The 112927-nt window shown below is 41.3% G+C and overlaps 7 protein-coding genes across 15 annotated transcripts; 3 read left to right on the top strand and 4 right to left on the bottom strand.

Annotated features, from left to right (window-relative positions):
- The first annotated feature begins 1542 nt into the window (after positions 1-1542).
- LOC119648314 (myotubularin-related protein 9) lies at positions 1543-43591 on the top strand. The gene is made up of 8 exons (XM_038049994.1): positions 1543-1871; positions 1929-2179; positions 2238-2436; positions 32926-33172; positions 33228-33456; positions 33781-34193; positions 34251-34348; positions 42986-43591. The coding sequence occupies exons 1-8, from the start codon at positions 1725-1727 to the stop codon at positions 43166-43168; spliced, it is 1767 nt and encodes a 588-aa protein (XP_037905922.1). The 5' UTR covers positions 1543-1724; the 3' UTR covers positions 43169-43591.
- Positions 14744-16014, bottom strand: LOC119648316. The gene is made up of 4 exons (XM_038049996.1): positions 15601-16014; positions 15117-15248; positions 14918-15061; positions 14744-14854 (listed from the first exon to the last, which is right to left on the bottom strand). The coding sequence occupies exons 1-4, from the start codon at positions 15884-15886 to the stop codon at positions 14832-14834; spliced, it is 585 nt and encodes a 194-aa protein (XP_037905924.1). The 5' UTR covers positions 15887-16014; the 3' UTR covers positions 14744-14831.
- On the bottom strand, positions 25800-28397 carry LOC119648315. The gene is made up of 4 exons (XM_038049995.1): positions 28034-28397; positions 27429-27560; positions 27229-27372; positions 25800-27163 (listed from the first exon to the last, which is right to left on the bottom strand). Exons 1-4 carry the CDS (start codon positions 28317-28319, stop codon positions 27141-27143), a joined length of 585 nt encoding a protein of 194 aa, XP_037905923.1. The 5' UTR covers positions 28320-28397; the 3' UTR covers positions 25800-27140.
- A 6789-nt stretch (positions 43592-50380) lies between the features above and the next one.
- Positions 50381-59238, bottom strand: LOC119649573. 5 transcript variants are annotated; one of them, XR_005249155.1, is made up of 4 exons: positions 59131-59238; positions 58940-59075; positions 58619-58832; positions 58312-58409 (listed from the first exon to the last, which is right to left on the bottom strand). XR_005249155.1 is itself a non-coding variant. In XM_038051776.1 (3 exons), the coding sequence occupies exons 1-3, from the start codon at positions 59155-59157 to the stop codon at positions 50462-50464; spliced, it is 306 nt and encodes a 101-aa protein (XP_037907704.1). In that variant the 5' UTR covers positions 59158-59191; the 3' UTR covers positions 50381-50461. The 5 variants fall into 5 exon arrangements, 2 of the variants coding, with proteins under 2 accessions (XP_037907704.1, XP_037907706.1); XM_038051776.1 differs by lacking the exons at positions 58312-58409; positions 58619-58832 and adding an exon at positions 50381-50599 and having other exon boundaries at positions 58940-59080; positions 59131-59191; XM_038051778.1 differs by having other exon boundaries at positions 58310-58832; positions 58940-59080; positions 59131-59191.
- Positions 59168-71871, top strand: LOC119649572. Its single transcript, XM_038051775.1, has 4 exons — positions 59168-59602; positions 71350-71481; positions 71538-71681; positions 71733-71871. The coding sequence occupies exons 1-4, from the start codon at positions 59317-59319 to the stop codon at positions 71807-71809; spliced, it is 639 nt and encodes a 212-aa protein (XP_037907703.1). The 5' UTR covers positions 59168-59316; the 3' UTR covers positions 71810-71871.
- A 12257-nt stretch (positions 71872-84128) lies between these two features.
- Positions 84129-86734, bottom strand: LOC119649593. 4 transcript variants are annotated; one of them, XR_005249160.1, is made up of 6 exons: positions 86364-86734; positions 86156-86304; positions 85979-86066; positions 85764-85895; positions 85564-85707; positions 84129-85498 (listed from the first exon to the last, which is right to left on the bottom strand). XR_005249160.1 is itself a non-coding variant. In XM_038051803.1 (4 exons), exons 1-4 carry the CDS (start codon positions 86647-86649, stop codon positions 85476-85478), a joined length of 585 nt encoding a protein of 194 aa, XP_037907731.1. In that variant the 5' UTR covers positions 86650-86725; the 3' UTR covers positions 84129-85475. The 4 variants fall into 4 exon arrangements, 2 of the variants coding, with proteins under 2 accessions (XP_037907731.1, XP_037907734.1); XR_005249161.1 differs by lacking the exon at positions 86156-86304 and having other exon boundaries at positions 86364-86732; XM_038051803.1 differs by lacking the exons at positions 85979-86066; positions 86156-86304 and having other exon boundaries at positions 86364-86725.
- Positions 86152-101581, top strand: LOC119649592 (myotubularin-related protein 9-like). 2 transcript variants are annotated; one of them, XM_038051801.1, is made up of 6 exons: positions 86152-86296; positions 90965-91211; positions 91267-91495; positions 91820-92232; positions 92290-92387; positions 101012-101581. In XM_038051801.1, exons 1-6 carry the CDS (start codon positions 86288-86290, stop codon positions 101192-101194), a joined length of 1179 nt encoding a protein of 392 aa, XP_037907729.1. In that variant the 5' UTR covers positions 86152-86287; the 3' UTR covers positions 101195-101581. The 2 variants fall into 2 exon arrangements, with proteins under 2 accessions (XP_037907729.1, XP_037907730.1); XM_038051802.1 differs by having other exon boundaries at positions 86264-86401; positions 101012-101578.
- The last annotated feature ends 11346 nt before the right edge of the window (positions 101582-112927 follow it).

The raw sequence follows: 112927 nt of genomic DNA, 5'->3' as shown, positions 1-112927 counted from the left end.
GCAAATTCCTCCGTTGAATTTGTTCGAAATATTCGAAGATTCCGTTGCGGCTCGTCTATTGGTAAGCAGAGTACATCTCTTGTCTTTTGATACGTTGATAAGATCTTTCTCATCGTCCGAAGTATCCAGATGTTTGTAATGGACCGCTCGGGTAACAGTGATCGCCCTCTTTGCTCCCCGGTTTGCATTCTTGTAAATTTTATCGGTAAGAAACTTATGGTTGAGGCGTTTTTTTAACCAACCTTCATTTGGACATCGGCATTCCAAAGCCACGGGCTTGTTGACCCCGAAAGTTGCATAGGCCGCTCTATGAATGGTGTTTTTAGCTTAATTCGTGCATCCTTTAGTTTTATCGGTGGCTCGATGGTAACGGCCGATGCTGAGGTACGATGGTTTCGTAGCGTACGGCTTTTAGTGTCGGTGATAAGTTACCAGCGTTTTATAAGTATAAAGTCAATTTGGCTTTTACTGTTCCCCTTATCAAATGTACGAAGGTGACACAATCATTTGATAAACCATATATTCGTAATACAAGGGTGTTAGGGTGCCTCAAACCCTTTTCCCCCAAGGCATCTGTTGCCGTCTGTTTTTCACCCATTGACCATTAAGGTCGTCCGCAGTAACGATGTAGCCCGCAAATAGGTTATAGGCCTTTGTATCAAGTGGAAGAAAGTGTCTTTCTCGTTATGGGATCAACCTATTTGTGGTGCGTATGGGATGATGAAATGAATCGTGTGATCACCTAATATACTTCATGCTTTATCTGTCATCATCAAATGGAATTATGGAAACCCTCAGAGATGAAAATATTGAGTGCGTAGGCTACTAACACAGAAGTTTTTATCGCTTTTGGGCTCCGTGTCGCAGCTAGACATACCAAAAATTCACGAAATGGAATTGAAAGGGCGTTTCTGTGTAATGATTCTCTAATTTAAGGACTGGAAAATTTGCAAAAAACCCGTTTACGGCGTTTATTATCTTTCCGTTTTGATGGGAATCGATATCCAAATAAGAATTTTTTGAGGTGTGGATACAGCCAGAAGTCAGAAGGAGTGAAATTACCATATTGGAGTGAATGTTGGAACAATTCGTATTTTAATTCCGTGATTTTAGCCATGGTTTTGTGAATGTGTGAGCAGGCGCATTGACTTCATGGAAAATTACTTTCTCCTGCAAACCAGGCTTTTTCTCTTGGATTGTTGTTTACCAGTTTGGAGGTAATCCACTAACAAAATTTCCGTTCCAGATACTGACGCTAACACCTTTTTAGCTGATCAACATTTTAGATCAGGAGTTTTGCAAAAACTCTCGATTTACACTTTGTTCGCTTGTTTTCAATACTGTAAATCAGTTTGTTATTAAATAAATTTTCTAAAGTGTCATTCATTTGATTTTTTGTCTCTTTTAATTGTTGGTTATTAATTCGCTTAGACTCAAAGGTTGCCAATAACGGACAAGACTTTTTTATTTCTTTATTCAGATATAAATAAATTTTTCCATTCAGCTATTCAGCTGCTGCTCATTGGAAATCCCCGGAATTGACAGCTCGCTAGAATTCAATAGACATCAGTTGACAAGAGATTGACAACAGCTCGATTGTCATTGTTGTGCTATAACAACATATTGCCGAAGGTCTTATCGCCAGGGAGATCTCGTTGGTGTTATCGAAAAAGATGCTGGTAGAGACAATAGGAACAGGACGAGTGTACACCTAACCCTACAATATGGAATTCGCGGAGCTAATCCTTGCGCCCAAGGTGGATAATGTCATCTTGCGTGGCCCGTTCAAGATGATGGTCGAAGGAACCCTTTGCACCACGGGTCACCACCTTATTCTGAGTGGGCGGAAAGAGGGAAGCCAAGAGCTTTGGGTATGTGGCAAATGCGGATGTGTGCACTAGTTGGAGTTACGAAACTAACAATTGCAGATTCTCCACAAGAATATCGATTATATTGAGCGGAGGCCGACCGTGGAAAACAACATTGTTACTGGCGGGGTCATAGTACTGAAGTGTAAGGACCTGCGGATGATCTCACTGGAGATCCGTTCGCCGAGTCAGTTCAACAACGTTGCTACGTCGATCGAACGGCTGTATGCCTTGGAGCGCGTCACCCAACAGTATCCCTTCTTCTACAGGCCCATGTACACCATCCTCGAGGACGGCTACACGATTTTCAGGTGAGCTGCCTCAATCCAGGCGAATCGGTTTGGATTTCATAATGTTCTCTGCAAGCAGGCCAGAGTCTGAATTTGCCAAGTTGTTGGCGGGTGAAGACTGGAGGATAACCAACGTGAACAAGGACTTCGATGTCTGCCCCTCTTATGGGCCCGTGCTAATAGTTCCGAAGGCCATCACGGACGAGCAAATAATACAATCAGCAGGCTTCCGCGATGGCGGCCGCTTCCCGATCCTGAGTTACAGGCATGAAAATGGGGTAAGTGATATTCTGTGTCGAACTAATTAGATCAGCAGGAATGGTATAATCCATGGAGAATTTGAAACCAAACTAGGATTCTACCAGAATGTTCGAGGGGTTACATTCAATTAATGCGAAAACTTCAGCCCACATTGACCAAATATCAATTGCAGAATGACTTGGAATAAGAACTCCATCCAATGCTACCAACAAAGTAAAGTGAATTCAGAGAAAAAATTAATAGTTTGAACTGTATACCACATCATTCACCTAGCCTTTTCCGTTATTGGGCAAATTCGGATACAATTCATTTAAAATATGATTTTTGTCAAGATGAATGAGAAAGCCACGCATTTGTGTAATTTACTGTTTACCGATCTAAGTGAAATATACTCGCGGAAAATAAGCTGGTTGTTAGTGAAAGTAAGATTCGCAGCGGGTTGCGATACATTGTGAAGGTTCACGTGCTGTTATTACTCATCCTGCTCTGGAATGGGAACAAAAAGTCCGGGAGACAGGACATCGGCATTGGAACGCCAAATTGAGGACCTCAAATTTTTAAGATTTTTAGAATTTCATGAAAGGAATCTTGAACTCCTCGCAGAAAACTCAACCAAAATTCTCATGGAATGACGTCAAATTCCTTGATCTACTAAAGGCTCAATACCAGCCACCGTCGGGGCTGCATCAGACTAAACCAACTATGGCCGGTGTACTCCAACCTTTTTCACTTGCGGATCTGATGAAAATATTTTCCAAACTCGTTTTCTCATTCCCTCCAAGGGTGGATGGCATCGCCTATGACATGCTGCTTAGCCTGCATAATTTTGCTCAAATACAACTGTTAGAGGGCGTAAATTCTCTATGCGAAAATCGATGCCACCTGAGACGGACACTTGTCCGTGTAGTTCCGACCCCAAAAAGAAACAAAGATCTCATGGGCGTCTGCAATTTAAAACGAATATCGCTAATCAACGTTTTTGCCAAAACGCTCTATGCCATGGTTAAGGACCGGCTTTACAATTTCCTAGAAGATTTTGAATGGTTAAGTAGCAGAAGCTTTGCTTATAGGAAACAGAAATCCGCAAGAACATGTATAAATATACTTCTGTTATCCATAACTTTGGAAAAACGGGGAAAATAGCACGTATCAGCCATTTCTTTTGACATTTAAAATGCCTACGAAAAGGTTGAACCAAACCAACTGAATTGTTGCTTTTAATCTGATGCTATCCCTACAGACATTTCGTCGTGGATTCTAAATTTCCTGCATGAGCGCACACAGTCAAAGTTGCCATTCAAAATGGCCTATTGCAAGGCCTTAGGCCTGTTTTATTCAATGTGTATACTTCTAGTCTACACATTATTGTGGACGCTTCAGCGACAATCTTTCAATTTGGTGACGACTTCCTCATCATTGCGTCTGATAAGGACACAGAATTGTCAGTCGGCAACCTCCAATTGAAGGCCAATCAACAGATTAGCGCTTCAAAACAACATCGAAAAGTCCAGTACCATAAAATTTGTCAAACATCAAAAGGAGGGCCTCAGTATTAGGGTAGGATATCAGTTGATCTCATACGAGCCATATCAAATTCCTTCTCAGAACAATAACAAGCTTCCTCACATTTAACCTTCCTTTTGACGATATCTTAACAAATATATCAGCTGCAATCAACGCTCTATGGACAGTGTCCGGCATTAAAAGTGGACTTATAGTTAAATAATAAATCACATTGTAACACAGCATAACAGGCACAACACAGGAGTTCACAAATCGTGGCTTCCATCTGCTTGGAACTGATGCAGCATGCTTGGCGAATTTCACAGAGAGCGTTGTTATTCTTTCCATATTTGAGGAATGTTTACTTTTCAATCTCGATGAAGATTCGATTCTCACTGCTGAGTTAGCCACCATCAAATTTGAAATAATTGCAATTTACCCCTTGGTGGGATATAGCGCGCCTCCTCCTCATCATCAACTTCCCGAGACGCCTGCACTCCTCTATTGTTCTGCGCCCAGGGCGCCCACTCGTCGACCATCTTGAGAGAGTAGATTCCACTGCATGGCGTAGTTAGCAAGGCAAGTTTCTCCCCTCCCTAACGTGTCGCTTAGTCACTTCAGCTTCGGCTCACATCACCCACAGGTGCGCCTAACAAGTTCTTCATTTGCAATAGTATCAGCTGAGCGTACCCTTTCTACTCCCATATAGCAACACAGAAAGAACACTAACACAGGACTTGATATTGGTGTTGAAATGACTGCATTTCTAGATTTTAGACAAGACAGCGAAAGTACATCTAGTTCGACATAAGCGCCAACAGGAACCACACTTCCTAGATATACAAATTGAGCAACGCCTTCGATGCTCTGCCCAGTGATGTAGATAGGGAGAGTGTGATGACCCGTCAGACAGAGAATCTTGGTTTTGTTGGTGTTTACCTTCAGTCCAATTCTACCTGCTTCTCTTTACAAATCCAGAGCAAATCGGCCGCGCCTATGCACGTACGGTACATCTTCTTCAATATCTGCACATTCGTTCTTGTCAGTATTCCTTCCCCTTCCATCTGCCTCCCTTATGTTGACTCCCATCTCGTGCAATACTTTCAAGATTGAAGAAAAGTCATGGTTACACATGTAAACTGTCAAATAATTTGCCACTTGTGTACTAGAAGCTCCAGAATGATAATGATTTCGGACAAAAGTCCAAATCAATGAATTCAACAACCGATTGTTAATTTAAGCTTCAGCATCCAAACGTGACAGTAATTCGTCGGAAGGAAGAGCTTCGTATATCGGTTTGACGACTTCTTGCATCAAGCCCGTATTCCGGCGATATCTTGGCTCCCATAACTGACATAAAGATTCCAATGATAAAGGACTGCGGATTACTTAATTAGCAGGGTCACACGAAATGGTTTTTGAAAGTACCTGGTTTGCAGGGAAAGCGGTTCAAAAACAAACGTGGGCCTCTCCAGATGGGACCACTTTCAACCAAATTGACTACATGTTGATCGAACGCCGCCATGGCTCAGCCTTGATGAATGTCAGAAAATATAGGGGCGCATGTAGACTTGTTGGCATTGGCATTGTCTCGTTGGCATGGTGCTCCTATCTCGAATAAAAACACCACCCAGAATCCCCTCTGATAATCAGGTGAGAGATAACATTAAAACCATCCACAGCACAGCCCTCCGCGACACCTTTAAGATGGAAATGCATGCCGCAATAACCGCAACGATGAATGTAAGCTAGCAACGGAACGGAAGAATACCACATACCTAGTAATGTTGCATTCTCAAAGAATGCGGGCACGCGCAGAGACTTATAACGTACTCCGTCAAGCGGAGAAGCGACACAGACGGAAAAAGGAAGCCTGGGAGAACCAACAAGTCTGTGAACTCGAAAAGTGCAGGGAGCAGCCCCACCAGGCGCGCAAGTTTTACCAACAAGTCAGCAGGATGAAGCCTTATACACCTCGATGCTCATCCTGCCGAGACAAAGAGGGAAATTTGATTTCCGACAGAATGGGCATATTGGAGCGATGGGTTGAGTACATTGATGTGCTACTGAACAACCAGAACACCGGGGAGTTGGAGATCTCGCCAACTGAAGACGATGGACAAATACTGCCACCACCAAGTTTAGGAGAAACAGTCCGTCCAATTCATCGGCTAAAAAATCATAAGTCGCTAGGAGCCGATGGAATTACAGCCGAATTGGTTAAATATGGAGGCGACCAGTTACACCAAGTGGTTCACCAACTTGTGCTCAAGATATGGGACAGCGAATCATTGCCTGACGATTGGCAACGAGGCATTATCTGTCTCATACATAAAAAAGGAGATATCACACAGTGCAGCAATTATAGAGGTATCACGTTGCTGAGTATCATCTATAAGATATTCTCCACTATCTTGCTAGGTCGGATAGCCCCATTCGCCCAGAACATCATTGGCCCATACCAAAGAGGTTTCACTCCAGGCAAATCAGCAACAGATCAGATTTTCTCTCTGCGGCAAGCGATGGAAAAACTGTTGGAATATGCACAACAGTTGCACCAACTGTTCATCGACTTTAAAGCCGCCTATGATAGCATAGCCAGGGTAAAACTGTACACGGCCATGAGAGAATTCGGTATCACAACGAAATTAATAAGACTGACTAGGCTGACCCTGACCAATGTGCGAGGCCGGATAAAAGCAGCAGGATCACTCTCAAGACCATTCGACATCAACAACGGTCTACGACAAGGGGATGCGCTATCATGTGTCCTCTTTAACCTGGCCCTTGAGAAAGTGATCCGTGATGCTGAGGTAAATGCAAGAGGTACGATCCTCTTTAAGTCCACCCAACTACTGGCCTATGCTGACGATATCGACATCATGGGAAGAACGACCCGAGACGTACAAACTGCCTTCATCCAGATCGAGCAGACGGCGCGAGATCTTGGGCTGCACATCAATGAAAGCAAGACAAAACATATGGTGGCAACGTCAGCACCGAAAACCAACCAACCAACAACATCAAACCGCACTGATCAAACGGGAAGAATAAAGATAGGAGAATACAACTTTGAGACCGTTGATAATTTCTCCTATCTAGGGTCGAAAATCACAACCGATAACAGCTTCGATGATGAAATCCGCGCACGGTTTTTGTCAGCCAACAGAGCCTATTTCAGCTTACAAAAACTCTTGCCAGTCCTCATGTATTCCTCGGAAACTTGGGTTCTTAACAAGAAAAGGTGCGAAGTCTTGGCCGCGTTCGAAAGAAGAATCCTGCGAAGAATCTTTGGCCTCCTACATGCGGATGGACGATTCCATAGCCTACACAATGACGAAATCTATGAGCGATACCATGACCGTCAGGTTGTGGATAAAATCGGGCTCAATAGGTTAGGGTGTGTGGGTCACTTAATCCGTATGGATGAAGATGATCCAGCCTGGAAAGTCTATAAGGGCAATATCTATGGTAGAAAAAGAAGACGAGGCAGACCCTGCCTAAGATGGAGCGATGGCGTAGATCAGGACTCCAGACAGCTTTTGGAGATATCGAATTGGTAGACCTCGGCGCAAAATCGGAATGTCTGGAGCTCCTTATTAAGGCAGGCCTAGACCGGATACCGGTTGTTGCGCCGTTGATGATGATGATGATGAAGTACTGCTCCGCTCGAAACGTCTCACCATTGGGTCAAAGCCTGAGATGGAGCGATGGCGTAGGCCAGGCCGCCAGACAGCTTTTAGGGATATCGAATTGGTGGACCTCGATGCAAAACCGGGATGTCTGCAGTCCCTTTTTAAGGCAGGTCTAGACCGGATACCGGTTGCTGCGCTGTTGATGATGATGATGAATATCGAGTCAGTTGTCCCATGAGATTGTCAGTCAACTTCCCACATTTATGGTGCTTTATAAGCGTGATCAGCAAGTGGTTAACTGCCATATCTGAAATTTTTGTCTCTATATTGTTCCATGTCTTTTTCGTTGGTAGGCGGGTTTTTCATTAACCAACGTGCTGGGTAGTATGATCGGTTTGACTACGCCTTCTTTCCATGTCTCATTTCTTTTTCCTTTTACCTATGGATGGCTTTCTCATGCGATCTGTCGGACTTAATCTGCTACCGTTCTAATATGTGCTTGTTTCATTCATTAATCATGGTCTCATGCTTTATTTTGCTCTATTTGTCTCGATGGTCAATGATTGCATCCTTCAACGTCTTTGCAATCTGACTAAATATGTGGACGGCTGATTTTTCATGAAGAACCACACGGAATTTTTTCCAATTGTCAAACTTTTAGTGTTTCGGTCGGTGCCCTTTCGACTTGTCTAATCAGGCCTCGATTGCAATCCAGAGGTTCCAGGTGCAAGTGTACTATGACTGCTACTGACTGCACCTATCTAAGCGGCCAGCGGTTTCCTCGAAACTGTTAGCAAATTCGTCCATCTGGGAAGCCCTGTAGTTATGCCAGATATAGACACTGGTTTTGAGGCAACAGAATTACAAGATGTTTGCATAATGGAGACCACACTGTCATTAAATGAAGTCAGAGCACAAGCTTTTGGCCTTTTGGAAGGTGGAGCAGTAATGATCGACTCCATCGAAAAACTCACATCACTAAAATGCAATATTAAGTGAAGTGGATGCAAGGCGGAGTATTTTTAAGGTTTTGTGTAAAAAAAACCGGATTTGTGTGAAACAAAACCTTATTAAAATCGATTCAATGTCTGTTTGTCTGTCTGTCTGTCACATCCTATTTACCCCGAAATCACTAATTCGATTGTTACGAAATTTAGTGAAAACATGTGGTGTATGTGTCTCTTTACATGCAGCGAGTGGCGCCATTTTGTGTTGAGTTTGGCGGGGGCTCCCCGTACATGAGAAAGGAGAGTGTAATTTTTTTTCACAGAGTATGGTCATGTGGAGTATTAAATGAAGGGCTCGATTAGTATCTTTAACGGACCCATTCTCTGAAACTACCCAACCGAAATATCTGAAAAAAGTCAAGAAGCTACCAGTATATGGTGGCTCGGCTCCGAAATGCCCTTCTTACCAATATCTGTTCAAATAAAGTTAATGATTACATATTACTATAATTTTTAGTAATTGGCTGTAAAACCCCTCTTAAGTTCATTCAACAGTGTAGGGTATAACATAGAACATGATCCTACCAAGCTGGGTGGGAATCGCACTATTACTAATAAAGTTATAACAGGTCAAAATTTTCGCTTCTTTGCAAATCCAAGAGTTTCAATGTCAATATCACCTGAATGTGGCTATTCTCATATAATATATGCATATATTACGTACTACGTACTAATGGAACAAATGCACACTCAAATGTCTTTCTAAAAGAAATACAAAAAACCTTTCATATCTGAAGCATCCAGCTTCCGGTTTCCCGACTTATTAGTTATTTGAATATCAGTTCTTCTTCTTCTTGGACGCGCGTGTACGCATGTATGCTTTCGTGCACAGAGTAAAGTGAAGTGCTTGAAGAAGCGTTAGATCAATTTTATGCACAATATTTATGTCTTTAATATGTATGTACGAATGCATATATTACTTAACAATATATGACGGAATATTTTGCAGTCTTATGAATGGAAAAACGTGCATAGAGAGTTGCTCACATAGATTGAATACAAAACCTTTATATCTGAACCGCCTAGCTTATAGTATTCCGACTTGTTTCTAGAAGTTTTTGTGCAGGTAGTAATGATCAATGGAGGTGAATGGAAACCCTATCGAAAAGCAGTGTGTAATCTGACATGCTAATCATGTAGATTTGACACGCTGATCGTTAACGCTGCGCTAGCAGTTATCGTCCGCACTAGTGAGTGAAATGACTATTTACCGGTACTTTAGCGAAAATTTTGTCCATGTCGTCCGCCAAGTAATCTTTTTTGAACTAGAGAGGAACTTGTAGGCCAAGAAAGCTGTATGCCCGAAAATGTGCCAACTCGGGTCAATCTCTGAAAACGATGAATGAGCAAATTTGTAAGATCTAGGCAATTCATCAGTACTACACATTCTAGCAAATGTAACTAAAGAGGACTATGTAGGGAGTACATAGTGGAAGGTATTTTACTTGCGTGCATGGTTTGTTAGATGTTTAAATCTTTTTGGAACTCTCCTTCAAAGCAAAGCGTACTTCCATGTTTGAAACCAATTGGATACTCTCGTTCCGTTTCTTCTCCTTTCCAAATCTTTAGGTAAGATCACTTACTTTGGGCTCCCGTTGGGCTTACATTCTCAGAAACTACAGAGCCCAAAAATCTGGAAAAATTTATGGTGGCGCCCATATAATGCTACATTTAGGCCTCAAAATAATCTTCATCTCGATATCTGCTCAAATGAAGTCAGTATTAGTATATGACTATATTTTGCAAACCAGGTTCGGTTTGTTTGTGAGGTTTAGTGTAGAACAAAACTTTATCAAAATCGGTTCATTGTGTGTATATCCAAACACCTTTTCCATTTTTTCACACAGGAAGATTGACTCTTGCCATATCGTTAGGTAATAGTTTTGGTCGCTAAAATCGTTTCCTGCCGTGGGATCGACATTTCGATAATACCTTCCGAACTGGGACTCATGTTATTTATCCCCTTTCTTCGTAACATCTTTTTTCTCGGGATATTTTGAATCTACTTCATTGGTTTTTCCGCCACCGCCCAAGTTGTTTCAGAGGCTAGCGTCTGCTCGAGGATATTCTCGGGTTACAACAGTGCCCCGGCGGCAGCTAAAAACAATATGTACCATATCCTCGGCAAACATCTGGCATGTCGGCTAATATGACGAGTCGTCACGTCAAAAGCAATACAGATATGGGCGATGCCCACCATGTCTGCTTAGGAATCGGGTTAGGCTATACCTAGTTTTTGCAAGCCGACATTTTATCCATTTTGAGACATTTGGGATAATTCCGTGGGTATATCGTCCTTTAAGTCAATCGCATCATCCCTTTTGCTACTCCAGAATAGCTTCAGCGCGTGCTAATTGCTGAAGATAGGTCCGGAACTGGCCATTGGGCCATAGAGGCATCGCCTAGATGCCAATAGGCACTGTGCCTGCTATCGCAAGTACTGTTTCGTACATCCAAAAGGGGATGCAAGATCTTTTTTCATCAAATATAATCATATGGGGTATCAAATAAAAGGTTTCAATCGAACCTTCCTACGCTGTCAGCATTTGACGTCAGTATGAAAGGGGAGAGTTCTGGGTCTAGAAGGTGATCACTTATTCCACTGACCTGTTTTAAGCAACCAACCAACACAAAAAATGTGAAAAAAATCATGAAGATTTCCCCATATGATGTCTAGGCTTCAAAATATTGTACTTTTTGTACTAGAAATTTTGCACCCGATCCAGACTAGGACCCCTCCAGTTTTACGAGTTGTTTATGGCTCGACGAATCTCCTCTTCATAACTTCCGCAAAATTCATACCCGGCATAATGGCGTGGCGCGTTCCTTCAGCAGTAATCCGCTCAGCATGCTGCGCAGTAACTGCCAATATCCCCCAATACCTTTAATATTTTCATTACCAAAAACTGCGATCAGTGCATATGACAAAAGTTTCTGCTTGTGTCCAGAATTTCACCTATGGGTCTCACTGGGGATGACATAGCTCCGGGAAACCCTTTGCACTTTATTCTTTACTCGTCCAATGCTAGTGATCCATTTTCGAAAATTCTATACACGGTCTTTGGAATTCGTCTTGAACCTCTGTGGAGATATCAGCCGGACGGTGAAGATGTGTTTTGGCGAGTATTGAAATCTAATGGACTTGCATTTTATACCTAGCTGCCAGGTGTGGTGATAGATGCCTCAGTGAGTAATCTGCAAGACTGCAAAGTTCCTGTACTTTGCTCACCTATCTCCTGAGACGTTGCGTGGCGTACAGCCACTCACAACCAGGCTTGGGACCGGTTACGCGGAGTTAGGTATTAAAGTATTTCTGATTCTGATTCTTAATCTAACTTTTCCATCTTTTCTGGCACCTCCCATCAGGCATTGAATTGGCGAAATTCTGTAAAAGATGTAGCGTAATTTTATTACAACGTACGTTTTCCATAACTTTATTTAAGTCAGCAAGAGATTTCGGTTTCTACTTTATACTCTGCTCCTTTATAATGGGCTAAACGTTCTCGATAGGTTTGATAAATTATGAACAAAAAATTAAAAACACTAACCAGTTTGCAGCGATGACACGGCGCAGAATTATATTTACCAAGTCGAGAAACCGGAAGCTGCACGCTCCAGGTACGAAGCGTTTTGTGTATTTCTTAGTACATAGCACGTAATATATGCATATATTATGTGAGAATATCCACTTTCGGATGATATTGACATTCATAGTCTTGAATTTGCAAAGAAGCGACAACTTTGACCTATTAATAACTTCGTTAGTAATAGTGCAATAGTGCTAGCATGAACTTAAGGGGGGTTTTGCAGCCAATTACTAAAAATTATAGTAACGTACTATTATTATCTTTATTTGTACCGATATCAGTATGGAAGGTATTTCGGAGCCCAGGCACCATACAGTGGCAGCCTCCTGATTTTTTTCAGATTTTTCGGTTGGGTGGTTTCTGAGAATGGCCCCTTTAAAGGAATGATCACTTTCAACCCCCCGCACTCCCCACCTTTCCAACAAATGTCAAAACTAAGACCGGCTTCGAAAAGTACTAACAGAGACCTTTAATTTGATACTCTACATGACTATATTTGATGAAAAAAAATTTACACTCCCCTTTTGCTTGTATGGGGACCCCCCCCCCCCTTAAATTCGTCGCAAAAGGATGAAACTTTGTATGCGTGAGCGTTCACAGTTTCCAGCTTTCTGCCAAATTTGGTGTCAATCGCTTTAACTGTCTCCGAGAAAAATGCGTGTGACGGACCGACAGACAGACAGACAGACAGCACAGGACAGGACAGTAAACCGATTTTAATAAGGTTTACACAAAACCTTAAAAATCGGGTAATCATGAGAACAGAGTCCTATTAATGGAATTAGATGGTTCTCCAGAATGTTTTTGTAAGCATTTCAGTCTAACCATCCTTCTATCGGTGCCAATTGTACAACACCGTGATAGGTAAAACATTCTTAAATCATCAGCTGGATCGAAACAAATTGAATTTGGATTCATCGGAAAAGATTAGTCTTCGAAAGTCGAGTGCCGGTGATTTTTCACACTTTCCCTGACTTTTTCCTGCTCAATGGATCCATTAGCCCGATAAGGTTTTAAAAATCTGCTTATTATAGATTTGGTGCTGCTGCTACTGATATCACTCAAACTTAAATTTTCCGGTCGTACTGTAAGAATTTTCATCTTATCACTATCGTCAAATTAGTCGTAAAACTTAAGGAAACCCGTTATAATTCGAATAATATGACTTCAATTTATGCTCATTGTCATGTCATGTGAAACTAATTCCATGCAGGGTCCCACATTGAGTTTAAGGGGGGAACGGAGGTCGCCATGCATGCAAAAAGGGGTACACATTTTTTTTCCATCGAGTATAATTGCGTGGGGTATCAGACAAAAGAAGATAGTACTTTCCGAAGCCGGTATTAGTTTTGACATTGGTTGCAAGGAGGAGGAGTGCGTGGTCCGAAATGAGTCAATTACTTCACCCGTTCTCAGAAACTACTAAACACAAATATTTGAAAATAAATATGGTAGTGGTGGATATATAGGCCTCAAAATACTCTCCATACCGATACCTGATTAAATAAAGTTAATAATAGTCGGTTCATCACCTGCAGTCCACTCAGATGACGATCGTTTTGATTTTGGTGTGAAATAATGGAGCCATGTTTCGTCCACTGTCGCATATTGACTCTGCGATCATTCAAAATTATTTTGTGAACTTTTTTGATGTTTTCGTCGGTAATAGCCTCTTTGGGGCGTCCACTGCGTACATCGTTCTTGGTGCTCACTTCGCCTTGTCTAAACTTAGCAAACCACTTCTCAACGGTTGATTTTTCTGGTGCAAAGTCCGCAAAATGTTTATCAACCCAAGCCCGTGCTTCAACAGTATCTCTATTCACCAAAAGCCAATGCTTTATTGACACGAAACTAACACTCAAAATGCTCTATCCCACAAACAAATAATCCGCCAGTTGTGATTTGTGTACGTGTCTTTTGAAGGTTATGGTCAACTAAAAATCATATGAATTTAATACTAGTAGCGCTATCTGCGTTTTAGCCTACAAGCTTTTCAGCCTAATTACTAGAGTATGATACTTCCAAGTTTAGTGAAATTCGCACTATTCCTAGCAGAGTTAAAATAGGTTAAAATTATCACTTTTGTGCAACTTTCTTGCATTCTAAGGCTTTGAATGTCAGCATCATACTAAATGGTCTGATAAGAAGATAAGAGATAAGATAAGAACTTGAAAACTGTATCCTTCCCTGTCGATTGTGGAAAATTTACTAGTGCGAAATTCATTGGATTGATTAAAATTTAGAATCACAGGGAAGCAGTTTTTCTACTGTTTAATTTACCGCTTCATTTGGCCATCGAAGATACAACCGGGACGTAGATGTGCGTGTATATCAGACAGTTAAGATAGGGAGCAAAAATGGATGGACCATGCTTTAAATAGGGAGACCAGTCTAAGATTGATTATGATCCGAAGTGAATTTTATTGCCTCAGAAAAGTGGACCAGCCCTCCTAAGCTTTATGGTGTAGAATGAATGGGAAGAACTGTGTTGCCTTGAGAAACTGTCGTAAGAGCTAACCAAAGGACCGCTGTACAACTACAACCCCTCTGGGGATCCATTGATTTCTTCCATAAAATGATTGAAAATATCTGTACTTTTGAAAGTAATAAATTGATGTTTAGACTTTATAAAAATTTTCTATAAATTTTTCTGCAGCCCATCTAGTCAACACATTGTTATCTAAAAGTCATCTGATAGCGCATCTGAAATAGAATTGAGGAACATTTTTTCAGTATTTTATAACGAAAGCAATCTTCTGATACTACCTTCAATCTCAGTGCAGTTATAGAACCATCGACAAGGATTTGTCCATGCGTAGATGCAAAATGACTTAACCTCCGTTAAGTCGGACGCGTCAGCCGTCAGAAGTGGTTCTGCTACTCCAGGTATGGAAATATCCAGCCGCCCATCTGTCGTGAAATATTTTTTAGTGAATACGTGAGATTAAATTTCCTTCACATTTACTATGTTTCTGTTCAACTGTAATTGGGGTGGGCCAAAGTGGTGACAGGATATTAGGTAAATGGCTGTCTAAGCCTACAGTAGTATCACTTGTGTTTCTTAACCAAGAATATGTGTTCGCATAACCTCCAACAACTGGAATCAAAAAAGATAGTAAAATCCTACTTCAGAGATTGTTTTTCTTGTAAATGAATGAGTGAATATGAAGTGGATTTGCAAAGTATTTACTAGCTGAGTGTACAGTGTAAAAATTTGATGGCTTTTGCCATAATATTTATCCAACTGACCGGATTCTCTTCATGAATAAATAAACAATAGTTTTGGAGTTGGGATATTTCTCGATCGATATGTCATGAAAAATTGTATGCTAATAGCGTGAACAATATGCAAAGCATCGCGACATGTATACACCCAGCTCTGATGTATCATTATAGTCTGTGAACATATAGTTATCAAAAAAAACTTTCGCATGTATTGGATTATTTACCGGCAGTGTATCGAATAGTTCCTTCACCGTAACCGTTGGTGAGCACAATGTTCGCGTCCTTCGTGGCCATCACGTAGAACTTCAGGTGGATCTTGTTTTCTTTTGATTTGTAATTTTTAATTTTGTCAAATGGGAAAAAGTGAAGACATTTATCCGCTTCTTGAGAGAACTCCTGGCACGTTGCTAACTTTGAAAATGGCACTGGATTCTTACTGTGCGCGCTTAAACTACATTTAAAGAGGCAGACGACAAAGAATGTTAAGTACATTTTTTGCACCAAGGTCATTTTTGAGTGAATACAACTAAAGCACTACTAACAGGAGACGATTCTCTAAGATCTGAATTTAAGTAAAGTCTGAAGCTCTTCAACCGTTTCGCCAATTCGATTTTTTTACATGACCGGTTTCCTCAATCCGGAAATCTAGAATTCTGATGGTCAACCGTCATCATATTTCGAAGCAGAATATGAGTTTATCGTAATTTTATTGCTATCGAGTTTTGCGAGTAGAATAGTAACAGTGTTGCTGGAAGTGAACAAATTACATTAAACAGTGATTACCTTCGATTGCATCTATGTATGAACATAGAAAAGATCACAATCATTACGACAGAAAAATACTAACTGGGCCTCAATGGTACCTTTATAAGATCGTGATTAGCTTTAAAGATTAGTTTTAAAAGGTACTAAATGTATCATCTTTGGCGGCAAAAAGGCAACACGAAGCAGAAAATTCTTGTTTTTGGAACTGGTCGAGATATTTCATCGAAATTTTTAGCGAAAACCCCTGAATCTCTACATGAAATTTATATTGATGAGCTTTCTGTCATGAATGGTGCTTCTCAAATCATTCATTTTAATACGTATTCTGCGAAAGAAAAAAAATCGATAAAAATGCAAACCGGCTATAGCTGCGGATTTTCGGATTGGTTTTCTTATCAAATAACTTCAAGTTTGAGTATAAACATCTGATATGTATATCTTGTTATATTATGTGTTAATTTAATGATAGAAATAGATGTTTTCAATATAGGACAGGAGTGTGCTCATCACTCCTTTCTATATGAAAATAAAGCATTATAGTTTCGACATAGTGACATATTTTAAGTTCTTTTTGTAGCTTTGATTTCTCAACATCAAATAATTTAAACTATCTTTAACCAATTTCTAATTTTTGCTTCCGTCAGCAATTCTGCCAGGCCATCAATATGATTCGATATCTGAGTCCGAGGTGGCTATAGTCATAAGTAAATAGGAAAATGTTGGTTCCAAAAAGATTATTGGGAGGAGCGTAAGTTTCTCGGAAATTCGTGGGAGAAGTTGAATTATAATACAAGGCGGCATCCACATGTTATGGTTGCTTACCATATCATACAAAAGAGGTGAAATTTCACCAAATGTTATGCGATTGACGGTCGTGATTAAATGTCCATTTCATTTTTTCAAGTCCTCTCTAACGTGAATATGAATATTACTTTTTACATATTTCACTAAATCACCGAAACGCTTTTGTGATTTTTTTTGTGGGGCGTCGGTTAGGTAAATGTCTTTACGCATACAGTGTTGAATTCCCGGAACGGTACGTCGTTAAAGTACTATCTAAACACCCCGCTGGCATCATGTTCTGGAGGACGCCTTTTCGGGCATGGAGGGCGAATTCTAGTAGGCGGAGGCTTTAATGTTATTGCCCTTGAATGGGACATTCCTCATCCAGACTCTAGAGTGAAACTGATCCTGGAAAAGGCGGGGAAAACCGGGCTCATAGTTTTAAACACCATATTCATGCCAACGTTCCCGTGGCCAGGCTGCTAAGGAAGTATCGCTGACATAACTTTTGCGTTGCAATCTCTGCCACCGTCGGTGGACGGGCGGCGAGTTTTCGAAGACTTCCCCCTCAGTACATCGCGTTCAAAATGTGGAACGTCGCGAGGGCGAACATGGGGAAATTCGTCGAAGCTTTTAGAACAAGCAGAGTCGGTCTGAAGGGCCCTACGTTGGATGGTAGCGTTGGGCTGACACTATAAACTTGATAATGACAACCTGTGAAGCTTGTCCGAAGGGGTCCCAGTGGTGATAAGTTTTCAATGTACTGGTGGACGGCAGAAATTTCCGACCTACCGAAGGAGTGTCATAAGCTCCGCCGTTTCGCACAAAATGTACACGTCCGTGAGGAGGCATGCGCCATAAAGGCAGACTATAGATCAGCAAAAAGGCGACTCCGCAATGCGATAAATAAAAGCAAAGTTCGTGGCTGGCAGAACCTTGTCAATGAGGTGAATGAGGACTTGTGAGGATCCCGTCACCCGGAAAGTTGGAGCACTGTGGAGCCCTTGCATACTCAGTACCGACCAGATGCATCGCATTGAACGGGCATTGTTCCCGTGCGAGCTGATGTCAATAGCCGGAAGACGTCGAAGAAGCAGTTCTCACCAGGAAAAGCAAGAAACCAGGCCCTGAACGTACCCCGGCGGAAGTTTTCAACCTGGTGTTCCGCCAATGGCCAGACTGGCTGCCGAGGCATACAGCCACTGATCTCAACGAATAGTGCTCTTCATAACCTTTGATGTCAGAAATGCCTTCAGTTCCGTAAGATGGACATACATGCTAGGCACATTAGAAAACAGTTGCTTATGGCAACCATATAAGTGTATTGGAGGACAAGTCAATATCCACATGTTATGGTGGCTTAGTGTATCATACAAAAGCGGCAGAACTTCACTGATGAGGCTGCAGCTCGTCGCGCTCGCCGTCATCAACAGTGCTCTGAGCTTCTTACATCTATCGATCCACCCCTACGTTTATGCTGTCAGGCAGGTCTTGTGACGAACTTTTGGAACATGATCGGTAACTTCACCCGCGTCAGACACAAAGGAAGTTTTGATGGCAGCCCAGTGCTTACCAATATTCTCGTGCAGGTTGATCAGTGTTTGTATCGCTTGCACAGCAAGAAAATACCCCGACGGCTGGACCACAGCCGATGATTAAGGGGTATACAAGGGAAGGTAAACGGTCGCCAAATTATAGTTTATTTTTGGATCAATGTCAACATTTCTTTCGCTAGACAACTTCTATATTTACTTTAAAATCAAACTGGTCTTACGGCAGACACTGTGTTCAAACAGGCTTCCGTCGATTGAATGGTGGTGAAAGTTGCAGAAGTCTTCCAACCTTTCGCCGTTGTTGTTACGATCTCCCCGTCACAATTCCGAGGAAGGCGTTTATAAAACTCACTTTGGCGTCCAGACCACACACTGAAAGTCTGCGTAAACTGGATTGTAATAAGGCAGTCAAAGTTATGTCAGAAACTGGCTCTCAGGTCAGGATAGTGCGCTTTGCAACAGTTGTGAGTAATAGTCCGACGACGTTCACGCTTGTTACCACTAGGCTTTGTAGAGCATAAAAACACAGTATCGCACGAGGCAGTGGAGTACTCACATCACCAGAATGTCCAATTCATATCGTCGGGATTCTCGCTCAAGTTTGAGAAAGTGACCATTCTGGGGGGCTTCAATATCGAAGAACGTGCGCACACTCCAGAAACGAATCAGAAACACTTTACGATAGCCAAATGTGACAGCAATGAGCTCAGTCCCTATCCGAGTCATCATTGATTTTTTATTTCTATTTCTTCTTTTCTAGTCTTCAGTCTACCCTCTGAGTAAAAGTAAGCATTCCTTATTTGTCGTTAAAGGATTTTTGTGTGGCAACAACCTGCAAATTTCAAAAGTTTATGCTACTCAGACGCCAAGAACGATTCGGATAGGGACGCGTCTCATGACTACGACTTTTGGCTATCGAAATTGGTATCGAGGATCCACGCTCGCTTTCTCCAACTCGGGCGAGAATTCCAACGCTATACGCTCGACAATCTGGACCGAAGCCCAGCCTCTTTTGCGCTTTCGTACTCTGGAAAGCCAAGTTGCAGCAGACGCGAATTGGTCGTCGGATTGTTACTGACATGACATTGTGATCACGAGGCCTTATCTGAATGCCAAGGTGGGCTCTGACAACACCCTTGCTTGAACATGTATCGAGGAAGCGCGATATTGGAGACCGTAACAATAATGGTGGGACGCTTGTAGATTTCTTCAGTTTCCGCCGGTGGCATATTGTTTAAGCATAGACTTTGTTATAAAGCCAATAGCATCTCAACTGACCGACACGGTACCAGTAATCGGACTGCCCACTTTGCGATCAACAGTGAATTTAGCAGTTGCCTTCTAAACGTGCGCAACAGGAACGGTGTTGAAATCGACCTGAATAGGAAAGACCATCTGATGGTCACGAACCTCGCTTGTGTGTTGGTCTGGCGCTTCCTGTAGGGTTGGAAACCCGCCAAGTTCAACAACGACCACTTGTATGATCCAGCTATCATTCGACACTAGGAGTGCTACTTCGCTGATCTCCCGGTTTGCGGTTTGTTCAACAAACCGCCTAAGAATATTATTGAGTATTGAACCTCCAAATTTAGAAATATAAGCCTCACTAACGTTCACGCCTCTACAGAGGAGACTGCAGAGTCGGAGAAGGATACTTTCTACGAGACAGTAGAACGAACCCTCGAAGCCTGTCCCAGGTATAATATCATAATCATACTTGGGAATTTTATCAGCCAAGTAGGGACGGAGCCCGTATTCAGACGTTAGGTTGGCTCCCTCAATTTACATCAAAATATAAATGATAATGGGCTGTCGATTATTCAATTAACAGTGTCACACGAGATGGTTGTTGCAAGTACTTGGTTTGCGCGGAAAGCGGTCGTAGGCCTCTCCAGACGGGACCACTTTCAACCAAATTGACCACGTGTTGATCGATCGCATAAATATGCCCACAAAAATACTTGGCCTCAGCCGCAAAAAGAGTCGGGACGGCTAGTTTGACGAATTCCGGCAAGCGGAGAAGCGACTTCACAGACGAAACAAGTCGGGAAACCGCAAGCTAGACGCTTCAGGTATAAAAGGTTTTGTGTATGTCCTTTATAAAGAGATTTGAGTGTGCATTTGTCCCATTAGCATGTAGCACGTAAAATATGCATATATTATGTGAAAATAGCCCCTTTCAAGTGATATTGACATTCATAGTCTTCAATTTGCAGAGGAGCGACAGGTTTTACCTGGTATAACTTTATTAGTAATAGTGTGATTTTCACCAAATTTGGGGGGATCATGTTCGATACTGTAGCCTACATTGCTGCAAAACTTTGTGATTCTAGGGTAAACTTAAGGGGGGTTTTCCTGTCAATTACTAAAAATTATAGTAATGTACTGTTATTAACTTTATTTGAACAGCTATCGGTATGGAGGGTATTTCGGAGCCTAGGTACCATATAGTGGCAGCTTCCTGATTTTTTTCAGATTTTTCGGTTGAGTAGTTTCTGAGAATGGGTTCGTTAAAAATATGACCACTTTCAACCCCCCGCACTCCCCACCTTTTCAACAAAAGTCAAAACTAAGACCGGCTTCGAAAAGTACTAACCGACATGACTATATTTGATGAAAAAAAAATTTACACCCCCCTTTTGCATGTATGGGGATCCCCCCCCCCCTAAATTCATCGTAAAAGGATGTAACTCACTATATGTGTGAGCGTTCACAGTTCCCACCTTTTTACCAAATTTGGTGTCAATCGCTATAACCGTCTCCGAGAAAAATGCGTGTGACGGACAGACAGACAGACAGACAGTAAACCGATTTTAAGGTTTACACTCGAAACGTACCACCAGGCGCGGAAGTTTTACCAACAAGTCAGCAGGATGAAGCCTTATAGACCTCTATGCTCATCATGCTAAGACAAAGAAGGAAATCTGATTTCCGATATAATGGGCATATTGGAGCGATGGGTTGAGTACTTTGATGAGCTACTGAAGAACCAGAACATCGGCGAGTTGGAGGTCCCGCCAACTGAAGACGATGGACAAATACTGCCATACAACGGCTTAAAAATCATAAATCGCCAGAAGCCGATGGAATTACAGTCGAATTGGTTGAATATGGAAGCGACCAGTTACATCAAGTGGTTCATCAACTTGTGCTCAAGGTATGGGACAGCGAATCAATGCCTGACGATTGGCAACGAGGCATTATCTGCCCCATACATAAAAAGGGAGATATCACACAGTGCAGCAATTATAGAGGTATCACGTTGCTGACTACCATCTATAAGATATTTTCCGCTATCTTGCTAGGCCGGATAGCCCCATACGCCCAGAATATCATTGACTTATTCCAAGGAGGCTTCACTCCAGGCAAATCAGCAACAGATCAGATTTTCTCTTTGCACCAAGCGATGGAAAAACTGTTGGAATATGGACAACAGTTGCACCATCTATTCATCGACTTTAAAGCCGCCTATGATAGCATAGCCAGGGTAAAACTGTACACGGCCATGAGAGAATTCGGTATCCCGACGAAATTGATAAGACTGACTAGGCTGACCCTGACCAATGTGCGAGCCCAGATAAAAGCAGCAGGTTCACTCTCAAGACCATTCGACATCAACAACGGTCTACGACAAGGGGATGCCCTATAATGCGTCCTCTTTAACCTGACCCTCGAGAAACTGATCTGTGATGCTGAGGTAAATACAAGAGGTACGATCCTCTTTAAGTCCACCCAACTACTGGCCTATGCTGACCATATCGACATCATGCGAAGAACGACCCGAGTCGTACAAACTGCCTTCATTCAGATCGAGTAGGCGTGAGACCTCGGGTTGCATATCAATGCAGGCAAGTCAAAATACATGGTGGCAACGCCAGCACCGAAAACCAATTAACCGACAACATCAAACCGCACTGGTCAAACGGGAAGAATAAAGATAGGAGACTACAATTTTGAGACCGTTGATAATTTTTCCTATCTAGGGTCGAAAATCACAACCAGCTACGATGATGAAATCCGCGCACGGTCGTTGGTAGCCAACAGAGTCTATTTCAGCTTACAAAAACTATTCCGCTCGAAACGTCTCACCATAGGGTCAAAGCTCTTACTGTACAAGACAATGATCTTGCCAGTCCTCATGTATTCCTCGGAGACTTGGGTTCTTAGCAAGAAAAATTGCGAACTCTTGGCCGTGTTCGAGAGAAGAATCTAGAAAGAACTTTTGCATCCCTGCATGAGGATGGATGATTCCGTAGCCTACATAATTACGAAATTTACGAGCGATACCATGACCATCACGTTTTGAATAAAATCGGACTCAATAGGTTACGGTGGCCGGGTCACTTATGGATGATGATGATCCAGCCCGGAAAGTCTATAAGGGCAATCTCTATGGTAGAAAAAGATGACGATGAAAAGAAGGTGGAGCAATGGCTTAGGTCAGGACGCCAGACGGCTTTTAGGGATATCGGCGCAAAACCGGGATGTTTGGAGTTCCTTATTAAAGCAGGTCTAGATCGCATACTGGTTGTTGCTCCGTTGGTGATGATGATGATCATGATTGAGCCTCCACCATAAATGTTCTTTTCTTGGACGCTACACAGATTGTCGGCTACGTCCCGAAGGGGCGCCACAAGATTTGGCTATTTGGAATCATAGATGCAGATCAATAGATGGAAGGGATTGAAGGCTCTATTGATCGCTGTGAGTGACGACGAGCATGAGGCGCTGGGCATCCGATACCGGACGAAATCTCTAGAAGTTTAACGTATTTGTTATTGCGGTAGTCAGGGAAGTGAAAGCTGCCGCAAATGCAATAATTTTAGAAGAGTATATTTACACGAGAGAGCCTGTATGTGGTCGGAAATCTTTCGGTGGTCCTGTGAGGAATATGAATGGTAGATTCTTCATTCACGATGACGAGCAACTGATGAGGTGGACGCAGCATTTCACCACGGTTCTGAAGTTCTGCCTTTTGTCAGTGAAATGACTAGTCATCGTAACGTGTGTACATGGACTTTTCCTCCAGATAGAAGGGAAAATATCTCGATCAACAATACACTCAAACGGATAAAACCGCTGGGCATGACGGTTGTGCTGCAGAGCTATTCATCCCTGCTCCTGTAGTTTCTGCAGATCACAGAGATAAAATCTCAGAGGAATTTGAGGTACAGATGATTGTACCTTGAGGTCGATATTATTTCTTTTTATCATCGGCGTCGTTCTTCATGCTGCCTTGTCCAGAGGACGTGGAGGAGTTCAGTCGACAATGACATCATTCCTCAAAGCAAACAGATGTCATCGGTCTCTCTCAAGATCTGCAACGAGTGGGTTGCCCCAGAAGCACTTGACGCAGAACAGTAAGAATAGTAGAGGAGGAGTGTGGTCCTGAGAGATGTTAACGTGCATTTCAAAGAGCCATGAACCACGGCGCGTAGGTATGCTTGACGCGCTATACTGCATTAAGGGGTGAATGACAACCATATAAGGAATGTGATCAATGTTGTTTTCTTACCCTGCTGGTATAATTGTCTAATATTGAATCCGTTCAATAAGGTTTGAAAAGTGTTCTCCAAAAGGTTTGATATTAATTCGTCGGTTTGCTCCGGCATTTCCTAACATTTTTTGTTTTCTAATCTAAAAGATTTGCCAATGCAATGTCGTAAGACCCGGCGTTCCATCATCTTAGCACGGCTTTCGTTGAACATGTGGCGCGGCAGGATTCGCAGCATTCGAAATTTATTTCGATTTCGAAATTTATTTCGAATGTTACGAATGCGAGCAAATAGATGGCGCCCCGATATCTCCACTATTTAGAACTCGCCACGGGTGTGGAGGACTAGCGGTGAGAAAGTGCCGTTGGTTGGGACAGGAAAAAACTGCATGGAGATGAGCCGTTCTCTCCAATCTTGACCACCGGCATGTGCACACAGCACGTTCTCTTGTTGTATAAAATTCATCGATTATCCACATTGAAGTATTCTTTGAATGTGTAGTGTAGTGGTTTTATAAAATCAAGTTCAATTAAACTTAATAACCAACTAAATTCGGTATCGTTTTATTTAAACCAAATTGTTTATCAATTGATCCCAACTATAACTAAGCAGACAACGTGGAACTTTGTTCTGCCTAGCATTAACCGTAAAGATTATATTTTTATTAGATATTTTGGAAACTACGATGAAAGTGGTGAAAATACCAGCGGCGCTCGATGCGAAAGTGGAATTGTTACAGTGAGGTGACACAAAGCAACTTGGAATTTGATTTTTGTCGTTCGAGCTGAACGAGCCTGGCCCCAAAACTAGTAGCGCCGCCGACTTAGTTAAAAACATGTGATTAATATAGGTGCTCCTATATTTTATTGCTGTTGGAGAGAGAGAGAGCGAGAGAGAGAGAGAGATTTGTAGAGAATCAGATTGGGTTTGGTGTTAAGTCCTACTTTCTTACGATGAAAATAGTAGTTGATACTCAATGCACCACGCGTCCTTTTTATAACGAGCTCATGTTGCTGACTTTGAGCTTCAATCTGTTAGACTCCTTTGGAATGGTTCTAAGAAGCAAAATATATAAATTTTTCCCGAAAAAAAGCCTTTTTAATCCGGTTCCTCAGGCGTCAACTACCTTGGTAAGTTTGAAGTTCGAAAAGAAGATAGGCGTGTTATCGGTAAAATAGATCAGGTAGTGTGAATGTCAGATGTTGGGACACCAGTCGCAAAAATTTTACAAAGAGTTGGACCGGAGCGAATTCTTGTGGTACTGCCGAGGTAAATGCCAATATTTATTTTTCAATGTAGTTGCGATACTACAACTAATCCAGTTGTTACTTATTCTGCCCACTGTATCTAATCCACTAAATTGTTGCTAATTAAAATATTTTTAAAGCAGTTAGCAGCTGCACAAATCGCAAACAACATCAATCGTAATGGTAACTACGGTGATTTCATATGATTCCATGATTATGATTACGGTGATTACGATTCCGTGATTAATTGAATGCAATCGTAATCATGCCCTGTATTTATGATTATAATCGTGTAATTATAAAATCACTCTCATTTCTGATTGTAATCGCAATTACAATCATGACTATCATTTTATCCAATTCTGCAGTAAACCTTTGCTCCTAGACTTGAGTTCGTTTACTTTTATGAGAAGAGTATCAAATGTACCTATATTATTATTTTATTTATTTATTTTTCAAAGCCTAGTTCGCTACAGAAGATCCATATAGTGCAAAAAAGAGGAGCAGACCTAAATGCTGTCTTTTGGCATATGAAACAACGGAGAAAGGGCACATCGACAATAATTGTAGTTGTTCAAAATTAAACATAACGCTGTCTATTTAACCTTTTAACGACATATTTATTATTACAATACTATCATAGCATATTATTATATTATGACTATTGTAAATATCGCTGCCTTAATATCATTTTTTTCGACAGTGCCATTTTTCGGTATTGTAGTTTTCTCAGTAGTTCCATGAAGTGTCGCTTGTTGTCTCTTTCTGAGATCTTCAGAAGACGATATAATTCAGCACGCTTCTGTTTCAACGTTGTTTTTCGTCAAGGAGGGGTTTCGGTCCTATGGTATCCGGTGTGCCTATTCTCTTCGGTATATAAGGTAGTAGGGTTCGAGATTCGAGGTTGTTCTGTTCGATCTCCTTGCAGCAGCATTCAAATCGCCTGATCTCCAGCTCGTCGAAGAGCTTTAATTAGCAGTTCGTAGGATCCTCAATTTCATTCTCCAATGCGTCGTTCATAGGATCGCATGCAATGAAGGAACGGCAGGGTTACTATGTAATGAATGAATGAATGAATCTGCATATAACTAACCCTCAATACTTCTCAAATTAAAAACTTTATTTTGGTTTTCGCAAGCTTATTTCTTTTGTGTTCGGGTGGCTTCAAAGGTTAGAGCATTGGGCTGTCGTAGCGGAAGGTCGCGGTTCAAATCTCAATGACAGCAGAGGGACTGGATTTCGGTAACAGTCGACTCAGCCGTGAATGAGTACCTGAGTCAAATCAGGGTAATAATCTCGGGCGAGCGCAATGCTGACCATATTGCCTCCTACTGCGGACTGTATTGTACCGTTTTGGTCTTGAATGAAGTGCTCTAACACACTTCAAGGCCCTAATCCAATACGGATTGTTGCACCAACGATTATTATATTATTATAATTAGATTTCGTGTCCAGACGCTGTGGGGAGCAATTTTTAACACTTGATTTAGCGGTTGAGGGTCCTTTCCACTTAAGAATAAGCAGTCTGGCCATGGAAATTATAATCAGAGGAACTATACAGCTACTTTCACATGTAAATGAACCACTCGTCGACGAATATGGTAATGAGCACATGAAAACAAAGGGTGACGTGACAATCTTATGGCTTAATCATCTACTCAACGAGATGGATGAAACACCCGGATCTAGGGAAACAAAAAACCTAACCAACAATGACAGTTGATTCGTCGTACCTTAACTAGGAATCTATCTTTGTTGGCTACATTAGTTTTCTGTTCAGTTTGACTGATGTGATCTATTGCTTAGTTTCAGTAAATGATTGAAAATATTTTGATTTCGAAATGGTAAATTGGTATTTAGGATATTTAAATAAGATTTGCTTTAATTTCTTAACCATCGCTTCTACTCAGCACACTCGCATCTAAAAGTCATCTAAGAGATCATCTGGAATACAGTTGAGGAACATTTCTTCAATATTTAAAAAACAAAAGCAATTATCCTGATACTACCTTCAATCTCAGTACAGTTAAAGAACCATCGACAAGGATTCCTCCATGCATATAGGCAAAAAGATTGGACATTCGTCAAATCGGACGCGTCAGTCGTCAGAAGTGGCTCTGCTACTTCGGGTATTGATACATCCAACCTTCCATCTATTGTAAAGTATGTTCTTAGTAGATATGTGGAAGTAAGTTCCATCCAAATTTACCATGTTTCTGTTCGATAATGATTGGGGTGGGCCAAAGTGGGGACAGAATATTAGGCAAATGACTGTCTAAGCCTACGGTTGTATCACTTGTGTTTCTTAACCAAGAATAGGTATTCCCCACACCTCCAATAACTAGAAATGAAAAAGAAAAACAGTTAGCCACAGACATCACACAATGAATTCGAACTGTGTTGGATTGAGCTCTATAAGGTTACATATCTGAGTCCTTTTGAAAATGCAGTGATTTAACCGGTTATATGCTCTGATCTGGACTTCTTAGGATATACACCCGATCATGAATTACTGAAATTGACAGGAAAGTTTAGCGCATGAGCATATACCTGTTTGTGCAAAACATGTTTGATATGATAGAATGATGAACACTTTTCCGTCTTACTGTTTATCGAATGTACTTCACTCATTTGAAATGTGAATAAACAATCATTTCAGAGAGATCAAACCGGATATTTTTCCGAGAATGTAGTTACGAGCGGCGAACAACGTGAAAACGATATTATAGGTTGTGAAGATGTGTGATGTACGTAACTATAACGCGATTACTAAAAATGGTTGGTTATTAAAGAAGAATTAACTGAGGTTTTTACCAGCTGTGTAACGAACAGTTCCTTCTCCGTAACCATTTGTGAGTACAATGTTTGCGTCCATTGAGGCCATCACATACAACTTCAAGTGGATTTTGTTCTCCTTTGATTTGTAGTTTTTAATTTTCTCAAAAGGGAAAAAGTGAAGACATTTATCCGCTTCCAAAGAGAACTCTTGGCATGTTGCTAACTTTGAAAATAACACTGGGTGTTTATTGTGCACGCTAAAACTATATTTAAGTAAACAGAGAACAAACAATATTAAGCACACTCTTTGTATTAAAGTCATCTTTGGGGGAGAATCACTACGAAACTAGCAGCAGCAACTTATGTTCTAAGACAAAGCTTGAGACTTCAGCTCTGCATCTATTTTATCTTTTTTACGTGACTGGTTCGCCCGATCCGGAAACCTCAAGCTATGATTATCAACATTATCTTATCCATCGAAGAATACGGCGCGCGTGAAAAAGATAGCATTTCTGCTGTGTAAAACAAAACTTTATTAAAATCGGTTTATTGTCTATCTGTCTGTCTGTATCTAAAAACGGTGATCCCTATTGATATGAAATTTTGGTAGAGTAAGGACCAGTAAGTCCCCTCGCATGCAGTGAGTAACATAGTTCCACGTTAAGTTCAAGGGGGGTCCCCATAAATGCAAAAGGGTATGTAACCGAATATTGTCATGTGGGCTATTAGATAAAAGGTCTCGATTAATACTTTCCGAAGCTGGTTGCAAACCGAAGGAGAGCGGGAGTTCGAAATCGGTCAGTTGTCACTTTTGTGCAAATTTATTGCATTTTAAGAATGTCAGTATCATACTAAAGTGAATGGACTGACAAATTAAACGCATACACATTACGAGCTATATAAGCAATACACAAAACTTTCATATCTGAAGCTTGCGGTTTCCAGACTTGTTTTCTTTATCCACTGAACGCAGGTCAGATTTAACAATTTAAGCAGTTAGCATGAAATACAGGTGCATCGCTTCTTGAAACTAATTAGATTTTCCAATTTAAGTTTTATAATTTGTTACTGTGTACTTCTAAGGCACGAAATTTATGCAATTGCGGCGGAGAATTTAGAATCCAATTGCATCTCAGTTTATCGCAAATTCTTTACTTCCTCCTGCTTTCAAATATTGTGAGAAAAATAGATACAACCATCTGCATCATATCGTTTTCGACCGAGGTTTCTAAGGTTTCGGGTAAAAAAATCGTAAACAAAGGGATCCGATAATTGAGTAGATCGTATCCCAATCCTCGAAACATGAAAGCATGCTTCATTCAAAATTTTTCAATAATAGCAATTCACCCAGTGTTTCCTCTAGATTTCTCCCGTCGGCCAAAAATCTCGGCTGGTAACCGCTGAGAATGGGACTGTGGAAGAAATTATCACTTTCCAGCCCCCGCATTACTCCCTGCTCCATCATTTATTCAAGTTGATTTCGTCAGATTTGACAGACCAGGTGATCATCTTCTTCTTTTTCTTCAGCCTTTGTCCCGTTCACAAGCGGGGTCGGCTCGTCGTGATCGGTTTCGCCATTTAGCTCTATCGAATGTCTGATCTGGTTGCAATCTCGAGACTTTTAAATCCCCATCCAGCGTATCAAGCCACCGTTGTTTCGGCTTGCCTTTTGTTTGTTTACCATCGACTTCGATGTTCAGACCAATCTTAGCAAGTGAATTCTCGTTAGAACGAATTACATGACCATACCATTGAAGACGGCTCTCTTGCAATTTTTTCCTGATCGGTGCAACACCATAACAATCGCAGATATCCTCATTTCGAATGTGATCAAACCGTGTCACGCCACTAGTCCACCGTAACATCTTCGTCTCCATTATCGCAAGACGCCATTCATTCTCTTCTATAGTCGGTCAACGCTCAGAACCATAGAGAACTACCAGACGGACGATATTGCGGTAAATTTTAGATTTGAGACGTTCGTTGATACGTCGATCACAAAGGACACCAGTTGTGGAACGCCAATTCATCCAGGTTGCGTTAATGCGTGAAGCAATTTCATAACGCAGTTCTCCATTGGATGATAGCGTTGACCCGAGGTATTTAAATCACTCAGTTCTGGGCAAATCACTGGCGCTGACAGTGATTGCGCCTGTTTCATGGGGATCGGTCGTCAAAAATTCAGTTGAGTCATGAGACGATCATTCCATTTTGGGACAAGTTGCTATCAGATGCTAGGAAAACATCATCTGCATAAAGCAGTGTTTAGGGCGCTGGACGTTAGATATCCCGTGTGGCGGTGCCCATAACAAGAACAAAGACGAATGGTGAGAGGGCGCTTGCTTGATGAACACCAACAGAGACACGAAGCGGTTTTGATACACCCGCCATACTTCGAACTTTACTTTTCTTCTGGCACTAAGTGTTGTCGTAAAGTATACCATATGAGTTCATGTGGCACACGGTCAAACGCTTTCTCTAGATCCAGAAGAGGGCGATTTTTCTCACGGTGTTTCTCCATGAGTAACCGCGCAGCGTGTATTGCGTCAGTAGTCCCGCAGTTTTTGACTAATTAGGCTTGATTCAGGGATATTTCAACGACTATGCTCCTGGACTACCTTTCTTTTTCCATATTAGAACAGTGGTACTTTCTTGCCAGTCAGATGGTGTTCTTCCTTCCTGAATAACCCGATTAAAGAATTCACTGAGCCACAGTGTTGGGTCCCAGCTCTTCGTTTTCCAGAGCTCAGATGTGATGTCGTCAGGTCCTGTGGCTTTCCCTGATTTCATTCGTTTTATTGCCTCCTCGACTTCAATTGCGCTGACAGATGGAACTGGTCCAAATATCGCAATGATTGTGGAAGTCGAGGATGAGCAAATTCTTCAGTGATCATGAAAGTCAAAGATGTACTAAAGTCGCTCGATAATTGTTTTGCTTCTAAACCACCCAGCCCGATAAATGGTAAAGACAATAAATGTTAATAGCATATATTTCGGTTATTATGCTTTGTAACAAGAACCTTTTCAATATCATTTGCGCTATTTTCTTCTTGTACATCTGTTAAATTAAAAGCTGTTCCTTACATAAATAATGGCGTTAACAGTATTAGACAATAGAGTAGATATGGGTCTTACAAGTGTTTCCATTCAATTATTACGGTTTGCTCTCAGCTCGCTTTTTGTGGTTTTTCCCTAACTATTGGACTTTCTGGCATTGCTAAAAAATCAGGTACCATCACAACTTAATATACTCTTTTTTTGCTGCATCTGCTTTCTGTAATTCAACCCTCGCCTCTGCTTTGCGCGGAAAGAGTTCCATAAAAGTAGTTCTGTCCTGTGTATTATCGGATCATTATCTCGTTGGCATGGCATTCTGAACTTGAATAACAACGCTACCTCAAATTCCCTCTGACAATCAGGTAAGAGTAAATATTGAAGCGCAAAGATGAACCATCAACATCTGACCCTCACACAAAAGGTATCATTGGTAAGGCAATAAACATATTTGGTCACCAAAGAAACGAATGACGGTTTAGATGATAGTTGTAAGCTAACAACAGAATGCATACTGCACAATATAATATCATAAAAGAAATTGTGCAGAAAAAAAGCTTTGACAACCAACAGGTCCGTGAGCTCGAGAAGAACAGGGATCATTCTCACCAAGGACGGACATTTTATTAACAAGTCAATCCGATACCCCAAAGCTGACCCTGCCGAGGCATACAAAGAATTCTGATTTCTGAGAGTGTAGACATATTACAGGCAAGAGAATATTCTTGCACCGCTCAACAACCAGAATATCGTTGAATTGGAGGTATCTTCAATTGAAGACGACATAAGAATTAAAGTGCATTTGATATAATTCGACTGAGTTTATTGGTGCAGCTTGCTGTTGGATATTTTTCTTGCACCTCATAACTGAATGCGGTAGGACCAAATGGTTTTAATTAATGACTTGTACGAAGGTAACTTGTTGTCTAGTGATACACTAGAATTTCTGTTGATTAGGCAATAGATGTGTCTTCTCCAAGTAATACGTCGGGAGCCAAGATATCTGACATTGTCACTTTGTGTAAAACTGATTCCATTGAACTCTCGTTTGCGCGAATTCCCCATGTGGTCAGCCACAATTTAGATTTCCAAATAAAATTTCATGGATTTGGAGGCAGCCTCAGGATTCTTATGAAAGTTAAGGATCGGTTGAATATGGAGTTGATCGACTACACCAAGTAGCTGATCAACTTATGCTGAAAGTTTATGGCAGCGAATCAGTGACTGACTATTAACAACTAAGTTTTATCTGCCAACGATAAAAAAGGAAATATTTAATGCAACAATTATAGAGGTATCAAGTTTTTGAGTACCATCTATAAGATATGCTCTGCTATCTTGTTTGGTAGAATCGGCTTATACTAAAGATGCTTTACTCGAGACAAATCTACAACATATCCAATATAGGAATATAGCCATCAGTTCCATAATTTTTTCATCTATTTTGAGGCCGCACGCGATAGCCTAGTAGGATAAAACTTTACAGGGAGCGAATTCGATATGCCGATAAACTTAGTAAAAGTACTTACGCTGACCCTGATCAATATGTGAAGCCAAATAAAAATTTAGAAGATAGAACCTCAGTTATTTCAACGTTGATAATTACATTCTCTTTCCTATTAGTATCTTCCGCAATTGTCGAATACAATTTTATTTACACATATAGTTCCCTCACGTTATAGCGGTCGAGAGACACGGGCTCTAATTTCCGATTTCAAAATCGCTGTGTTGCTGATACCGGTTTAAGAAAATACATCGTCCGTTGACATTCCCCTCAGAAGCAACCATTACTTTTTCAGAAAATTATTTTAATGATGATTTGATGATTTCTTTCTGCTGCTAATCAATGCTCTTTTTGCAATGTTTTCTTTCAGGCAGTTTTAATGCGAAGCGCACAGCCTTTAACTGGACCGAGTATAAAACGCTGCCGAGCAGATGAGGCTATTTTGAATGGACTGCTGATTCGGAGTACAAAAGGTTTTATAGTAGATACATGGGGTAAAGGCAAATCCAATACGGAAGTAGATCAACACTACTCGTTATGGAAAAAAGTAAATCGGTCAATTGGGAATGTTTCTTCTCCTTCGTCAATATTAGATAGTTTTTCCAAATTAATGGAAGGTGAAAATTTCTCGAATATGCTGAGTTCATTATAATCCTTATATCTCAATTGCAGCTTGTAACGATACAAATTGCTCCACTGATAAATGGCTGTCTAGATTAGATAATTCTGGCTGGTTATCATTAGTATTAAACTCTTTAAACGCCGCCTGTGTTGTAGCTCAGTGTTTAGATCAAGAAGGCAGTCCTGTTCTGATCCATGGTGCTAAAGGACTCGATTCTACGCTTATAGTCACTTCACTAGTACAAATTATATTGAATCCTGACTGTCGAACAGTTAGAGGGTACGGTATTCCGCTACATTTATTAATATGTTAATATATATTTAAGTTCTCTAGCAAAATTTAGATTTCTCTTATGATAAAATGTCGAAGTGGTTTTAAAGTCAATGTATGTTCACGGTGTTTCTAGTGAAAAAGTGAAAAGTTTGAAATGCAACACTATGTTCCCGAAATATCGGTATTTGCAAAATAAAAACTACTACAAGCGACGGAGACGGTGCTGCGTTTCAACTCTCTAATTTTTTGAATTTTATTTAAATTTTTGTATTGTAAAGAAAACATGCTCGAAATGATTGTCCGATTATTTATGTATTTTTCTTTTTTCAGAATTCAAGCCCTTATAGAACGTGAGTGGATACAAGCTGGGCACCCATTTGCAACCCGACATCGATATGGTTGCTATGCACCCTCTCAAAGTCGACCTAAAACGGCAGGTGCATCTTTTCTTCTTTTCCTCGATTGCATTTATCAATTGCACTATCAGTTCCCATGTAGCTTTGAATTTTGCTCTCAGCTGCTAATTGATTTGTTTGAGCATAGTTACTGCAGTCAATATGGCACATTCCTGTGTGATTCAGAAAAGGAGCGGGTAGCAGCGCAAGTTTACAGGCGAACTACGAGTTTGTGGTCATATTTAAACAGGCCGGAAATATTGGATACACTATTGAATCCGCTTTATGATCCCAATCCAAACGTGATTTGGCCATCAGTAGCTCCTATAAGCATAGAGGTTTGGAACGGTGAGTGCTTCTGTGAACTTTTCATAGAATTTGGAGTATATTATTCTATTTTCATAGAACTTTACCTACGTTGGCAAATAGATCAGACGAATGCTAAAGAAAATAGAGAAAGGATAAAGGCGTTAGTGACACAGGAAAAAGAGCTGAGGAGTGTGGTAAGTAGATGTTCTAGGAAAAAATATAGTGTAAGTAGGGCTTCTGACAACTGGTAAAATATCACACTTTTCTACTTGATTATATAAATAACTCAATTCTTTGCTCTCAATATATGAAAATATACAAATTTGGAGAAATTTAATGTATTCCTAAAGTTTACATCCGCTTAAGGGGGTCATCCCGTGTGCCAGATCTGAGAAATCGATTTTTTTTTGGCATCAATTGTATCTAGATATAGTGTAGAATATATAGGCAGTGATTTTTTGATATTCGGAGTCGTTCGGAGATTATAGTGTTAAACAGGTAAAATGTCACATGTCAGGTTGATGTCGATCGCCGCAACAAAGCGCATATTTATCGGTCTGAATGACGTTCGAATGACTTTGCTGAAATCATAAGAATTGAACCCAAGGCTTTACATGGGTTTTTTAAGAAACCTAAGGTTTAAGGACTAGATGTAGCAAATTAATGGTCAGTTAAGGTTTTAAGGTTAAAAATCGCATTCTACTTTTTAAATGCGTTTTTCTTGAAACTGCATATTGAAAATCTGCTGCCACCATAGCTCAAAATCTACCTAACGAAATTTTTTGAAATGTTCACGACATATTCAGAACATATTTCTACGATCCGCAAACTAGGATAAGTGGGATTTATTGGGTAGTTTTTTTATTCATCGAAGAAGTCTTGAAAAAGCGCCAAAATTTAAAAAAAAATTAATAAGGCACCAAAAATTTAATTTCAATATGTTTTTAACAATCCGAGTTTGCGGATTGTGGTTAAGACTGCACGTTAAAATGCAGTTTACATTACATTTTTTCTTTAAGACGATCACAGTGCCCTCTAGTGTGGCAGCAAAAAACACCCCTTTTTTTGGAGGTTGGTGTATATGTTGCTCTGTATTTCAATAAAGAACTATGCTATCGGGTTGGAAAAAATACCACACATGCTCAAGATATCAGTAAACATATGGTGAAAAGTTCATATTTCTACCTTTATCCAGTTCTTCATAAAAGATTTCTAAAAAAGGCGTAGAAAAACGGCTTTCACACGGGATGACTCCCATAAGTCGATTTGTTTCTTCTTGGTAATCAAATGATGATGTGTATATTCGATTACAAATCCATTGACTACGCCGTTATCATTAACGGTGCAGCAACCGGTATCCGGTCTAGTCCTGCCTTAATAAGGAATTTCAAGCATTCCGGTTTTGGCGGTTTCTGATCTACGCCATCACTCTTATCTGAGGCCGGGTCTGCCATGTGTTTCTTTTTATCGTAAATATTATCCCTATAGACTTCCAAGACTCAGTTTTCCCTATACGGATTAGATGACCCTCTCATCGCAGCCTATTGAACCGGATTTTGTCCACAATCAAAAGTCTTAGATGCCGCTCATAATTTTTTCGTTATATAGGCTTCCATCGCAGGATTCTCCTTTCCAATACGGTTAAGAGCTCGCCACTTTTCAGGTTTAGAACCAGCCTCCTTACATGCTGATTGGGAAAATAATTGCTTTGTACAGTAGGAATTTTGGCCCTAACAGATGGTTACGTAGGTCAGGCATTATCAGATGCGATTTGAGGTGGTGTTGTTATTCCCGTCCGGAGTATCATGCCAAAGAAGCAGTAAACCGAATCCATATTCGCTACCCTATATGTCCTGTCCTGTCATTAAAACGGAGAAGTGGTGTTCAATTAACACGTGGTCAGCATATCGCCTGAATACGTACCTACCCCGATTGTCGGTGGAGGAATCGTTCAAGCAAGTTAAAGATACGGTCTATAAAGTAGTCTATGCAATCTTCGCTGTCGCCAAGCCAGGTAAGTGGTTTATCAACCGAGATACTTGGCTTTGGAATGACGATGTTAAAATGAAGGTTCGTTAAAAGAAACGCCTCTACCACAAGTTTCTTGACCATAGAACGCTGGTCAATTGGCAAATTTACAAGGATGCCAATCGGAAAATAAAGAAAGCGGTCGATGTCACCAGAGCGGTCCATTGGAAGATCTTTACGATAAAGTGGACACTCGGGATGGCGAGAAATTTGTATCGTCTTGTCGAAAGCCGACACGAACGCACACAGGATATCGAACACTTTTGTTGCGTTAATGACAAGAACATTACTTTGCTTACCAACCGATGATTTACGACGGATAGATGGCGAGAATATTTCGAACAGATTTCAATAGAAGAATTTATTCATTCTCCACTTCTAGAAGCATTGTTGAAGTTTGGAGCGATTTCACCTGCGGGCGCCACTGAAGTTGACGAAGTAATAAAACGAATGAAATTGGGAAAAGCAACAGGACCTGACAACATCTGAGCTCAGGAAAGTGATGAGCTGGGACTCAAAGCTGTGGCTTAGACCATTCATCAATCGGGTTATTAAAGTAGGTGGAACACAGCCTGTCTGGCAAGGGGGCACTACAAATGTCCAAATTACCGTCCGATCCAGATGCTGCCTCATACCACAAAAATTTTTGAACGTATTTTTGACAACTGTATTCATAACATCGTTGAAATAACCGTGAATCAAGTCGGGTTTATCAAGAACTGCAGAGCTACTAACGCAACCCACGCTACGCGGTTACTGTGTAGAAACAGCGTGGAAAGCATCCCCGTCTTTACATTGCTTTTCTGGATCTGAGGAAACATTTGACCGTGTGCCACACGAACTCATCTGGTATGCTCTACAACAACACCTAGTATCAGAAGAACTCGTGCGCTGGGTGAAATTGGGCTAACACGATCCGAAAACCGCTTCATGTCTCCGTCGTTCATAAAGGAAGCGCCCTCTCACCACTCCTCTTTGTTCTTGTTATTGACATTGTCACACGGGGCATCCAAGGTCCAGCGCCCAATGCAGATGATGTTTTTGAATGAATCAGCATAAAACCAATTTTTTTAAGACTGATCCCCATGAAAAAGGCAATATCTCTGTCAGTGGCAGTAACCTGCCTAAAATTGAGCGATTTAAATACTTCTTATCAATGTTATCAGCCAATGGAGAACTGTGTTATAAAATTGCTTTACGTATTAGCGCAACCTGGATGAAGTGGCGTTCCACAACTTGTTTTTAATGAACGTCTCAATTCTAAAATTTACGGCAATGTCGTCCACTTCGTCGTCCTCTTTGATTCTGAGGTTTGGCCGGGAGTGGAGACGAAGATATTGCGTTGGACTACATAGTGGTGTGATACACCTTGATCACATCCGAAATGAGGATATCCGTGATGGACATGGAGTTGAAACGATCGTGGAAAAAATTCAAGAGGCGTCTTCAATTGTACGGTTATGTAATTCGCGCTATCGAGAATACACTCCCCAACACTGGCCTCAATATCGAAGTCGACGGTAAGCGACCAATAGACCAGCCGAAACAATAATGGCTTGATACGCTGGATAGGGATTCGAAAGCCTCGCGACTGCATCCAGATCAAGGTTTTGATAGAACAAAATGGCACAGTCAATCACGACGAGCCGACCCCGCTTGTGTGGGGACAGAGGTTTTTTCATTAGTAATCATCGCTTTCACAGTGTGCCAATTCCTTTGCAACATTTTCGTGTTGAAACATTTGCAGAAACCGTCAATTATTTTCCTCTCGGATGGTGTTCTCTCGAAAGAGCCTGTGCAGACTCAACTCTGGAGTTCGTGCAGTTCTCGGTTTCACCAGGGAAGGTTTTACCGCGTTTGTCTTGGAAACGGGACATCTTCTATCGTGAGCTTCACTTTATCGTCGAAAAGTTTCTTGAACCAAACCCAAAACATTTTCTTCTTAGAATGTCGCCTTTGTATTACAATCTGTTCACCTCCAATAATAATAAGCTAGACTAAATTCTATGCAACGGTGATCTGACAGTGAGACTTAGTCTGGCACTTGCATCTTTAATCAACTATAACAATTTAGAAGTGCAGATTGTTAGGACAATTATTTCACTTCTTGTTGAATCCACGAACGTAGGGGCGCAGCCCCCACAAATATGCTGAGCATTCGCATCACAATCTATTAAGAATTCACTTGCTTTTGGATACACTACCTTAGTTACCCTTAGTTCTTACATCAGTGTAGGACACAAAGAACCATAGCGTAGGCAAAGGCAACGGTACCGTTTCTTCTTTTGTCATTACCCTGGAATTGAATCAGTATGTTTGCCTGTAACAATTTTGACATTTGAATCTACGTTCTCAGTCTCGAAGATCTCACATCGAAATAAACCTTAGCCCCCTTTACTGATACAATACCACAGATTGTAGGTCTCACCGGGGTTGCCAAAAGATCCGCTTTCTTGCATCTGATTTCTCTGGATATCGCTGGTGCAGCAACGCCCATGTCGTTATTCCTAAGAAGCTTCGCCTTCTTTTGCGGTAACTTCTGCTGTTCCCGGTTGGGAATTTTCCTAGGTTCACGGTGTCCGGGTTGCATAGATCTGTTACCACATACCGATATTGGATCAGTTGCATTTCATATCTTCAGTTTAACGCTTTTCGCTTTTCTTGGTAGAGGTGGAAGAGAATGTCCCCTCTCCTGAAGTTTGCTTCCGCTGAAATTTCCTCTCCCATTTTCTGGAAGAAGGGTAGCAGTGCCACTGACAGGCCGGCCGTTGGCAGGTTTCCAGTTCCTCTCATTATGGAAGTTGCTGCACTTTTCTTCTTCTTATGGTTCACCGCCTCGTAGGCACTGAGTGCAGGTTTTCCACTGAAGCGGAGAGCATGTTATCCGCATATTTCTCCGTGGGGAAACATGAATCTGGAAAGGCCTCAAAAATCCATGCCTCGGTTGTGACTTGATTGCCCACAACCGCGGGTGGATTCGAAGTCTGACTCCTTACCACTTGGAGGGTTAAAATCCGTTGCTTCCATCTTTATGTGTTTTGGACACCTTTAGTGAAGTCGCAAACTACTACCCCTTCGACAAGGTTGTGTGCGAGAGAAGGGTAAAAAACTACTAACCTTTCAGAGTAGATTTGGCAGAGGATGGTGTCATGCCAAATACTGGCTCTAGCTCGACTATTGTGAAGCCAATCTCCTAACGAGCCAATCTGTCCCTTCATTACCAGGTATGTTCGAGGGCCCTGGCGCACACACGCACACAGAAATATTTCGTTCAGTCTGCCAAATTATAGCAGCGACTGGTGGGACCCGCATATCAACTGACTTGATATTGTGTTGCCAATAACATACAGCATTAGCACTTGGAACTGAGTCGAACGATGTGGTCCCGCCGTTTTTATCGCAGCTTAAGTTTGCTTACGGATTTCCGGATAGGAGCATGACCGTACGATTGGTCGCCTTTCCACAAGCTAACCTATTCGCAAAGTTCAGCCTGAGGCAGTAGGCAATGCATGCACACTATGGATGCATACAGTTAGGGAACTCATTGTAGTGAACGTTCATAACTCTATCGCAATTTTACAACACTAGAACAACTTACAGAATTCCTAATACTGCTCCTGCATATGATGCTTCTACGTAAGCTTGAAGTTGAGATACACTCTCAAATACTTCGCTACCAATTGAATTTTCACCTCCGGTAAAGTGAGTAGCGTGTAGCCAATTTTCCTAGTGAACATAATTAGCCCAGCCTTTCTGTCATTCATCATGAGTCAATGACAGGGGCACTAACTGTGTATTATTTCCAGACTTGTGTTCATGCGATTACTCTATCTGCAAACTTGCCGATAATTATTATGGCTAAATCGTCCGCAAATGCGTTATCCAGGAGCCTCAGCAAGGTGTCCATACGATAACTGAGAAAGATATTCTCCCTGTGGGCAGTCCCGAAGACAATGGACTTCCATCCAACCACAATGTCGATCCTTCTCCACTCCAGTATGTAAAGAATCGAACTAATTGTTGGCGGATCGATTCCCGCGTTACAAGTTGCTGTGAAGGCACCTCCGATGTTCACGAATGCACCCAAGTCGTATCGCATTTCGGATATTGCTTCTTAATGTTGGAAGTGAGCTCTGGGTGTGGTTTCTCTCTTCCTGTTGGCTTCTTAGGGTAAAGAGGGTCATCCCGTGTGAAGGCCGTTTTTTTTTTGCTTTTTTTAGATTTTTTTTGGAAAGAACTGGATAAAGATACAAATACGAATTTTTCACCGTATATTTATTAATATCTTGAGCATGCGTAATAATTTTTCCAGCCCGATAACATAGTTCATTATTGAAATACAGGGCAATTTATACACCAATCTCCAAAAAAGGTGTTTTCCTTTTGCCACGCTAGAGGGCGCTGCGATTATTTTAAAGGATAAAATAAACGACATTTTAACGTGCAGACTATAGTCCGCAAAACTAAACCTTAGGTTTCTTCAAGAAACACATGTACAGCCTTGGCTTCAATTCTTATCCTTTTAGCGAAGTCATTCGAACGTCATTTGGACCGATAAATACGCGCTTTATTACGGCGATCGACATAAATCTGGCATGTGACTTATTACGTATTTAACACTATAATTTCCGAATGACTCCAAATATCAAAAAATCACTTTTCATATATATTCTACACTATATCTAGATACAATTGATGCAAAAAAAATCGATTCCTCGGATCCGACACGGGATGAACCCCTTAATTTGTCTACTATGGTGTCAACATCACATAGGTCTTTGCCCAAATTTGTGTGAAAATCTATTCTAGAAACTACGAGGGTTTTAATGATTTACAGGTCCATAGCAGGGAAGACCGAGAACACCACGCTGGATATACATATACTGCCATAGTGAGGCTAATGGTTACTTTTGGGACGGTAACCGGCACAGCAATCACAAGAATTCCAATTTCGAAGACTGCCATGTGTGTATATAACTGGGGAATAAGAACATGCCCAACGGCATCACTGGAAGTCCTTCTAAGATTGATTCTTCTTCATCTCGACTTACGGGTGCAGGGAAGAAGGGTACTCTTTAGAATGTCCGAGGTTATCAGCGCAGTGGTGCCAAAGGTGGTTGGCATGCTTTCTAGACAGTATTTCAAATTACTGATACTTAAGAATATGACAATGACAACAGGGCAGATTGGGAGAGAGGCATTCAAATGCCTTAGTACAGTGGATACGCTTGTATTGCTAAAAAAAATCTGAGTTCAGGCCCATGTGGGGTTAGAAATTAATGGGGCAACGGACTACCTGACCAAAAAAGGAGCACAAAACACCGCTTTGTGAACCAGAAGCTTTCTGCAAAATCGGGAAAGGGTGAAAGATCATAAGAATAAGTATGATAATGAGAATAAGGAGTTGTTGACAAGCAGGTTATGCCCTTGAGGGATGTTCAGAGAAAGATAAATTTTCGCAAGCAGCTCTTAATGACAAAACGTACGCAGATGCTTGGACCACTCTACTGCAATCCTAATTTCCTCTAAATGTACGCGAAAACTAATTAAATTACTTCAAAGATCTTAGATGTAGATAAAGATTATATATATCATACTCTTGGTCCAGCTCTAAGTGGAAACACGCGCTTCAGCTCACGAATTGACTCCGGAAAGATCCTGAGTTAATTGAACCTTACTTGTGAAATTAAAGAAAGATTGGATATTTTTTTACAAGCCTTCATTGGCGTAGAGCAACATTTATTGTCAATCGTAACCAGAGAAGGGTAATGACGAAAGATCCAACGAAACAGCGATGGCATGATACGCTAGGTGATGATTTGAGACCCTCTGGACTTTACCCGTACCAAGCTTATGATCGGAAAAAAAGGTAGATTCGATTCTGACCCACTAACTCCGCTAATGAACGGGACAAAGGCGAAAGATTAAGAGGATTACCCTGGTCTGGTGATAATTCTGATTTCAGCACGTATTTCTTTTTGACAGAGTTTCTGATATTTAGATCTTTCAAATCGTCCTGCTTAGTTGGATAAATGTTTGGCAAGTTGCATCTCCCGATTAAGGTTTGCTGCCAAACGCAGTTTTAGTCAAACACACAGGACGATCTCTAAATTGACTAATGTTGTCTTTGCCATACTTTCATGACAAACCTTCGTAAATTAAGCGCGGTTAGTGTATTTCTCCGACAGAAATTTAATCCCACAGTATTTCGTCAGTATAAAGGACAGGGCTACAGCCTTAGGTGAAGAGAGTTGGAAATCGTTAGCTTTTCAATGATGACGGTTAATTATACCGTTATATGATAGTTTTCTGTCCTATTAAAATATCTTCCACATCAATTTGATTTGGGTCAACTGTCTTTTCTGCGCCATTGTATGAGCAGCACGAGCAAAGGCTGCAACCTTGCCTCAGAGGGCGTTTACTCCACACAATTTCTAATGAAAACGCCTGATACTAGTAATAATAATAGTCGTTGACGCAACAATCCAATTGGATTTCGGCTTTGAAGCGTGTTAAAGGACTTAATTCAAGACCGTAACGGTACAGTACAGGATTAAAAGTGATCATTCCTCTGAGGGTCATACAATGTACATGTGTAGTTTGTTCCAAAAGCGTTTTATTCTTAGCCATCATTATGACTATCAGTTGCGTCATAAAAAGGGAAATGTAGTTTGCATACACCTATAAAAGTAAGATCCTGTCTGACGATAGACTTACTTGAGGAAGTGTTCTCCCTATCCAGCATTCCGAATCTCAAAAAAATATATTCCTTACCTCCAATAAATTTTTACTTCTCATTTCAGGTATTAAAACTACGGAAGCAAGCAGCAGACTTAGAAAAGGAACTGTTGGAGCGGCTAAAGTTGGAGAAAGAATCGGAACAAGCAGAACATGATGAGAAAAATAGAGAAGCGATCAAATTAGAAGACCATGAAGAAGAAAAAATCAAAAACAATCAACAGTCTACTGCATTACCACTTGAATGAGTTATTGTAATGGGGCAAAGTCAATTTGTACATTATTTTAGGAGGCCGCATGCCTTCATCTCGAGAATGAGAGCGGAAGACGATATTTCACTTCGGAATAGAAGCTTGTATTGCACAGCGAAAAACAATGCAATAAGTCTGCATATTTCATATTCTTTCTTTAACTTTTACGTTTTTATTGTCTATGAGAGAAATAGTTCTGCACCGGATTTCTATTTCGATTAGACGGGCTTACAACCCCCCTTTCAAAGGACAACGGTGGATGATTTTAAGTTGACATAATGAAATGTACCAAACGCATTGCTAATAATCAATGGAAACCTTAACCAATATACAATCATCATTTCACTGTCAATTACATTTTGCATTTGCACATTATTCGTTTCAAGGTTCAATAAAAGTTTATTTGTACTCTCTACCAAATGAATAGTATTACTTTGGAAGAACTAAGGTCTAGAGTATCCCATTTGAGCCACTGGTCTCTTACATAAGCAGGTCACTTGACTATGTCGATTAAAGTTGCAGATTAGTTCAAAGGAATGGATAGGGAAAAGCAAAGAATTTCAACTGCTTCCGAGCTTTTTTTTCTGTCAGTACATCTCCTTTAATATAAGAAACTCATAAGTTTTCAGCTTTTAAAAACTAACCAAGTAACAGTATATTGGGAGGGCTACCCTTTTTCAAAAAACGTTATTTTAAGTGTTTAACGTTCAATGATTATCAATTTAATGCAAATAAAATCTAAAAATTGCTTAGCGTTAACCATTTTACGCAATCCGCAATAAATGCCTGGGTAATGCAGACTAATTCAATATCTACAGTCCAAGTACCAAATCCTGATGTCAGTTCTATGTTGTCAAATCCTGAATAATGCAAAGCAGCAGACGAGAGAGAGTGAACTGAGTTCTCCGCATCGTAAAACAGAAATGTGCCGACTGATGATTTGGTGTGCTTCAAATGAAAACTAAACGTTTGGCTAATCCAAGAAAACAATTAGTTAGTAGTTAGTTAGTTAGTATTTGATTCACTGCTTTCGAATGACATGAAGAAAATACTCGGTCATTTCAACGAAAAGAGCCGATCCACCCTGAAATTGCTCGTGGTCATAGCCTTCACGATATAACTACCGAGAGCGAAAGTTCTCTTACCAGAGGATCCACAGAAAAAAACACGGACATCACCAGATGGGACGCCGTTAAACCAGAGTGATCACGTCCTCATTGAGAAGCGAGCAGCATTTATCATCCGGGATGCTAATTATGACCGTGACCACCATCTCGCCAGAGCAAAATATCGCCCCCGGATAGCAAATAACGGAAGTACACGCTCATCCCAACTATAACTTGAAAAGTCCTAGAAGAAGGAAATGCCATCGAAATATGCCTGAACCGTCACCAGATGGTCGATAGCATTTATACGAAGTGGGGTCAGCTAAATGACACAATCAAAACGGCAGCAGAGAAGACATAGGATGCGAACTTTGACGAAGAGGGAATGAATGGTGTGACGAAAAGCGCCAGCAGAAAATAAATGTAAAAAACCATATCAAGAGAGATCTACAAGAGCCAAATGAGACAAATACGTAGAATTAAAGCGTACGGCTGATAAGATCTGCAGAAAGAAGAAACAAAAGCATATGGATGACGAGGTTTACAAATTGGAATCAATAAAAAGAATAATAGTAGAGTTTAAGTCCAGAACCATATTTTGCAGGGACGCAGCGGGGAATAGAAAATAGCACTTAATGCCACAGCCCAATCTCAGAGCATCACAGGAGCAGAAGCCGCATGGATACCTGTCCCCTATATCTATACACGAAGAAGTCAAGGATAAGCTAAAACCGCAGAGAAATAACAAAGCGCCAAGTGTGCATAAAATACCTGCGCATCTACTACAAGAAGTGTGGGGATGGCGACCAAATTCCATCAGCTCATAAACACTGTTTGGTCTGATGAAACTATTCCGAAAGATTGGCGCAAAAGTTGGCCCCTCTTGTTCAAATAGAGTTATTAAACGATTCCGTTCCTTCGTTTCCTGCATGTTCCTTATTACTCTGTGGATCCATAGATGTGAATTACTTACTCGACGGGAATGTTTCCTGCCTTGCGACGAATTCTAGTCAAAGGAGCTGTCGAGGTGGTACGATCAAGCAGAAACCACACGCTCCAAGGGTTGTTAACCACTGAAAAAGACCTTAAGTAGCAGGCGGCAAAAAGTAGCATCTGTAGCATCTTGTCTTGTAATGATTCCCCCTATATAGGCAAACCAAACTCCTATTTAGCACTCGGCTTAAGGAGCACTTAAAGAAAGCTGAGCTAGTAAAACGGGGCTGAAAAACTCATCAATTCTGCAGTCGCCCGACATATTGTAGAACAAGATTGATATGGGGGTTTTCCGGTGAAGAAAGCAGAAAGTGGCTGCCAAAATGCCTATTCGTTTAATAATAAAAAACTCATTAACTATAAGGAAATTGCATTTTTTTTTCTTTCCGATTATAAATTCAATTAATATAGACGATCGGAGCACAACACGCTATACTATAAGAGATGGTCTTAAACACTCTCCTGCGGTACACCAGCTGCGTTTTGTTTTTCAATTCAAAGCATCCTGCATATTTTACTCGGAATAGGCGCTCGATGCTTGAGATATTAAGATCACAAAGAATTCTTCTGGGAGGTTCATATACAATTGATACAACATACCTTGCTGCCACAGCTTATTGAATGCCTAGGCGATGTCGAGAAAAACGGCTGAGAACAGATGTTTTTTTAATTGCATTTTCTGTTATAATTCTGCACACCTGTTGAATTCTGGAATGCTTTTGATTCACAATGGTTTCTATAAATTTCTTAAGTAGAAGCCTAGGGATTAGCAACATTGGTCGGTACGATTCGTCTCTATTTGGCTCCTTCCCTGATTTACGGACTATTCTAATTTCGACCACCCCACACATAAAGTCCGCCGTTGCTAACATATATTGAAGGAAATAAACGACGCCAGGAAACGAGACCCATACGAAAGCATCCACATTTCGAAAATTCCCCCCAAAAAAAACCCTAAACAGGGACATGAACAATAACTTTTCTAGCTTGGATGAACTTTTAGGGAAAAACTAGAATGAAACATAATTAGGATACGACAATTGCAGAAATAGCTTTAAACAAGTCGGGAAACCGCAAGCTGGACGCTTCAGGTACGAAAGGTTTTGTGTATTTCTTACTACGTAGCATGTAATATATGCGTATATTATGTGACAATATCCACTTTCGGATGATATTGACATTCATAGTCTTGAATTTGCAAAGAAGCGACAACTTTGACGTGTTATAACTTTGTTAGTAATAGTGCGATTTCCACCAAACTTGGTAAGATCATGCTCTGTGTATCCATATTGTTGCGAAATTTCGTGGTGCTAGCATGAACTAGTAATATACTATTACTAACTTTATTTGTACATATATTAGTATGGAAGGTATTTCGGAGCCCAGGCACCATATAGTGGCAGTCTCCTGATTTTTGTTCAGATTTTTCGGTTGAATGGCCCCCTCAAAGGAATGATCACTTGTAACACCCCGCACTCCCCTCCTTTCCAACAAATGTTAAAACTAAGACCGGCTTCGAAAAGTACTAACAGAGACCTTTAATTTGATACTCCACATGACTATATTTGATGAAAAAAATTTACACCCCCTTTTCCATGTATGGTTTTGTGTTTACACAAAACCTTAAAAACCAAAAATAATCATAATTTTAAAAGATAAAAGACTGAGGAAGGACATAGTTGGTCCCCCAAATTCCCCATAGTTGGTCCCCTAAAGGATACTATAATATCTTCCAAATCAATTTTGTTCTTTCCAATAACTTGCCGGTGGTAGGCTCCAGCAATATTGACCGATGCGATTCCACTCTATTTGGCCGCTTCTCAGGTTTGTGTTCTAACTTCGACCACTTTCCATTGTCGAGGAGCGCATTTTAACCTGAACGCTGCATTGATTATTTGTATCAACTTGATTAAGCCATTTTCCGGCAATTCTCTCAGTACTTTCCATGTAATAAGTTCATAGCCAGGAGCTTTCTTAGGAGGCACATTTGTTTTAATCTCTGTTCTGCTCTCCGCATTGGGTATTGATCGCTCAAAGCCCAATAAAGCATTTGGGGTATTGGAAAAATAGCTGGGGTGTTAAAATTAAGGAGGTAAAAACGCAAGTGTGCACTTTTCAGAGAAAATGTAGGTACTCCACAAGAAAATTGACAGTTTGAAGTTCGAAATCGGGAGCACCATAGTGAGCAGATCAAAATCTATTAAATACTTGAAAGTTAAGCCGAACGAATTCCTAGAATTCAGTCCCTCCCTTGAGCTCACGATCAGTAATGCGGCCCATGCATTGAGTAGCTTCTACTATCTTCTCTGGAAGAAAGTACGTTCCAAACCCAATATTGGACGATTATCCCAGCAGGGGTTGCCATTTTTCTTAAGCCCTGCCAAATAGTGAGCATTGCCATGGAATCTTTTCGACACTCCTTGTCTGGTGGGGCAGAGAGTTAGCATTGAGTATTTATTTACTACATAAGAAGTCAGAATTAAGTAAGTAATTTTGATCCTTCTTGTAGTGCAGGCGCGTTGAAATAAAATTAAGTTCGATATACTCGTAGCTGAAGGGGGCTGTTTACTGTTTAAATATAGGCCACTATTTAAAAATCAAATCAAATGTTACCAAAGGAGACATCGAATTCAGAAGAATAAGAGGCTTTCTATGAACGATTGTAGCAAAGGAGGAGAGGTTTTGATATTAAAACTCTAGAGTAACCCCCCCCCTTGAACAATCTAATCTTGATCATGAAGATGTGGTCCTTTTCCAACACTCGGCATTCAAGTAGACACACAAAAATTCACAAAAACTGCTTTTCATGAAGGTATTAACACGGCTAATTGGTCGTTACAATACAAGCAAGATACCTTAGCTGCCTTCTTGGAAATATAAACTATAAGGAGCATTTAACAACGTAAATACCAAAGTTATCAAGGAAACTCTTGTCTTTGGCATTGGAAATTATTCATGTTAAGAACCGGAGGTATCTAATCTGGATGAAATCGCTTAAACATAGTTGTGAGCAGAGTAACACCCCGGGGGTTGCGATATCTTCGGTGCTCTGGTTGATAGAAACGGATGAAATTCTGCGAATATTGGACAAAACCGATGTGTCAGGGATATTTCCCTCCATTGTGAGCGAGCTGGTGCTATTTAGCACCAAGCCAAGGATACCAAGGATTACACTTTAGAATTTAAACAAAACTTTTTAATGTAGTGTTTATACAAAAGTGTTCGATGTTTTATTTAAACTTTTTTTATTGAGGAGTGGACAGGAAAGACTAAAGTCAATTAGATCATCACAAATCCTATTTAACTTAATAGGATTAGACAACATATAATAATAAAAATTATTCCTCTTACAATGGCAGGTGTCACGTTTAGTTCTAAACAAGAAGACTATACACAGGATGGGAAAATGCCTAGGCAAGCCTTGAACTTTCGCAGACCATTCAAGGTCGCAGTTGCGTTTATTTATTTATTCGATCAACAATAAACGGAGAATATTCCAATTACTTATTGCATATAAGTGCATACAAAAAACAGAAAAAATACGGAAAATTACAAAGTGTCAACAACTCTAATTTTGTGAGCGGCTAGGGAAAGCTATAAGGGATGAGGACCAAGCTGCAAACGGTTACAATCCAGTAACATTCTGGGCAAGGGGGAGTTGAAGTAGCACAAGAGCTCCGCAAAGGGAACCTCAAAAACATTAAGGTTGCGAATAATGTGTAATGTGACACATTAATGTAATGTAATAAATTTCGAAGTATACAGAGCTGTCCATCAAGCTATTGGAAAATTTTGAAAAGTACACATGCGTCAGTTAAAGATTGCAGAGGTACCAGGTTAAAAAAGGCCACACGTTCAAGATATGTCGAATTTTAAAGGTGAGGAATCGAGTAAATGTCTATTGCAGATTCAATTGCGCAATTATGGTAACGGGACCACACTACCGAAGCATATGACAGAGAAATGGAAACCCATGAATGAAGCCAGGTATTTTGGAAATGCAGCATGACATAACGATAATTAAATCGGGGTTTGTTGTCAAAGGTTATATCCGAGTAAAAAGCAATCACGGCTAAGAGATTGACCATTAAGATAATTAAAACGGTCGGAGGAGAAGTTCTTAGTGAACCGATAATAGAAAACAATTTTAAATCGTCTGCATATAAAAGGCTAGGACAGGCAAACAAGGAAGAATATCATCCATGAAAATTAAAAATAGAAATTGACCGAGGATGGACCTTTGGGGTACTTCCGATAAGGGAAAGAATGGGGATGAGATATTCAATGTCCTTCGCAAGGAGAAGAGCCCGAACACAATGCGCAACATGACAATGTAATCTGGACAGAGCCCCCCTGTGTCTGCATAAAGCTGCGGACGAAACCCGTCCAAATTTTCACAAGAGAAAAAAGTTCGGCGTCGCCCACACACGCAGAACACACAATCAGGAGATCGTGCCTTTCCAATCTTGTGCAGGTAAGAATGAAAACCCCCATGCCCACTTAATAGTTGAGTGAGGAAGTAATCAATCTCACCATATGATCGGTTGAGCCACGGATCTAAATTGTCGATGAGCCGTACAGTCCATCTGGCTCTTGGCTCGGTAAGTGACCGTTGACGTTCATCACGGGTAATCAACTCTCGTAGGTCTTCACCCTTGCAGCTGTAAATAGCTTTGCGTTCCTTAGCAAGGAAGCAACATACAATGCGCTCCATCTATTCGGTACTTATGCAAGGTTTTCGCAGAGCCCCAATTTTCCGGGTGACAAGTTTATAGCCAAGCCCCCCTCGTTTACCTCGTTGAATAAGTTTTGCCAACCACAAGTATATAGAAAGCTTGTCGCGGCCGGGGCATCTCCTTGGCATGGACGCCTCACACGCTGTCATTATCAGGTTTACCACTGAATTTATGACAGTGTCAGCTGTAACGCAGCCACCCTCGAAGCGCCCTGCAGCGCGACTCAATGATTACTCAGTAAGAATTCTTTTAGAACTCACCACCCGTCCACTAACGGTGGATACGATCAGAATTCGGTGATAATGATCGAATAGTTAATGGAATCAAAAGCTTTGAAGAAGTCAATATATGGTAGATTGTATGGATGTCGTTTATTGTATTCAGAAACCGACAGAGTTGGTGCATTTCAACAAATTGGTCAAAGTCGAGCGACCGTGTTGAAACCAATGCTGCTTTCACAATGAGGTGACCGAAACCAGACGAAAGGAGCACCGCACTTCGGGTATAGCACCAGTTCCATGGACATCATTTTCCTCAGCGTATGTTAAAAAAGCCGGAACAGGTGCTCTGGTAATTGATTCGTCATGGCCGGACTGAAAAGAAAAAAGGTAAGTGGAAGGTATGCAATCGGCACTATATTTAATTATGAATCACGATCATGATATACTAATATTACCTGGGAATTTCTCGCAAATATTCAAAAATGCTGAAGGAATACCTAAGCTCTTCAGGTGGAATGTTTCCACACAGTACCCTTGGTAGTCCAACAATTTCGAACACGAAGACTCCGCCAAACTACGCTGAGTACATTGGATACCGTGACTAGTTCATGACGACATTGTTCACTAAGTCTCCTCAATAATGAACTAAGTATTATACAATCGAATCAAAGGTTTTTTAAGTCTAATTCAGAATTTTACAAATAAATTCAGAATTTTCGAAACTAATTTCAGAAATTTCCAAACTAACAATTTCCAAATTTTCTGTTTCAGAATTCAGATTCAGATTTTCCCAGTTCTTTTTCAGATTTTCTATATCAACTTTCTACCACTGGTTCTTGGAGAAAAATCTGAGCAGTTCATCATCTTTCTATCATTATTTGTTTTAATGAGCTTCTTATTTGTTTTAATGCAATTTGCTGTTTTTTTAATGAGCTCTAGATATAAAATCGTGTGATTATGACTGAAATTAATTCTGCCGTTAACTAGAAAATCTTTAACGTCTACCGACAACCGACAGGACTTTCCAAGTATTAAGGAGTTTAAATTGTGGCGTTGCTTTTACTTTCTGACACTTACCCGGCCTAGAGGATCCCTTTGGGCCATTATATTCACAGACCGCTTCATTAAAGCAAATAATGGTAGAAAATTGATGGGCAGGCCAGATTTTTTCAAAGAATCGCAGCTCTATCCTTATCCAATAGTAAAAAGTTGCTATAGAACTTTATAGTAAACTATTGAAAAAAGATCTGAATTGGAAATGGACAAGTCTGAATTTGAAATGGAAAATTCTGAAACTGACTTGGAAAATTCTGAAACTGACTTGGAAAAATCTGAAATTGAAATCAAGCCTTAGGCAGGAGGCTCGAGGTAGAAACTACACATTTGGAATAAATGAAGAAAAAACGGTTGCTCACAGCATAAAGCAATTTGTAACAATATAACACTTTAGGAAATTGAACGTTACCATTCGAAAAAGGCTAAGATCTTGGAACTGTTCTGTTCATTCTAATTGATATTGGTTCTCATTTGTGTGATGGGGTTAGTGCACGTGGTACAGTTGTTGTAGAAATTTTCCGGCTTGGTGCCAAATCAATCGTAGAAGGCGGGGATCCGAATAATATCGCAATGGTACTTTATCAATTTCCTTTTGGTTGTTTGTTACTAGTTGTACATACATGGATTCGCTCCCACAGAAGTGCTGTGGAAACACAACAAACAATACTTTACGCTTTGACTCGGCGTCAAACCAGATGGTTCCTCTTTGGTTCAGCTTTTTCTTTCGAGTTTTACCTCCTGTGTATAGTCTCCCTCGCTTTAAATAAGGAACAAGTCGGAGACCGGAAGTTCTGCGCTGCAGGTACGGAAGGGTTTGTTGATTTTTAGATATTGTTGAAACAAAACCTCACTAAAATCAGTTCCCTGTCTGTCTGTCCGCTTGCTCGTCCGTCTGTCACGTGAGATTTATTTCGAAACGACTGGGGCTATCATCACGAAATTTAGTGAGAATATATGGTCGGTAAACCGCTACACTTGCGTTGCTTCATCTTAGGCAGGGTCTGCCCCGTTTTCTTTTTCTACCATAGATATTGCCCTTATAGACTTTCCGGGTGGGATCATCCTCATCCATACGGATTAAGTGACCCACCCACCGTATCCTATTGAGCCGGATTTTATCCACAACCTGACGGTCATGGTATCGCTCATAGATTTCGTCGTTAGCGGGGCTCTGATTGTGGTCACAAAATCAATCCGTGTCTTAAGAAGACCGTGGGATTAAGTCCACGAAACAGGTACTTACCTAAAACCCCCTAGAACTCACATGAGTTCACGGACCGAAATGAGCATATCCGCGATCGTTATGGGGTTGCGCCGTAGATGATGGTGACTCGTCATATCAGATTCGTGGGTGGATAGCTCATGTAAATCATGAGCGAACCTGCAATGATTGAAGTTTTTACTTTCCTTGGCAATATGGTCTTTCTTCTTACATCTTTTGCATTGGTAGAACGACCGATTAATGCGGTTGGTGCATCTCTTTGCGAAGTTTTCAACCATGAGGCGCTTAAACTAGGCCTTTGAGAGAGCAGACAATTCATCCAATTCGAGATTTCACCACCCCTACTAGCTTTTGCGCTGCCTCCACTGATTCCTTCAGACTTGTAATAGGTTCTTCACCCAGTTCTTCCAACGTAAATTGCTCTTTCAACGCAGTGTAAATTTCTCCTATGAATATCATTTCGTGGAGATCCTTGCACTGTATGTAGATGTCATATTTTTATATCAGCACGGTCACATTCTTCCCAAGTGAGTTGTTAACTTGGTTACAAAAGCCGCCAGTTTTGCTCAAGCAGGATTTTTTCAACTCAAACATGGGATCGGCTTTCTGGGTCTTTCGCATTTTGCTGACATGGAGAGAATTCTCCTCCTAAATCTTTTAAATTGGATTAGCTACTACTACTACTACTACAATTATCTCTGGGCGAATTCACACCTTCGATTTCTTCTTCGCCTTTTTGTGAATAAGCTTGATCCATCCACCATTTCCGGTTCCCTCAGCACTTCGGTTGCTAACAATTGCACTTGGGGGTCAGGCTTCTTCCTTTCTTCCTATTGTGCTTTTTTTCGCCTAAAGCGTCTGCTGTTTTCCTAAAGAATATTTTTCCCGCACACTTTTATTTGGTGGCAAGTCGATGGCACTACAATTAGGTGTCGCGTGAGTCGCCTGTGACATTGTTGGGAAGAGTGGTTTCAGTTTTTGCTTGGGTTCTCTTCCTCCTTCCTACTACCTATAATAGAGAAACCTAATGGCTCTCACCATGTTTTTGATAACGTGGTTCATGTTGTGCTTATCCTTAATGATCTCGGACAGCTCAACCAGTTTTACTCCAAGCCATTGGTGTTCTTGGCAAGGTCTTGCTTCACTTGAACAACACTTTCAATATTCATTATCCACGGCGGTAGGTTGGGTAGGGCTGACAACCCTACACGGAAAACAACTTGTTACGAAACCACAACAGGAGCCTCGGACAGGACGGATTTTAAAACGACGGACCCGGCAACGAACACGGAATAACGATTTGCGCATTTTCTCATGGAACGTACGCTCCCTGTACAGAGATGAAGCTGACGAGCAGCTAGCCGATACCCTGTCCCAATATAGGGCTGATATAACAGCGTTGCAAGAGATACGATGGACAGGGACCGGTTTCCTGGAGAAGAGCCACTACACCATATATTATAGCGGTCATCCAGTAAACCATGTGCTTGGAGTAGGTTTCTTAGTCAGCCAAAAAATGAAACCTGCTGTTATCGGCTTTGAAAACATAAGCGAACGGCTATGCACTCTGCGCTTGCGAGGCAAGTTTAGAAATATAAGCCTCATAAACGTTCACGCCCCTACAGAGGAGACTGCAGAGTCGGAGAAGGATACCTTCTACGAGGCAGTAGGACGAACCCTCGAAGCCTGTCCCAGATATGATATTAAAATCATACTTGGGGATTTTAACAGCCAAGTAGGGAAGGAGCCCGTATTCAGGCGATACGTTGGCTCCCATAGCTTACACGGAAAAACAAATGATAACGGACTGCGGACTATTCAATTAGCAGGGTCACACAAAATGGTTGTTGGAAGTACCTGGTTTGCGTGGAAAGCGGTCCACAAACATACGTGGGCCTTTCCAGACGGGACCACTTTCAACCAAATTGACCACGTGTTGATCGAACGCCGCCACCTCTCAGCCTTGATGAATGTCAGAACATATAGGGGGGCCAATATAGACTCGGATCACTATCTCGTTGGCATGGTGCTCCGAGCTCGAATAACAATACCACCTAGAATCCCCTCTGACAATCAGGTGAGAGTGAACACTGAAGCCATCCACAACACAACCCTCCGCGACACCTATAAGAGGGAAATGGATGCCGCAATAACCGCAGTCAATAGAGGACCTGGAGATGAAGCATCAACTAATGATCTTCACAACCACCTGAAGAACGTTATCATGGATACGGCCACAAATATACTTGGCCCCAGCCGCAAAAGGAGTCGGAACGGCTGGTTTGACGATGAATGTAAGCTAGCAACGGAACGGAAGAATGCCGCATACCGAGTAATGTTGCATTCTCAAAGAACGCGGGCACGCGCAGAGACTTATCACGAACTCCGTCGAGTGGAGAAGCGACTTCACAGACGGAAAAAGGAAGCCTGGCAGAACCAACAAGTCTATGAACTAGAAAAGTACAGGGAGCAACCGCACCAGGCGCAGTTTTACCAACAAGTCAGCAGGATGAAGCCTTACACACCTCGATGCTCATCCTGCCGAGACAAAAAGGGAAATCTGATTTCCGACAGAATGGGCATATTAGAGCGATGGGTTGAGTACTTTGATGAACTACTGAACAACCAGAACATCGGCGAATTGGAGGTCCCGCCAACTGAAGACGACGGACAAATACTGCCACCACCAAGTTTAGGAGAAACAGTCCGTGCAATTCATCGGCTAAAAAATCATAAGTCGCCAGGAGCCGATGGAATTACAGCCGAATTGGTTAAATATGGAGGCGACCAGTTACACCAAGTGGTTCACCAACTTGTGCTCAAGATATGGGACAGCGAATCATTGCCTGACGATTGGCAACGAGGCATTATCTGTCTCATACATAAAAAAGGAGATATCACACAGTGCAGCAATTATAGAGGTATCACGTTGCTGAGTACCATCTATAAGATATTCTCCACTATCTTGCTAGACCGGATAGCCCCATTCGCCCAGAACATCATTGGCCCATACCAAAGAGGTTTCACTCCAGGCAAATCAGCAACAGATCAGATTTTCTCTGTGCGGCAAGCGATGGAAAAACTGTTGGAATATGCACAACAGTTGCACCATCTGTTCATCGATTTTAAAGCCGCCTATGATAGCATAGCCAGGGTAAAACTGTACACGGCCATGAGAGAATTCGGTATCCCGACGAAATTAATAAGACTGACTAGGCTGACCCTGACCAATGTGCGAGGCCAGATAAAAGCAGCAGGATCACTCTCAAGACCATTCGACATCAACAACGGTCTACGACAAGGGGATGCGCTATCATGTGTCCTCTTTAACCTGGCCCTCGAGAAAGTGATCCGTGATGCTGATGTAAATGCAAGAGGTACGATCCTCTTCAAGTCCACCCAACTACTGGCCTATGCTGACGATATCGACATCATGTGAAGAACCACCCGAGACGTACAAACTGCCTTCATCCAGATCGAGCAGGCGGCGCGCGATCTTGGGCTGCACATCAATGAAGGCAAGACAAAATATATGGTGGCAACGTCAGCACCGAAGACGAATCAACCAACAACATCAAACCGCACTGGTCAAACACAAACACGAACAAGAATAAGGATAGGAGAATACAACTTTGAGACCGTTGACAATTTCTCCTATCTAGGGTCGAAAATCACAACCGATAAAAACTACGATGATGAAATCCGCGCACGGTTGTTGTCAGCCAACAGAGCCTATTTCAGCTTACAAAGACTATTCCGCTCGAAACGTCTCACCATAGGGTCAAAGCTCTTACTGTACAAGACTATGATCTTGCCAGTCCTCATGTATTCCTCGGAAACTTGGGTTCTTAGCAAGAAAAATTGCGAACTCTTGGTCGCGTTCGAGAGAAGAATCCTCCGAAGAATTTTTGGCCCCCTACATGAGGATGGACGATTCCGTAGCCTACACAATGACGAAATCTATGAGCGATACCATGACCGTCCGGTTGTGGATAAAATCCGGCTCAATAGGTTACGGTGGGCGGGTCACTTAATCCGTATGAATGAGGATGATCCCACCCGGAAAGTCTATAAGGGCAATACCTATGGTAGAAAAAGAAGACGAGGCAAACCCTGCCTAAGATGGAGCGATGGCGTGGGTCTGGACGCCAGACAGCTTTTAGGGATATCGAATTGGTGGACCTCGGCGCTAAACCGGGATGTCTGGAGTTCCTTATTAAGGCAGGCCTAGACCGGATACCGGTTGTTGCGCCGTTGATGATAATGATGATGATGATGATTATCGACGGCGGGGCGTCCGCTTGCTCAATACCAAAAGCCGCCTTTGCCTAGATTCTCGATCCTTAGACTATAACTTTACTCCTTCTCTCATCTTCCATGTTGGTTTTATTTCTGTGTATCTTTCCCAGAGCCATTTTGGTCCACATACCAGAGATGATCAACCACACATCAATAGGTGTGCTCCGATCCGCCACCGGCAGTCGTGCCTAACGGGAGATCTAGCAACTCCTTAGAGGGTGTCTGTCTGCCACATGCTTTTTTCTCAGAAACGATTATACCTGTTGACACGAAATCTGGTAGAAAGGTTGAAACTGGGAACCCACACGCATGCGTTAATTACACTGCTGCACGTAACACTTAATCAGGAGTCCCCGTACACCTAAAAGAGGGGTGCACATTTTTTCACCGAATATAGCCATGTAAGGTATCAAATGAAAGGCCCCAATTGCATATAACTGGGAGGAGTGCGAGGGTCCGAAAAAGGTCAGTTACCTGAAGGACCCATTATCAGAAACTACCAACCGAAAAGTCAGAAAGAAAATTGGTAGTCCGCGCACAATGTATCTAAGCCCTGAAATATTCTCCATATCAATACCCGGTTTAAAGAAATTTAATAATAGTATTTATTTTTATTATAAGTATATTTTTTAGAAATTGACTGGGAAGTTCTCTAGAATCATTAACCTTTGCATCAATATAGGCTATACTATAGAGCATGATAGTTCCAGCTTTGGTGGAAACACGTACATAATCACATAATAGAGCAAAGTTGTTATTTTTGTGCAAATTTGGTGCATTTTAAGACTTTAAAGTCAGAGTCATACTAAAGTGAATGGTTTGATAAAATAAATGAATAAGCGTTACGAGTTAGGTACAAATGGGACGAATGGCCACTTATATGCACTTATGTAAGGAATACACGGAACCGTTCATGCCTGAAGCGTCTAGCTTCCGTTTACGTTTACAGTGGTGTTACCCACTAAAAACCGTTATTGTCCTATAGTTCTGCGACGTGTGTGAGAAGCCCGATTATTAAAATTTCCCAGAATATGTAAAGTTATTATTATTTCCGCAAATCAGCCATATCATAATGTACCTCAGCCCTTTTGAAACATTATTCCACATACTTAGTTTCTCTTTAATCACTGGGCTTTCCTTTGGGGGATTATATATATATGTACAGTAGTGATGGCAGTGAAAATCGAAAAATGTTATTGCATTCATTATCTCAAGAAGTTCTCACCAAGTCTCATAACCATTGAAGCTTTAGGTCCGAAGTTATTGTTATTTAAAACGCGTTACCTCACAGCTCCCGCTTAGTTGTGTATAGACTTTCGAAACTTCGTGTTGTGTACGCTGCTTGTAGTTGGGCCTACAAGAGAAACTATATTGGCTTGTAGCCAGCATCAAATCGATGCTTGGAATCTGTAAAAAGAATACTGTATGACTGGAACCGACGACTCGACGTAAGTAAATAAATAAATTTTTAATATGAAAAACCCAAACTTGAAACTTACCTCAGAATTGTGTTTTTGTGAAAGTCCTTCGCGGTGGACACGATTACGGGAAAACCACTAAGCCAATCAACGCCAAATTTTTACCACTTATTTATTATGATAATAGCTAGTCGTTAACTTAAGGATTTTTGGTTTTGCTATATTTTTTTAAGTAAAAAAATTGAAAATTTAACAACTCGAAAAAGTAAACATTTTGTTAAAACCGTGGCGTGAACAATACGATATACTAATGGAATTTTGTGAAATTTTGATTTTGGATAAACTGTTATTGAGATTTCGTGTGGCAGCACTTTTTCTGCTTTTTCTGGGAATGACTTACGGTGGGCAAGCCATTCCCATCCGCTATTTTAAAATTGTTTTCTCAAAACTTTATTTTTTATAAATATCCCACAACATGTATCAATCGATGCTGCTGACATTTTTTTAATAAACAGTTACTAAGTTGTCGGAAAAAAATCAAGAAAATTGCAACAGTAAATAACCCCTTTAATCATTATAATATGAACGATCTCTTTGTCGCGGGATGTATCTAGGTAAAAACACAATTAGTAAAATGGATACTGAATTACAGTACGAAACACCTTCTTGACTTTGCTCCGCCTTTCAGCTCTTTCATACTTTAGTATATCTTCTTACCTTTAACTTACTAATGCTAAGTAAGAAGCTCAGCAACTGTTTGTCAGGAACGTTTATTGGAATGTAAAGTATCAAAGGTAAATCTGAGATGCAAAGATGTTTCGTGATGTGATTGTGGTCATCACAATCAATGAACCTGTTCTATTCATATATGTAGGAAAACGAATTGAAATAGACAAAAGTAAAACGACCTTTTGCGCCGAAATGAAATAATGCATGATACTTGGAACTACTGGGTTTCCTGGCGTCTGAGAAAACCGGTCGGTCAATAAAGACAGTGAATCACATTATCAAGCTACCAAGAATATTATCAAACGAGTCGTCTTGGAGAATTTACAAGTTGCTTTCAGTGTGAAGCCAGCTTCTCCGATCGAAAAATGTACGCAACGGGAATAGTGATTTTTGTAACTTTTATTCTATTCTGTGCGCGATTCAGTGATAGTGTCCATGATAGGAATCCAGTGCCATTTTCGAAGTTAGCAACATGTCAGGAGTTTGATATAGATTCGCATAAGTGTCTGCACTTTTTCCCCCTAGAAACGATCAAAAACTACCAGACGAAAGAATATAAGCTCCATTTGAAGTTCTATGTAATGGCTACCAATGATGCAAACATTGTGCTTACTAATGGATATGGCGAAGGAACTGTTCGGTATACAGCGGGCAAGTAGTACACGATTCAACTAAAAAATCCAGTTCTCGGAAACACTTTACTTTATCTGTGGTTTCCCAACGAAAAAATCGGGTCAGATAACCTTTTGACACCTACGCATTACATTACTAGATTGAAGATAACCAAGGCAACAGTTAAGATAGTCTTACAATGACATTATAACATTATTGTAAAATGACATATGCCTGTAATTGCGCCCAACCTGGGGTAGTGTCAGGATTGTGATTTTTTATCTTTGGCTATTCAGTTTTTAAGGGTTCTTTCTTCTTGTAACCAACATTTTATCAATTTAATGACGTTTCCAAGCTTTTTCTACACTAGTTATATTTATATTCAAGCATGATTGATGGATAGTCCAGTCATTAAAACTTTCAACTTCCGAATTCTTTCAGTCAGGACCGGGGGGTGTAAATTTTTGTTTTTCAAAATAACCACAGAAATCGATAAAATGGTCAATTCTAAACAAAAAGTGTTTAGTGAAAATTTTTCGTGCAGGTAGTAGTTTTCGAGTTATTCATGTTCAAAATGTAATTTTTTATCGAAAAAAACGTGTGTTTTTCAGCAGTTTTTCGCAAATAACTCGAAAACTATGCATTTCATGTAGAACTGATACTAAAGACTTTTCTTTAAATTACACACTGTGTATCCGCCAAATTTTCAGAATTTATTGCGAGGGCTTAAATACATTAAATTCTCAAGGGATTCGGCTTAGTTTCAATATATATGAGACAACCAGGTTTTGTTTTTATTGAGTCTATATTGCACCTATAAAAAATGTAAAGTTTCGTTCTTTTTGTAATTTAATATGGCTCGTTTCTTCTTAATAATATCTCTACATTAAATGTATGTTTCGAGTTGTTTGCGAAAAATCGTTAAAAAATACTGGGTTTTCAATGAAAAAACGACATATTTGAACATGAATAATGTGAAAGCTACTACTTGTAAAAAAATTTTCACTAAATATTTTTTGCTTATTGTCTACCACGTCTTTTTTTACCATAGATATTGCTTTCATTAACTTTCCGGATAATTCGCACCTGCTAAGTCGGATTTTATCCACAACCTAACCTTATGGTTTTTGTAAGCTGAGATAGACTTTAGGCTGCTAACAATTGGGCACGTTTTTCGTCGTCATAGCTATTATCGGTTGTGATATCCGATCTTAGTTAAAATTAATGATCAACGGTCTCAAAGTTGTATTCTCCCATCTTTATCGGTCTCAGTTGACTAGTCCAACCGTCGGGAAACACATTTTCCAGATTTTTCTCTTTGTTTCGACACGATGAGCACAGGGGTATATTTGGCTTCTTCCTCCTGGCTTCCGGTTGCTGTCTGCACTTCTCGGGTTCAACCCGTTGGTTCTCCCAGGATTCCTCGTTCCGTCTGTAAAGTTGCCTCTTTAATATTGCCGCATTGCCGGTTAAGCAGCATTCCGCCGGTAGCTCACAATCATCATCACCAGTCGTTCCGATTTTTTTTTAACAAGTATGTTTGTGGCATTATCAATAATAAAGTTCTTCAGGAAGCTGTAAAGATCATTTGTCGATACTTTATCTCCAGGACCTCCGTTGACTCGGTTATTGCCGCATGCATTTCCCCTTATAGGTGTTACGGAGTGCTGTGGATGGTTGCAGTGTTGACTTTCACCTGATTGTCAGATGAGATTCTAGGCGGTGTGTTGTTCGAGCCCGGAGCACCATGCCAACGAGATAGTGATCTAAGTCTATTTTGCCCTCTTCTATGCTCTTTCATTCATCTAAGGTGGGAGGTCATGGCTTTCGATTAACACGTGGTCAATCAGTTTGGAGAGTCTCAGGTTTGTCTGTGGATCTCGGACTTTTACATTGTACATATTATGAGAAAATGCGCCATTCGTTAATCCTTTTCGTTTGTCAGGTAGGTCGTTGTACATAAAGTGTGTCAGCTCGCGCTTGCACGTTGGCCATATTTGATTGTAAAACCACGCTTTCTAGCATCATTCAGTAGCCATGAAAGGGGATTCAGTGCCATAAAAACTAAAGAGGACTCAATGAGTACTCTTGGAAAATGTCTCTACATATGCGGATGGGTATTTAATAGAATCGATATCACAACAAAATATTTCGTTGGTGTCTAGTTGCCCGTCATACAACTACCAATTTAATAATGAATTGCTATTTTTAACCCTTTGATCGAACTGTTCCTCGGAGAGAATGTTGTTGGCCTCTAAGTTTGCATTGATCCTCTGATAACAAACGTTATGAATTTGCTGAGGGTTGGTAAACTAGTAATTGTTCTGGTGTAGGCGGGATTCTGCACTGCGTCCTTTTTAGGGATAACGTAGATAATTTCCGAAGTGCGGAAGTTTGATATCCCTACGACTGACTAATTACTCGATTTTTGTACCAGAAATTGTATACTCACTCCAGAAAAAGGACTCCTGAAATTCTTCGAGCTGTTTATAGGTCGTTGAACCTCCTCTTCGATAACATTCACAAAATTCATGCTCATTATAGTGGCATGGCTGTTGCTTTCGGCGGTAATCCACTTAGCTCACGCATATTCCACTCCAATATTTTTTTAGTTTCGTACCGGAAACTACATTGTATAGACGCTTGGGATTCCTTCGTTTAGTGATTTGAAAAATTTGAACATATTTGGAATGACTTTCGCCGTATCGTCGCAATCGACTGCATACAACAGAAAGCTTTTACGTGACTGTGCTCAAAATTTCAATTACTCCCTAGGAATGGCATTATCTGGTATGGCGCCTGGTCTATGTAAGGTGTCAATTCCCGAAAATTTTATATTTTGAAATTCGACCTGAAGCTGAGCGGGGACTTTATTTGGATGGTGAAGTACTGAACCCGCAGTGCGGCGCAATGTTGTTGGATGGTGAAGCACTGAAACTATTGCTCGCAGTGCGGCGCAATGCTGTTGTTCACCAGTTTCAGTGATATCATTCCTCAGATCACTCGGCTACCATCATCACCCTTAGCTGCAATCCTGACGCCTTTATGGAAGCCGAGAAACTAACTAATCCGGAAACCAAAGCGAGCAAGTTTCAAAAATTTGTTAACAGTACCTTTTGCCCAAACATCAAGCTTAAATCAAACGAAGACATCGATAATTCCATACTTTTCTTGGCGGACACCACCTGTGCAGAATCAGTCACACTGGCTCCCCACGCTGCTCCAAATAGATCCCTAGTGCCCCCAGGAATTCTATCCTGTATTTGTAGCGCTTCAAATGTAAAGCACAACATGAATGGCAAAAGTATCGATCCCCAAAACCAAAAAAAAAAAAATACTCTTTGAGGCCACCCTGCATCTCAAAAAAGAAGTTTGTAACGGAAAAATCACTAAAGTTCAGAGATTTATACCTTCGTTTGACCATACAGCTGCCTGCAACTACCCGATCTGAAAAGTTAATAACAGTATGAAGAATACTGGGTTACCAGAAACACCACTCGAAGATGACCAAGGCCATTGGATTGCTGACCCAGCTGATAAGGCTGTAACCTCTACTAAATCCCTGGAAGAAACATATAAATTTAATGCCGGCACCTCATCGAACACCGAACCGCTGACTCCAATAGCCTAGAGAGGAAGACCAAGAAAACTCAAATTCATCCTCAAGGCTTTGAACGCTAACATCGTGGATCTGCCATGTCCATGACCCGGTGAGAGAGCAAACAGATGTTATCAGCGTGTTGGCAGCATGAAGAGTGTCACCGATAACAAGAAGAAATAATACCGGTAACAGGATACAACTTTGGCGGACTCCAGTTTGGACCTCAAAATCCTCGGAGATTTTACCTTGGTGCGGTACCTCGGCCATTATATGTCATTCTGATATTAGCTATTAGTTTCTTCGGAATTCCCCTCCTAAGTAGAGCACTCCAGATATACTCCACGTTCACGATATCGAAATCTTTTTCGAAATCCCTGAAAACCAGGACCAGCAAAGTTCTAAATTCCGGCCACTGTTCCAAAATGATCCGTAGTGTGTTTCTGTGGTGAAGGCAGGAGGATTCAGAGCGGAAGCCAGCCTGCTCACTATCGATCTAGCCTTCGAGATGTTCTTTGATGCTTTCCAGGATTATTTTGCGACGGTAGGATTCCCAACATTTCCGCACAAGTGGAAGCAGCACATCTGCAGTAACTGCAGGTGCAGCGATAAATAATTCTGCGGGAAAAACGTCAAGCGCAGCGGCTTTACTCCGTTTGAGTGCATTGATGGCCGAAATGATTTCTCTTATGCTTGGAGGAACAGTCCGTATTCGCATGTTACGGTGACTAGCCATTTCAGCCATAAGAGGAAGAGCTTCACCGGATGTGATACGGTTCAGAACCCTGGGGAAGTGTTTACTCCGCCTCTTTAGTTGTCTATCATCGTGAATGTGGAGGAGACTGTTGACGTCCTTCACAGCACCATCGAAAGATTTGCGACTTCATTCAAGCTCTTTCGTGATGCGGTATACAGTTCTGAAATCATTCCTTTCTGTGGCATCTTCGGCTTCCCTGACCAGCGCAATAGCAAATTCTCTCTTGTCACGGCGTACACTACGATGAACTTTCCGAGATTTCGCTCGGTGTCAGAGCTTGAGCGCCTGACACCCTCCATCACTTGCAACGGTCATTAGAGTCTTCCATGCCTTCCGTTCACCGATCCGCTTCCATGACTCCGCAGTTAGCCTGATCCTATGACACCCCCTCAGGACGTGACGGGCGACCTGTGTAGCATCCGAAATAAGAGCACTTTTGATGGCGGTCCAATGCTCCTCGATATTCTCAGACGGCTCACTTAGTAGATGTGCCCCTCGATCAGCAAGGTAACCCTCATACTGTCGAGCAACAGCTGGGTCGTGTAAGCGGTCGATGCTGAACTTAGGGGGACGTGGCTCCCCGGCCCTGCAATAAGTGGTGGATGTAACACGCAAGCGAACGTAAGTGACTATCAGGTGGTGATCTCTTTCGAGGCGGATGTCAGCGCGTCTCTTCTTACGCACATCCAGCCGGCAAATCTAAAGTCTACTGCTGATCGCGAAGTGGTCGAAATGATTGCCCGTACGGCGTCGATCGTCGATCAGTTGAAACCCAACTGACCTTATGACAGGCTCTGTGCTCGAACAATGTGCCCTCCAATGACGAGGCGGTGGAAGTTGCAGAAATCCACGAATCTGCCACCATTACCGTTACGGTCACAAAGACTGTTCTTCCCCATCACATGCCCGCGCAAGGTGTTGTGAGATCCACCTTGGCATTCAGATCACAATGTCACCTTTAGGAAGCCTCGCATGAGCCGTGTTTTATTACTCATAGAAAGCATCTTTCTCCACTATATCCGACGTCTCCGTTCATTGTGACGCTCCTTAACCTGGACCGAAGCCTTGCAGTTAGAAGCCTGTCGGAAATCAGTTCCCAGGTCAAGAGAGTGAATTACGTGTTCGGACCGAGCGGGAAGGTTTTTTAAAGGCAACACAAGATTTATAACACGCTATAAACTTTATTAGAAACGAAAATTGAATTATACGTAACTTATCCACGAAAATGTATTTAAGAGGCTGGTCCACGAGAGGTTACATTGATTTTGTGTGATTGATGATATTATTGGTTCGTTCGTATAAGAAAATTGCATCCTATCGGGAACATATGCGGAATTGTTTGATACCGTTTAATTAAAAACAGAACTCATTTTGGGAAGCGGAAGCGGACTTAAGGGCAAGTTTTTCATGAAATATTTCAGTATATCCTACAAGCTGATCTATCTTCGTTAAAAGTTTTAAACTTTGAAAGTTAATCTTAACATTACCGGTTATGGGTGCGTCGAGTGAACGTAACTTTTCTACACTAAAACAAATTTTATAGCGGAAGAAAAAGACAGGTTTAAAGGGTTAGGGTTATAATTGATTGGAAAATGTATGTTACAAGCGTATCTTTCACGCGAAAATTTTTATAACGAGATTATGGAAACTTATATAGAGAATTCAATTAAAATCGGAATCGTATTTTTTTTTAATACGTTCTCTTTCTGCAAGACTTTGTAGTCTTCCAAACTGTGCATCTAAGTATATATGTAAACGAAGAATTTGTTGTTTCTTTTTAGTAGATATTTATTAATTGAACCATTATTCTATTATGTACATTTTTCATTGGGTATTTTACACACATAGTAGTATGTGTGCATTTCATGTTATTAGCTATGTATAAATTCTAGAAAAAGGCGGTTACCATACTAAAACTATTTATCTATATATACTTTTTATATCTTTCGTATGAGAACACATGGGCTGAACTCTATAAATTAAGGCGCCCTTTATTCCAACAGGAGGTTTCTGAACTGGAAGTTTTATTATTCTTTCAATTACTGCAAGTTTGTCGAAGATGTTCAGTGTTACTTGACTTCTTTCTGTGGAGGAAGAGGATCGTTGCCTCCCTGAGAAGAATATATGGATAAGTCCCGCCTCTTTTGCAATTCCAGCATACAGGCTGGGAGCTCCCATTATTTCCTAAGGCTTAGATAAGATCTGCATAAAGCAAGATCGAGCTAACAACCCTCAGGATAAGTAGTCGACAGATTTTCCAATATTCTGACAGGGAAATATTTACTCGAGATAATTTTGTTGCTATACTTCTCATGGCGTGGTTTGTAGTTTCTAGGCAATCATGACTCCTAGGTATTTGAGTATTGTTTGCGAATATCGTGGAGGTTCTATTTCTTGGTTTCGATTCTAACTATCTCAGTTTTGTACTCTGCGTGCACGAGATCAACTTTTTATAGCCAAGAACTCAAGAACAAGAAGTCAATGAGGAGGAAGCTTTGAAGTCAAAATGCTGTTCTACATTATGAGAGGACCCCACTGTTCTTATGATAGGTTTTATGTTCGCGGTCCGAATCATAACACAACAACCCCTCTAGAAGGGATTGTATAACAACACGCACCAGATAGTTGGGAGTATATAATTTGGCGAACTTTCAAATAATTTGATCTATTTTGCAGAATTGAAGATTCCTTGCCATCGCACAAGATTTATTGGCCTCCATTGCTACCTCCGCACTTTTCGTTATTATATTTATCATGTAGACATCGACTTCGCTTTTCGGAATTCGACCTGCCTATCTGAGAGACTACCCCCCAATTCTACTGTAAATGACCTATTGGAATAGTTGCCAGTAGGGGGAACAATCGCGCAGAAGTTAATTCTACTTTGATGTGGGGAATACCTCTTCAATCAAGCACGTACTTGTACTGTTTTAGCCGACATTATGAATTGATTTTTAAGAATACACTCAGAGTATTTTCGCTTATTGTAAAAGGAGATTAAAAGGGATTTGTGGGTACCAAAACGTCGACGATGTCTTAAATAGGGACTCACATCGCGTCTATGGCCTTTTGAAAGTCTCGCAGAAACCACCAACCTTTCTCTTCTATTTCTATCCGCTGTTCACTCAGATGGTGTAGTTCGAAAAGCAGAGACTCAACTTTGGATTTCGTGAAAGTCCCATCCGGTTTTCTAAGACAGGTAATCACTGTGCATAACCTTGGAGTCTCTTTTTCACCTTTCAGTTCCCCTTGCACCAGAAATATAGAAGGGCATTCCTACAACTTTGTTAACCTCGCTGCCAGTAGACATGGAGAAGTTTTGGTATGCTCCTAGTTACTTTTACAAATCCTTGTAGACATAATGCAGTGCAGAATTTCTTGCGTCCAGTATAGGTCTAATTGGATTACCGCTTATTTGCACGCGATTTCTCTGGATATTACCACACCTAATAGTGCAGCATCGCCAAAAAGTTTCGTCTTCTTTCACATTAGCTTCCGCTGCTGTAGGTTGGGAGCCTCCGCCAATGAAATGAAGAGCACACAGATTTATTCTCTTATTGTGGGCGCTTTGGAAAGGTGTGTATGTGTGTTTAAGGCGGGGAGGGGCAAAGTTTTTGAACACTCAGACCTTAGAGGTCCGTTGTAGTCGATTCCCCCGTATAACGGAATATTCTGGATTCGTTTATGCATCGCAGGATTTGCGCTACTGGATGTGATGCTACCCGAGGCAGTTGTAGCACATCAGCACCAAAAATCTGATGTCTGATGGGTCCATGGGCGGGGCACTCACATAGAAAATGTTCCGTTGATCTCGCATTCTCATTAGAGAGATGGACATGTATCATATTATCTTGGATAACTCCTATTCTGAACATATGCCCAGCTAATGAATTATGACCGGTCACGGTGCCTACCATATTTCTGCAAGTTTTCCTGCTTTTCGACTGAATAAATTTTGCAGTACATTTGTTTGGTTCTAACAGGAAAAGTTTGATGTATTTAGCAGCATTAGCCAATGTTTCTGACACTCTAATTGATGGTTCCGGTCTAGGTATGGAGAAACCCTCTTTTGCTAAAGTATCCGCGATTTTATTTCCCTCTACGCCACAATGACAGAGTAGTTACACCGTATTGAATCTAGAAACAAAGTTCAATCGATTTCTACATTCCTGAACAATTTTTGAAGTAATCAAAGGACTACACAATGCCCTCATTCAGCTCGATTATCGCTACAGGTTGCGATGCACCTTTCCTTTATTTGCTCCTCAATCATCCAGGTTGCCGCCCCTAGGATCGCATACACTTCAGCCTGAAAAATCTAAATCTAATCTAATCATAGCAACATATATCCACAATACTACCTGAGGCCTAAGCTCGTTAAAATTTTATTCCAAAGAAGCTTTTTGTCTAGAATAACTACTAGAAGTGAAATCTTCGGAGAGTTAAAGGGTTGTACCTCTCCTCTCTCCCGCCATGAATGAACCATTCAGTTTCCCCTTTTTTATAAATAATACCATTGTGGTTTTAATTGAATTTACCGAAAGTCCATGCCTGAGGCACAAACTGTCAATCAAATTAACGGCGCGTTGTGCATTTCTACATAACGTTCAGAGATCTCAACAAAGAACTAGCACAGCCACATCTTCCGCATAAGTTTGAACGTGTATTGGCAGATTTTGTAGTTTGCATAGTAGTGAGTCGATCGAAATACTTCACAGAAGTGGTGATAGCACACTTCCTTGAGGGAAGCCTTTCTTCGCTTTCGTTGTTAGGTAGCGATCGATACCCAACACACAACATTCTCTTCGTTAATATACCATATATCCACTTAATTAAAGTATCACTAAACCATTCTCTTTGCCGGCATCACATAGCATCTGGAAGGGCGTAGAGTTAAACGCCTCTTTCAATGTCCACAAACACTCCATCGCGCATTGGCCTTTCAGAGTTGCGTTTTCTATCTTTATAATAATAATAATAATCGTTAGCGCAACAATCCATTTGGATCAGGGCCTTGAAGTGTGCTGAGCATTTCATGCAATACCGTAACGGTACACTACAGTACACTGTAGAGACAATGTGGTCAGTAAGGCGCTCGCCCGAGATTATTACCCTGATTCGACTCAGGTACTCATTCACAGCTGAGTCGACTGGTGCCCGACGTCAAATCACGATACAAATTCCACTCTTTATAACCAAAGAGTAAAGAGCAGACTCACTGGAATTTCAACGTAGGTAGGCATGTTGGTTGCCATTTAGTGGGTGCGACCAGTCTCCAGACATTTCAACGAAAATGATATTAAGCTGATTTGTCTGAAGTTCTGGATTTGAATAGTCATCTTTCCTAGAATTAGGTATGAAGATTACCTTAACCTTCTGCCAAGAGGGAAGCACGTAGCAAGAGCAAGCAAAAGCACCTAGAAAGAGAGGAAAACATTCGCGAAAAATAGTTCTTAGAAGTAGCTCTAAGTGCTCTATACGCACGTTTAGCATTGCTAGATAGATGCCATCCATGCCAGATGCTTTGAATTATTGAAAGGAATGTATAGCGACTCTCGCTTTTTCATTTATAACAAACGCTTTCGCTGCATCCCAATTGCGCCAATTCTCTTTTTCCCAGTTTTGTTCTCCCGCCTGGTGTACTTCCAAGAGAGCCTGTATAGACTGAACTCTGAAGCTCGTTAAAGTTCCATCCGCACACTCGTTTCGAACGTTTCACAAGCCTCTTATATTCACGCTATGAGTTCCGGTAGTTTAACCAGTGTTGTTGCTTTTGCAAGCAATATTTAGAAGTCTGTCTTGATTTCCTGAGTCTTTGCAGTTCTCCACCATGGAACCCTTTCACCGCTTTGGCCTCGGGAAATAGTATAAGCCTTTTCAAAGCATTCTTAAAGTGTGCGATTCAGAGTTTTCAATTGATCTTCTATCGTCAAATGAGTCCTTGGTTGCGAGAGAACTGTACTTTGTTGTCAAGAAGTTCATTGCACCTTGTTCAATCCGTGCTCCTAGGATCCCGCCTTTGTATTACAGAATGGTCGCCTACAATAGACTAAATTCTCAGTAACCGTGATCTGAGAGTCAGACTCCTTCTAGCACTCGCAAATCTCTAATCAACTCTAACAACTTCGAAGTGCAGACTGTTAGGTCAATTACTTTACTTCTTCTTGGCCCCACGAACATAGGGGCGCATCCTACGTCATCAGACCAGCTGAAGTGATAAAATCAAACAGCTTCTCTCCTCTAGGATTGCATTTGTTACCACTCCAATAAATATGCAGAACATTCGCATTACAACCTATTGAGAGTTCTAGGCCACTTGATTCTACACTACCAGATCCCTTAGCTCTTCCGTTGGCGGAGGATCTAAAAAATCATAGGGTAAGCAGAGGCAATTATAATGTTTTTCCTCTTGCCATTAACCTGGTATTGTAAGTTGACCGTGATCCGGGCACCGGACAGAATTGCCCCAGCATGATTGCCTCTAACAATTTTGACAACAGGACATACGCCCCCGGTCTCGAGGATTTCTAATAGAAGAAAACCCTAGCTCTCTTTACTGATCCAATATCACAGATTTTGCTGAAACGAACCCATGTCTCTTGTACCAGAATTATATCATATAATGAGGGTCCCGCAGTTTTGCCAGCTTTGCTAGTCGATAAGAACAAGTTTTGGCATGCTGCAGGTTAATTTATGCTTCTATACGTGAGTGAAGTATGATATAAAAAGCGCCGCTAACTGAGAAATCTGCTGCATCCAGTGTGAATGTCACCGGAGTTACTAGCTTGTCCGCATCTTCTGCCGAAAGTTACGCTTTCTGCGTCCGATATCTTTGGATATCGCCACACTTGGTGGTGGAAAAACGCCCATCTCCTCATTCTCAAAAAACTTGGCCTTCTTTCGTAGCGCCTTCCGGTATCGCCGACTGGGAAGCCTCCCAGGTTCATAGAATTAGACCAGTTGCTTCCACATCACCAGCTCCCTTTCTTCGCTTTTCCTGGTAGGGGCGAAGGAGAAGGTTCTGACAGGCAAGTCTGTAGCCCCTTCTCCTTTGTGGTTGAAGTTTCCTTCTGCCGAGCCTTGTGTGTATGAGACTCCTTGAAGACATTTTAATCACATATTTCGGGATTTCGTTCACGGTTGTTTTTTACTTTGGATGCCCTTATGTGCTCTTCCACCTTACTAGTGTCCTATTTCATTCACTCTCGTATTCGTAAGCTCGTTGAATCTTGAAGATAGTTGGTTCGATATTGAGAATTGAAGCTTCGACCCTTTCGTAGCTGAATTGCCGTGCTTCCTGTTTCTGACTTTTTGAAATTTGCAACTCATAGTAGTATATTTATTATTTTGATAAAATGCTCAACAATTTAAGTAAAAGAATGTCCACTCACTAAAACCAAATATTTATATTCATGTTTCTTCCACTTTCAGTGATTGCAGGCGGAGGGAATACGTATTCCTGGCTAAGAAACACAAGTGACACGACATTGGGATTGGAGAGTCATCTAACTGACATTCTCTCCCCACTTTGGCCCACGCCTATTGTAGTTCGACAAAAAACAAGTAAATTCCAAGAATACATTTTTACGCCTCTAAATATTCAAAAGGATAAATTCTAGATGGACTTTTGGATGTTTCAATCCCCGGTGTAGCAGAACCTCTCCTGCTGGCCGATGCGTCCGACTTAACGGAAGTTAAATCCTTTTGCCTTTATGCATGGAGAAACAAAAGTAGATGGTTCTATAACTGCACTGAATCAGAAGGTAAATGCAGGTCCTTTGATATTAGCAAATTGATCAATTTTTATTTCGCAGATATTCTTCTGGACAAAAATACGGATTGCAACAGCAGGCGAGGACAATGCCAGTTATTTGTCGGATTTGAAAATTGAATCTAGAGAGAACATGAAATATCAAATTATATTTAGAATTAAAAGACTATTTTTCCTGTCAACGCCGTTTTTAATTGTTAATATTTTCGAAAAGAGTCAAAAAATATATTGAATAATTATCGGCAATTTGGTAGCAAATAATAGTAACCGCGAACATATTTATTTTTTCACGGCAAGTAATACCCGAGTAGGATTTATCACCAAACTTTTCAGTAACTTAGCTCCATGCTATTATTATAATAACTTCTATTCAATGGATATTACAAAACCGTTGGGTCTGCAACCGTTTCGTGTGGGAATGAGAAACCACACATGGGTCGACTAAAACAAAACTGATTTGTAATTAGTTTCCAACTAGTCATGTGAAACGCGCTTGCCGGTGCTGCTACGAATGCCTACACTTAATATTTCTCTCTATGTAAGGATGGCGCTAATATTCTCTTGGAAGTAATATGCGGTACTGTAAGTAGTCAATCAAATCTTCTTCATCAGAACTGTCATAGAATCGAATTCTGTGATAAATAAGCAAATAGTCTCATACACTTCCGAAGCTGAAAATAAACATTTTGAACCATCGTTCTAAATTTTTAATAAACAATTATTAACGGAATGCTAATGGCGTACTTAATAATTTGTTACATCTTAATTGATGTTCACCTCCTTATTGATTTTCACATCTTAATTTTTTTCCTTCTTCAGCCTTTGTCCCGTTCACAAGTGGGGTCGGCTCGTCGTGATCGGTTTCGCCATTTAGCTCTATCGAATCCCTGATCTGGGTGCAATCTCGAGGTTTTCAAATCCCCATCTAGCGTATCAAGCCACCGTTGTTTAGGTCTGCCTTTTGGTCGTTTACCATCGACTTCGATGTTCAGACCAATCTTGGCAAGTGAATTCTCGTTGGCACGAATTGCGTGACCATACCATCGAAGACGCCTCTCTCGCAGTTTTTCCACGATCGGTGCAACCCCATAACGATCCTCATTTCGGATGTGATCTAAACGTGTGGCGCCACTAGTCCAACGCAACATCTTCGTTTCCATTGCCGCAAGACTCCGTTCATTGTCTTTTATAATTGGCCAACACTCAGAACCATAGAGAGCGACTGGACGGACGACATTGCGGTAAATTTTAGATTTGAGACGTTCGTTGATACGTCGATCACAAAGAACCAGTTGTGGAACGCCACTTCATCCAGGTTGCGTTAATGCGTGAAGCAATTTCATAACGCAGTTCTCCATTGGCTGATAATGTTGACCCGAGGTATTTAAATCGCTCAGTTCTGGGCAGATCACTGCCGCTGACAGTGATTGTGCCTGGTTCATGGGGATCGGTAGTCAAAAATTCAGTTCAGGAAAACATCATCTGGATAAAGCAGTGTGCAGGGCGCTGGACGTTGGATATCCCGTGTGACGGAGTCCATAACAAGAACAAAGAGCAGTGCTGAGAGGGCGCTTCCTTGATGAACACCAACAGAGACACGAAGCAGTTTTGATACACCCGCCATACTTCGAACTTTACTTTTCCGATCGTGGTAGAGCAATTGAACCCAGCGCACGAGTGTTGTCATAAAGCATACCAGATGAGTACGTGTGGTACACGGTCAAACGCTTTCTCCAGATACACAAAGGCAATGTAAAGAGGGCGATGTTTCTCACGGTGTTTTTCCATGGGTAACCGCAAAGCGTGTATTGTGTCAGTAGTTCCACAGTTCTTGACAAATCCGGCTTGATTCACAGTTATTTCAACGATTTCGCGAATACGATTATCAAGAATGCGTTCAAAAATCTTCATGGTATGGAAAAGTAACCGGATCGGACGATAATTTGAACATTCTGCTGGGCTACCTTTCTTTTTCCATATTGGAACAGTGGTACTTTCTTGCCAGTCAGATGGTGTTCTTTCTTCCTGAATAACCCGGTTAAAGAATTCACTGAGCCATAGTGTTGGGTCCCAGCTCTTTGCCTTACAGAGCTCAGATGTGATGTCGTCAGGTCCTGTGGCTTTCCCTGATTTCATTTCTTTTATTGCCTCCTCGGCTTCAGTTGCGCTGACAGGTACAGCTGGTCCAAAATATCGGCAATGATGGTGGAAGTGGAGGATGAGCAAATTCTTCAGTGATCATGAAAGTTAAAGATGTACTAAAGTCGCTCGATAATTATTTTGCTTCTGAACCACCCAGCGCGATTTTAAAGACATGGTAAAGAAATGTTAATAGCGTATATTTCGGCCGCTTTCTTTGCTTCACGGTTGGCATTCTAATAAATTTGCCAATTAGCAGGCGTTTTATCGCCGAGAAATTTGTGGGAGAGGCGTTTCTTTTCACGGACCTTCATTTCAACATCATCATTCCAAAGCCAAGTATCTCGGTTGGTGTACCACTTACCCGGCTTGGTGAGGGTTGCAGAGGCCGCTTTGTGGATCGTGTCTTTCATTTGGTTCCATGATTCTTCCACATTCGTAACGGTCGCCAATCGTATGAGTGAGATCGTTTCTTCTTTCTTCTCACCAAATCGCCACCATTTAATGCGTCGCGGGCCAGTGCGTTTCTCACGCTCTTTTATCGGTGGCTTAATTCGCAGGACGGCAATCAACGGCCGATGTTGAGGTGGTCTCATAGGGAACGACTTTGCAATCAGTTACAGTGGTAAAATGTTGGCGTCTTATGAGAATATAGTCGATTTGCGTTTTACTGTTCCCACTATAAAATGTAGTATGTACAAGGTCATGGGTGTCCGCAAAATCGATTATACGCTCGCCACCCTCATTGCGTGCTCCGAACCCCTTTCCCCCATGGCACTTGTTACCGTCTGCCTTTTCACCCACATCACCATTAAGGTCGCCCGCAATGATTATATAATCGTCAGCAGGCACGTGACAAGTCTTTTCATCGAGAAGTTGCCAGAAAGCATCTTTCTCGGCATCAGGTCGACCTGTCTGTGGTGCGTACGCTGTGAAGAAGTGAATAGTGCGGTGAAGAAGTGAATAGTGCGATCAGCTGATATAATTGTGAGCTTCATCAGCCGATCATCAAATCGTTTGACTTCTTTAATGGCATCACGGAAACCCTCTGAGATGGCAACGCCAACACCATATTGAGTGTGTGGGTTACCAAAATAGAGAAGTTTATAGCCATTTTTACCGCGTTCGCGTTTAATGTCGCTGCTTTTGGCACCAGACCAACGGGTTTTTTGCAGAGCACAGATATCAATGCGCCTTTTCCGAAGGGCTCTTGCGAGTTCCTCGGTCTTTCCAGTTAGAGTACCAACATTTAGCGTGCAGACACGTATTTGTTTTATTCGTTGTGTTCGGACTAACTTGCTTACGTCCTGACGCCGTCCATGCGTCAAGAACCCTTGCCCATTTTTCGACAGGACCGGGGCCCGGCCTGCCGCGCCGACTGAGGTGGACGCCCTAGCATTTCTCCGAGGCTTGTGACTCCATTCGATCATCATGTTTGACATGACATGACATTGTATGCATTTTCTTGGTCGACCTGTCGCGGGGCCTGTCACCAAGAGAGATCAGGTAGGATATAGCACAGTAGAATAACTCCAACTATACTCTATTTATCTTTTTCCCTGATCTTATCATTTTATTTTTGTTTTACTGAGGATAGTACAGAGTACGTTGCCTCAAACCCTCCTCCTTTACCTGGGCTTGGGACCAGTATACTATGTTAATAGCATGGCGGAGTTCGATTTTCACATCTTAATTGATTTTCATATAAACAATATGATTCAGAGTAGAAGATGATGGATAGAAATGATTCAATGGAAAATGTAAACAGATTAGAAAGTACATATATAAGGGAATAAAGCTTCAGAGGAGCGCGTCGTCCGTCGTTATTGTACAATTTTTTTTTCAAATTAATGGAAAGTTGTCAAGATAAGTGAAGTTTTTATCTAATTTAAATTGAAGAAATTTTCAGTGAGCATAATTGGCGCAGTTGGTAGGATATGTCAAGTGCTACTTGTAAAAAGTTGTCACATGTGAGCGACAAAGTTCTGTGAAAAACGTTAAAGTGTTACTTGTGCATATTGGCACTCAAATTTTAACTCTTTATGACACATTCGCAAGATAAGTTTTCATTAGTAGAATTTAAATTAAGTGTACGAACGAGTGCATTTTTAAATTCGCGGAAAACGTAATAATTTAAGGATGTGAATTCCGATTAAGGATTCTTTTCGTTAAAAACCAAACAAACTTGTATTGGCAACTGAAAAGTGCTGATTCTCAGCGAGATCTCCTATCATTAACACCAAATTGAGTATTACCCTGGATTCTGTGAAACACGCATCACACATACCAACATTCGATGGTAGTAGGGACTAGATGAAGAGCTTACCGGATATGGTGGACGTGATAGTACCAATATTGCAGCAATACAACAATCAATCTCAGAACATCATTTGCAATATCATCAAGAGTAGAATCACCGGGAAAGCTAAACTTATTCTGGATGCCAGTCCTCATATCATCAAATGGGAAGATATTAAAAAAATATTATATGCCAAATTTTTCAGACCAGAGAAACAGTACACAATTATTGAATGAATTAAGGAGTACTGAGTTCAGGGGTTCTGTATTATATTTTATCAACATAATACAAAAACGGTTAACCAATCTAAATTTAAAGGTAGAGCAAGAGCAAAGTCCCCATTATCAGCAGATAATTAGAGATAATCAACTTATTGCACTAGACATTATGAAAAGTAATATTCCAGAACCTTGTCGAACAATACTATTCTGTAGAAATCCTGATGCAATGGAAAAGGCAATTTTCGTATTAACAGAAACGGGTCATCTGTACCACAAAAGAGATAATAAATTTAATAAAAGACAAAACAAATATACTAATTAGGCCGAACTAAACCAAAATAATCAAAATCAACAAAATTCAAATTTACAAAACAAAAGGTGCGAAAACCAAAAATTTCAGAATCAAAAGGAAAATTTTCGAAATCCATTCTATCAGAATCAGAATTATACAAACCAATTTTTTTTCCGAAATCAGAATCAATTCTTCCAAATGACTCAGTTCAAAAATGTGTTAACTAATTCGGTCGCCCCAACTCATGGAAATAGATGAATCCATGCAAATGGTACACAAAAAAATTTTCCAGAATCTGCCTCGGAAACCACCAATCCCACAATTTGCCGTATATCCGAATAAATTCTTGCGGTGTTCCCTTGAGATTTCTTATAGATACCGGAGCAGCAATCAGTTTAATAGATACAGATCTTTGCCACCCAAGTCTCAGAGTTCCTAATAGTAATTGTAACTCTCAATTCCAGTACACTGTGCAAATAAAACCTTTCAAGGAATTAGGGGGAAACCAAAAAATTAAATTCGTTGGTTCCTACAAATTTAATAGTTTCTTCAACGGTTTAATCGGAAACAACGTCTTTGCAAATTATAATGTAAATATTGACTTGTATAACAAAACCATAAAATTCAATGACAATATTTTAACGTTATATGGTTCTATGGATGAAGAAGAATTGGACGAATATGTGAATCATATGTACATAACCGATGTTTACAAGGAAAATGATCCCTTATCATTACTCAGAACGGAGCACTTGAACGATGTGGAAAACGAAAAACATTTGACCCTGTTAAAAAATGATGAGGAAATATTCTTTCAAGAAGGTGAAAATTTGACTTTCACTCATAAAATTAAACACGAAATAAAAACGACCAATAATACTGCTGTATATACAAAATCGTACGTGTACCCGCAGGTAGATCAAAGGGAGGTAGAAACACAAATCAGGGATATGCTTGTCCAAGAGATTATACGACAAAGTAAATTCACTTATTCCTCACCAATATGGGTGGTCCCGAAAAAAGGCGATGCTTCAGGGAAAATGAAGGGGCGAATTGTGGTGCCTAAAATCCACCAATTAAACAGCATAATCGTCGATGATAAGTTTCCTATACCTAATATTAACGACATCCTGGATACACTGGGAAAGTGTATGTATTTCTCAACAATAGATCTAGCCAAGGGTTTTCACCAAATAGAGATAGAGGAAAAAGACATTCCCAAAACAGCATTTTCGACTGGCAAAAAACGCCCCAGCTATTTTCCAGCGTCTAATGAACGATATTCTTCATGAATATATTGGTAAAATCTGTCTCGTCTACATGGACAATATCATTATTTTCAGTACCTCATCGGAAGAACATTTATTACCCATAAACCAGGTTTTTGATGTACTAAGAGCAGCTAATCTATTAATTCAAATCGATAAAAGTGGTCAAAGGGTAGTATAGGTCCCGGGGCGAAACGTGGATTGGTACCCACGATGGAGCATAAAACCTGGGAAATGCCTGCTGAACCAACATTAACAGCTCTACTACCAAACCCTATCTCCACCTCCACGTGGTGACCGCTGGGAGCTCTTTCTTGACGAAAAGCTGCAGACGGAGAAGGATGAAGGCGAGTCTCCCGCGCCTAAAAACGGGACAAATTGTACCAGCTGGTCCTCCAGGTTGGGGGTTGGGTAGGGCTGACAACCCTACACGGAAAGCAACCTGTTACGAAGCCACAACAGGAGCCTCGGATAGGACGGATTTTAAAACGACGGACCCGGCAACGACAAAGGAACAACGATTTGCGCATTTTCTCAAGGAACGTGCGCTCCCTGTACAGAGATCAAGCGGATAAGCAGCTAGCCGATACCCTGTCCCAATATAGGGCTGATGTAACAGCATTGCAAGAGATGCGATGGACAGGGACCGGTTTCCTGGAGAAGAGCCACTACACCATATATTATAGCGGTCATCCAGTAAACCATGTGCTCGGAGTAGGTTTCTTAGTCAGCCAAAAAATGAAACCTGCTGTTATCGGCTTTGAAAGTATAAGCGAACGGCTATGCACTCTGCGCTTGCGAGGCAAGTTTAGAAATATAAGCCTCATAAACGTTCACGCCCCTACAGAGGAGACTGCAGCGTCGGAGAAGGATACCTTCTACGAGGCAGTAGAAAGAACCCTCGAAGCCTGTCCCAGATATGATATCAAAATCATACTTGCGGATTTTAACAGCCAAGTAGGGAAGGAGCCCGTATTCAGGCGATACGTTGGCTCCCATAGCTTACACGAAAAAACAAATGATAACGGACTGCGGACTATTCAATTAGTAGTGTCACACGAAATGGTTGTTGGAAGTACCTGGTTTGCGCGGAAAGCGGTCCACAAACATACGTGGGCCTCTCCAGACGGGACCACTTTCAACCAAATTGATCACGTGTTGATCGAACGCCGCCACCTCTCAGCCTTGATGAATGTCAGAACATATAGGGGGGCCAATATAGACTCGGATCACTATCTCGTTGGCATGGTGCTCCGAGCTCGAATAACAATACCACCTAGAATCCCCTCTGACAATCAGGTGAGAGTGAACACTGAAGCCATCCACAACACAACCCTCCGTGACACCTATAAGAGGGAAATGGATGCCGCAATAACCGCAGTCAATAGAGGACCTGGAGATGAAGCATCAACTAATGATCTTCACAACCACCTGAAGAACGTTATCATGGATACGGCCACAAATATACTTAGCCCCAGCCGCAAAAGGAGTCGGAACGGCTGGTTTGACGATGAATGTAAGCTAGCAACGGAACGGAAGAATGCCGCATACCGAGTAATGTTGCATTCTCAAAGAACGCGGGCACGCGCACAGACTTATCACGAACTCCGTCGAGCGGAGAAGCGACTTCACAGACGGAAAAAGGAAGCCTGGGAGAACCAACAAGTCTGTGAACTAGAAAAGTACAGGGAGCAACCGCACCAGGCGCGGAAGTTTTACCAACAAGTCAGCAGGATGAAGCCTTATACACCTCGATGCTCATCCTGCCGAGACAAAGAGGGAAATCTGATTTCCGACAGAATGGGCATATTAGAGCGATGGATTGAGTACTTTGATGAGCTACTGAACAACCAGAACATCGGCGAGTTGGAGGTCCCGCCAACTGAAGACGACGGACAAATACTGCCACCACCAAGTTTAGGAGAAACAGTCCGTGCAATTCATCGGCTAAAAAATCATAAGTCGCCAGGAGCCGATGGAATTACAGCCGAATTGGTTAAATATGGAGGCGACCAGTTACACCAAGTGGTTCATCAACTTGTGCTCAAGGTATGGGACAGCGAATCAATACCTGACAACTGACAAAGAGGCATTATTTGTCTCATACATAAAAAGGGAGATATCACACAGTGCAGCAATTATAGAGGTATCACGTTGCTGAGTACCATCTATAAGATATTCTCCACTATCTTGCTAGACCGGATAGCCCCATTCGCCCAGAACATCATTGGCCCATATCAAAGAGGTTTCACTCCAGGCAAATCAGCAACAGATCAGATTTTCTCTCTGCGGCAAGCGATGGAAAAACTGTTGGAATATGCACAACAGTTGCACCATCTGTTCATCGACTTTAAAGCCGCCTATGATAGCATAGCCAGGGTAAAACTGTACACGGCCATGAGAGAATTCGGTATCCCGACGAAATTAATAAGACTGACTAGGCTGACCCTGACCAATGTGCGAGGCCAGATAAAAGCAGCAGGTTCACTCTCAAGACCATTCGACATCAACAACGGTCTACGACAAGGGGATGCCCTATCATGCGTCCTCTTTAACCTGACCCTCGAGAAAGTGATCTGTGATGCTGAGGTAAATGCAAGAGGTACGATCCTCTTCAAGTCCACCCAACTACTGGCCTATGCTGACGATATCGACATCATGGGAAGAACCACCCGAGACGTACAAACTGCCTTCATTCAGATCGAGCAGGCGTGAGACCTTGGGTTGCATATCAATGCAGGCAAGTCAAAATATATGGTGGCAACGCTAGCACCGAAAACCAACTAACCGACAACATCAAACCACACTGGTCAAACGGGAAGAATAAAGATAGGAGACTACAATTTTGAGACCGTTGATAATTTTTCCTATCTCGAAAACACAACCGGTACCAGCTACGATGATGAAATCCGCGCACGGTCGTTGGTAGCCAACAGAGTCTATTTCAGCTTACAAAAACTATTCCGCTCGAAACGTCTCACCATAGGGTCAAAGCTCTTACTGTACAAGACAATGATCTTGCCAGTCCTCATGTATTCCTCGGAGACTTGGGTTCTTAGCAAGAAAAATTGCGAACTCTTGGCCGTGTTCGAGAGAAGAATCTAGAAAGAACTTTTGCATCCCTACATGAGGATGGATGATTCCGTAGCCTACATAATTACGAAATTTACGAGCGATACCATGACCATCACGTTTTGAATAAAATCGGACTCAATAGGTTACAGTGGCCGGGTCACTTATGGATGATGATGATCCAGCCCGGAAAGTCTATAAGGGCAATCTCTATGGTAGAAAAAGATGACGAGGCAGACCCTGCCTGAGGTGGAGCAATGGCTTAGGTCAGGATGCCAGACGGCTTTTAGGGATATTGGCGCAAAACCGGGATGTCTGGAGTTCCTTATTAAAGCAGGTCTAGATCGCATACTGGTTGTTGCTCCGTTGATGATGATGATGATCATGATTGAGCCTCCACCATAAATGTTCTTTTCTTGGACGCTACACAGATTGTCGGCTACGTCCCGAAGGGGCGCCACAAGATTTGGCTATTTGGAATCATAGATGCAGATCAATAGATGGAAGGGATTGAAGGCTCTATTGATCGCTGTGAGTGACGACGAGCATGAGGCGCTGGGCATTCGATACCGGACGAAATCTCTAGAAGTTTAACGTATTTGTTATTGCGGTAGTCAGGGAAGTGAAAGCTGCCGCAAATGCAATAATTTTAGAAGAGTATATTTCCACGAGAGAGCCTGTATGTGGTCGGAAATCTTTCGGTGGTCCTGTGAGGAATGTGAATGGTAGATTCTTCATTCACGATGACGAGCAACTGATGAGGTGGACGCAGCATTTCACCACGGTTCTGAAGTTCTGCCTTTTGTCAGCGAAATGACTAGTCATCGTAACGTGTGTACATGGACTCTTCCTCCAGATAGAAGGGAAAATATCTCGATCAACAATACACTCAAACGGATAAAACCGCTGGGCATGACGGTTGTGCTGCAGAGCTATTCATCCCTGCTCCTGTAGTTTCTGTAGATCACAGAGATAAAATCTCAGAGGAATTTGAGGTACAGATGATTGTACCTTGAGGTCGATATTATTTCTTTTTATCATCGGCGTCGTTCTTCATGCTGCCTTGTCCAGAGAACGTGGAGGAGTTCAATCGACAATGACATCATTCCTCAAAGCAAACAGATGTCATCGGTCTCTCTCAAGATCTGCAACGAGTGGGTTGCCCCAGAAGCACTTGGCGCAGAACAGTAAGAATAGTAGAGGAGGAGTGTGGTCCTGAGAGAAGTTAACGTGCATTTCAAGGAGCCACGAACCACGGCGCGTAGGTATGCTTGACGCGCTATACTGCATTAAGGGGTGAATGACAACCATATAAGGAATGTGATCAATGTTGTTTTCTTACCCTGCTGGTATAATTGTCTAATATTGAATCCGTTCAATAAGGTTTGAAAAGTGTTCTCCAAAAGGTTTGATATTAGTTCGTCGGTTTGCTCCGGCATTTCCTAACATTTTTTGTTTTCTAATCTAAAAGATTTGCCAATGCAATGTCGTAAGACCCGGCGTTCCATCATCTTAGCACGGCTTTCGTTGAACATGTGGCGCGGCAGGATTCGCAGCATTCGAAATTTATTTCGAATGTTACGAATGCGAGCAAATAGATGGCGCCCCGATATCTCCACTATTTAGAACTCGCCACGGGTGTGGAGGACTAGCGGTGAGAAAGTGCCGTTGGTTGGGACAGGAAAAAACTGCATGGAGATGAGCCGCTCTCTCCAATCTTGACCACCGGCATGTGCACACAGCACGTTTTCTTGTTGTATAAAATTCATCGATTATCCACATTGAAGTATTCTTTAAATGTGTAGTGTAGTGGTTTTATAAAATCAAGTTTAATTAAATTTAATAACTAACTAAATTCGGTATCGTTTTATTTAAACCAAATTGTTTATCAATTGATCCCAACTATAACTAAGCAGACAACGTGGAACTTTGTTCTGCCTAGCATTAACCGTAAAGGTTATATTTTTATTAGATATTTTGGAAACTACGATCAAAGTGGTGAAAATACCAGCGGCGCTCGATGCGAAAGTGGAATTGTTACAGTGAGGTGACACAAAGCAACTTGGAATTTGATTTTTATCGTTCGAGCTGAACGAGCCTGGCCCCAAAACTAGTACCGCCGCCGACTTAGTTAAAAACATGTGATTAATATAGGTGCTCCTATATTTTATTGCTGTTGGAGAGAGAGAGAGCGAGAGAGAGAGAGATTTGTAGAGAATCAGATTGGGTTTGGTGTTAAGTCCTACTTTCTTACGATGAAAATAGTAGTTGATACTCAATGCACCACGCGTCCTTTTTATAACGAGCTCATGTTGCTGACTTTGAGCTTCAATCTGTTAGACTCCTTTGGAATGGTTCTAAGAAGCAAAATATATAAATTTTTCCCGAAAAAAAGCCTTTTTAATCCGGTTCCTCAGGCGTCAACTACCTTGGTAAGTTTGAAGTTCGAAAAGAAGATAGGCGTGTTATCGGTAAAATAGATCAGGTAGTGTGAATGTCAGATGTTGGGACACCAGTCGCGAAAATTTTACAAAGAGTTGGACCGGAGCGAATTCTTGTGGTACTGCCGAGGTAAATGCCAATATTTATTTTTCAATGTAGTTGCGATACTACAACTAATCCAATTGTTACTTATTCTGCCCACTGTATCTAATCCACTAAATTGTTGCTAATTAAAATATTTTTAAAGCAGTTAGCAGCTGCACAAATCGCAAACAACATCAATCGTAATGGTAACTACGGTGATTTCATATGATTCCATGATTATGATTACGGTGATTACGATTCCGTGATTAATTGAATGCAATCGTAATCATGCCCTGTATTTATGATTATAATCGTGTAATCATAAAATCACGCTCATTTCTGATTGTAATCGCAATTACAATCATGATTATCATTTTATCCAAATCCGCAGTAAACCTTTGCTCCTAGATTTGAATTCGTTTACTTTTATGAGAAGGGTATCAAATGTACATATATTATTATTTTATTTATTTATTTTTCAAAGCCTAGTTCGCTACAGAACATCCATATAGTGCAAAAAAGAGGAGCAGACCTAAATGCTGTCTTTTGGCATATGAAACAACGGAGAAAGGGCACATCAATAATAATTGTAGTTGTTCAAAATTAAACATAACGCTGTCTATTTAACTTTTTAGCGACATATTTATTATTATAATACTATCATAGCATATTATTATATTATGACTATTATAAATATCGCTGCCTTAATATCGTTTTTTTCGACAGTGCCATTTTTCGGTATTGTAGTTTTCTCAGTAGTTCCATGAAGTGTCGCTTGTTGTCTCTTTCTGAGATCTTCAGAAGACGATATAATTCAGCACGCTTCTGTTCCAACCTTGTTTTTCGTCAACCTCTGGGTCATCGTTTCGGCTTCGGCGGTGAAACTTGTTTGACGCAAGCTCAATTTTTATTCTGTTCCTATATTTCTCTAGTGAGGAGAGGTTTCGGTCCTCTGGTATCCGGTGTGTCTATTCTCTTCGATATATAAGGTGGTGGGGTTCGAGGTTCGAGGTTGTTCTGTTCGATCTCATTGCAGCAGCATTCAAATCGCCTGATCTTCAGCTCGTCGAAGAGCTTTAATTAGCAGTTCGTAGGATCCTCAATTTCATTCTCCAATGCGTCGTTCATATGAATGAATGAATGAATCTGCATATAACTAACCCTCAATACTTCTCAAATTAAAAACTTTATTTTTGTTTTCGCAAGCTTATTTCTTTTGTGTTCGGATGACTTCAGTGGTTAGAGCATTGGGCTGTCGTAGCGGAAGGTCGCGGTTCAAATCTCAATGACAGCAGAGGGACTGGATGTCGGTAACAGTCGACTCAGCCGTGAATGAGTACCTGAGTCAAATCAGGGTAATAATCTCGGGCGAGCGCAATGCTGACCACATTGCCTCCTACTGTGGACTGTAGTGTACCGTTTTGGTCTTGAATGAAGTGCTCTAACACACTTCAAGGCCCTAATCCAATACGGATTGTTGCACCAACGATTATTATATTATTATAATTAGATTTCGTGTCCAGACGCTGTGGGGAGCAATTTTTAACACTTTATAGCGCTTGAGGGTCCTTTCCACTTAAGAATAAGCCGTCTGGCCATGGAAATTATAATCAGAGGAACTATACAGTTACTTTCACATGTAAATGAACCACTCGTCGACGAATATGGTAATGAGCACATGAAAAGAAAGGGCGACAATCCTATGGCTTAATCATTTACTCAATGAGATGGATGAACCACCCGGATCTAGAGGATCAAAAAACCTAACCAACAATGACAGTTGATTCGTCGTACCTTAACTAGAAATTTATCTTAGTTTTCTGCTCAGTTTGACTGATGTGATCTATTGCTTACTTTCAGTAAATGATTGAAAATATTTTGATTTCGAAATGATAAATTGGTATTTAGAATATTTAAATCAGATTTGCTTTAATTTCTTAACCATCGCTTCTACTCAGCACACTCGCATCTAAAAGTCATCTAAGAGATCATCTGGAATACAGTTGAGGAACATTTCTTCAATATTTAAAAAACAAAAGCAATTATCCTGATACTACCTTCAATCTCAGTACAGTTAAAGAACCATCGACAAGGATTCCTCCATGCATATAGGCAAAAAGATTGGACATTCGTCAAATCGGACGCGTCAGTCGTCAGAAGTGGCTCTGCTACTTCGGGTATTGATACATCCAACCTTCCATCTATTGTAAAGTATGTTCTTAGTAGATATGTGGAAGTAAGTTCCATCCAAATTTACCATGTTTCTGTTCGATAATGATTGGGGTGGGCCAAAGTGGGGACAGAATATTAGGCAAATGACTGTCTAAGCCTATGGTTGTATCACTTGTGTTTCTTAACCAAGAATAGGTATTCCCCACACCTCCAATAACTAGAAATGAAAAAGAAAAACAGTTAGCCACAGACATCACACAATGAATTCGAACTGGGTTGGATTGAGCTCTATAAGGTTACATATCTGAGTCCTTTTGAAAATGCAGTGATTTAACCGGTTATATGCTCTGATCTGGACTTCTTAGGATATACACCCGATCATGAATTACTGAAATTGACAGGAAAGTTTAGCGCATGAGCAGATACCTGTTTGTGCAAAACATGTTTGATAGAATGATGAACACTTTTCCGTCTTACTGTTTATCGAATGTACTTCACTCATTTGAAATGTGAATAAACAATCATTTCAGAGAGATCAAACCGGATATTTTTCCGAGAATGTAGTTACGAGCGGCGAACAACGTGAAAACGATATTATAGGTTGTGAAGATGTGTGATGTACGTAACTATAACGCGATTACTAAAAATGGTTGGTTATTAAAGAAGAATTAACTGAGGTTTTTACCAGCTGTGTAACGAACAGTTCCTTCTCCGTAACCATTTGTGAGTACAATGTTTGCGTCCATTGAGGCCATCACATACAACTTCAAGTGGATTTTGTTCTCCTTTGATTTGTAGTTTTTAATTTTCTCAAAAGGGAAAAAGTGAAGACATTTATCCGCTTCCAAAGAGAACTCTTGGCATGTTGCTAACTTTGAAAATAACACTGGGTGTTTATTGTGCACGCTAAAACTATATTTAAGTAAACAGAGAACAAACAATATTAAGCACACTCTTTGTATTAAAGTCATCTTTGGGGGAGAATCACTACGAAACTAGCAGCAGCAACTTATGTTCTAAGACAAAGCTTGACACTTCAGCTCTGCATCTATTTTATCTTTTTTACGTGACTGGTTCGCCCGATCCGGAAACCTCAAGCTATGATTATTAACATTATCTTATCCATCGAAGAATACGGCGCGCGTGAAAAAGATAGCATTTCTGCTGTGTAAAACAAAACTTTATTAAAATCGGTTTATTGTCTATCTGTCTGTCTGTATCTAAAAACGGTGATCCCTATTGATATGAAATTTTGGTAGAATAAGGACCAGTAAGTCCCCTCGCATGCAGTGAGTAACATAGTTCCACGTTAAGTTCAAGGGGGGTCCCCATAAATGCAAAAGGGTATGTAACCGAATATTGTCATGTGGGCTATTAGATAAAAGGTCTCGATTAATACTTTCCGAAGCTGGTTGCAAACCGAAGGAGAGCGGGAGTTCGAAATCGGTCAGTTGTCACTTTTGTGCAAATTTATTGCATTTTAAGAATGTCAGTATCATACTAAAGTGAATGGACTGACAAATTAAACGCGTACACATTACGAGCTATATAAGCAATACACAAAACTTTCATATCTGGAACTTGCGGTTTCCAGACTTCTTTATCCACTGAACGCAGGTCAGATTTAACAATTTAAGCAGTTAGCATGAAATACAGGTGCATCGCTTCTTGAAACTAATTAGATTTTCCAATTTAAGTTTTATAATTTGTTACTGTGTACTTCTAAGGCACGAAATTTATGCAATTGGGGCGGAGAATTTAGAATCCAATTGCATCTCACTTTATCGCAAATTCTTTACTTCCTCCTGCTTTCAAATATTGTGAGAAAAATAGATCGTAAACAAAGGGATCCGATAATTGAGTAGATCGTATCCCAATCCTCGGAAACATGAAAGCATGCTTCATTCAAAATTTTTCAGTAATAGCAATTCACCTAGTGTTTCCTCTAGATTTCTCCCGTCGGCCAAAAATCTCGGCTGGTAACTGCTGAGAATGGGACTGTGGAAGAAATTACCACTTTCCAGCCCCCGCATTACTCCCTGCTCCATCATTTATTCAAGTTGATTTCGTCAGAATTGACAGATCAGGTGATCATCTTCTTCTTTTTCTTCAGCCTTTGTCCCGTTCACAAGCAGGGTCGGCTCGTCGTGATCGGTTTCGCCATTTAGCTCTATCGAATGTCTGATCTGATTGCAATCTCGAGACTTTTAAATCCCCATCCAGCGTATCAAGCCACCGTTGTTTCGGCTTGCCTTTTGTTTGTTTACCATCGACTTCGATGTTCAGACCAATCTTAGCAAGTGAATTCTAGTTAGAACGAATTACATGACCATACCATTGAAGACGGCTCTCTCGCAATTTTTTCCTGATCGGTGCAACACCATAACAATCGCAGATATCCTCATTTCGAATGTGATCAAACCGTGTCACGCCACTAGTCCAACGTAACATCTTCGTCTCCATTATCGCAAGACGCCATTCATTCTCTTCTATAGTCGGTCAACGCTCAGAACCATAGAGAGCTAACATACGGGCGATATTGCGGTAAATTTTAGATTTGAGACGTTCGTTGATACGTCGATCACAAAGGACACCAGTTGTGGAACGCCAATTCATCCAGGTTGCGATAATGCATGAAGCAATTTCATAACGCAGTTCTCCATTGGATGATAGCGTTGACCCGAGGTATTTAAATCACTCAGCTCTGGGCAAATCACTGGCGCTGACAGTGATTGTGCCTGTTTCATGGGGATCGGTCGTCAAAAGTTCAGTTGAGTCATGAGACGATCATTCCATTTTGGGACAAGTTGCTATCAGATGCTAGGAAAACATCATCTGCATAAAGCAGTGTGTAGGGCGCTGGACGTTGGATATCCCGTGTGGCGGTGCCCATAACAAGAATAAAGAGGAGTGGTGAGAGGGCGCTTGCTTGATGGACACCAACAGAGACACGAAGCGGTTTTGATACACCCGCCATACTTCGAACTTTACTTTTCGGATCGTGGTTCAGCAATTGAATCCCTCGCACGAGTTCTTCGGGCACTAAGTGTTGTCGTAAAGCATACCAGATGAGTTCATGTGGCACACGGTCAAACGCTTTCTCTAGATCCAGAAGAGGGCGATTTTTCTCACGGTGTTTCTCCATGAGTAACCGCGCAGCGTGTATTGCGTCAGTAGTCCCGCAGTTTTTGACTAATTAGGCTTGATTCAGGGATATTTCAACGATTCTGCTGCTGGACTACCTTTCTTTTTCCATATTAGAACAGTGGTACTTTCTTGCCAGTCAGATGGTGTTCTTCCTTCCTGAATAACCCGATTAAAGAATTCACTGAGCCACACTGTTGGGTCCCAGCTCTTCGTTTTCCAGAGCTCAGATGTGATGTCGTCAGGTCCTGTGGCTTTCCCCGATTTCATTCGTTTTATTGCCTCCTCGACTTCAATTGCGCTGACAGATGGAACTGGTCCCAATATCGCAATGATTGTGGAAGTCGAGGATGAGCAAATTCTTCAGTGATCATGAAAGTTAAAGATGTACTAAAGTCGCTCGATAATTATTTTGCTTCTAAACCACCCAGCCCAATAAATGGTAAAGACAATAAATGTTAATAGCATATATTTCGGTTATTATGCTTTGTAACAAGAACCTTTTCAATATCATTTGCGCTATTTTCTTCTTGTACATCTGTTAAATTAAAAGCTATTCCTTACATAAATAATGGCGTTAACAGTATTAGACAATAGAGTAGATATGGGTCTTACAAGTGTTTCCATCCAATTATTACGGTTTGCTCTCAGCTCGCTTTTTGTGGTTTTTCCCTAACTATTGGACTTTCTGGCATTGCTAAAAAATCAGGTACCATCACAACTTAATATACTCTTTTTTTGCTGCATCTGCTTTCTGTAATTCAACCCTCGCCTCTGCTTTGCGCGGAAAGAGTTCCATAAAAGTAGTTCTGTCCTGTGTATAATCGGATCATTATCTCGTTGGCATGGCAACCAAATGGTTTTAATTAATGACTTGTACGAAGGTAACTTGTTGTCTAGTGATACCCTAGAATTTCTGTTGATTAGGCAATAGATGTGTCTTCTCCAAGTAATACGTCGGGAGCCAAGATATCTGACATTGTCACTTTGTGTAAAACTGATTCCATTGAACTCTCGTTTGCGCGAATTCCCCATGTGGTTAGCCACTCTTGAGATTTCCAAATAAAATTTCATGGATTTGGAGGCAGCCTCAGGATTCTTATGAGAGTTAAGGATCGGTTGAATATGGAGTTGATCGACTACACCAAGCAGCTGATCAACTTATGCTGAAAGTTTATGGCAGCGAATCAGTGACTGATTATTAACAACTAAGTATTATCTGCCAAAGATAAAAAAGGAAATATTTAATGCAACAATTATAGAGGTATCAAGTTTTTGAGTACCATCTATAAGATATGCTCTGCTATCTTGTTCGGTAGAATCGGCTTATACTAAAGATGCTTTACTCGAGACAAATCTACAACATATCCAATATAGGAATATAGCCATCAGTTCCATAATTTTTTCATCGCGCATTATTGAGGCCGCACGCGATAGCCTAATAGGGATAAAACAGGGAGCGAATTCGATATGCCGATAAACTTAGTAAAAGTGCTTACGCTGACCCTGATCAATATGTGAAGCCAAATAAAAATTTAGAAGATAGAACCTCGGTTATTTCGACGTTGATAATTACATTCTCTTTCCTATTAGTATCCTCCGCAATTGATTTGGTAATACACATCATTATCGTCGTTAAACTCTACTCGTGTGTTCAGGGAACTTAGGTTATGTTCCGCCCAAGGCTGTAAGGTTTTCGGTGTTAGATATAGAAGCAATTTCAATGGTGGTTCTCCGTTAATCCTCTTCAAAAGTCATTTCTTTGCAAGATTAATTAAAACCTAATTTTTAGTGTTTACCTACTAAGATACATAAAGTATAAGGATTAGCAAACTGTAAAATGACAACATGGTTGAATGAAAACCAGACAATGCAGACAATCTGCAATTAAAATTGAGAAAGAATGTCGAATACAATTTTATTTACACATATAGTTCCCTCACGTTATAGCGGTCGAGAAACACGGGCTCTAATTTCCGATTTCAAAATCGCTGTGTTGCTGATACCGGTTTAAGAAAATACATCGTCTGTTGACATTCCCCTCAGAAGCAACCATTACTTTTTCAGAAAATTATTTTAATGATGATTTGATGATTTCTTTCTGCTGCTAATCAATGCTCTTTTTTCAATGTTTTCTTTCAGGCAGTTTTAATGCGAAGCGCACAGCCTTTAACTGGACCGAGTATAAAACGCTGCCGAGCAGATGAGGCTATTTTGAATGGACTGCTGATTCGGAGTACAAAAGGTTTTATAGTAGATACATGGGGTAAAGGCAAATCCAATACGGAAGTAGACCAACACTACTCGTTATGGAAAAAAGTAAATCGGTCAATTGGGAATGTTTCTTCTCCTTCGTCAATATTAGATAGTTTTTCCAAATTAATGGAAGGTGAAAATTTCTCGAATATGCTGAGTTCATTATAATCCGTATATCTCAATTGCAGCTTGTAACGATACAAATTGCTCCACTGATAAATGGCTGTCTAGATTAGATAATTCTGGCTGGTTATCATTAGTATTAAACTCTTTAAACGCCGCCTGTGTTGTAGCTCAGTGTTTAGATCAAGAAGGCAGTCCTGTTCTGATCCATGGTGCTAAAGGACTCGATTCTACGCTTATAGTCACTTCACTAGTACAAATTATATTGAATCCTGACTGTCGAACAGTTAGAGGGTACGGTATTCCGCTACATTTATTAATATGCTAATATATATTTAAGTTCTCTAGCAAAATTTAGATTTCTCTTATGATAAAATGTCAAAATGGTTTTAAAGTCAATGTATGTTCACGGTGTTTCTAGTGAAAAAGTGAAAAGTTTGAAATGCAACACTATGTTCCCGAAATATCGGTATTTGCAAAATAAAAACTACTACAAGCGACAGAGACGGTGCTGCGTTTCAACTCTCTAATTTTTTGAATTTTATCTAAATTTTTGTATTGTAAAGAAAACATGCTCGAAATGATTGTCCGATTATTTATGTATTTTTCTTTTTTCAGAATTCAAGCCCTTATAGAACGTGAGTGGATACAAGCTGGGCACCCATTTGCAACCCGACATCGATATGGTTGCTATGCACCCTCTCAAAGTCGACCTAAAACGGCAGGTGCATCTTTTCTTCTTTTCCTCGATTGCATTTATCAATTGCACTATCAGTTCCCATGTAGCTTTGAATTTTGCTCTCAGCTGCTAATTGATTTGTTTGAGCATAGTTACTGCAGTCAATATGGCACATTCCTGTGTGATTCAGAAAAGGAGCGGGTAGCAGCGCAAGTTTACAGGCGAACTACGAGTTTGTGGTCATATTTAAACAGGCCGGAAATATTGGATACACTATTGAATCCGCTTTATGATCCCAATCCAAACGTGATTTGGCCATCAGTAGCGCCTATAAGCATAGAAGTTTGGAACGGTGAGTGCTTCTGTAAACTTTTCATAGGATTTGGAGTATATTATTCTATTTTCATAGAACTTTACCTACATTGGCAAATAGATCAGATGAATGCTAAAGAAAATAGAGAAAGGATAAAGGCGTTGGTGACACAGGAAAAAGAGCTGAGGAGTGTGGTAAGTAGATGTTCTAGGAAAAAATATAGTGTAAGTTGGGCTTCTGACAACTGTTAAAATATTACACTTTTCTACTTGATTATATAAATAACTCAATTCTTTGCTCTCAATATATGAAAATATACAAATTTGGAGAAATTTAATGTATTCCTAAAATTTACATCCGCTTAAGGGGATCATCCCGTGTGCCAGATCTGAGAAATCGATTTTTTTTGGCATCAATTGTATCTAGATATAGTGTAGAGTATATAGGCAATGATTTTTTGATATTCGGAGTCGTTCGGAGATTATAGTGTTAAACAGGTAAAATGTCACATGCCAGGTTGATGTCGATCGCCGCAAAAAAGCGCATATTTATCGGTCCGAATGACGTTCGAATGACTTTGCTAAAATCATAAGAACTGAACCCAAGGCTTTACATGTGTTTTTTAAGAAACCTAAGGTTTATGGACTAGATGTAGCAAATTAATGGTCAGTTAAGGTTTTATGGTTAAAAATCGCATTCTACTTTTTAAATGCGTTTTTCTTGAAACTGCATATTGAAAATCTGCTGCCACCATAGCTCAAAATCTACCCAACGAAATTTTTTGAAATTTTCACGACATATTCAGAACATATTTCTACGATCCGCAAACTAGGATAAGTGGGATTTATTGGGTAGTTTTTTTATTCATCGAAGAAGTCTTGAAAAAACGCCAAAATTTAAAAAAAAAATTAATAAGGCACCAAAAATTTAATTTCAATATGTTTTCAACAATCCGAGTTTGCGGATTGTGGTTAAGACTGCACGTTAAAATGCAGTTTACATTACATTTTTTCTTTAAGACGATCACAGGGCCCTCTAGTGTGGCAGCAAAAAACACCCCTTTTTTTGGAGGTTGGTGTATATGTTGCTCTGTATTTCAATAAAGAACTATGCTATCGGGTTGGAAAAAATACCATACATGCTCAAGATATCAGTAAACATATGGTGAAAAGTTCATATTTCTACATTTATCCAGTTCTTCATAAAAAATTTCTAAAAAAGGCGTAGAAAAACGGCTTTCACACGTGATGACTCCCATAAGTCGATTTGTTTCTTCTTGGTAATCAAATGATGATTGTGTATATTTGATTACAAATCCATTGACTACGCCGTTATCATTAACGGTGCAGCAACAGGTATCCGGTCTAGTCCTGCCTTAATAAGGAATTTCAAGTATTCCGGTTTTGGCGGTTTCTGATCTACGCCATCACTCTTATCTGAGGCCGGGTCTGCCATGTGTTTCTTTTTATCGTAAATATTATCCCTATAGACTTCCAAGACTCAGTTTTCCCTATACGGATTAGATGACCCTCTCATCGCAGCCTATTGAACCGGATTTTGTCCACAAGTCCGGATTTTGTCCACAAGTCTTAGATGTCGCTCATAATTTTTTCGTTATATAGGCTTCCATCGCAGGATTCTCCTTTCGAATACGGTTAAGAGCTCGCCACTTTTCAGGTTTAGAACCAGCCTCCTTACATGCTGACTGGGAAAATCATTGCTTTGTACAATAGGAATTTTGGCCCTAACAGATGGTTACGTATGTCAGGCATTACCAGATGCGATTTGAGGTGGTGTTGTTATTCCCGTCCGGAGTATCATGCCAAAAAAGCAGTAAACCGAATCCATATTCGCTACCCTATATGTCCTGACTTTCATTAAAACGGAGAAGTGGTGTTCAATTAACACGTGGTCAGCATATCGCCTGAATACGTACCTACCCCGATTGTCGGTGGACGAATCGTTCAAGCAAGTTAAATATACGGTCTACAAAGTAGCCTATGCAATCTTCGCTGTCGCCAAGCCAGGTAAGTGGTTTATCAACCGAGATACTTGGCTTTGGAATGACGATGTTCAAATGAAGGTTCGCTAAAAGAAACGCCTCTACCACAAGTTTCTTGACCATAGAACGCTGGTCAATTGGCAAATTTACAAGGATGCCAATCGGAAAATAAAGAAAGCGGTCGATGTCACCAGAGCGGTCCATTGGAAGATCTTTACGATAAAGTGGACACTCGGGATGGCGAGAGAAATTTGTATCATCTTGTCGAAAGCCGACACGAACGCATACAGGATATCGAACACTTTTGTTGCGTTAATGACAAGAACATTACTTTGCTTACCAACCGATGATTTACGACGGATAGATGGCGAGAATATTTCGAACAGATTTCAATAGAAAATTTATTCATTCTCCACTTCTAGAAGCATTGTTGAAGTTTGGAGCGATTTCACCTGCGGGCCCCACTGAAGTTGACGAAGTAATAAAACGAATGAAATTGGGAAAAGCAACAGGACCTGACAACATCTGAGCTCAGGAAAGTGATGAGCTGGGACTCAAAGCTCTGGCTTAGACAATTCATCAATCGGGTTATTAAAGTAGGTGGAACACAGCCTGTCTGGCAACGGGGCACCACAAATGTCCAAATTACCGTCCGATCCAGATGCTGCCTCATACCACAAACATTTTTGAACGTATTCTTGACAACCGTATTCATAACATTGTTGAAATAACCGTGAATCAAGCCGGGTTTATCAAGAACTGCAGAACTGCTAACGCAATACACGCTACGTTACTATGTAGAAACACCGTGGAAATCATCCCCGTCTTTACATTGCATTTCTGGATCTGGAGAAAGCATTTGACCGTGTGCCACACGAACTCATCTGGTATGCTCTACAACAACACCTAGTATCAGAAGAACTCGTGCGCTGGGTGAAATTGGGCTAACACGATCCGAAAACCGCTTCATGTCTCCGTCGTTCATAAAGGAAGCGCCCTCTCACCACTCTTTGTTCTTGTTATTGACATTGTCACACGGGGCATCCAAAGTCCAGCGCCCAATGCAAATGATGTTTTTGAATGAATCTGCATAAAACCAATTTTTTAAAGACTGATCCCCATGAAAAAGGCAATATCTCTGTCAGTGGCAGTAACCTGCCTAAAATTGAGCGATTTAAATACTTCTTATCAATGTTATCAGCCAATGGAGAACTGTGTTATAAAATTGCTTTACGTATTAGCGCAACCTGGATGAAGTGGCGTTCCACAACTTGTTTTTAATGAACGTCTCAATTCTAAAATTTACGGCAATGTCGTCCACTTCGTCGTCCTCTTTGACTCTGAGGTTTGGCCGGGAGTGGAGACGAAGATATCGCGTTGGACTACATAGTGGTGTGATACACCTTGATCACATCCGAAATGAGGATATCCGTGATGGACATGGAGTTGAAACGATCGTGGAAAAAATTCAAGAGGCGTCTTCAATTGTACGGTTATGTAATTCGCGCTATCGAGAATTCACTCTCCAACACTGGCCTCAATATCGAAGTCGACGGTAAGCGATCAATAGACCAGCCGAAACAATAATGGCTTGATACGCTGGATAGGGATTCGAAAGCCTCGCGACTGCATCCAGATCAGGGTTTTGATAGAACAAAATGGCGCAGCCGATCACGACGAGCCGACCCCGCTTGTGGGGGGACAAAGGTTGTTTCATTAGTAATCATCGCTCTCACAGTGTGCCAATTCCCTTGCAACATTTTCGTGTTGAAACATTTGCAGAAACCGTCAATTATTTTCCTCTCGGATGGTGTTCTCTCGAAAGAGCCTGTGCAGACTCAACTCTGGAGTTGGTGCAGTTCTCGGTTTCACCAGGGAAGGTTTTACCGCGTTTGTCTTGGAAACGGGACATCTTCTATCGTGAGCTTCACTTTATCGTCGAAAAGTTTCTTGAACCAAACCCAAACCATTTTCTTCTTAGAATGTCGCCTTTGTATTACAATCTGTTCACCTCCAATAATAATAAGCTAGACTAAATTCTATGCAACGGTGATCTGACAGTGAGACTTAGTCTGGCACTTGCATCTTTAATCAACTATAACAATTTAGAAGTGCAGATTGTTAGGACAATTATTTCACTTCTTGTTGAATCCACGAACGTAGGGGCGCAGCCCCCACAAATATGCTGAGCATTCGCATCACAATCTATTAAGAATTCACTTGCTTTTGGATACACTACCTTAGTTACCCTTAGTTCTTACATCAGTGTAGGACACAAAGAACCATAGCGTAGGCAAAGGCAACGGTATCGTTTCTTCTTTTGTCATTACCCTGGAATTGAATCAGTATGTTTGCCTGTAACAATTTTGACATTTGAATCTACGTTCTCAGTCTCGAAGATCTCACATCGAAATAAACCTTAGCCCCCTTTACTGATACAATACCACAGATTGTAGGTCTCACCGGGGTTGCCAAAAGATCCGCTTTCTTGCATCTGATTTCTCTGGATATCGCTGGTGCAGCAACGCCCATGTCGTTATTCCTAAGAAGCTTCGCCTTCTTTTGCGGTAACTTCTGCTGTTCCCGGTTGGGAATTTTCCTAGGTTCACGGTGTCCGGGTTGCATAGATCTGTTACCACATACCGATATTGGATCAGTTGCATTTCATATCTTCAGTTTAACGCTTTTCGCTTTTCTTGGTAGAGGTGGAAGAGAATGTCCCCTCTCCTGAAGTTTGCTTCCGCTGAAATTTCCTCTCCCATTTTCTGGGAGAAGGGTAACAGTGCCACTGACAGGCCGGCCGTTGGCAGGTTTCCAGTTCCTCTCATTATGGAAGTTGCTGCACTTTTCTTCTTCTTATGGTTCACCGCCTCGTAGGCACTGAGTGCAGGTTTTCCACTGAAGCGGAGAGCATGTTATCCGCATATTTCTCCGTGGGGAAACATGAATCTGGTAAGGCCTCAAAAATCCATGCCTCGGTTGTGACTTGATTGCCCACAACCGCGGGTGGATTCGAAGTCTGACTCCTTACCACTTGGAGGGTTAAAATTCGTTGCTTCCATCTTTATGTGTTTTAGACACCTTTAGTGAAGTCGCAAACTACTACCCCTACGACAAGGTTGTGTGCGAGAGAAGGGTAAAAAACTACTAACCTTTCAGAGTAGATTTGGCAGAGGATGGTGTCATGCCAAATACTGGCTCTAGCTCGACTATTGTGAAGCCAATCTCCTAACGAGCCAATCTGTCCCTTCATTACCAGGTATGTTCGAGGGCCCTGGCGCACACACGCACACAGAAATATTTCGTTCAGTCTGCCAAATTATAGCAGCGACTGGTGGGACCCGCATATCAACTGACTTGATATTGTGTTGCCAATAACATACAGCATTAGCACTTGGAACTGAGTCGAACGATGTGGTCCCGCCGTTTTTATCGCAGCTTAAGTTTGCTTATGGATTTCCGGATAGGCGCATGACCGTACGATTGGTCGCCTTTCCACAAGCTAACCTATTCGCAAAGTTCAGCCTGAGGTAGTAGGCAATGCATGCACACTATGGATGCATACAGTTAGGGAACTCATTGTAGTGAACGTTCATAACTCTATCGCAATTTTACAACACTAGAACAACTTACAGAATTCCTAATACTGCTCCTGCATATGATGCTTCTACGTAAGCTTGAAGTTGAGATACACTCTCAAATACTTCGCTACCAATTGAATTTTCACCTCCGGTAAAGTGAGTAGCGTGTAGCCAATTTTCCTAGTGAACATAATTAGCCCAGCCTTTCTGTCATTCATCATGAGTCAATGACAGGGGCACTAACTGTGTATTATTTCCAGACTTGTGTTCATGCGATTACTCTATCTGCAAACTTGCCGATAATTATTATGGCTAAATCGTCCGCAAATGCGTTATCCAGGAGCCTCAGCAAGGTGTCCATACGATAACTGAGAAAGATATTCTCCCTGTGGGCAGTCCCGAAGACAATGGACTTCCATCCAACCACAATGTCGATCCTTCTCCACTCCAGTATGTAAAGAATCGAACTAATTGTTGGCGGATCGATTCCCGCGTTACAAGTTGCTGTGAAGGCACCTCCGATGTTCACGAATGCACCCAAGTCGTATCGCATTTCGGATATTGCTTCTTAATGTTGGAAGTGAGCTCTGGGTGTGGTTTCTCTCTTCCTGTTGGCTTCTTAGGGTAAAGAGGGTCATCCCGTGTGAAGGCCGTTTTTTTTTTTGCTTTTTTTGGAAAGAACTGGATAAAGATACAAATACGAATTTTTCACCGTATATTTATTAATATCTTGAGCATGCGTAATAATTTTTCCAGCCCGATAACATAGTTCATTATTGAAATACAGGGCAATTTATACACCAATCTCCAAAAAAGGTGTTTTCCTTTTGCCACGCTAGAGGGCGCTGCGATTATTTTAAAGGATAAAATAAACGACATTTTAACGTGCAGACTATAGTCCGCAAAACTAAACCTTAGGTTTCTTCAAGAAACACATGTACAGCCTTGGCTTCAATTCTTATCCTTTTAGCGAAGTCATTCGAACGTCATTTGGACCGATAAATACGCGCTTTATTACGGCGATCGACATAAATCTGGCATGTGACTTATTACGTATTTAACACTATAATTTCCGAATGACTCCAAATATCAAAAAATCACTTTTCATATATATTCTACACTATATCTAGATACAATTGATGCAAAAAAAATCGATTCCTCGGATCCGACACGGGATGAACCCCTTAATTTGTCTACTATGGTGTCAACATCACATAGGTCTTTGCCCAAATTTGTGTGAAAATCTATTCTAGAAACTACGAGGGTTTTAATGATTTACAGGTCCATAGCAGGGAAGACCGAGAACACCACGCTGGATATACATATACTGCCATAGTGAGGCTAATGGTTACTTTTGGGACGGTAACCGGCACAGCAATCACAAGAATTCCAATTTCGAAGACTGCCATGTGTGTATATAACTGGGGAATAAGAACATGCCCAACGGCATCACTGGAAGTCCTTCTAAGATTGATTCTTCTTCATCTCGACTTACGGGTGCAGGGAAGAAGGGTACTCTTTAGAATGTCCAAGGTTATCAGCGCAGTGGTGCCAAAGGTGGTTGGCATGCTTTCTAGACAGTATTTCAAATTACTGATACTTAAGAATATGACAATGACAACAGGGCAGATTGGGAGAGAGGCATTCAAATGCCTTAGTACAGTGGATACGCTTGTATTGCTAAAAAAAATCTGAGTTCAGGCCCATGTGGGGTTAGAAATTAATGGGGCAACGGACTACCTGACCAAAAAAGGAGCACAAAACACCGCTTTGTGGACCAGAAGCTTTCTGCAAAATCGGGAAAGGGTGAAAGATCATAAGAATAAGTATGATAATGAGAATAAGGAGTTGTTGACAAGCAGGTTATGCCCTTGAGGGATGTTCAGAGAAAGATAAATTTTCGCAAGCAGCTCTTAATGACAAAACGTACGCAGATGCTTGGACCACTCTACTGCAATCCTAATTTCCTCTAAATGTACGCGAAAACTAATTAAATTACTTCAAAGATCTTAGATGTAGATAAAGATTATATATATCATACTCTTGGTCCAGCTCTAAGTGGAAACACGCGCTTCAGCTCACGAATTGACTCCGGAAAGATCCTGAGTTAATTGAACCTTACTTGTGAAATTAAAGAAAGATTGGATATTTTTTTACAAGCCTTCATTGGCGTAGAGCAACATTTATTGTCAATCGTAACCAGAGAAGGGTAATGACGAAAGATCCAACGAAACAGCGATGGCATGATACGCTAGGTGATGATTTGAGACCCTCTGGACTTTACCCGTACCAAGCTTATGATCGGAAAAAAAAGGTAGATTCGATTCTGACCCACTAACTCCGCTAATGAACGGGACAAAGGCGAAAGATTAAGAGGATTACCCTGGTCTGGTGATAATTCTGATTTCAGCACGTATTTCTTTTTGACAGAGTTTCTGATATTTAGATCTTTCAAATCGTCCTGCTTAGTTGGATAAATGTTTGGCAAGTTGCATCTCCCGATTAAGGTTTGCTGCCAAACGCAGTTTTAGTCAAACACACAGGACGATCTCTAAATTGACTAATGTTGTCTTTGCCATACTTTCATGACAAACCTTCGTAAATTAAGCGCGGTTAGTGTATTTCTCCGACAGAAATTTAATCCCACAGTATTTCGTCAGTATAAAGGACAGGGCTACAGGCTGATGACGGGCTACAGGCTGATGACGGTTAATTATACCGTTATATGATAGTTTTCTGTCCTATTAAAATATCTTCCACATCAATTTGATTCGAGTCAACTGTCCTTTCTGCGCCATTGTATGAGCAGCACGAGCGAAGGCTGCAACCTTGCCTCAGAGGGCGTTTACTCCACACAATTTCTAATGAAAACGCCTGATACTAGTAATAATAATAGTCGTTGACGCAACAATCCAATTGGATCTCGGCTTTGAAGCGTGTTAAAGGACTTAATTCAAGACCGTAACGGTACAGTACAGGATTAAAAGTGATCATTCCTCTGAGGGTCATACAATGTACATGTGTAGTTTGTTCCAAAAACGTTTTATTCTTATCCATCATTATGACTATCAGTTCCGTCATAAAAAGGGAAATGTAGTTTGCATACACCTATAAAAGTAAGATCCTGTCTGACGATAGATAATTAATTAACTTACTTGAGAAAGTGTTCTCCCTATCCAGCATTCCAAATCTCAAAAAAGTATATTTCTTACCTCCAATAAATTTTTAATTTCAGGTATTAAAACTACGGAAGCAAGCAGCAGACTTAGAAAAGGAACTGTTGGAGCGGCTAAAGTTGGAGAAAGAATCGGAACAAGCAGAACATGATGAGAAAAATAGAGAAGCGATCAAATTAGAAGACCATGAAGAAGAAAAAATCAAAAACAATCAACAGTCTACTGCATTACCACTTGAATGAATTATTGTAATGGGGCAAAGTCAATTTGTACATTATTTTAGGAGGCCGCATGCCTTCATCTCGAGAATCAGAGCGGAAGACGATATTTCACTTCGGAATAGAAGCTTGTATTGCACAGCGAAAAACAATGCAATAAGTCTGCATATTTCATATTCTTTCTTTAACTTTTACGTTTTTATTGTCTATGAGAGAAATAGTTCTGCACCGGATTTCTATTTCGATTAGACGGGGTTACAACCCCCCTTTCAAAGGACAACGGTGGATGATTTTAAGTTGACATAATGAAATGTACCAAACGCATTGCTAAAAATCAATGGAAACCTTAACCAATATACAATCATCATTTCACTGTCAATTACATTTTGCATTTGCACATTATTCGTTTCAAGGTTCAATAAAAGTTTATTTGTACTCTCTACCAAATGAATAGTATTACTTTGGAAGAACTAAGGTCTAGAGTATCCCATTTGAGCCACTGGTCTCTTACATAAGCAGGTCACTTGACTATGTCGATTAAAGTTGCAGATTAGTTCAAAGGAATGGATAGGGAAAAGCAAAGAATTTCAACTGCTTCCGAGCTTTTTTTTCTGTCAGTACATCTCCTTTAATATAAGAAACTCATAAGTTTTCAGCTTTTAAAAACTAACCAAGTAACAGTATATTGGGAGGGCTACCGTTTTTCAAAAAACGTTATTTTAAGTGTTTAACGTTCAATGATTATCAATTTAATGCAAATAAAATCTAAAAATTGCTTAGCATTAACCATTTTACGCAATCCTCAATAAATGCCTGGGTAATGCAGACTAATTCAATATCTACAGTCCTAGTACCAAATCCTGATGTCAGTTCCATGTTGTCAAATCCTGAATAATGCAAAGCAGCAGACGAGAGAGAGTGAACTGAGTTCTCCGCATCGTAAAACAGAAATGTGCCGACTGATGATTTGGTGTGCTTCAAATGAAAACTAAACGTTTGGCTAATCCAAGAAAACAATTAGTTAGTAGTTAGTTAGTTAGTATTTGATTCACTGCTTTCGAATGACATGAAGAAAATACTCGGTCATTTCAACGAAAAGAGCCGATCCACCCTGAAATTGCTCGTGGTCATAGCCTTCACGATATAACTACCGAGAGCGAAAGTTCTCTTACCAGAGGATCCACAGAAAAAAACACGGACATCACCAGATGGGACGCCGTTAAACCAGAGTGATCACGTCCTCATTGAGAAGCGAGCAGCATTTATCATCCGGGATGCTAATTATGACCGTGACCACCATCTCGCCAGAGCAAAATATCGCCCCCGGATAGCAAATAACGGAAGTACACGCTCATCCCAACTATAACTTGAAAAGTCCTAGAAGAAGGAAATGCCATCGAAATATGCCTGAACCGTCACCAGATGGTCGATAGCATTTATACGAAGTGGGGTCAGCTAAATGACACAATCAAAACGGCAGCAGAGAAGACATAGGATGCGAACTTTGACGAAGAGGGAATGAATGGTGTGACGAAAAGCGCCAGCAGAAAATAAATGTAAAAAACCATATCAAGAGAGATCTACAAGAGCCAAATGAGACAAATACGTAGAATTAAAGCGTACGGCTGATAAGATCTGCAGAAAGAAGAAACAAAAGCATATGGATGACGAGGTTTACAAATTGGAATCAATAAAAAGAATAATAGTAGAGTTTAAGTCCAGAACCATATTTTGCAGGGACGCAGCGGGGAATAGAAAATAGCACTTAATGCCACAGCCCAATCTCAGAGCATCACAGGAGCAGAAGCCGCATGGATACCTGTCCCCTATATCTATACACGAAGAAGTCAAGGATAAGCTAAAACCGCAGAGAAATAACAAAGCGCCAAGTGTGCATAAAATACCTGCGCATCTACTACAAGAAGTGTGGGGATGGCGACCAAATTCCATCAGCTCATAAACACTGTTTGGTCTGATGAAACTATTCCGAAAGATTGGCGCAAAAGTTGGCCCCTCTTGTTCAAATAGAGTTATTAAACGATTCCGTTCCTTCGTTTCCTGCATGTTCCTTATTACTCTGTGGATCCATAGATGTGAATTACTTACTCGACGGGAATGTTTCCTGCCTTGCGACGAATTCTAGTCAAAGGAGCTGTCGAGGTGGTACGATCAAGCAGAAACCACACGCTCCAAGGGTTGTTAACCACTGAAAAAGACCTTAAGTAGCAGGCGGCAAAAAGTAGCATCTGTAGCATCTTGTCTTGTAATGATTCCCCCTATATAGGCAAACCAAACTCCTATTTAGCACTCGGCTTAAGGAGCACTTAAAGAAAGCTGAGCTAGTAAAACGGGGCTGAAAAACTCATCAATTCTGCAGTCGCCCGACATATTGTAGAACAAGATTGATATGGGGGTTTTCCGGTGAAGAAAGCAGAAAGTGGCTGCCAAAATGCCTATTCGTTTAATAATAAAAAACTCATTAACTATAAGGAAATTGCATTTTTTTTTCTTTCCGATTATAAATTCAATTAATATAGACGATCGGAGCACAACACGCTATACTATAAGAGATGGTCTTAAACACTCTCCTGCGGTACACCAGCTGCGTTTTGTTTTTCAATTCAAAGCATCCTGCATATTTTACTCGGAATAGGCGCTCGATGCTTGAGATATTAAGATCACAAAGAATTCTTCTGGGAGGTTCATATACAATTGATACAACATACCTTGGTGCCACAGCTTATTGAATGCCTAGGCGATGTCGAGAAAAACGGTTGAGAACACATGTTTTTAAGGTTTTGTGTAAACACCTTTGCACCAGATTCTCTGGCACAAGCACCTCTCCTAGAGTCTCCTCTAGGCTCTTCCTTTCCTCCACAAACCTTGGACAGTGGAAGAATACATGCTCTGGGTCCTCTGGGACTCCATCGCAGTTTGGACAGTCGGGTGAGGTATCCAGTTTAAACCTGAACAGGTACTGGCGATATCCTCCATGCCCCGTGAGAAACTGAGTAAGATTATAATTAATCTCACCGTGCCGTCTCTCCAACCACTCCTTGATGGCAGGGATGAGCCTGTGTGTCCACCGACCCTTTCCCGAGCCATCTATTTAACGATCTCTCCCTGTCGGCGTTCTTCGTCTGCGATAAAGGAGAGATAGACTTCGCATTATATATATTCGTCATCTCGTCTGCCAAGATGTCAATGGGCATCATTCCAGAAATGACGAATGCTGCATCATCTGAGACAGTCCTGAATGCCGAGCACACTCTTAGGGCTGTTCTTCTGTAGACTGAACTCAGTTTGTTACCGTTAAATGTAACCTGCAATGCCTTTCCCCAAACTGGAGCTGCATAGAGCAGGATCGAACTCACTACCCTCGCTATAAGCAACCTGGAAGCATGCCGTGGCCCTCCCACGTTCGGCATCATTCTTGCCAGGGCCACACTCGCAGTGGATGCTTTGTCATAGACATACTGCACATGTGCTTTATAGCTAAGCTTTCCATCTATCATCACTCCCAAGTATTGGATCGCAGGCTTAGAAGTGATGATATGATTCCCAATTTGAATACGGGCAAAATTTCTTTTACGGCGCTTGGTGATAAGGACCGCTTCCGTTTTTTCCTCCGCAAGTGTCAGACCAGAACTCTCAAGCCAACCCTTAACAGCACTGATCGCCTCGCATGAGTATAACTCAGCATCTTCGAGATGCTTTGCGACAACAACCAGCGCTATATCATCGGCGTAGCCCACCACCGTGGCTTCCTCCGGAAGGGGAAGATTAATAACATCGTTGTACATGATGTTCCACAGCAGTGGGCCCAGTACGGGGCCCTGTGGGACACCCGCGGAGACAACGTACTCTTGGGGTCCGTCATCGGTGTCATACCAAAGCCTCCGTTCTTGTAAATAGCTGTTGATAATAGCTGCAAGATAAGCGGGAACACCAATCTTCGCCAGAGATTCCCGTATTAAGTTCCAATTGGCCGAATTGAATGTATTTCTCACATCCAGGGTCACCACTATGCAGTATTTGCTAGTACTGCCCCTTCCGTGGATTGCATTTTCGGCCAAGCCAGTAACCATTTTGATGGCATCAATGGTTGATCTGGCTTTACGGAACCCATACTGCCGATCTGAGAGACCTCCCTGGCTCTCAACAACCCGGGGTAATCTATTATAGATTACTCGCTCTAGTATTTTGCCCACAGTGTCCAAAAGACAAATAGGTCTGTAAGAGGTTGGCTCACCTGGTGGTTTGCCAGCCTTAGGCAGTAGCACCAACTTCTGTCGTTTCCATCGGCCTCTGAATCGCCCCATCACGATTCTATAGGCGCTCCGGGCGGCGGGTTTACGTCTGCTTCTAAACAGAGCTCCTTAAGGCATTCCCTTTTGCTCCGTTGGATGGCGAGCTTGAAGGTTTTGCGGGCTTCCTTATAGGCGCGCTCTTTTTGCCCTTGGTCAATTCTGCCTACCGCTCTTTGAGCCGCTCTTCTGGCTCGGTGACAGGCTGATCGAAGGCTCGCCAGTTCAGCATTCCACCACGCTTTGGCGATGCATTCGGCCACATGGACAGCTCGTTCCGTAGAAGCGCCTGCTTTATTAGGTTGGTCTAACCACACCTCCGTGAAGGTCTGCTCATCCAGAGCGTTAGCGGACCAGCCTGACATCTTTCTCGGTTTCGGGCATGATGATCTTATGCCCGGTGACTCCACCCATAGCCCAACGAAGATTGCCTGATGATCGCTGTGGGTGTACTGGTTGCTGACACACCAAGACATAGCACGTGCCAGTGCAGGGCTGACAAAAGTTAGGTCTACGATTGAGGTAGACCCCCCTTTCTGAAAGGTGTTTACACATCCTTCGTTGGCCAGAACGACATTCAACTGTGCGAAAGTGTCTAATAGACTACGGCCCCTTGCATTTGTCTCTCTGCTACCTCACTCACGGACCCAAGCATTAAAGTCACCAGCTATCACCCTTGGACTACGACCCCTTGCGTCGAGAACAAGGCTGTCAAGCATTTCCTCGAATTCGGGCAGTGTCAGACTTGGTGGGGTGTAACAGCTGTACACATATACCCCGTTTATTTTCGCCCACACAAAGCCGCTGTATGTCTGATTCCCAGTACATTGGATGGCTTGTCGACCGCATGCCCATATCGCCGCTCCACCAGACGAATCTATAACCCACACGCCACCGTGACGGTTTTTATAGGGTTCGCTAATGATGGCAATTTCCACCTCGGATTCGTAGATGGTCTGCTCGAGTAAATCTTGAGCGACCCTACAATGATTGAGGTTTATTTGAATAAACCTCATTTTTTCATTGAAGTCAGCGCCTTCCTAAATTCCGGGCATTTAGCACTTCCGGCAATATGCCGGTAATCCCGTCCCTCACTTCCTTCGCATAATAAGCATTTGGGGTCCCTATTGCACGCTTTGGCAATATGGTCTTTCTCCCCACACCTTCTGCATCGATCGGACCGATCAATGCCGCTGGTGCATGCCTTCGCAAAATGACCAAACGCGAGGCACTTGAAACACCTCTTTAGAGAAATCTGCTCTCTCAGACGGCAAACAACCCATCCGATTCGAACCTTCCCGGCCGCCAATAACTTCTGCGCGGCGTCCACTGGCAATCGCAATGTGGCCGTCTGAGTATTGCCATAGGCTTTCCGCAAACTCACAATGGACTCTTCGGCAAGTTCCTCCAACTTGAATTGTTCCATCAAGGCAGTGCAAATTTCTCCTTTGGATGTCAATTCATCGAGATCCTTGCACTGTATATAGACCTCATGTTTTTGGATCCGTACTGTGACATTCTCCCCAAGTGAGCTCTTAACCTGAGCTCGGAAGCCATCAGTTTTCCCCAAGCTGTTTTTCTTTTCAGTTCAAACATGAGGTCACCCTTTTGGGTCCTTCGAATCTTGCTGACATTTCCGCCTAGATCTTTTAGGTCGGGATCAGCTTTGACCTTTTTCAGTATCTCCGCGTAAGACAAACTTCCATTGCTGGAGATTACAATCGCTTCTGGGCGAATCCGCACTTTTGCCTTTTTCTTCGCCTTTTTCCTAACTACTTTGGTCCAACTACCTTTTTCATTCCCCTTGGATTTCGTCGAGTCGATTGCCGGAGCTCGCGCTTGGGGGACCTGCTTTCTCTCTTCGGTGCCTTTAGTTCCGTTTTTCGGAACTGTTTGCATTGCTTTTTTCCTCTTAGGCGCCTGTTGACTTCCCAGAGGATCCGATTGCAACACGATTAGGTGTCACTTGGGTCGCTTGTGACACTGTTGGGGCAACAGATTTCGACTTGCCCTTGGAATTTTGTTCCTCCTGCTGCGATTTGTTGTAGAGCACTCTAATTGCTCTCACCATATTTTTTATGGCTTGGTGGACGTTGTGCTTGTCCTTGATGAACTCAGACAGCTCCACTATTTTTGCACCAAGCTGTGTGAAGGGTAATTCCTCTGCTTCAGGGCTCTGCTCTCCATGATGATTCCAACCAGATTACTACATTCAAATACTCCTTCACATTTGGCATTCATTGACCTTCCCTCCGTTTTATCTTTTTTGATGTTTGGCATTGGCGGAGATCTCAAAGTTGACGAACTTCTTCTGAATGGGTCCTTTTCCTGGTCCTGGAGTACCTCCTGTTGCTGCTCCTTTTGAATATGTGCGGTCGATGTTGTTGCTGTTTTTGTTGTCCAACGATCTGCTTTCAATTCACCCTTCTTCGGTTTTGTTACTGGTGTCCTTGGTAGAGTGGTACTTCGCTTGAACACATCCTTTTCCAAATCTAAAACACTTGTAGCATTAGATGCCACGGTGGCCAAGTTGTCCAAAACCGAGGCACTGTGGTCGAGGGATATCGACGGCCGGGAGCCCGCTTGCTCACTCCCAAAAGCCGCCGGTACTGGGGTTCCGAGCCCCTGCACCGTAAGTTTACTCCTTCTCTCGTCTTCCATGGTGGTTTCATGTTCTGGGTATCCTTCCCATAGCCATTTTGGTCCACGCACCAGAGATGAGCAAACACTAGCCCATACACAGTCAGAAAAGAAAAGTGCATGAACACATATTTACACATCAATAGGTATGCCCCTATCCGCCACCTGGGGTCGCGCCTGATGGGAGATCTGCCAACTCCTCACAGGTCTGTCTGTCTGTCTGTCCGTCACACATTTTTCTCGGAGACGGTTATAGCGATTGACATCAAATTTGGTAGAAAGGTGGGAACTGTGAACGCTCACGCATACAGTGAATTACATCCTTTTACGTCGAATTTTTTTTCATCAAATATAGTCATGTAGGGTATCAAATTAAAGGTCTCAATTAGTACTTTTCAAAGCCGATCTTAGTTTTGACATTCGTTGGAAGGGTGGGGAGCGCGGGGGGTTGAAAGTGATCACTTCTTTAAGGGGGCCATTCCTAGAAACTACCAAACCTGAATCTGGCATGGACGCCTCACACGCTGTCATTATCAGGTTTACCACTGAATTTATGACAGTGTCGCGCCCTGCAGCGCGACTCAATGATTACTCAGTAAGAATTCTTTTAGAACTCGCCACCCGTCCACTAACGGTGCATACGATCAGAATTCGGTGATAAGGAACGAATGGTTAATGGAATCGAAAGCTTTGAAGAAGTCAATATATGGTAGATTGTATGGATGTCGTTTATTGTATTCAGAAACCGACAGAGTTGGTGCATTTCAACAAATTGGTCAAAGTCGAGCGACCGTGTTGAAACCAATGCTGTTTTCACAATGAGGTGACCGAAACCAGACGAAAGGAGCACCGCACTTCGGGTATAGCACCAGTTCCATGGGCATCATTTTCCTCAGCGTATGTTAAAAAAAGCCGGAACAGGTGCTCTGGTAATTGATTCGTCATGGCCGGACTGAAAAGAAAAAAGGTAAGTGGAAGGTATGCAATAGGCACTATATTTAATTATGAATCACGATCATGATATGTAATATTACCTGGGAATTTCTCGCAAATATTCAAAAATGCTGAAGGAATACCTAAGCTCTTCAGGTGGAATGTTTCCTCACAGTACCCTTGGTAGACCAACAATTTCGAACACGAAGACTCCGCCAAACTACGCTGAGTACATTGGATACCGTGACTAGTTCATGACGACATTGTTCACTAAGTCTCCTCAATAATGAACTAAGTACAATCGAATCAAAGGTTTTTTAAGTCTAATTCAGAATTTTCGAAACTAATTTCAGAAATTTCCAAACTAACAATTTCCAAATTTTCTGTTTCAGAATTCAGATTCAGATTTTCCCAGTTCTTTTTCAGATTTTCTATATCAACTTTCTACCACTGGTTCTTGGAGAAAAATCTGAGCAGTTCATCATCTTTCTATCATTATTTGTTTTAATGAGCTTCTTATTTGTTTTAATGCAATTTGCTGTTTTTTTAATGAGCTCTAGATATAAAATCGTGTGATTATGACTGAAATTAATTCTGCCGTTAACTAGAAAATCTTTAACGTCTACCGACAACCGACAGGACTTTCCAAGTATTAAGGAGTTTAAATTGTGGCGTTGCTTTTACTTTCTGACACTTACCCGGCCTAGAGGATCTCTTTATAGTAAACTATTGAAAAAAAATCTGAATTTGAAATGGAAAATTCTGAAACTGACTGAAAAATCTGAAATTGAAATCAAGCCTTAGGCAGGAGGCTCGAGGTAGAAACTACACATTTGGAATAAATGAAGAAAAAACGGTTGCTCACAGCATAAAGCAATTTGTAACAATATAACACTTTAGGAAATTGAACGTTACCATTCGAAAAAGGCTAAGATCTTGGAACTGTTCTGTTCATTCTAATTATATTGGTTCTCATTTGTGTGATGGGGTTAGTGCACGTGGTACAGTTGTTGTAGAAATTTTCCGGCTTGGTGCCAAATCACTCGTAGAAGGCGGGGATCCGAATAATATCGCAATGGTACTTTATCAATTTCCTTTTGGTTGTTTGTTACTAGTTGTACATACATGGATTCGCTCCCACAGAAGTGCTGTGGAAACAAAACAAACAATACATTAACGAAAGCACAGAACGCACTCCGCTTTGACTCGGCGTCAAACCAGATGGTTCCTCTTTGGTTCAGCTTTTTCTTTCGAGTTTTACCTCCTGTGTATAGTCTCCCTCGCTTTAAATAACGAACAAGTCGGAGACCGGAAGTTCTGCGCTGCAGGTACGAAAGGTTTTGTTGACTTTTAGATATTGTTGAAACAAAACCTCACTAAAATCAGTTCCACGTCTGTCTGTCCGCTTGCTCGTCCGTCTGTCACCTGAGATTTACTTCGAAACGACTGGGGCTATCATCACGAAATTTAGTGAGAATATATGGTCGGTAAACCGCTACACTTGCATCGCTTCATCTTAGGCAGAGTCTGCCCCGTCTTCTTTTTCTACCATAGATATTGCCCTTATAGACTTTTCGGATGGGATCATCCTCATCCATACGGATTAAGTGACCCGCCCACCGTATCCTATTGAGCCGGATTTCATCCACAACCTGACGGTCATGGTATCTCATAGATTTCGTCGTTAGCGGGGCTCTGATTGTGGTCACAAAATCAATCCGTGTCTTAAGAAGACCGTGGGATTAAGTCTACAAAACAGGTACTCACCTAAAACCCCCTAGAACTCACATCCGAAATGAGCATATCCGCGATCGTTATGGGGTTGCGCCGTAGATGATGGTGACTCGTCATATCAGATTCGTGGGTGGATAGCTCATGTAAATCATGAGCGAACCTGCAATTATTGAAGTTTTTACTTTCCTTGGCAATATGGTCTTTCTTCTTACATCTTTTGCATTGGTAGAACGACCGATTAATGCGGTTGGTGCATCTCTTTGCGAAGTTTTCAACCATGAGGCGCTTAAACTAGGCCTTTGAGAGAGCAGACAATTCATCCAATTCGAGATTTCACCACCCCTACTAGCTTTTGCGCTGCCTCCACTGATTCCTCCAGACTTGTAATAGGTTCTTCACCCAGTTCTTCCAACGTAAATTGCTCTTTCAACGCAGTGTAAATTCCTCCTATGAATATCATTTCGTGGAGATCCTTGCACTGTATGTAGATGTCATATTTTTATATCAGCACGGTCACATTCTTCCCAAGTGAGTTCTTAACTTGGTTACAAAAGCCGCCAGTTTTGCTCAAGCAGGATTTTTTCAACTCAAATATGAGATCGGCTTTCTGGGTCTTTCGCATTTTGCTGACATGGAGAGAATTCTCCTCCTAAATCTTTTAAATTGGGTTAGCTTTCACCTTTTTGCCTATTCCTGAATACTACAATTACCTCTGGGCGAATTCACACCTTCGATTTCTTCTTCGCCTTTTTGTGAATAAGCTTGATCCATCCACCATTTCCGGTTCCCTCAGCACTTCGGTTGCTAACAATTGCACTTGGGGGTCAGGCTTCCTCCTTTCTTCCTATTGTGCCTTTTTTCGCCTAAAGCGTCTGCTGGTTTTCTAAAGAATCTTTTTCCCGCACACTTTTATTTGGTGGCAAGTCGATGGCACTACAATTAGGTGTCGCGTGAGTCGCCTGTGACATTGTTGGGAAGAGTGGTTTCAGTTTTTGCTTGGGTTCTCTTCCTCCTTCCTACTACCTATAATAGAGAAACCTAATGGCTCTCACCATGTTTTTGATAACGTGGTTCATGTTGTGCTTATCCTTAATGATCTCGGACAGCTCAACCAGTTTTACTCCAAGCCATTGGTGTTCTTGGCAAGGTCTTGCTTCACTTGAACAACACTTTCAATATTCATTATCGACGGCGGTAGGTTGGGTAGGGCTGACAACCCTACACGGAAAACAACTTGTTAGGAAGCCACAACAGGAGCCTCGGACAGGACGGATTTTAAAACGACGGACCCGGCAACGAACACGGAATAACGATTTGCGCATTTTCTCATGGAACGTGCGCTCCCTGTACAGAGATGAAACTGAGCAGCTAGCCGATACCCTGTCCCAATATAGGGCTGATATAACAGCGTTGCAAGAGATGCGATGGACAGGGACCGGTTTCCTGGAGAAGAGCCACTACACCATATTTTATAGCGGTCATCCAGTAAACCATGTGCTCGGAGTAGGTTTCTTAGTCAGCCAAAAAATGAAACCTGCTGTTATCGACTTTGGAAATATAAGCGAACGGCTATGCACTCTGCGCTTGCGAGGCAAGTTAAGAAATATAAGCCTCATAAACGTTCACGACCCTACAGAGGAGACTGCTGAGTCGGAGAAGGATACCTTCTACGAGACAGTAGAACGAACCCTCGAAGCTTGTCCCAGATATGATATCAAAATCATACTTGGGGATTTTAACAGCCAAGTAGGGAAGGAGCCCGTATTCAGGCGATACGTTGGCTCCCATAGCTTACACGAAAAAACAAATGATAACGGACTGCGGACTATTCAATTAGCAGTGTCACACGAAATGGTTGTTGGAAGTACCTGGTTTGCGCGGGAAGCGGTCCACAAACATACGTGGGGCTCTCCAGACGCGAACACTTTCAACCAAATTGATCACGTGTTGATCGAACGCCGCGACCTCTCAGCCTTGATGAATGTCAGAACATATAGGGGGGCCAATATAGACTCGGATCACTATCTCGTTGGCATGGTGCTCCGAGCTTGAATAACAATACCACCTAGAATCCCCTCTGGCAATCAGGTGAGAGTGAACACTGAAGCCATCCACAACACAACCCTCCGCGACACCTATAAGA

Source organism: Hermetia illucens, chromosome 2, assembly GCF_905115235.1.
Source record: "Hermetia illucens chromosome 2, iHerIll2.2.curated.20191125, whole genome shotgun sequence".
NCBI classification, from domain to species: domain Eukaryota; kingdom Metazoa; phylum Arthropoda; class Insecta; order Diptera; family Stratiomyidae; genus Hermetia; species Hermetia illucens.
Note: the sequence above shows the minus strand (reverse complement) of the source record. Positions and strands in the feature narration are given on the sequence as shown.

Coding starts and splice junctions, on each gene's coding strand:
- LOC119648314 (XM_038049994.1), top strand. CDS start 1,725: ATGGAATTCGCGGAGCTAATCCTTGCGCCCAAGGTGGATAATGTCATC. Junction 1,872..1,928: donor AGGGAAGCCAAGAGCTTTGG/GTATGTGGCAAA, acceptor TAACAATTGCAG/ATTCTCCACAAGAATATCGA. Junction 34,349..42,985: donor AAAAAGAGCTGAGGAGTGTG/GTAAGTAGATGT, acceptor TTCTCATTTCAG/GTATTAAAACTACGGAAGCA.
- LOC119649592 (XM_038051801.1), top strand. Junction 91,212..91,266: donor TTTTTCCAAATTAATGGAAG/GTGAAAATTTCT, acceptor TCTCAATTGCAG/CTTGTAACGATACAAATTGC. Junction 92,233..92,289: donor AAGCATAGAAGTTTGGAACG/GTGAGTGCTTCT, acceptor CTATTTTCATAG/AACTTTACCTACATTGGCAA.
- LOC119649572 (XM_038051775.1), top strand. CDS start 59,317: ATGTACGCAACGGGAATAGTGATTTTTGTAACTTTTATTCTATTCTGT. Junction 59,603..71,349: donor AACTGTTCGGTATACAGCGG/GCAAGTAGTACA, acceptor TTCCACTTTCAG/TGATTGCAGGCGGAGGGAAT. Junction 71,682..71,732: donor TAACTGCACTGAATCAGAAG/GTAAATGCAGGT, acceptor TTTATTTCGCAG/ATATTCTTCTGGACAAAAAT.
- LOC119648316 (XM_038049996.1), bottom strand. CDS start 15,886: ATGACCTTGGTGCAAAAAATGTACTTAACATTCTTTGTCGTCTGCCTC. Junction 15,249..15,600: donor AACTATTCGATACACTGCCG/GTAAATAATCCA, acceptor TTTTGATTCCAG/TTGTTGGAGGTTATGCGAAC. Junction 15,062..15,116: donor TACAGTTGAACAGAAACATA/GTAAATGTGAAG, acceptor ATTTCACGACAG/ATGGGCGGCTGGATATTTCC.
- LOC119649573 (XM_038051776.1), bottom strand. CDS start 59,157: ATGCATTATTTCATTTCGGCGCAAAAG. Junction 59,081..59,130: donor ATTTCATTTCGGCGCAAAAG/GTCGTTTTACTT, acceptor ATATATGAATAG/AACAGGTTCATTGATTGTGA. Junction 50,600..58,939: donor TTAGCATTAGTAAGTTAAAG/GTAAGAAGATAT, acceptor TTTTCTTTTCAG/TCCGGCCATGACGAATCAAT.
- LOC119648315 (XM_038049995.1), bottom strand. CDS start 28,319: ATGACTTTAATACAAAGAGTGTGCTTAATATTGTTTGTTCTCTGTTTA. Junction 27,561..28,033: donor AACTGTTCGTTACACAGCTG/GTAAAAACCTCA, acceptor TTTCATTTCTAG/TTATTGGAGGTGTGGGGAAT. Junction 27,373..27,428: donor CATTATCGAACAGAAACATG/GTAAATTTGGAT, acceptor ACTTTACAATAG/ATGGAAGGTTGGATGTATCA.
- LOC119649593 (XM_038051803.1), bottom strand. CDS start 86,649: ATGACTTTAATACAAAGAGTGTGCTTAATATTGTTTGTTCTCTGTTTA. Junction 85,896..86,363: donor AACTGTTCGTTACACAGCTG/GTAAAAACCTCA, acceptor TTTCATTTCTAG/TTATTGGAGGTGTGGGGAAT. Junction 85,708..85,763: donor CATTATCGAACAGAAACATG/GTAAATTTGGAT, acceptor ACTTTACAATAG/ATGGAAGGTTGGATGTATCA.